The sequence below is a fragment of the Phoxinus phoxinus genome (assembly GCF_949152265.1).
Source record: "Phoxinus phoxinus genome assembly, chromosome: 6".
Lineage (NCBI taxonomy): Eukaryota > Metazoa > Chordata > Actinopteri > Cypriniformes > Leuciscidae > Phoxinus > Phoxinus phoxinus.
Genome location: NC_136881.1, coordinates 19544433 through 19657650, shown reverse-complemented (window position 1 = coordinate 19657650; position 113218 = coordinate 19544433). Strand labels below are relative to the sequence as shown.

The 113218-nt window shown below is 40.2% G+C and overlaps 1 protein-coding gene across 1 annotated transcript; it reads right to left on the bottom strand.

Annotated features, from left to right (window-relative positions):
- Positions 1–395: 395 nt before the first annotated feature.
- On the bottom strand, positions 396–87365 carry snapc3 (small nuclear RNA activating complex, polypeptide 3). The gene is made up of 9 exons (XM_079615995.1): positions 86999–87365; positions 86850–86921; positions 83634–83715; positions 82299–82403; positions 82070–82219; positions 81851–81933; positions 76056–76214; positions 63912–64019; positions 396–756 (listed from the first exon to the last, which is right to left on the bottom strand). The coding sequence occupies exons 1-9, from the start codon at positions 87238–87240 to the stop codon at positions 609–611; spliced, it is 1149 nt and encodes a 382-aa protein (XP_079472121.1). The 5' UTR covers positions 87241–87365; the 3' UTR covers positions 396–608.
- Positions 87366–113218: the final 25853 nt, after the last annotated feature.

Genomic DNA, 113218 nt, shown 5'->3' with positions numbered 1-113218 from the left:
ATAGATTTATTCATTGATCCAGTCAAATATGTATATTAGTAATGTCTGGTTTAAATTGAGATCCCTTTCCTTTATTAACCACTTATCCTACACCATTCTCAAGTCAAGGGTCATATATACTGACCAATAACATTTCTTGAAAACTAGAGCCAATCAACAATTTTAAGCATCATTTCTGTTCTCAGTGACCCAGAATTAGTAATGTTTGACTACATTTATTTGGCTGTAGCAACCAGTGTTTTTTTTCAGTAGCTTGCATTGCGTAGGGTACTTTGTGTGTGGAAGACCATTTCTGTCCACCACCACCAAAGACCATTTTTGACCCAGGAAAAACTCTATAAATGTTAGCAAATTTGGCCTGAAAAAAAAAAAAAATGCATGGAAAAGGTTGGCACATTTTAGTTAAAATATGTATTGTGGTAGCTACTGATTTGCAGCATACAAAACACTTTTTGAAACCAGATTTTGTTTTATTTAGAAAAAAGTGGTGAATATATGGAGAATGTCAATACATTTACAAACAATATAACTTGATATAATACCACTTAAAGAAAACTATTACTGTGAAGTCTAAATCCTGTATAGTAGAACATACTTTTGGTTTGGGATCAATTAAACGTGCCTGGATCAACATAGGCATAGGCCAGGAAATCTCCTAGTTTGTTCCCTTTATCGTCATAGTGAAACATTCGGAAGCACTGGTCACAAAACAGGCAGGGGTCCGTAGGGGCAAGAGCATCACTGGTTGTTATCCACCTGCCATGCAAAGATAAAACAACTTAATTTCAATATACAAAAAATAAATATTATGATTAATACATTATAGAACTGTTCAGTTTGCTAACTTCTGTCCCCCACGCCACTTCTGTCCCCCTTGCCCGCCCCGAACTCGGTTCGTTTACGGTGTGAACATGACCCGACCCACTTGCAGAAAGCACTGCACCTTTTTTGACAGGGTCAGATTTTTACTATGTAATTTGGGGTGATGAAATGCCTATACAATAGTGATGAAACGGATCGCAGTTGATCTTTGATCTGTACGGACCAGCTGCCCCACTGTTCGGCACGCATGTGATTCGCGGATTAACTACTACTTTGAACCATCATAGACTGAAAGTTTTTCATTTGGACGTGTTTTGTCTTTCCATTTACAATTCAAACAATTTTAAAAGCAGAAGAAGAGGCAAAAATCGGGACTCGCACGTTATCTGTGACCACAGCCGCACACACGCAGAGAGAGAGAGGCTAGAGAGGCGCGTTATAGCACTCAAACACCGTATTGATTCCTCTTTTGCGTTTCCTTAAAGGATTAGTTCACCTCAAAATGAAAGTTTCCTGATAATTTACTCACCCTAATGCCAACCAATAAGTTCATGTCTTTCTTTCTTCAGTGGAATAGAAATTATTTTTTTTGAGGAAAACATTTCAGGATTTTTCTCCACACAATGGATTTCAATCGCAACCAACATGTTGAAGTCCAAATCAATGCAGTTTCAAAGGGCTTTGAAGTGCTTCAAACGGCTCTGCACGATCCCAGCTGAGGAAAAGGGTCTTATCTAGTGAAACGATTGGCCATTTTCTAAAAAATATATATATATATATTTTATAGAGCAGTTTTTTTATATACATTTTGTTTATGAACATAGTGTTATTTTACATTTAGGCTTAATTATTCTGTATCGGAATTAGACTTTGTAACTTTGATATTTCATATTCATCTCTGCTAGTAATTGTGTATTTGTTATTTTATTACCGACTGTTCACTTGTTTTTAATAATGTTAGAACTTTATCAGTGAATATCATGCTTACTCCGCCAGAACCGTCTTGCAGCACATCTTCTTCTTCGCAAAATCCTAATTACAACATCGTATAGATGACATTGTATCATATGATGCTCATAAGTTTCTTCATTAGCTCGATTTCAATTTCAATTTAAAAAAAATTTTTCCCAAATAAAAACAAAACAAATTTCAGCTCGGGTTAGTAGCTGATAACACCAAATCAGTAAAATAATAAAAAATACACTACGAAAGATCTCCATAAATTGCCTGTTTTTGCACTTCCTGCTTTTCCCTGCTTGAGAATGTCTGTCCAATGAATGGATGACTTTAGCACACATGTGGTTTGGTTTGCAAATTTGGGTTCACTTGCAAAAAGGGCAGTGTGAAATCGAGCCACACCCCAAAATAAATAAACATTGTATTTGGTCCGGACCAAAACAAGTGAACTAGCGGACTTTCCTGGTGTGAATACACCCTAAGTGTCCCCAACAATATTAAGTGTTGGGTACACTTAATATTCAACAATATTATTGTTTTGATTGCAATGACACTACTAGTTGAGAACTGAACTGAGCTGGATGATGAAATCACTGTTTTAAGCAGAACTGCTTTATATATTAAATTAATTTAATAATTGATGATCTTTACAACGGAACGGAATCAACACTGAACTGACTTCAGCTGAAAAATGACAGTGTTTTCTTTTAGAGCTGCTGTACAACCGAAATTAACTCTGTTCAAATACAACATTGCATCCTTGAATCATTTTCCAGTTATCACATCTGTACATCTGTATTGTATAAAGCGCTATATAAATAAAGGTGACTTGAGGGTTGCTGCACTCTTTCAGCAAGTCAAATTTAAGGCTTTTTAAGACCCGAAGAAATCTAAATTAATACCGTACATTAGGGTGTGCAACATTGACAAAAATATATCTTGATGTTTTCAAAGTTTTGTTGATAATAATTAGATGATATTTTAATGATTTTGTTTTTGTGCTGGAACCATGGCTGGTTTATGCTTGTTGACAGCTGACTCACGAAGATATTCATATTCACAGCAGTGACAGAAGTTAGCATTTGTTATTAAGGGGCAATATTTGCCGCCATAAATTGATTTCCAGGGGCATTTTCACTTATTTACGGACATTTTTAGATGTATGCATTAGAGATGTTCCGATTCCGATACTAGTATCGGAAATGCCAACGATACCAATAAAAATTCTGGCATCGGTATCGGCGAGTACTTGTACTCAGTGTTGGGTAAAGTTACTTTTAAAAGTAATGCATTACAATATTGCGTTACTCCCTTAAAAAGTAACTAATTGCATTACTTAGTTACTTTTTTTGAAAAGTAATGCATTACGTTACTTTTGCGTTACTTTTTTTCCCACCTAGACTGGGCTTGTTTTTTTATAACACAAAAGTTATATTTTGGGCAAATGTAAAGACCCTTTCACACCAAAAGTGAAATAATAATCCTCAGACTGAAGGAAATGTGTACAGTAGAGGAAAGCAAACAAGCAAACCTTTCTATCTATCTATCGTCATTTTTTGCTTATTTAACTGAATCATCGAAGGTCAGAAGCAAGTGCATTGGTCAATAAAGTGAGATTAAATGCATAAAAATGTTTGTTTTATTTAACATATTTAGTTATTGGAGGTTTTCATAGTATTCTGATTCTACATTTCACTGATTTTATTAATTTTGAGGAATTCAGAATTTTTTTGTGCAAGTGAGATGAGTAAATGCACACATTTAGTCTAGAACTACAATAAACATCATGTTCACACACACACACACACACACGTCTCAACATGAGGACAGGAGAGCTGTCAGTCAATAAATGGAAAAACAAAGTAACTTGCGTTACTTATTTGAAAAAGTAACTCAGATATTTTGTTGTAAATTTGAAAAGTAATGCGTTACTTTACTAGTTACTTGAAAAAGTAATCTGATTACGTAACTCAAGTTACTTGTAATGCATTTCCCCCAACACTGCTTGTACCCATGTACCGATCCGATACCATTTTCATAAAAAATACCTAGTTATTGCACGCTAGCTTTGCTTAACGCTGCAAATCGGAGATCAAGTCTTCTTCGCTGCTCTAAACAGTGGTTGCCCGCGGCAACACAGACAGGAAGTTGTGCTGTGTCGCCACAAGCAACCACCGTTTAGAGCAGTAAAGAAGAAATTAAAAAGCACGCGCTAGCAGTATGTCCGCTGTTTGGCAATATAACCGGCAAAATTATCGAGTTTATTGTTCTGGATGACCAGCCACTGTCAGTTGTCAAAAACTTTGGATTTTGACGCTTAAAAGGTACAATATGCAATATTTTCTGCCGCTAGAGGGCGCTACATTCCAAACAACAACAACAGCGCAGCTTGATGACGATGTGAAGGAGCGTGGAATGATGGGAACTGTCGTTTTTAACTCCACCGTGGATGTAAATCAGTCAGACGGGAATCAAAAAATCATGTTCATGGATGAGGTAAAGTTATATTTTTATAAATGTTGCGTTTGATGACATGCTTTTATTTCATTAAAATGAATTAACCGCAAGAAAAGTAAGTTTTAATACTAAATAGGGCTTGGGCGTCGTGACGTCATACTTGGCATGGCGGCCATGTTGATGGCCTCGCGAATGTAAACATAACGTTACAGCAAGTGGAACGAGTAGAAAAAGAATGACTTGCTGCCGCCGGTTTGCATAACCGATATCTTCGGCTACCTAGTTTGTTTTGTGAGCGCCTACATCTCAGAACAGTTCTGAAGCTACAAATCATTGGAGTCGCATGTACAGTTCACCAATGGGTGGGTTTAGGAGCTGCAGATCATAAAGCCGGAACAGGTGTTACGGTCGGATCAACTGGGGATCATGTTAACTGGGGACGCGCGCGTGCACGCTGATAGTTTTACCTGGATTTCCAGCAGATGTTAAACGGCGACAGATTCATGCACTATTTTACGGATCACCGATTAAAAACTAATATTTCACCAGTTGTATGCGAATATGCGCGGTATGCGAATAACGCGCTTTGTTTTTGCAGTGTATATTCCTGCGTGTTTGACGCAATTTCAAAAGAAGTTTAACATACTTTAGTGTCAAGCTCAGTCCACATACCGGTCCCTGGCTTCCTTATTTAGTGTATCACGGTAAATTCCACACCCTTTTCGGGATTTTAACATCTTTTTTCTTTCTTCCAACTCTGCTTTTTCTACTCGTTCCACTTGCTGTAACGTTGTTTACATTCGCGAGGCCATCAACATGGCCGCCACGCCAAGTATGACGTCACGACGCCCAAGCCCTATTGGTTATCATGTTACTGTATTTGTCGAAATTCATTGTTGTGATAACGCTGCACAGTTTTACGTGTTCTAAACAATTATTGTAAAAGTACATTTGAACATACCCACATCATTTGCCAAAAGACGGATTCATCTTTATGTATAACACATGCTATATTTATTTATATGGCCATAAACACCAGACGTGATAAACAATGTCAATAAACTAAACACAAGCCTAAAGCAATAATACTTTCCTTACATAAACATAACTATTACCGAATGCTACATTTGGAATATATAAAATTGACCCGTATGTTTATGGGACGTGTCTTTGTCGACAGAACCAGCTGCAATTGGTAAAGAATAATGGTGTTCCATAACAACTGCACGAAACAAGCTAAAGTTTGTTGCTTGATAGACGCTACAACTTCCGCATTTGTCCAGGACTCCACGCAGTACGAGCGGAGCTCACACGCCCCGTTTCCTCGGATAAAATCGCAATTTTCTCACGATTTAAAAATAGTTGGAAACATTTGGGATATTGCAAGTAATCAACTTAAAATAAATAACACTGGCCTTGTGATTTTGGGATATTTTAATGCACAAATATTACATATTGTACCTTTAATTGAACATTTGGAGCCCCGGTACAGTTTGCCTGGTCACAAATGCATCTCTGAAACAGCGCTCCCTAAGCTATTCGAGAAAGTGCGTGAACACATTTCATGTAACGTTAAACTAAAAGATGTGCAAACAATCAGCTTTACTATCGACATCTATCGTCTTTACGGAGTTTGACAAGCACACTGGGTGGGCACAGTGACGCTGTCATATTTAAGTTTTAACCCTTTAGAACCTGAAGCTAAAATGGGTGTTTTTCACATTTTTCACATATAGACTGTAAAATTCTAAAACAATGTGCTATCTTCATGTACAAGGTGTCATCTTTTTCAGAAAAAGATTAGCTTTCAACAAATTACAGTTATTGACCATTATTGTGTGTGGTGAGTTTGTAAATAGAATTTAACGACAAAAATAAAAAAAAACGAGAATAAATTTTCCGCTTTTTATTTAGAAAAACACAGAAAAATCATGAACGAAAGAAACTAACACTTTAAAGTTGAAAAATGAAGTATAATACAACTATACAAGTCTATTTTGTGACATTGGGTTGCACAGTTTTCATTTAGGACACTTTTTTTCATACACGCACACATACAAATGCGTCCATTCATATTGGCACGCGCACATACACATGCATACAACATGTAAAGATACGTGAAAAAGTAACGGCCATCCGCCTCCCAAGTTTCATAAAAAATCATCCCAATCCCCTCTTCTGCTGTGTACCACTTCTTTCACCATGTATTTGTCCGTTTCTTTTATTATTTTATGCAATCCAAAACACTCTAACCTGCCGCGCTTCGTATCTCTCGGTTCAAATCCTTCCTTCCCGCTCTGCCAGAAAGCCCGCTGTCATTTGCTGACGGAAAGCATGAAATTACCGTAATAAGCCGTATATTGCCGAAAAGCGCATGTTGTCTACTGTCAGAGGCAATTTGAATGGTTTTGATAGTGCAAACGGCTGAAGAGTTACGGTACAATGAATACAGCTTGCTGATCTGTGTCGGCGACGACACATTCGGTTCTAAAGGGTTAAAGAGATTATTTTCTTAAATTATTCATATATAATTTTTTTGATTCCTAGATTTATTTGTTGTACTGTTTTTTTATACAGTTATATTGTAAAACTATAATACCTTTTTCAGTTTACAGTATTAGATTTGTGGCTGAATTTGAAGTTATTTTTCACTTAAAAATAAATAATATACTACTGTGAAATGTATGTCAGATAATAAAAAATATTCTAGTTCACTGTGTGTATTTGTTCATGTTTTATTAAGGGATAAGTCTGAAGCACACCATAAAATAATTATATCAATTCATACAGGGCTAATATAAATTGCAGCTGTATAGATACACACCCAGGTATCGGATCACTACTCGGTATCGGCCGATACCCTAAGTCCAGGTATCGGAATCGGTATCGTGGTTAGTGTTGTCAAAAATATCGATATTTCGATAAATATCGATACTGAAATATCTGAACGGTACCAATACTAATTTCCCGAAGTATCGATACTAGCCGAGCGGTCACTTTCACTTCTCTCCAAAGGCGCGTTGACAAACACCACACGTGACGCACTCGTCTCATTCGCTCTGGTTAAATAGCAAAAGTGAAGTGAATGGAAAGATGGCGAGGGCGGCGCCCCCGCGACCGGCTTTGGTTGATTGATAAAGAACACCGCGAGCGGGCATGTCGGAGAATAGCGCGGACACGCGTAAAAACACACCGCGAGCGGGCATATCGGAGTCGGAGAATAGCATGGACACGCGCTACACACCGCGAGCGGGCTGCGGGCACCCAAAAGATTGTTTGACAATCAATAATCCCTCACATCACTCATCTTTTTTAAATTATTTTATAGGTGAAAACAGACTTAAGGAACAGGCTCCAGGGGTACCATTTAGCAAGCATAGGCTACGCTCAGCATCAGGGGTGTTTGTTGTTTGGACAGACCTTTCCCCACTGCTAAAAAAATCCTAAAGGAATCACTGTAACTTTTCATTTTAACTTTTCTGAAACATTAACCAAGATGGCCTAGTATTGTTGTTGATATGAGTGTTGTCTCGTTTTTTCACCGTAATTCTTAAAGTTAACATAATCTGACTGAGGAATCTTAGACAAGTAAATATTTTAACTGTGGTCAAATGTAAATTAACTTGTGCCTATTTAACTTTATTCAGAAAATTATTATTTAATTCTGCAATTTGCCTTCATTAGCGATTATCATCAATTTGATTACACAGATATTAATTAAACTAAACAGCTAGACCATGGCATCTCTGAATTCAATAATGAAATGCCTTTAACTGAAAATGTAATGTTTAATCTTATTATTATAAATTACTGACACTCTATCCTCCAATTTGATACTCTTAAGTGCTTTTTTGTTACAGTAGGCTATATTTTAATCTTTGATAACAGTAGGTTATACAAATACAACGGGTCATGTTAGCCCTGGTCCAATTAAAAAATATTAACAGATAGAACTCAGGACATTTTTGTTCATGTAAAATATACCTCATTGTCATGTTCTAACTTATATTTAGCTTTAAAAAAAAAAAAAAATACCCCCTTAATATTGTGGCAGTTTTTTTCTCTGTGGTATCGAAAATGGTATCGAATATCGATATTTTTCAAGGTATCGTATCGAAGTTAGAAATTCTAGTATCGTGACAACACTACTATGCATCACCTTTTATGTCAAATTCTAACATATAACACCACATAGAAATATAGCTGCAAGCAGCAATCACCGGGGCCAAGCGCAAGCAAGACGACAAGACATGCCAAAGTGGCTGGGAGTGTGAGACCCACTGCAGCAAGGAGCAATTAAAGACATTTGAAGATGAATTTTGGCAAAATGGTTGAAAAATCACATACAATAACTAAAAATATGATTATCACTTTCGACCAATAGGTGGCGCAGTTACGAAACTGATGTGATGTGGTCAGAGTGAAGTGACAATGACACATACAAAGTTTGGTGTCAATATGTCAAGGCATTGCAGATATAAAGCCTGAATAGTCATTTTGGCATCATGCCTCAACTTTGCCACTGCGGTATACGAAAACGGTTTTGTCTATCGACACGAAATCCATAACTTTTACTCGGCACAGTCTGGAGATGACACGATCCGATTTTGGTGAAAATCGGACGTTCGTTCTAGGAGGAGTTCGAAAAAGTAGGTTTTAAAAGAAAATAAAGATGGCGGACAGGAACTTTGATTGACTATGGCAAAATTGGTATCTATGTTTTCAGCATAACCCAAGGAATCTATTGAGATCAGTGTCATTACTATAGGCAAATTTATTCAAAAGTTATTAGCATTTTTGGAAATTTCATTATAACTTTTGACCAAAAGGTGGCGCTGTCTCATAAATTTTTGAGTACTTTTAGGGCGTTGTACTGATGACCCATACTGAGTTTCGTAACGATACGTTCATGCGTTCATAAAATACAGCATTTTAGCACATAATTCAAAATGGCCGACAGCCAAAATGGCCGATATGGGAAAATTGGGTATCAGTCGACTCAGCACGATGCCCTGAATCTAACGAGACCACTTTTGTGATTTTTGGACAAACCGTTCAGAAGTTATAAGCAAAAACATAAATTATTCATATCTCCGGACCAGTAGGTGGCGCTGCGCCGAAACGCAGCATGTAGCCTCAGGTCATGCTTGTGATGACATGTACCAAATTTGGTCTGAATCCGATAAAGCGTTGTGGAGATACGGCCTTACGTCTGTTTTTGCAAGCGCTACGTAAAATTTATTTGCGCGGTATTCGAGAACAGTAATTCGAATCAACTTGAATTCCATAACTTTTTGTCGTCATGGTCTGGAGTTGATCTGGTTCAATTTTCGTGAAATTCGGAGCAACGGCCTAGGAGGAGTTCGAAAAAGTAGGTTTTTTGGAAAATTCAAAATGGCGGGAAAACTATTATGACGGAAAATGACGTCATAGGGTGCAATCGAATCGTCGTGAGCTCAGGAATCAGAGGAAAAAAGAATTTTGTTTCTAGCCCTTGTGGTTCAAAAGTTATTAGCATAAATATGAGTGAAACTTTGGACAGCTGGTGGCGCTAGAGGGAATGAGTTGGAGACTCCAAATTTGCTATGGTGATAGTTCAGGCTGTCCTCTATCACTGTGCCAATTTGTATAAGTTTCCCGCAAACGGTTCTATAGGCTGCCATAGACGCCCAGTCGGAAAAAGAAAAAGAAGAAGAAATATAGCTGCAAGCAGCAATCACCGGGGCCAAGCGCAAGCAAGACGACAAGACATAACAAAGTGGCTGGGAGTGTGAGACCAACTGTAGCAAGGAGCAATTGAAGACATTAAAGATGAATTTTGGGAAAATGGTTGAAAAATCACATACATTAACTAAAAATAAGATTATCACTTTCGATCAATAGGTGGCGCAATTACGAAACTGATGTGATGTGGTCAGAGTGAAGTGACAATGACACATACAAAGTTTGGTGTCAATATGTCAAGGCATTGCAGATATAAAGCCTGAATAGTCATTTTGGCATCATGCCTCAACTTTGCCACTGCGGTTTACGAAAACGGTTTTGTCTATCGACACGAAATCCATAACTTTTACTCGGCACGGTCTGGAGATGACACGATCCGATTTTGGTGAAAATCGGACGTTCGGTCTAGGAGGAGTTTGAAAAAGTAGGTTTTAAAAGAAAATAAAGATGGCGGACAGGAAGTTTGACTGACTATGGCAAAATTGGTATCTATGTTTTCAGCATAACCCAAGGAATCTATTGAGATCAGTGTCATTACTATAGGCAAATTTATTCAAAAGTTATTAGCATTTTTGGAAATTTCATTATAACTTTTGACCAAAAGGTGGCGCTGTCTCATAATCTTTTGAGTACCTTTAGGGCCTTGTACTGATGACCCATACTGAGTTTCGTAACGATACGTTCATGCGTTCATAAAATACAGCATTTTAGCACATAATTCAAAATGGCCGACAGCCAAAATGGCCGATATGGGAAAATTGGATATCAGTCAACTCAACATGACGCCCTGAATCTAACGTGACCACTTTTGTGATTTTTGGACAAACCGTTCAGAAGTTATAAGCAAAAACATAAATTCTTCATATCTCCGGACCAGTAGGTGGCGCTGCGCCGAAACGCAGCATGTAATCTCAGGTCATGCTTGTGATGACATGTACCAAATTTGGTCTGAATACGATAAAGCGTTGTGGAGATACAGCTTTACGTCTGTTTTCGCAAGCGCTACGTAAAATTTATTTGCGCGGTATCCGAGAACGGTTATTCGAATCAACTTGATTTCCATAACTTTTTGTCGTCATGGTCTGGCGATGATCTGGTTCAATTTTCATGAAATTCGGAGCAACGGCCTAGGAGGAGTTCGAAAAAGTAGGTTTTTCGGAAAATTCAAAATGGCGGGAAAACTATTATGACGGAAAATGACGTCATAGGGTGCAGTCGAATCGTCGTGAGCTCAGGAATCAGAGGAAAAAAGAATTTTGTTTCTAGCCCTTGTGGTTCAAAAGTTATTAGCATAAACATGAGTGAAACTTTGGACAGCTGGTGGCGCTAGAGGGAATCAGTTGGAGACTCCAAATTTGCTATGGTGATATTTCAGGCTGTCCTCTATCACTGTGCCAATTTTCATAAGTTTCCCGCAAACGGTTCTATAGGCTGCCATAGACGCCCAGTCGGAAGAAAAAGAAAAAGAAGAAGAAAAAGAACCGGAACAGATACAATAGGTGCCCGCACCTTCAGTGCTTGGCCCCTAAATATAGCTGCAAGCAGCAATCACCGGGGCCAAGCGCAAGCAAGACGACAAGACATGCCAAAGTGGCTGGGAGTGTGAGACCCACTGCAGCAAGGAGCAATTAAAGACATTTGAAGATGAATTTTGGCAAAATGGTTGAAAAATCACATACAATAACTAAAAATATGATTATCACTTTCGACCAATAGGTGGCGCAGTTACGAAACTGATGTGATGTGGTCAGAGTGAAGTGACAATGACACATACAAAGTTTGGTGTCAATATGTCAAGGCATTGCAGATATAAAGCCTGAATAGTCATTTTGGCATCATGCCTCAACTTTGCCACTGCGGTATACGAAAACGGTTTTGTCTATCGACACGAAATCCATAACTTTTACTCGGCACAGTCTGGAGATGACACGATCCGATTTTGGTGAAAATCGGACGTTCGGTCTAGGAGGAGTTCGAAAAAGTAGGTTTTAAAAGAAAATAAAGATGGCGGACAGGAAGTTTGGCTGACTATGGCAAAATTGGTATCTATGTTTTCAGCATGACCCAAGGAATCTATTGAGATCAGTGTCATTACTATAGGCAAATTTATTCAAAAGTTATTAGCATTTTTGGAAATTTCATTATAACTTTTGACCAAAAGGTGGCGCTGTCTCATAATCTTTTGAGTACCTTTAGGGCTTTGTACTGATGACCCATACTGAGTTTCGTAACGATACGTTCATGCGTTCATAAAATACAGCATTTTAGCACATAATTCAAAATGGCCGACAGCCAAAATGGCCGATATGGAAAAATTGGATATCAGTCAACTCAACATGACGCCCTGAATCTATCGAGACCACTTTTGTGATTTTTGGACAAACCGTTCAGAAGTTATAAGCAAAAATAGCCTTTTTTCATATCTCCAGACCAGTAGGTGGCGCTGCGCCGAAACGCAGCATGTAGCCTCAGGTCATGCTTGTGATGACATGTAGGAAGTTTGGTTTGAATACGATTAAGCGATGCGGAGATACAGCCTTATGTCTGTTTTCGCAAGCGCTACGTAAAATTTGTTTGCGCGTTTATCGAAAACGGTTTGACGAATCAACTTGAATTCCATAACTTTTTGTCCCCAAAGCCTGAAGATGATCTGGTGCAATTTTGGTGCAAATCGGACAAACCGTCTAGGACGAGTTCGCAAAAGAAGGTTTTTTGGACAATTCAAAATGGCGGCCATATTTTTATGACGGAAAATGACGTCATAGGGTCCAGTCGAATCGTCGTGAGCTCAGGAATCAGAGGAAAAAAGAATTTTGTTGATAGGCCTTACGGTTTAAAAGTTATTAGCATAATATAAGTGAAACTTTGGACAGGTGGTGGCGCTAGAGGGAATGAGTTAGAGACACCAAAATTGGTGCAATTACTGTTGGGAATGTCCTCTATCAGAATGTCAAACCGGAACAACTTTCCCGCATACGCTTCTATGGGCTGCCATAGACGCCCAGTCGGAAGAAGCAGAATAATAATAATAATAATAATAATAATAAGAACCGGAACGAAAACAATAGGTGCCTCCGCACTTTCAGTGCTTGGCCCCTAAATATAGCTGCAAGCAGCAATCACCGGGGCCAAGCGCAAGCAAGACGACAAGACATGCCAAAGTGGCTGGAAGTGAGAGACCAACTGGAGCAAGGAGCAATTGAAGACATTTAAAGATGAATTTTGGCAAAATGGTTGAAAAATCACACACAATAACTAAAAATATGATTATCACTTTCGACCAATAGGTGGCGCAGTTACGAAACTGATGTGATGTGGTCAGAGTGAAGTGACAATGACACATACAAAGTTTGGTGTCAATATGTCAAGGCATTGCATATATTAAAGCCTGAATAGTCATTTTGGCATCATGCCTCAACTTTGCCACTGCGGTATATGAAAACGGTTTCGTCTATCGACACGAAATCCATAAATTTTACTCGGCATGGTCTGGAGATGACACGATCCGATTTTGGTGAAAATCGGACGTTCGGTCTAGGAGGAGTTCGAAAAAGTAGGTTTTAAAAGAAAATAAATATGGCGGACCGGAAGTTTGGCTGACTATGGCAAAATTGGTATCTATGTTTTCAGCATAACCCAAGGAATCTATTGAGATCAGTGTCATTACTATAGGCAAATTTATTCAAAAGTTATTAGCATTTTTGGAAATTTCATTATAACTTTTGACCAAAAGGTGGCGCTGTCTCATAAATTTTTGAGTACCTTTAGGGCGTTGTACTGATGACTCATACTGAGTTTCGTAACGATTCGTTCATGCGTTCATAAAATACAGCATTTTAGCACATAATTCAAAATGGCCGACAGCCAAAATGGCCGATATGGAAAAATTGGATATCAGTCAACTCAGCACGACGCCCTGAATCTAACGATACAACTTTTGTGATTTTTGGACAAACCGTTCAGAAGTTATAAGCAAAAACATAAATTATTCATATCTCCGGGCCAGTAGGTGGCGCTGCGCCGAAACGCAGCATGTAGCCTCAGGTCATGCTTGTGATGACATGTACCAAATTTGGTCTGAATCTGATAAAGCGTTGTGGAGATACGGCCTTACGTCTGTTTTCGCAAGCGCTACGTAAAATGTATTTGCGCGGTATTTGAGAACGGTAATTCGAATCAACTTGAATTCCATAACTTTTGGTCGTCAAGGTCTGGAGATGATCTGGTTCATTTTTCGTGAAATTCGGAGCAACGGCCTAGGAGGAGTTCGAAAAAGTAGGTTTTTCGGAAAATTCTAAATGGCGGGAAAACTATTATGACGGAAAATGACGTCATATAGTGCAGTCGAATCGTCATGAGCTCAGGGATCAGAGGAAAAAAGAATTTTGTTTCTAGCCCTTGTGGTTCAAAAGTTATTAGCATAAACATGAGTGAAACTTTGGACAGCTGGTGGCGCTAGAGGGAATGAGTTGGAGACTCCAAATTTGCTATGGTGATAGTTCAGGCTGTCCTCTATCACTGTGCCAATTTTCATAAGTTTCCCGCAAACGGTTCTATAGGCTGCCATAGACGCCCAGTCGGAAGAAGAAAAAGAAAAAGAAATATAGCTGCAAGCAGCCATTACGGGGCCAAGCGCAAAAGCAGACGACGAGATATGCCTACATGGCTGAAAGTGTGAGACAAACTGCAGCAAGGAGCAATTAAAGACATTTGAAGATGAATTTTGGCAAAATGGTTGAAAAATCACATACAATAACTAAAAATATGATTATCACTTTCGACCAATAGGTGGCGCAATTACGAAACTGATGTGATGTGGTCAGAGTGAAGTGACAATGACACTTACAAAGTTTGGTGTCAATATGTCAAGGCATTGCAGATTTAAAGCCTGAATAGTCATTTTGGCATCATGCCTCAACTTTGCCACTGCGGTATACGAAAACGGTTTCGTCTATCGACACGAAATCCATAACTTTTACTCGGCACGGTCTGGAGATGACACGATCCGATTTTGGTGAAATTCAGACGTTCGGTCTAGGAGGAGTTCGAAAAAGTAGGTTTTAAAAGAAAATAAAGATGGCGGACAGGAAGTTTGACTGACTATGGCAAAATTAGTATCTATGTTTTCAGCATAACCCAAGGAATCTATTGAGATCAGTGTCATTACTATAGGCAAATTTATTCAAAAGTTATTAGCATTTTTGGAAATTTCATTATAACTTTTGACCAAAAGGTGGCGCTGTCTCATAATCTTTTGAGTACCTTTAGGGCCTTGTACTGATGACCCATACTGAGTTTCGTAACGATACGTTCAAGCGTTCATAAAATACAGCATTTTAGCACATAATTCAAAATGGCCGACAGCCAAAATGGCCGATATGGGAAAATTGGATATCAGTCAACTCAGTATGACGCCCTGAACCTAACGAGACCACTTTTGTGATTTTTGGACAAACCGTTCAGAAGTTATAAGCAAAAACATAAATTCTTCATATCTCCGGGCCAGTAGGTGGCGCTGCGCCGAAACGCAGCATGTAGCCTCAGGTCATGCTTGTGATGACATGTACCAAATTTGGTCTGAATCCGATAAAACGTTGTGGAGATACAGCCTTACGTCTGTTTTTGCAAGCGCAACGTAAAATTAAATTGCGTGGTATTCGTGAACGCTTTGACAAATCAACTTGAATTCCATAACTTTTTGTCGTCATGGTCTGGAGATGATCTGGTTCAATTTTCGTGAAATTCGGAGCAACGGCCTAGGAGGAGTTCGAAAAAGTAGGTTTTTCGGAAAATTCAAAATGGCGGGAAAACTATTATGACGGAAAATGACGTCATAGGGTGCAGTCGAATCGTCGTGAGCTCAGGAATCAGAGGAAAAAAGAATTTTGTTTCTAGCCCTCATGGTTCAAAAGTTATTAGCATAAACATGAGTGAAACTTTGGACAGCTGGTGGCGCTAGAGGGAATGAGTTGGAGACTCCAAATTTGCTATGGTGATAGTTCAGGCTGTCCTCTATCACTGTGCCAATTTTCATAAGTTTCCCGCAAACGGTTCTATAGGCTGCCATAGACGCCCAGTCGGAAGAAAAAGAAAAAAAAGAAAAAGAAGAATAAGAACGGGAACAGATACAATAGGTGCCCGCACCTTCAGTGCTTGGCCCCTAATAATAATAAGAACGCCAACAAAAACAATAGGTGCCTCCGCACTTTCAGTGCTTGGCCCCTAATAACAAGCAGCCATTACGGGGCCAAGCGCAAAAGCAGACGACGAGATATGCCTACATGGCTGAAAGTGTGAGACAAACTGCAGCAAGGAGCAATTAAAGACATTTGAAGATGAATTTTGGCAAAATGGTTGAAAAATCACATACAATAACTAAAAATATGATTATCACTTTCGACCAATAGGTGACGCAATTACGAAACTGATGTGATGTGGTCAGAGTGAAGTGACAATGACACATACAAAGTTTGGTGTCAAAATGTCAAGGCATTGCAGATATAAAGCCTGAATAGTCATTTTGGCATCATGCCTCAACTTTGCCACTGCGGTATACAAAAACGGTTTCGTCTATCGACACGAAATCCATAACTTTTACTCGGCACGGTCTGGAGATGACACGATCCGATTTTGGTGAAAATCGGACGTTCGGTCTAGGAGGAGTTCGAAAAAGTAGGTTTTAAAAGAAAATAAAGATGGCGGACAGGAAGTTTGGCTGACTATGGCAAAATTGGTATCTATGTTTTCAGCATAACCCAAGGAATCTATTGAGATCAGTGTCATTACTATAGGCAAATTTATTCAAAAGTTATTAGCATTTTTGGAAATTTCATTATAACTTTTGACCAAAAGGTGGCGCTGTCTCATAAATTTTTGAGTACCTTTAGGGCGTTGTACTGATGACCCATACTGAGTTTCGTAACGATACGTTCATGCGTTCATAAAATACAGCATTTTAGCACATAATTCAAAATGGCCGACAGCCAAAATGGCCGATATGGGAAAATTGGATATCAGTCGACTCGACATGACGCCCTGAACCTAACGAGACCACTTTTGTGATTTTTGGACAAACCGTTCAGAAGATATAAGCAAAAACATAAATTCTTCATATCTCCGGACCAGTAGGTGGTGCTGTGCCGAAACGCAGCATGTAGCCTCAGGTCATGCTTGTGATGACATGTACCAAATTTGGTCTGAATCCGATAAAGCGTTGTGGAGATACGGCCTTACGTCTGTTTTCGCAAGCGCTATGTAAAATTTATTTGCGCGGTATTCGAGAACGGTAATTCGAATCAACTTGAATTCCATAACTTTTGTTCGTCAAGGTCTGGAGATGATCTGGTTCATTTTTCGTGAAATTCGGAGCAACGGCCGAGGAGGAGTTCGAAAAAGTAGGTTTTTCGGAAAATTCAAAATGGCGGGAAAACTATTATGACGGAAAATGACGTCATAGGGTGCAGTCGAATCGTCATGAGCTCAGGAATCAGAGGAAAAAAGAATTTTGTTTCTAGCCCTTGTGGTTCAAAAGTTATTAGCATAAACATGAGTGAAACTTTGGACAGCTGGTGGCGCTAGAGGGAATGAGTTGGAGACTCCAAATTTGCTATGGTGATAGTTCAGGCTGTCTTCTATCACTGTGCCAATTTGTATAAGTTTCCCGCAAACGGTTCTATAGGCTGCCATAGACGCCCAGTCGGAAGAAAAAAAAGAAAAAGAAGAAGAATAAGAACGGGAACAGATACAATAGGTGCCCGCACCTTCAGTGCTTGGCCCCTAAATATAGCTGCAAGCAGCCATTACGGGGCCAAGCGCGAAAGCAGACGACGAGATATGCCTACATGGCTGAAAGTGTGAGACAAACTGCAGCAAGGAGCAATTAAAGACATTTGAAGATGAATTTTGGCAAAATGGTTGAAAAATCACATACAATAACTAAAAATATGATTATCACTTTCGACCAATTGGTGGCGCAGTTACGAAACTGATGTGATGTGGTCAGAGTGAAGTGACAATGACACATACAAAGTTTGGTGTCAATATGTCAAGGCATTGCAGATATAAAGCCTGAATAGTCATTTTGGCATCATGCCTCAAATTTGACACTGCGGTATACAAAAACGGTTTCGTCTATCGACACGAAATCCATAACTTTTACTCGGCACGGTCTGGAGATGACACGATCCGATTTTGGTGAAAATCGGACGTTCGGTCTAGGAGGAGTTCGAAAAAGTAGGTTTTAAAAGAAAATAAAGATGGCGGACAGGAAGTTTGGCTGACTATGGCAAAATTGGTATCTATGTTTTCAGCATAACCCAAGGAATCTATTGAGACCAGTGTCATTACTATAGGCAAATTTATTCAAAAGTTATTAGCATTTTTGGAAATTTCATTATAACTTTTGACCAAAAGGTGGCGCTGTCTCATAAATTTTTGAGTACCTTTAGGGCGTTGTACTGATGACCCATACTGAGTTTCGTAACAATACGTTCATGCGTTCATAAAATACAGCATTTTAGCACATAATTCAAAATGGCCGACAGACAAAATGGCCGATATGGGAAAATTGGATATCAGTCAACTCAACACGACGCCCTGAATCTAACGAGACCACTTTTGTGATTTTTGGACAAACCGTTCAGAAGTTATAAGCAAAAACATAAATTCTTCATATCTCCGGACCAGTAGGTGGCGCTGCGCTGAAACGCAGCATGTAGCCTCAGGTCATGCTTGTGATGACATGTACCAAATTTGGTCTGAATCCGATAAAGCGTTGTGGAGATACGGCCTTACGTCTGTTTTCGCAAGCGCTACGTAAAATTTATTTGCGCGGTATTCGAGAACGGTAATTCGAATCGACTTGAATTCCATAACTTTTGGTCGTCAAGGTCTGGAGATGATCTGGTTCATTTTTCGTGAAATTCGGAGCAACGGCCTAGGAGGAGTTCGAAAAAGTAGTTTTTTCGGAAAATTCAAAATGGCGGGAAAACTATTATGACGGAAAATGACGTCATAGGGTGCAGTCGAATCGTCGTGAGCTCAGGAATCAGAGGAAAAAAGAATTTTGTTTCTAGCCCTTGTGGTTCAAAAGTTATTAGCATAAACATGAGTGAAACTTTGGACAGCTGGTGGCGCTAGAGGGAATGAGTTGGAGACTCTACATTCGCTATGGTGATAGTTCAGGCTGTCCTCTATCACTGTGCCAATTTGTATAAGTTTCCCGCAAACGGTTCTATAGGCTGCCATAGACGCCCAGTCGGAAGAAAAAGAAAAAGAAAAAGAAATATAGCTGCAAGCAGCAATCACCGGGGCCAAGCGCAAGCAAGACGACAAGACATGCCAAAGTGGCTGGGAGTGTGAGACCAACTGCAGCTAGGAGCAATTGAAGACATTTAAAGAAGAATTTTGGCAAAATGGTTGAAAAATCACATACATTAACTAAAAATATGATTATCACTTTCGACCAATAGGTGGCGCAGTTACGAAACTGATGTGATGTGGTCAGAGTGAAGTGACAATGACATATACAAAGTTTGGTGTCAATATGGCAAGGCATTGCAGATATAAAGCCTGAATAGTCATTTTGGCATCATGCCTCAAATTTGCCACTGCGGTATACAAAAACGGTTTCGTCTATCGACACGAAATCCATAACTTTTACTCGGCACGGTCTGGAGATTACACGATCCGATTTTGGTGAAAATCGGACGTTCGGTCTAGGAGGAGTTCGAAAAAGTAGGTTTTAAAACAAAATAAAGATGGCGGACAGGAAGTTTGGCTGACTATGGCAAAATTGGTATCTATGTTTTCAACATAACCCAAGGAATCTATTGAGATCAGTGTCATTACTATAGGCAAATTTATTCAAAAGTTATTAGCATTTTTGGAAATTTCATTATAACTTTTGACCAAAAGGTGGCGCTGTCTCATAAATTTTTGAGTACCTTTAGGGCGTTGTACTGATGACCCATACTGAGTTTCGTAACGATACGTTCATGCGTTCATAAAATACAGCATTTTAGCACATAATTCAAAATGGCCGACAGCCAAAATGGCCGATATGGGAAAATTGGATATCAGTCAACTCAGTATGACGCCCTGAATCTAACGAGACCACTTTTGTGATTTTTGGACAAACCGTTCAGAAGTTATAAGCAAAAAAATAAATTATTCATATCTCCGGACCAGTAGGTGGCGCTGCGCCGAAACGCAGCATGTAGCCTCAGGTCATGCTTGTGATGACATGTACCAAATTTGGTCTGAATCCGATAAAACGTTGTGGAGATACAGCCTTACGTCTGTTTTTGCAAGCGCAACGTAAAATTAAATTGCGTGGTATTCGTGAACGGTTTGACAAATCAACTTGAATTCCATAACTTTTTGTCGTCATGGTCTGGAGATGATCTGGTTCAATTTTCGTGAAATTCGGAGCAACGGCCTAGGAGGAGTTCGAAAAAGTAGGTTTTTCGGAAAATTCAAAATGGCGGGAAAACTATTATGACGGAAAATGACGTCATAGGGTGCAATCGAATCGCCATGAGCTCAGGAATCAGAGGAAAAAATAATTTTGTTGATAGGCCTTACGGTTCAAAAGTTATTAGCATACAATTTCTGAAACTTTGGACAGGTGGTGGCGCTAGAGGGAATGAGTTAGAAACACCAAAATTGGTGTATTTGATGTTGGGACTGTCCTCTATCAGAATGTCAAACCAAAACAACTTTCCCGCATACGCTTCTATGGGCTGCCATAGACGCCCAGTCGGAAGAAAAAGAAGAAGAATAAGAACGGGAACAGATACAATAGGTGCCCGCACTTTCAGTGCTTGGCCCCTAAAAAGAAATATAGCTGCAAGCAGCAATCACCGGGGCCAAGCGCAAGCAAGACGACAAGACATGCCAAAGTGGCTGGGAGTGTGAGACCCACTGCAGCAAAGAGCAATTAAAGACATTTGAAGATGAATTTTGGCAAAATGGTTGAAAAATCACATACAATAACTAAAAATATGATTATCACTTTCGACCAATAGGTGGCGCAGTTACGAAACTGATGTGATGTGGTCAGAGTGAAGTGACAATGACACATACAAAGTTTGGTGTCAATATGTCAAGGCATTGCAGATATAAAGCCTGAATAGTCATTTTGGCATCATGCCTCAACTTTGCCACTGCGGTATACGAAAACGGTTTTGTCTATCGACACGAAATCCATAACTTTTACTCGGCACGGTCTGGAGATGACACGATCCGATTTTGGTGAAAATCGGACGTTCGGTCTAGGAGGAGTTTGAAAAAGTAGGTTTTAAAAGAAAATAAAGATGGCGGACAGGAAGTTTGGCTGACTATGGCAAAATTGGTATCTATGTTTTCAGCATAACCCAAGGAATCTATTGAGATCAGTGTCATTACTATAGGCAAATTTATTCAAAAGTTATTAGCATTTTTGGAAATTTCATTATAACTTTTGACCAAAAGGTGGCGCTGTCTCATAAATTTTTGAGTACTTTTAGGGCGTTGTACTGATGACCCATACTGAGTTTCGTAACAATACGTTCATGCGTTCATAAAATACAGCATTTTAGCACATAATTCAAAATGGCCGACAGCCAAAATGGCCGATATGGGAAAATTGGATATCAGTCGACTCAGCACGATGCCCTGAATCTAACGAGACCACTTTTGTGATTTTTGGACAAACCGTTCAGAAGTTATAAGCAAAAATATAAATTCTTCATATCTCCGGACCAGTAGGTGGCGCTGCGCCGAAACGCAGCATGTAGCCTCAGGTCATGCTTGTGATGACATGTACCAAATTTGGTCTGAATCCGATAAAGCGTTGTGGAGATACGGCCTTACGTCTGTTTTTGCAAGCGCTACGTAAAATTTATTTGCGCGGTATTCGAGAACGGTAATTCGAATCAACTTGAATTCCATAACTTTTTGTCGGCATGGTCTGTAGATGATCTGATTCAATTTTCATGGAAATTGGAGCAACGGCCTAGGAGGAGTTCGAAAAAGTAGCTTTTTCGGAAAATTCAAAATGGCGGAAAACTTTTCATGGCGCAAAATGACGTCATTGGGTGCAATCGAATCGTCACGAGGTCAGGAATCAGAGGAAAAAAGAATTTTGTTTCTAGCCCTTGTGGTTCAAAAGTTATTAGAATAAACATGAGTGAAACTTTGGACAGTTGGTGGCGCTAGAGGGAATGACTTAGACGCACCAAAATTGGTGTATTTAATGTTGGGACTGTCCTCTATCCGAATGTCAAACCATTACAACTTTCCCGCGATCGGTTCTATGGGCTGCCATAGACTCCCAGAGCGGAAGAAGAAGAAGAATTATTTTTGGTACGGGAACAGATACAATAGGTGCCCGCACCTTCAGTGCTTGGCCCCTAATAATAAGGGAACCTTTTTGCCATTTATAGTGCCACCTATGGACCGATCTGCATGAAACTCGGCACGCTTGTTCACCATGTCATGACACATATGCTCAGCGATTTTCGTGATGTTCTGAGTTTTTGTTTAGGATTTATAGGCTTTTGACTGTATTTTGCCCCGCCCATTTTCCAAATGACCCTGTTATAGCCAACCAAATGCAAAAATTCTACTTTTTTCAAAAACTATTGATCGAGAGAGTCCAGAGAAATGTCCTAGACTGGTTTGGCTCCGGTCGGGCGAAAAACCAGGGACTAGTTCGCAAAAGTAGGTTTTGGACAAAATTCGACATAGCAGAAATTTTTTCTGGCCTAAATCGAAATCGGAGATGGCCATTTTGTCCGCCTTGAGCCAAGGATTCCAACGATTTGGGGCACTTGATCCTGGGACAAACGGTCTAAGAGCTATGATCAATTTTGAACTTTTGGTTGCTGTAGCGCCACCTATGGGCCATTCGGGGTCATACTCTGATAGGTTGTCCCCAAATTGAGGCCTACCATCTGGCCAGGTTTCACGTCTCTAGGCCTTACGGTTTGGCCTGCACGATGCGTTTTACGAATCCTTAAAGGGCACCTATTATGACATTTAAAATGTTCCTAATGTTGTTTAGGGAGTCCCCAACAACAGTTTTACATGCATGCAATGTCAAAAAACACTTTTGTTGTCGTATAATATGCATTTATTTTTACCTGATTTGCTCACCGACTCCCAAATGAATCGTTCAACGACTCCTTTTCCAAACCCCTCCTTAGCGCGACGCTAATCTGCGTTGATTGGTCAGATGACCCAGCAGTGTTTACATAGATAATATTTATTGTTTAACACGGAGTACAATGATGCTTTTATCAATTAAATCGTGTTATAATAATGATTATAGTCCACTGCTTTGTAGTTTGTAGTAAAAAACTAAAAATAAGTTAAAGAATTTAATGTTATGTTAGCGAGCATAGCCCAGAGTTCATATTATAAAAGCACAATCAGTCTTTGTTTGCGTTAGCCCGATGCATAAACATAACGTTTTTACAAAAAAAAAAAATGCAGTTATATTACTACGAGGTATTACTCTATTCTTTAAGACAACTCCGAAAACAACGACAAACACTTCACATATCTCAATACAATTGTCATTGAAAACCTAGAAGCTAAACGGTGCTTACACAACAAACAAAATAATAATTAAGCATCCTACATAAAACATATAAGCAACAATTATTAATAACACTTACAGGTTGTGATACGGAGGAGGAAGCTGATGCAAATACACTGAACTGAACCTTCCTTCAATATCAGCCGGCTCGCGAATCCCAGTTTGAGTGCATTTAAGTTGGTAAAGCAATCGTCTTCAAAATGGCGCGACAAAAGCACAAGGCTCGGACTATACTTCTGTGGTATAGTTGTATATATGATGAATTGTAGCCACTTAGTCTTCAAATGCTCCTCCTTGGGCAGATCGCACTTCAGAACGCAGCGTCTCGTCGCCGTGATGATTTCAAGTTTGCTTTGGAGCGCAATAAGTGGGCGTATCATATTCAAATAACTTGACAAGTTGACGTCATCTAGTCAGAGAAAAAGCTTCGGTCTTCTAACGATTCATAAAAATGACTCGGAGTCGACTCTTACTTTTGAAAGACAATAACTTTATATACGGTGCACTTTCATATTTCAAACTTTGCAGGATGTTTTTGTTCACTTAGATCTATGTTACACACTACATGAAAGGTAAATTTCAAAATTCCATAATAGGTGCCCTTTAATTACAATAGGGTTTCAGCATTTCATGCTTGAACCCCTAATAAGATTGAAGGCTTTTTGCCAGTTACAGCGCCACCTATGGTCCGATCTCCATGAAACTCTGCATGCTTCCTCACCATGTTCTGACACATATGCTCATCAATTTTGGTGAAGTTCTGAATTTTCATATGGGATTTATAGGCTTTTTAGTGTATTTTGCCACGCCCCTTTTCTAAATGACCCTGTTACAGCCACCCAAATGCAAAAGTTCAACTTTTTTTTCGATATTTATTGATCTAGAGAGTCCAGAGAAATGTCCTAGACTGGTTTGGTTCCGATCTGGTGAAAAACCTAGGACTAGTTTGCAAAAGTAGGTTTCGGACAAAATTCGACATAGCAGAAAATTTTTCTGGCCTAAATCGAAATTGGAGATAGCCATTTTGTCCGCCTTGAGCCAGGGATCACAGTGGTGTGAGACACTTGAGTCTAGGACAAACGGACTCTAGGAGTTATGGGCGATGTAGTACTTTTGCACTAAATCTGTAGCTGTAGCACAACGTAAAATTTGTTTGCGCGGTATTTGAGAACGGTTTGACGAATCAACACGAATTCCATAACTTTTTGTCGGTACAGTGTGGAGATGATACGATTCGATTTTGGTGAAAATCGGACAAACGGTCTAGGAGGAGTTCGACAAAGTAGGTTTTGACTGAAAATCAAGATGGCGGACAGGAAGTTCGGCCAAATATGGCAAACTTGGTATCTATGTTCTCAGCGTGACCCAGCGAATCTATTGAGACCAGTGGCATTTCAATAGGCAGATGTATTCAAAGGTTATTAGCCTTTTTGGAAATGTTGTTATAACTTTTGACCACAAGGTGGCGCTGTTTCGAAACTTCTCACGCTCCTTCAGGGCATCGTGCTGATGACCCATACCATGTTTCGTAACAATCCATTCATGCGTTCTTAAAATACAGCATTTTAGCACAAAATTCAAAATGGCCGACAGCCAAAATGGCCGACATGGTAAAATTGGATATCAGTCGACTCAGCATGTTGGCCTGAATCTAACGAGACCAATTTGATGATTTTTGGGCAAACTGTTCAGAAGTTATAAGCAAAAATAGCCATTTTTCATATCTCCGGACCAGTAGGTGGCGCTGCGCCGAAACGCAGCATGTAGCCTCAAGTCATGCTTGTGATGACATGTGGCAAATTTGGTCTGAATCCAACAAAGCGTTGCGGAGATACAGCCTTACGTCTGTTTTCGCAAGCGCTACGTAAAATTTGTTTGTGGGTTTTTTCGAAAATTGCTAAGCGAATCAACTTGAATTCCATAACTTTTTGTCGGCATGGTCTGTAGATGATCTGATTCAATTTTCATGGAAATTGGAGCAACGGCCTAGGAGGAGTTCGAAAAAGTAGCTTTTTCGGAAAATTCAAAATGGCGGAAAACTTTTCATGGCGCAAAATGACGTCATTGAGTGCAATCGAATCGTCACGAGGTCAGGAATCAGAGGAAAAAAGAATTTTGTTTCTAGCCCTTGTGGTTCAAAAGTTATTAGAATAAACATGAGTGAAACTTTGGACAGTTGGTGGCGCTAGAGGGAATGACTTAGACACACCAAAATTGGTGTATTTAATGTTGGGACTGTCCTCTATCCGAATGTCAAACCATTACAACTTTCCCGCGATCGGTTCTATGGGCTGCCATAGACTCCCAGAGCGGAAGAAGAAGAAGAATTATTTTTGGTACGGGAACAGATACAATAGGTGCCCGCACCTTCAGTGCTTGGCCCCTAATAATAAGGGAACCTTTTTGCCATTTATAGTGCCACCTATGGTCCGATCTGCATGAAACTCGGCACGCTTGTTCACCATGTCATGACACATATGCTCAGCGATTTTCGTGATGTTCTGAGTTTTTGTTTAGGATTTATAGGCTTTTGACTGTATTTTGCCCCGCCCATTTTCCAAATGACCCTGTTATAGCCAACCAAATGCAAAAATTCTACTTTTTTTCAAAAACTATTGATCGAGAGAGTCCAGAGAAATGTCCTAGACTGGTTTGGCTCCGGTCGGGCGAAAAACCAGGGACTAGTTCGCAAAAGTAGGTTTTGGACAAAATTCGACATAGCAGAAATTTTTTCTGGCCTAAATCGAAATCGGAGATGGCCATTTTGTCCGCCTTGAGCCAAGGATTCCAACGATTTGGGGCACTTGATCCTGGGACAAACGGTCTAAGAGCTATGATCAATTTTGAACTTTTGGTTGCTGTAGCGCCACCTATGGGCCATTCGGGGTCATACTCTGATAGGTTGTCCCCAAGTTGAGGCCTACCATCTGGCCAGGTTTCACGTCTCTAGGCCTTACGGTTTGGCCTGCACGATGCGTTTTACGAATCCTTAATTACAATAGGGTTTCAGCATTTCATGCTTGAACCCCTAATAAGATTGAAGGCTTTTTGCCAGTTACAGCGCCACCTATGGTCCGATCTCCATGAAACTCTGCATGCTTCCTCACCATGTTCTGACACATATGCTCATCAATTTTGGTGAAGTTCTGAATTTTCATATGGGATTTATAGGCTTTTTAGTGTATTTTGCCACGCCCCTTTTCTAAATGACCCTGTTACAGCCACCCAAATGCAAAAGTTCAACTTTTTTTTCGATATTTATTGATCTAGAGAGTCCAGAGAAATGTCCTAGACTGGTTTGGTTCCGATCTGGTGAAAAACCTAGGACTAGTTTGCAAAAGTAGGTTTCGGACAAAATTCGACATAGCAGAAAATTTTTCTGGCCTAAATCGAAATTGGAGATAGCCATTTTGTCCGCCTTGAGCCAGGGATCACAGTGGTGTGAGACACTTGAGTCTAGGACAAACGGACTCTAGGAGTTATGGGCGATGTAGTACTTTTGCACTAAATCTGTAGCTGTAGCACAACGTAAAATTTGTTTGCGCGGTATTTGAGAACGGTTTGACGAATCAACACGAATTCCATAACTTTTTGTCGGTACAGTGTGGAGATGATACGATTCGATTTTGGTGAAAATCGGACAAACGGTCTAGGAGGAGTTCGACAAAGTAGGTTTTGACTGAAAATCAAGATGGCGGACAGGAAGTTCGGCCAAATATGGCAAACTTGGTATCTATGTTCTCAGCGTGACCCAGCGAATCTATTGAGACCAGTGGCATTTCAATAGGCAGATGTATTCAAAGGTTATTAGCCTTTTTGGAAATGTTGTTATAACTTTTGACCACAAGGTGGCGCTGTTTCGAAACTTCTCACGCTTCTTCAGGGCATCGTGCTGATGACCCATACCATGTTTCGTAACAATCCATTCATGCGTTCTTAAAATACAGCATTTTAGCACAAAATTCAAAATGGCCGACAGCCAAAATGGCCGACATGGTAAAATTGGATATCAGTCGACTCAGCATGTTGGCCTGAATCTAACGAGACCAATTTGATGATTTTTGGGCAAACTGTTCAGAAGTTATAAGCAAAAATAGCCATTTTTCATATCTCCGGACCAGTAGGTGGCGCTGCGCCGAAACGCAGCATGTAGCCTCAAGTCATGCTTGTGATGACATGTGGCAAATTTGGTCTGAATCCAACAAAGCGTTGCGGAGATACAGCCTTACGTCTGTTTTCGCAAGCGCTACGTAAAATTTGTTTGTGGGTTTTTTCGAAAATTGCTAAGCGAATCAACTTGAATTCCATAACTTTTTGTCGGCATGGTCTGTAGATGATCTGATTCAATTTTCATGGAAATTGGAGCAACGGCCTAGGAGGAGTTCGAAAAAGTAGCTTTTTCGGAAAATTCAAAATGGCGGAAAACTTTTCATGGCGCAAAATGACGTCATTGGGTGCAATCGAATCGTCACGAGGTCAGGAATCAGAGGAAAAAAGAATTTTGTTTCTAGCCCTTGTGGTTCAAAAGTTATTAGAATAAACATGAGTGAAACTTTGGACAGTTGGTGGCGCTAGAGGGAATGACTTAGACGCACCAAAATTGGTGTATTTAATGTTGGGACTGTCCTCTATCCGAATGTCAAACCATTACAACTTTCCCGCGATCGGTTCTATGGGCTGCCATAGACTCCCAGAGCGGAAGAAGAAGAAGAATTATTTTTGGTACGGGAACAGATACAATAGGTGCCCGCACCTTCAGTGCTTGGCCCCTAAAAAGAAGAATAAGAACGGGAACAGATACAATAGGTGCCCGCACCTTCAGTGCTTGGCCCCTAAAAAGAAAAAGAAGAATAAGAACGGGAACAGATACAATAGGTGCCCGCACCTTCAGTGCTTGGCCCCTAATAAGAACGGGAACAGATACAATAGGTGCCCGCACCTTCAGTGCTTGGCCCCTAAATATAGCTGCAAGCAGCCATTACGGGGCCAAGCGCAAAAGCAGACGACGAGATATGCCTACATGGCTGAAAGTGTGAGACAAACTGCAGCAAGGAGCAATTAAAGACATTTGAAGATGAATTTTGGCAAAATGGTTGAAAATCACATACAATAACTAAAAATATGATTATCACTTTCAACCAATAGGTGGCGCAATTACGAAACTAATGTGATGTGATCAGAGTGAAGTGACAATGACACTTACAAAGTTTGGTGTCAATATGTCAAGGCATTGCAGATATAAAGCCTGAATAGTCATTTTGGCATCATGCCTCAACTTTGCCACTGCGGTATACAAAAACGGTTTCGTCTATCGACACGAAATCCATAACTTTTACTCGGCACGGTCTGGAGATGACACGATCCGATTTTGGTGAAAATCGGACGTTCGGTCTAGGAGGAGTTCGAAAAAGTAGGTTTTAAAAGAAAATAAAGATGGCGGACAGGAAGTTTGGCTGACTATGGCAAAATTGGTATCTATGTTTTCAGCATAACCCAAGGAATCTATTGAGATCAGTGTCATTACTATAGGCAAATTTATTCAAAAGTTATTAGCATTTTTGGAAATTTCATTATAACTTTTGACCAAAAGGTGGCGCTGTCTCATAAATTTTTGAGTGCCTTTAGGGCGTTGTACTGATGACCCATACTGAGTTTCGTAACGATACGTTCATGCGTTCATAAAATACAGCATTTTAGCACATAATTCAAAATGGCCGACAGCCAAAATGGCCGATATGGGAAAATTTGATATCAGTCAACTCAGTATGACGCCTTGAATCTAACGAGACCACTTTTGTGATTTTTGGACAAACCGTTCAGAAGTTATAAGCAAAAACATAAATTCTTCATATCTCCGGACCAGTAGGTGGCGCTGCGCCGAAACGCAGCATGTAGCCTCAGGTCATGCTTGTGATGACATGTACCAAATTTGGTCTGAATCCGATAAAGCGTTGTGGAGATACAGCCTTACGTCTGTTTTCGCAAGCGCTACGTAAAATTTATTTGCGCGGTATTCGAGAACGGTTATTCGAATCAACTTGAATTCCATAACTTTTGGTCGTCAAGGTCTGGAGATGATCTGGTTCATTTTTCGTGAAATTCGGAGCAACGGCCTAGGAGGAGTTCGAAAAAGTAGTTTTTTCGGAAAATTCAAAATGGCGGGAAAACTATTATGACGGAAAATGACGTCATAGGGTGCAGTCGAATCGTCGTGAGCTCAGGAATCAGAGGAAAAAAGAATTTTGTTTCTAGCCCTTGTGGTTCAAAAGTTATTAGCATAAACATGAGTGAAACTTTGGACAGCTGGTGGCGCTAGAGGGAATGAGTTGGAGACTCTAAATTCGCTATGGTGATAGTTCAGGCTGTCCTCTATCACTGTGCCAATTTGTATAAGTTTCCCGCAAACGGTTCTATAGGCTGCCATAGACGCCCAGTCGGAAGAAAAAGAAAAAGAAGAATAAGAACGGGAACAGATACAATAGGTGCCCGCACCTTCAGTGCTTGGCCCCTAAATATAGCTGCAAGCAGCAATCACCGGGGCCAAGCGCAAGCAAGACGACAAGACATGCCAAAGTGGCTGGAAGTGAGAGACCAACTGCAGCAAGGAGCAATTGAAGACATTTAAAGATGAATTTTGGCAAAATGGTTGAAAAATCACATACATTAACTAAAAATATGATTATCACTTTCGACCAATAGGTGGCGCAGTTACGAAACTGATGTGATGTGGTCAGAGTGAAGTGACAATGACACTTACAAAGTTTGGTGTCAATATGTCAAGGCATTGCAGATATAAAGCCTGAATAGTCATTTTGGCATCATGCCTCAACTTTGCCACTGCGGTATACGAAAACGGTTTCGTCTATCGACACGAAATCCATAACTTTTACTCGGCACGGTCTGGAGATGACACGATCCGATTTTGGTGAAAATCGGACCTTCGGTCTAGGAGGAGTTCGAAAAAGTAGGTTTTAAAAGAAAATAAAGATGGCGGACAGGAAGTTTGGCTGACTATGGCAAAATTGGTATCTATGTTTTCAGCATAACCCAAGGAATCTATTGAGATCAGTGTCATTACTATAGGCAAATTTATTCAAAAGTTATTAGCATTTTTGGAAATTTCATTATAACTTTTGACCAAAAGGTGGCGGTGTCTCATAAATTTTTGAGTACCTTTAGGGCGTTGTACTGATGACCCATACGGAGTTTCGTAACAATACGTTCCTGCGTTCATAAAATACAGCATTTTAGCACATAATTCAAAATGGCCGACAGCCAAAATGGCCGATATGGGAAAATTGGATATCAGTCAACTCAGCACGACGCCCTGAATCTAACGAGACCACTTTTGTGATTTTTGGACAAACCGTTCAGAAGTTATAAGCAAAAACATAAATTCTTCATATCTCCGGACCAGTAGGTGGCGCTGTGCCGAAACGCAGCATGTAGCCTCAAGTCATGCTTGTGATGACATGTACCAAATTTGGTCTGAATCCGATAAAGCGTTGTGGAGATACGGCCTTACGTCTGTTTTCGCAAGCGCTACGTAAAATTTATTTGCGCGGTATTCGAGAACGGTAATTCGAATCAACTTGAATTCCATAACTTTTGGTCGTCAAGGTCTGGAGATGATCTGGTTCATTTTTCGTGAAATTCGGAGCAACGGCCTAGGAGGAGTTCGAAAAAGTAGGTTTTTCGGAAAATTCTAAATGGCGGGAAAACTATTATGACGGAAAATGACGTCATAGGGTGCAGTCGAATCGTCATGAGCTCAGGAATCAGAGGAAAAAAGAATTTTGTTTCTAGCCCTTGTGGTTCAAAAGTTATTAGCATAAACATGAGTGAAACTTTGGACAGCTGGTGGCGCTAGAGGGAATGAGTTGGAGACTCCAAATTTGCTATGGTGATAGTTCAGGCTGTCCTCTATCACTGTGCCAATTTGTATAAGTTTCCCGCAAACGGTTCTATAGGCTGCCATAGACGCCCAGTCGGAAGAAAAAAAAGAAAAAAAAGAAAAAGAAAAAGAAGAAGAAATATAGCTGCAAGCAGCCATTACGGGGCCAAGCGCAAGCAAGACGACAAGACATGCCAAAGTGGCTGGGAGTGTGTGACCAACTGCAGCAAGGAGCAATTGAAGACATTTAAAGATGAATTTTGGCAAAATGGTTGAAAAATCACATACAATAACTAAAAATATGATTATCACTTTCGACCAATAGGTGGCGCAATTACGAAACTGATGTGATGTGGTCAGAGTGAAGTGACAATGACACATATAAAGTTTGGTGTCAATATGTCAAGGCATTGCAGATATAAAGCCTGAATAGTCATTTTGGCATCATGCCTCAACTTTGCATCTTCGGTATACAAAAACGGTTTTGTCTATCGACACGAAATCCATAACTTTTACTCGGCACGGTCTGGAGATGACACGAACCGATTTTGGTGAAAATCGGACCTTCGGTCTAGGAGGAGTTCGAAAAAGTAGGTTTTAAAAGAAAATAAAGATGGCGGACAGGAAGTTTGACTGACTATGGCAAAATTGGTATCTATGTTTTCAGCATAACCCAAGGAATCTATTGAGATCAGTGTCATTACTATAGGCAAATTTATTCAAAAGTTATTAGCATTTTTGGAAATTTCATTATAACTTTTGACCAAAAGGTGGCGCTGTCTCATAAATTTTTGAGTACCTTTAGGGCGTTGTACTGATGACCCATACTGAGTTTCGTAACGATACGTTCATGCGTTCATAAAATACAGCATTTTAGCACATAATTCAAAATGGCCGACAGCCAAAATGGCCGATATGGGAAAATTGGATATCAGTCAACTCAGCCCGACGCCCTGAATCTAACGAGACCACTTTTGTGATTTTTGGACAAACCGTTCAGAAGTTATAAGCAAAAACATAAATTCTTCATATCTCCGGACCAGTAGGTGGCGCTGCGCCGAAACGCAGCATGTAGCCTCAGGTTATGCTTGTGATGACATGTACCAAATTTGGCCTGAATCCGATAAAGCGTTGTGGAGATACGGCCTTACGTCTGTTTTCGCAAGCGCTACGTAAAATTTATTTGCGCGGTATTCGAGAACGGTAATTCGAATCAACTTGAATTCCATAACTTTTGGTCGTCAAGGTCTGGAGATGATCTGGTTCAATTTTCGTGAAATTCGAAGCAACGGCCTAGGAGGAGTTCGAAAAAGTAGGTTTTTCAGAAAATTCAAAATGGCGGAAAAACTATTATGACGGAAAATGACGTCATAGGGTGCAGTCGAATCGTCATGAGCTCAGGAATCAGAGGAAAAAAGAATTTTGTTTCTAGCCCTTGTGGTTCAAAAGTTATTAGCATAAACATGAGTGAAACTTTGGACAGCTGGTGGCGCTAGAGGGAATAAGTTGGAGACTCCAAATTTGCTATGGTGATAGTTCAGGCTGTCCTCTATCACTCTGCCAATTTTCATAAGTTTCCCGCAAACGGTTCTATAGGCTGCCATAGACGCCCAGTCGGAAGAAAAAAAAGAAAAAGAAAAAGAAAAAGAAAAAGAAGCAGAATAAGAACGGGAACAGATACAATAGGTGCCCGCACCTTCAGTGCTTGGCCCCTAAATATAGCTGCAAGCAGCCATTACGGGGCCAAGCGCAAAAGCAGACGACGAGATATGCCTACATGGCTGAAAGTGTGAGACAAACTGCAGCAAGGAGCAATTAAAGACATTTGAAGATGAATTTTGGCAAAATGGTTGAAAAATCACATACAATAACTAAAAATATGATTATCACTTTCGACCAATAGGTGGCGCAGTTACGAAACTGATGTGATGTGGTCAGAGTGAAGTGACAATGACACATACAAAGTTTTGGTGTCAATATGTCAAGGCATTGCAGATATAAAGCCTGAATAGTCATTTTGGCATCATGCCTCAACTTTGACACTGCGGTATACGAAAACGGTTTTGTCTATCGACACGAAATCCATAACTTTTACTCGGCACGGTCTGGAGATGACACGATCCGATTTTGGTGAAAATCGGACGTTCGGTCTAGGAGGAGTTCGAAAAAGTAGGTTTTAAAAGAAAATAAAGATGGCGGACAGGAAGTTTGGCTGACTATGGCAAAATTGGTATCTATGTTTTCAGCATAACCCAAGGAATCTATTGAGATCAGTGTCATTACTATAGGCAAATTTATTCAAAAGTTATTAGCATTTTTGGAAATTTCATTATAACTTTTGACCAAAAGGTGGCGCTGTCTCATAAATTTTTGAGTACTTTTAGGGCGTTGTACTGATGACCCATACTGAGTTTCGTAACGATACGTTCATGCGTTCATAAAATACAGCATTTTAGCACATAATTCAAAATGGCCGACAGCCAAAATGGCCGATATGGGAAAATTGGATATCAGTCGACTCAGCACGATGCCCTGAATCTAACGAGACCACTTTTGTGATTTTTGGACAAACCGTTCAGAAGTTATAAGCAAAAATATAAATTCTTCATATCTCCGGACCAGTAGGTGGCGCTGCGCCGAAACGCAGCATGTAGCCTCAGGTCATGCTTGTGATGACATGTACCAAATTTGGTCTGAATCCGATAAAGCGTTGTGGAGATACGGCCTTACGTCTGTTTTTGCAAGCGCTACGTAAAATTTATTTGCGCGGTATTCGAGAACGGTAATTCGAATCAACTTGAATTCCATAACTTTTTGTCGTCATGGTCTGGAGTTGATCTGGTTCAATTTTCGTGAAATTCGGAGCAACGGCCTAGGAGGAGTTCGAAAAAGTAGTTTTTTTGGAAAATTCAAAATGGCGGGAAAACTATTATGACGAAAAATGACGTCATAGAGTGCAATCGAATCGGCATGAGCTCAGGAATCAGAGGAAAAAAGAATTTTGTTGATAGGCCTTACGGTTCAAAAGTTATTAGCATACAATTTCTGAAACTTTGGACAGGTGGTGGCGCTAGAGGGAATGAGTTAGAAACACCAAAATTGGTGTATTTGATGTTGGGAATGTCCTCTATCAGAATGTCAAACCAAAACAACTTTCCCGCGATCGGTTCTATGGGCTGCCATAGACTCCCAGAGCGGAAGAAGAAGAAGAATTATTTTTGGTACGGGAACAGATACAATAGCACCTTCAGTGCTTGGCCCCTAATAATAAGGGAACCTTTTTGCCATTTATAGTGCCACCTATGGTCCGATCTGCATGAAACTCGGCACGCTTGTTCACCATGTCATGACACATATGCTCAGCGATTTTCGTGATGTTCTGAGTTTTTGTTTAGGATTTAGAGGCTTTTGACTGTATTTTGCCCCGCCCATTTTCCAAATGACCCTGTTATAGCCAACCAAATGCAAAAATTCTACTTTTTTTCAAAAACTATTGATCGAGAGAGTCCAGAGAAATGTCCTAGACTGGTTTGGCTCCGGTCGGGCGAAAAACCAGGGACTAGTTCGCAAAAGTAGGTTTTGGACAAAATTCGACATAGCAGAAATTTTTTCTGGCCTAAATCGAAATCGGAGATGGCCATTTTGTCCGCCTTGAGCCAAGGATTCCAACGATTTGGGGCACTTGATCCTGGGACAAACGGTCTAAGAGCTATGATCAATTTTGAACTTTTGGTTGCTGTAGCGCCACCTATGGGCCATTCGGGGTCATACTCTGATAGGTTGTCCCCAAATTGAGGCCTACCATCTGGCCAGGTTTCACGTCTCTAGGCCTTACGGTTTGGCCTGCACGATGCGTTTTACGAATCCTTAATTGACCGTTCGCAAAAGCCACGCCCCTTAGTTATTGTTACTACGCCCGTCAAACAATTGAGAACCAGACACATGGCTGGGTTGAGATCCATACATTAAGTGATTTGTTTTGGAGTAATGCAGCAGACATATCCTCCAGGGCACGACAGAAAGTATAGACAGAATAGCGCACGGGAGCACATGCACTAAACAGTTTTGTAAAATTATATATCAATCATTTTTATTTGATCATATATCATTTTACAAAACTGTTTTGCGCATGTGCTCCCGCCGCCGCGCGCGCTATTTCAGTCACAACATCGCAATCAGAGGACGCGCTGAAACCATCAACTCTCGATGCAGTTCTCTTCATTCATAACTCAGCCTACTGAGAAGGATATATTTGTGTAAATAGTTGTGCAACTGCGCAAACTTTGTTTTGAAGTTTAATGTTTGAGTTCCAGAGGAATTTGTGACTGTGTTCCTGTTCAACCACATCAAAGTTGTGTCCTAATTAGTAAGTCCGTGCTCTTTCTCTTTTTTTTTCTCTTGTTTGCTGACTGATGAGGGGCCGCAGTGCCGTAGTGAAACAGTGTTTGTACATGTAGCCTATTTTTTTTATTATAGTTGCAAGCAATCATAAAATACAGCAAGTTTTAAGCCCGTGCAGACCTCACTGCCATAGGCGCATCGTTGCACTATCTTGCTGAAATCGGAATGTTTGACGGAGGTCCTTCTCCTTAGTTACAGTTGCTGAGCTAGGATTGGACGAGAACCGTTAGAGGGCGGGGTTTTGCGAACGGTCAATTACAATAGGGTTTCAGCATTTCATGCTTGAACCCCTAATAAGATTGAAGGCTTTTTGCCAGTTACAGCGCCACCTATGGTCCGATCTCCATGAAACTCTGCATGCTTCCTCACCATGTTCTGACACATATGCTCATCAATTTTGGTGAAGTTCTGAATTTTCATATGGGATTTATAGGCTTTTTAGTGTATTTTGCCACGCCCCTTTTCTAAATGACCCTGTTACAGCCACCCAAATGCAAAAGTTCAACTTTTTTTTCGATATTTATTGATCTAGAGAGTCCAGAGAAATGTCCTAGACTGGTTTGGTTCCGATCTGGTGAAAAACCTAGGACTAGTTTGCAAAAGTAGGTTTCGGACAAAATTCGACATAGCAGAAAATTTTTCTGGCCTAAATCGAAATTGGAGATAGCCATTTTGTCCGCCTTGAGCCAGGGATCACAGTGGTGTGAGACACTTGAGTCTAGGACAAACGGACTCTAGGAGTTATGGGCGATGTAGTACTTTTGCACTAAATCTGTAGCTGTAGCACAACGTAAAATTTGTTTGCGCGGTATTTGAGAACGGTTTGACGAATCAACACGAATTCCATAACTTTTTGTCGGTACAGTGTGGAGATGATACGATTCGATTTTGGTGAAAATCGGACAAACGGTCTAGGAGGAGTTCGACAAAGTAGGTTTTGACTGAAAATCAAGATGGCGGACAGGAAGTTCGGCCAAATATGGCAAACTTGGTATCTATGTTCTCAGCGTGACCCAGCGAATCTATTGAGACCAGTGGCATTTCAATAGGCAGATGTATTCAAAGGTTATTAGCCTTTTTGGAAATGTTGTTATAACTTTTGACCACAAGGTGGCGCTGTTTCGAAACTTCTCACGCTCCTTCAGGGCATCGTGCTGATGACCCATACCATGTTTCGTAACAATCCATTCATGCGTTCTTAAAATACAGCATTTTAGCACAAAATTCAAAATGGCCGACAGCCAAAATGGCCGACATGGTAAAATTGGATATCAGTCGACTCAGCATGTTGGCTTGAATCTAACGAGACCAATTTGATGATTTTTGGGCAAACCGTTCAGAAGTTATAAGCAAAAATAGCCATTTTTCATATCTCCGGACCAGTAGGTGGCGCTGCGCCGAAACGCAGCATGTAGCCTCAAGTCATGCTTGTGATGACATGTGGCAAATTTGGTCTGAATCCAACAAAGCGTTGCGGAGATACAGCCTTACGTCTGTTTTCGCAAGCGCTACGTAAAATTTGTTTGTGGGTTTTTTCGAAAATTGCTAAGCGAATCAACTTGAATTCCATAACTTTTTGTCGGCATGGTCTGTAGATGATCTGATTCAATTTTCATGGAAATTGGAGCAACGGCCTAGGAGGAGTTCGAAAAAGTAGCTTTTTCGGAAAATTCAAAATGGCGGAAAACTTTTCATGGCGCAAAATGACGTCATTGGGTGCAATCGAATCGTCACGAGGTCAGGAATCAGAGGAAAAAAGAATTTTGTTTCTAGCCCTTGTGGTTCAAAAGTTATTAGAATAAACATGAGTGAAACTTTGGACAGTTGGTGGCGCTAGAGGGAATGACTTAGACACACCAAAATTGGTGTATTTAATGTTGGGACTGTCCTCTATCCGAATGTCAAACCATTACAACTTTCCCGCGATCGGTTCTATGGGCTGCCATAGACTCCCAGAGCGGAAGAAGAAGAAGAATTATTTTTGGTACGGGAACAGATACAATAGGTGCCCGCACCTTCAGTGCTTGGCCCCTAATAATAAGGGAACCTTTTTGCCATTTATAGTGCCACCTATGGTCCGATCTGCATGAAACTCGGCACGCTTGTTCACCATGTCATGACACATATGCTCAGCGATTTTCGTGATGTTCTGAGTTTTTGTTTAGGATTTAGAGGCTTTTGACTGTATTTTGCCCCGCCCATTTTCCAAATGACCCTGTTATAGCCAACCAAATGCAAAAATTCTACTTTTTTTCAAAAACTATTGATCGAGAGAGTCCAGAGAAATGTCCTAGACTGGTTTGGCTCCGGTCGGGCGAAAAACCAGGGACTAGTTCGCAAAAGTAGGTTTTGGACAAAATTCGACATAGCAGAAATTTTTTCTGGCCTAAATCGAAATCGGAGATGGCCATTTTGTCCGCCTTGAGCCAAGGATTCCAACGATTTGGGGCACTTGATCCTGGGACAAACGGTCTAAGAGCTATGATCAATTTTGAACTTTTGGTTGCTGTAGCGCCACCTATGGGCCATTCGGGGTCATACTCTGATAGGTTGTCCCCAAATTGAGGCCTACCATCTGGCCAGGTTTCACGTCTCTAGGCCTTACGGTTTGGCCTGCACGATGCGTTTTACGAATCCTTAATTACAATAGGGTTTCAGCATTTCATGCTTGAACCCCTAATAAGATTGAAGGCTTTTTGCCAGTTACAGCGCCACCTATGGTCCGATCTCCATGAAACTCTGCATGCTTCCTCACCATGTTCTGACACATATGCTCATCAATTTTGGTGAAGTTCTGAATTTTCATATGGGATTTATAGGCTTTTTAGTGTATTTTGCCACGCCCCTTTTCTAAATGACCCTGTTACAGCCACCCAAATGCAAAAGTTCAACTTTTTTTTCGATATTTATTGATCTAGAGAGTCCAGAGAAATGTCCTAGACTGGTTTGGTTCCGATCTGGTGAAAAACCTAGGACTAGTTTGCAAAAGTAGGTTTCGGACAAAATTCGACATAGCAGAAAATTTTTCTGGCCTAAATCGAAATTGGAGATAGCCATTTTGTCCGCCTTGAGCCAGGGATCACAGTGGTGTGAGACACTTGAGTCTAGGACAAACGGACTCTAGGAGTTATGGGCGATGTAGTACTTTTGCACTAAATCTGTAGCTGTAGCACAACGTAAAATTTGTTTGCGCGGTATTTGAGAACGGTTTGACGAATCAACACGAATTCCATAACTTTTTTTCGGTACAGTGTGGAGATGATACGATTCGATTTTGGTGAAAATCGGACAAACGGTCTAGGAGGAGTTCGACAAAGTAGGTTTTGACTGAAAATCAAGATGGCGGACAGGAAGTTCGGCCAAATATGGCAAACTTGGTATCTATGTTCTCAGCGTGACCCAGCGAATCTATTGAGACCAGTGGCATTTCAATAGGCAGATGTATTCAAAGGTTATTAGCCTTTTTGGAAATGTTGTTATAACTTTTGACCACAAGGTGGCGCTGTTTCGAAACTTCTCACGCTCCTTCAGGGCATCGTGCTGATGACCCATACCATGTTTCGTAACAATCCATTCATGCGTTCTTAAAATACAGCATTTTAGCACAAAATTCAAAATGGCCGACAGCCAAAATGGCCGACATGGTAAAATTGGATATCAGTCGACTCAGCATGTTGGCTTGAATCTAACGAGACCAATTTGATGATTTTTGGGCAAACCGTTCAGAAGTTATAAGCAAAAATAGCCATTTTTCATATCTCCGGACCAGTAGGTGGCGCTGCGCCGAAACGCAGCATGTAGCCTCAAGTCATGCTTGTGATGACATGTGGCAAATTTGGTCTGAATCCAACAAAGCGTTGCGGAGATACAGCCTTACGTCTGTTTTCGCAAGCGCTACGTAAAATTTGTTTGTGGGTTTTTTCGAAAATTGCTAAGCGAATCAACTTGAATTCCATAACTTTTTGTCGGCATGGTCTGTAGATGATCTGATTCAATTTTCATGGAAATTGGAGCAACGGCCTAGGAGGAGTTCGAAAAAGTAGCTTTTTCGGAAAATTCAAAATGGCGGAAAACTTTTCATGGCGCAAAATGACGTCATTGGGTGCAATCGAATCGTCACGAGGTCAGGAATCAGAGGAAAAAAGAATTTTGTTTCTAGCCCTTGTGGTTCAAAAGTTATTAGAATAAACATGAGTGAAACTTTGGACAGTTGGTGGCGCTAGAGGGAATGACTTAGACACACCAAAATTGGTGTATTTAATGTTGGGACTGTCCTCTATCCGAATGTCAAACCATTACAACTTTCCCGCGATCGGTTCTATGGGCTGCCATAGACTCCCAGAGCGGAAGAAGAAGAAGAATTATTTTTGGTACGGGAACAGATACAATAGGTGCCCGCACCTTCAGTGCTTGGCCCCTAAATATAGCTGCAAGCAGCAATCACCGGGGCCAAGCGCAAGCAAGACGACAAGACATGCCAAAGTGGCTGGGAGTGTGAGACCAACTGCAGCAAGGAGCAATTGAAGACATTTAAAGATGAATTTAGGCAAAATAGTTGAAAAACCACATACATTAACTAAAAATGTGATTATCACTTTCGACCAATAGGTGGCGCAGTTACGAAACTGATGTGATGTGGTCAGAGTGAAGTGACAATGACATATACAAAGTTTGGTGTCAATATGGCAAGGCATTGCAGATATAAAGCCTGAATAGTCATTTTGGCATCATGCCTCAACTTTGCCACTGCGGTATACGAAAACGGTTTCGTCTATCAACACGAAATCCATAACTTTTACTCGGCACGGTCTGGAGATGACACGATCCGATTTTGGTGAAAATCGGACGTTCGGTCTAGGAGGAGTTCGAAAAAGTAGGTTTTAAAAGAAAATAAAGATGGCGGACAGGAAGTTTGACTGACTATGGCAAAATTAGTATCTATGTTTTCAGAATAACCCAAGGAATCTATTGAGATCAGTGTCATTACTATAGGCAAATTTATTCAAAAGTTATTAGCATTTTTGGAAATTTAATTATAACTTTTGACCAAAAGGTGGCGCTGTCTCATTATCTTTTGAGTACCTTTAGGGCCTTGTACTGATGACCCATACTGAGTTTCGTAACGATACGTTCATGCGTTCGTAAAATACAGCATTTTAGCACATAATTCAAAATGGCCAACAGCCAAAATGGCCGATATGGGAAAATTGGATATCAGTCAACTCAGCACGACGCCCTGAATCTAACGAGACCACTTTTGTGATTTTTGGACAAACCGTTCTGAAGTTATAAGCAAAAACATAAATTCTTCATATCTCCGGACCAGTAGGTGGCGCTGCGCCGAAACGCAGCATGTAGCCTCAAGTCATGCTTGTGATGACATGCACCAAATTTGGTCTGAATCCGATAAAGCGTTGTGGAGATACAGCCTTACGTCTGTTTTTGCAAGCGCTACGTAAAATTTATTTGCGCGGTATTCGAGAACGGTTATTCGAATCAACTTGATTTCCATAACTTTTTGTCGTCATTGTCTGGAGATGACCTGGTTCAATTTTCGTGAAATTCGGAGCAACGGCCTAGGAGGAGTTCGAAAAAGTAGGTTTTTCGGAAAATTCAAAATGGCGGGAAAACTATTATGACGGAAAATGACGTCATAGGGTGCAGTCGAATCGTCGTGAGCTCAGGAATCAGAGGAAAAAAGAATTTCGTTTCTAGCCCTTGTGGTTCAATAGTTATTAGCATAAACATGAGTGAAACTTTGGACAGCTGGTGGCGCTAGAGGGAATGAGTTGGAGACTCCAAATTTGCTATGGTGATAGTTCAGGCTGTCTTCTATCACTGTGCCAATTTTCATAAGTTTCCCGCAAACGGTTCTATAGGCTGCCATAGACGCCCAGTCGGAAGAAAAAGAAAAAGAAGAATAAGAACCAGAACAGATACAATAGGTGCCCGCACCTTCAGTGCTTGGCCCCTAAATATAGCTGCAAGCAGCAATCACCGGGGCCAAGCGCAAGCAAGACGACAAGACATGCCAAAGTGGCTGGGAGTGTGAGACCCACTGCAGCAAGGAGCAATTAAAGACATTTGAAGATGAATTTTGGCAAAATGGTTGAAAAATCACATACAATAACTAAAAATATGATTATCACTTTCGACCAGTAGGTGGCGCAGTTACGAAACTGATGTGATGTGGTCAGAGTGAAGTGACAATGACACATACAAAGTTTGGTGTCAATATGTCAAGGCATTGCAGATATAAAGCCTGAATAGTCATTTTGGCATCATGCCTCAACTTTGCCACTGCGGTATACGAAAACGGTTTTGTCTATCGACACGAAATCCATAACTTTTACTCGGCACAGTCTGGAGATGACACGATCCGATTTTGGTGAAAATCGGACGTTCGGTCTAGGAGGAGTTCGAAAAAGTAGGTTTTAAAAGAAAATAAAGATGGCGGACAGGAAGTTTGGCTGACTATGGCAACATTGGTATCTATGTTTTCAGCATAACCCAAGGAATCTATTGAGATCAGTGTCATTACTATAGGCAAATATATTCAAAAGTTATTAGCATTTTTGGAAATTTCATTATAACTTTTGACCAAAAGGTGGCGCTGTCTCATAAATTTTTGAGTACCTTTAGGGCGTTGTACTGATGACCCATACTGAGTTTCGTAACGATACGTTCATGCGTTCATAAAATACAGCATTTTAGCACATAATTCAAAATGGCCGACAGCCAAAATGGCCGATATGGGAAAATTGGATATCAGTCAACTCAGCACGACGCCCTGAATCTAACGAGACCACTTTTGTGATTTTTGGACAAACCGTTCAGAAGTTATAAGCAAAAACATAAATTCTTCATATCTCTGGACCAGTAGGTGGCGCTGCGCCGAAACGCAGCATGTAGCCTCAGGTCATGCTTGTGATGACATGTACCAAATTTGGTCTGAATCCGATAAAGCGTTGTGGAGATACGGCCTTACGTCTGTTTTCGCAAGCGCTACGTAAAATTTATTTGCGCAGTATTCGAGAACGGTAATTCGAATCAACTTGAATTCCATAACTTTTGGTCGTCAAGGTCTGGAGATGATCTGGTTAATTTTTCGTGAAATTCGGAGCAACGGCCTAGGAGGAGTTCGAAAAAGTAGTTTTTTCGGAAAATTCAAAATGGCGGGAAAACTATTATGACGGAAAATGACGTCATAGGAAGCAGTCGAATCGTCATGAGCTCAGGAATCAGAGGAAAAAAGAATTTTGCTTCTAGCCCTTGTGGTTCAAAAGTTATTAGCATAAACATGAGTGAAACTTTGGACAGCTGGTGGCGCTAGAGGGAATGAGTTGGAGACTCCAAATTTGCTATGGTGATAGTTCAGGCTGTCTTCTATCACTGTGCCAATTTGTATAAGTTTCCCGCAAACGGTTCTATAGGCTGCCATAGACGCCCAGTCGGAAGAAAAAGAAGAAAAAGAAAAAGAAATATAGCTGCAAGCAGCAATCACCGGGGCCAAGCGCAAGCAAGACGACAAGACATGCCAAAGTGGCTGGGAGTGTGAGACCCACTGCAGCAAGGAGCAATTAAAGACATTTGAAGATGAATTTTGGCAAAATGGTTGAAAATCACATACAATAACTAAAAATATGATTATCACTTTCGACCAATAGGTGGCGCAGTTACGAAACTGATGTGATGTGGTCAGAGTGAAGTGACAATGACACATACAAAGTTTGGTGTCAATATGTCAAGGCATTGCAGATATAAAGCCTGAATAGTCATTTTGGCATCATGCCTCAACTTTGCCACTGCGGTATACAAAAACGGTTTTGTCTATCGACACGAAATCCATAACTTTTACTCGGCACAGTCTGGAGATGACACGATCCGATTTTGGTGAAAATCGGACGTTCGGTCTAGGAGGAGTTCGAAAAAGTAGGTTTTAAAAGAAAATAAAGATGGCGGACAGGAACTTTGATTGACTATGGCAAAATTGGTATCTATGTTTTCAGCATAACCCAAGGAATCTATTGAGATCAGTGTCATTACTATAGGCAAATTTATTCAAAAGTTATTAGCATTTTTGGAAATTTCATTATAACTTTTGACCAAAAGGTGGCGCTGTCTCATAAATTTTTGAGTACTTTTAGGGCGTTGTACTGATGACCCATACTGAGTTTCGTAACGATACGTTCATGCGTTCATAAAATACAGCATTTTAGCACATAATTCAAAATGGCCGACAGCCAAAATGGCCGATATGGGAAAATTGGATATCAGTCGACTCAGCACGATGCCCTGAATCTAACGAGACCACTTTTGTGATTTTTGGACAAACCGTTCAGAAGTTATAAGCAAAAATATAAATTCTTCATATCTCCGGACCAGTAGGTGGCGCTGCGCCGAAACGCAGCATGTAGCCTCAGGTCATGCTTGTGATGACATGTACCAAATTTGGTCTGAATCCGATAAAGCGTTGTGGAGATACGGCCTTACGTCTGTTTTTGCAAGCGCTACGTAAAATTTATTTGCGCGGTATGCGAGAACGGTAATTCGAATCAACTTGAATTCCATAACTTTTTGTCGTCATGGTCTGGAGTTGATCTGGTTCAATTTTCGTGAAATTCGGAGCAACGGCCTAGGAGGAGTTCGAAAAAGTAGGTTTTTTGGAAAATTCAAAATGGCGGGAAAACTATTATGACGGAAAATGACGTCATAGAGTGCAATCGAATCGTCGTGAGCTCAGGAATCAGAGGAAAAAAGAATTTTGATTCTAGCCCTTACGGTTCAAAAGTTATCAGCATAGACATTAGTGAAACTTTGGACTGTTGGTGGCGCTAGAGGGAATGAGTTGGAGACACCAAAATTGGTGTATTTAATGTTGGGACTGTCCTCTATCAGAATGTCAAATAAAATCAACTTTCCCGCAAGCGGTTCATAGGGCTGCCATAGACTTCAATGGCGGAAGAAGAAGAAACGGAAGAATAATAATAATAAGAACGCCAACAAAAACAATAGGTGCCTCCGCACTTTCAGTGCTTGGCCCCTAAATATAGCTGCAAGCAGCAATCACCGGGGCCAAGCGCAAGCAAGACGACAAGACATGCCAAAGTGGCTGGGAGTGTGAGACCCACTGCAGCAAGGAGCAATTAAAGACATTTGAAGATGAATTTTGGCAAAATGGTTGAAAAATCACATACAATAACTAAAAATATGATTATCACTTTCGACCAATAGGTGGCGCAGTTACGAAACTGATGTGATGTGGTCAGAGTGAAGTGACAATGACACATACAAAGTTTGGTGTCAATATGTCAAGGCATTGCAGATATAAAGCCTGAATAGTCATTTTGGCATCATGACTCAACTTTGCCACTGCGGTATACGAAAACGGTTTCGTCTATCGACACGAAATCCATAACTTTTACTCGGCACGGTCTGGAGATGACACGATCCAATTTTGGTGAAAATCGGACGTTCGGTCTAGGAGGAGTTCGAAAAAGTAGGTTATAAAAGAAAATAAAGATGGCGGACAGGAAGTTTGACTGACTATGGCAAAATTGGTATCTATGTTTTCAGCATAACCCAAGGAATCTATTGAGATCAGTGTCATTACTATAGGCAAATTTATTCAAAAGTTATTAGCATTTTTGGAAATGTCATTATAACTTTTGACCAAAAGGTGGCGCTGTCTCATAATCTTTTGAGTACCTTCAAGGCCTTGTACTGATGACCCATACTGAGTTTCGTAACGATACGTTCATGCGTTCATAAAATACAGCATTTTAGCACATAATTCAAAATGGCCGACAGCCAAAATGGCCGATATGGGAAAATTGGATATCAGTCAACTCAATATGACGTCCTGAATCTAACGAGACCACTTTTGTGATTTTTGGACAAACCGTTCAGAAGTTATAAGCAAAAATATAAATTCTTCATATCTCCGGACCAGTAGGTGGCGCTGCGCCGAAACGCTGCATGTAGCCTCAGGTCATGCTTATGATGACATGTACCAAGTTTGGTCTGAATACAATAAAGCGTTGCGGAGATACAGCCTTACGTCTGTTTTCGCAAGTGCTATGTAAAATTTGTTTGTACGTTTATCAAAAACGGTTAAGCGAATCAACTTGAATTCCATATCTTTTTGTCGGCACTGCCTGAAGATGATCTGGTGCAATTTTGGTGAGAATCGGACAAACCGTCTAGGACGAGTTCGAAAAAGTAGGTTTTTCGGAAAATTCAAAATGGCGGGAAAACTAGTATTACGGAAAATGACGTCATAGGATCTAGTCGAATCGTCGTGAGCTCAGGAATCAGAGGAAAAAAGAATTTTGTTTCTAGCCCTTGTGGTTCAAAAGTTATTAGCATAAACATGAGTGAAACTTTGGACAGCTGGTGGCGCTAGAGGGAATGAGTTGGAGACTCCAAATTTGCTATGGTGATAGTTCAGGCTGTCCTCTATCACTGTGCCAATTTGTATAAGTTTCCCGCAAACGGTTCTATAGGCTGCCATAGACGCCCAGTCGGAAGAAAAAAAAGAAAAAAAAGAAGAAGAATTACGGGGCCAAGCGCAAAAGCAGACGACGAGATATGCCTACATGGCTGAAAGTGTGAGACAAACTGCAGCAAGGAGCAATTAAAGACATTTGAAGATGAATTTTGGCAAAATGGTTGAAAAATCACATACAATAACTAAAAATATGATTTTCACTTTCGACCAATAGGTGGCGCAGTTACGAAACTGATGTGATGTGGTCAGAGTGAAGTGACAATGACACATACAAAGTTTTGGTGTCAATATGTCAAGGCATTGCAGATATAAAGCCTGAATAGTCATTTTGGCATCATGCCTCAACTTTGACACTGCGGTATACGAAAACGGTTTTGTCTATCGACACGAAATCCATAACTTTTACTCGGCACGGTCTGGAGATGACACGATCCGATTTTGGTGAAAATCGGACGTTCGGTCTAGGAGGAGTTCGAAAAAGTAGGTTTTAAAAGAAAATAAAGATGGCGGACAGGAAGTTTGGCTGACTATGGCAAAATTGGTATCTATGTTTTCAGCATAACCCAAGGAATCTATTGAGATCAGTGTCATTACTATAGGCAAATTTATTCAAAAGTTATTAGCATTTTTGGAAATTTCATTATAACTTTTGACCAAAAGGTGGCGCTGTCTCATAAATTTTTGAGTACTTTTAGGGCGTTGTACTGATGACCCATACTGAGTTTCGTAACGATACGTTCATGCGTTCATAAAATACAGCATTTTAGCACATAATTCAAAATGGCCGACAGCCAAAATGGCCGATATGGGAAAATTGGATATCAGTCGACTCAGCACGATGCCCTGAATCTAACGAGACCACTTTTGTGATTTTTGGACAAACCGTTCAGAAGTTATAAGCAAAAATATAAATTCTTCATATCTCCGGACCAGTAGGTGGCGCTGCGCCGAAACGCAGCATGTAGCCTCAGGTCATGCTTGTGATGACATGTACCAAATTTGGTCTGAATCCGATAAAGCGTTGTGGAGATACGGCCTTACGTCTGTTTTTGCAAGCGCTACGTAAAATTTATTTGCGCGGTATTCGAGAACGGTAATTCGAATCAACTTGAATTCCATAACTTTTTGTCGTCATGGTCTGGAGTTGATCTGGTTCAATTTTCGTGAAATTCGGAGCAACGGCCTAGGAGGAGTTCGAAAAAGTAGGTTTTTTGGAAAATTCAAAATGGCGGGAAAACTATTATGACGGAAAATGACGTCATAGAGTGCAATCGAATCGGCATGAGCTCAGGAATCAGAGGAAAAAAGAATTTTGTTGATAGGCCTTACGGTTCAAAAGTTATTAGCATACAATTTCTGAAACTTTGGACAGGTGGTGGCGCTAGAGGGAATGAGTTAGAAACACCAAAATTGGTGTATTTGATGTTGGGAATGTCCTCTATCAGAATGTCAAACCAAAACAACTTTCCCGCATACGCTTCTATGGGCTGCCATAGACGCCCAGTCGGAAGAAAAAAAAGAAGAAATATAGCTGCAAGCAGCAATCACCGGGGCCAAGCGCAAGCAAGACGACAAGACATGCCAAAACGGCTGGGAGTGTGAGACCCACTGCAGCAAGGAGCAATTGAAGACATTTAAAGATGAATTTTGGCACAATGGTTGATACATTAAATAAAAATATGATTATCACTTTCGACCAATAGGTGGCGCAGTTACGAAACTGATGTGATGTGGTCAGAGTGAAGTGACAATGACACATACAAAGTTTGGTGTCAATATGTCAAGGCATTGCAGATATAAAGCCTGAATAGTAATTTTGGCATCATGCCTCAACTTTGCCACTGCGGTATACGAAAACGGTTTCGTCTATCGACACGAAATCCATAACTTTTACTCGGCACGGTCTGGAGATGACACGATCCGATTTTGGTGAAAATCGGACGTTCGGTCTAGGAGGAGTTCGAAAAAGTAGGTTTTAAAAGAAAATAAAGATGGCGGACAGGAAGTTTGGCTGACTATGGCAAAATTGGTATCTATGTTTTCAGCATAACCCAAGGAATCTATTGAGATCAGTGTCATTACTATAGGCAAATTTATTCAAAAGTTATTAGCATTTTTGGAAATTTCATTATAACTTTTGACCAAAAGGTGGCGCTGTCTCATAATCTTTTGAGTACCTTTAGGGCCTTGTACTGATGACCCACACTGAGTTTCGTAATGATACGTTCATGCGTTCATAAAATACAGCATTTTAGCACATAATTCAAAATGGCCGACAGCCAAAATGGCCGATATGGGAAAATTGTATATCAGTCAACTCAGCACGACGCCCTGAATCTAACGAGACCACTTTTGTGATTTTTGGACAAACCGTTCAGAAGTTATAAGCAAAAACAAATTCTTCATATCTTCGGACCAGTAGGTGGCGCTGCGCCGAAACGCAGCATGTAGCCTCAGGTCATGCTTGTGATAACATGTACCAAATTTGGTCTGAATCCGATAAAACGTTGTGGAGATACAGCATTACGTCTGTTTTCGCAAGCGCTACGTAAAATTAATTTGCGCGGTATTCGTGAACGGTTTGACAAATCAACTTGATTTCCATAACTTTTTGTCGTCATGGTCTGGAGATGATCTGGTTCAATTTTCGTGAAATTCGGAGCAACGGCCTAGGAGGAGTTCGAAAAAGTAGGTTTTTCGGAAAATTCAAAATGGCGGGAAAACTATTATGACGGAAAATGACGTCATAGGGTGCAGTCGAATCGCCGTGAGCTCAGGAATCAGAGGAAAAAAGAATTTTGTTTCTAGCCCTTGTGGTTCAAAAGTTATTAGCATAAACATGAGTGAAACTTTGGACAGCTGGTGGCGCTAGAGGGAATGAGTTGGAGACTCCAAATTTGCTATGGTGATAGTTCAGGCTGTCCTCTATCACTGTGCCAATTTTCATAAGTTTCCCGCAAACGGTTCTATAGGCTGCCATAGACGCCCAGTCGGAAGAAAAAGAAAAAGAAAAAGAAAAAGAAGAATAAGAACGGGAACAGATACAATAGGTGCCCGCACCTTCAGTGCTTGGCCCCTAAATATAGCTGCAAGCAGCAATCACCGGGGCCAAGCGCAAGCAAGACGACAAGACATGCCAAAGTGGCTGGGAGTGTGAGACCCACTGCAGCAAGGAGCAATTAAAGACATTTGAAGATGAATTTTGGCAAAATGGTTGAAAAATCACATACAATAACTAAAAATATGATTATCACTTTCGACCAATAGGTGGCGCAGTTACGAAACTGATGTGATGTGGTCAGAGTGAAGTGACAATGACACATACAAAGTTTGGTGTCAATATGTCAAGGCATTGCAGATATAAAGCCTGAATAGTCATTTTGGCATCATGCCTCAACTTTGCCACTGCGGTATACGAAAACGGTTTTGTCTATCGACACGAAATCCATAACTTTTACTCGGCACAGTCTGGAGATGACACGATCCGATTTTGGTGAAAATCGGACGTTCGGTCTAGGAGGAGTTCGAAAAAGTAGGTTTTAAAAGAAAATAAAGATGGCGGACAGGAACTTTGATTGACTATGGCAAAATTGGTATCTATGTTTTCAGCATAACCCAAGGAATCTATTGAGATCAGTGTCATTACTATAGGCACATTTATTCAAAAGTTATTAGCATTTTTGGAAATTTCATTATAACTTTTGACCAAAAGGTGGCGCTGTCTCATAAATTTTTGAGTACTTTTAGGGCGTTGTACTGATGACCCATACTGAGTTTCGTAACGATACGTTCATGCGTTCATAAAATACAGCATTTTAGCACATAATTCAAAATGGCCGACAGCCAAAATGGCCGATATGGGAAAATTGGATATCAGTCGACTCAGCACGATGCCCTGAATCTAACGAGACCACTTTTGTGATTTTTGGACAAACCGTTCAGAAGTTATAAGCAAAAATATAAATTCTTCATATCTCCGGACCAGTAGGTGGCGCTGCGCCGAAACGCAGCATGTAGCCTCAGGTCATGCTTGTGATGACATGTACCAAATTTGGTCTGAATCCGATAAAGCGTTGTGGAGATACGGCCTTACGTCTGTTTTTGCAAGCGCTACGTAAAATTTATTTGCGCGGTATTCGAGAACGGTAATTCGAATCAACTTGAATTCCATAACTTTTTGTCGTCATGGTCAGGAGTTGATCTGGTTCAATTTTCGTGAAATTCGGAGCAACGGCCTAGGAGGAGTTCGAAAAAGTAGGTTTTTTGGAAAATTCAAAATGGCGGGAAAACTATTATGACGGAAAATGACGTCATAGGGTGCAATCGAATCGTCGTGAGCTCAGGAATCAGAGGAAAAAAGAATTTTGATTCTAGCCCTTACGGTTCAAAAGTTATCAGCATAGACATGAGTGAAACTTTGGACTGTTGGTGGCGCTAGAGGGAATGAGTTGGAGACACCAAAATTGGTGTATTTAATGTTGGGACTGTCCTCTATCAGAATGTCAAATAAAATCAACTTTCCCGCAAGCGGTTCATAGGGCTGCCATAGACTTCAATGGCGGAAGAAGAAGAAGAAGAAACGGAAGAATAATAATAATAAGAACGCCAACAAAAACAATAGGTGCCTCCGCACTTTCAGTGCTTGGCCCCTAAATATAGCTGCAAGCAGCCATTACGGGGCCAAGCGCAAAAGCAGACGACGAGATATGCCTACATGGCTGAAAGTGTGAGACAAACTGCAGCAAGGAGCAATTAAAGACATTTGAAGATGAATTTTGGCAAAATGGTTGAAAATCACATACAATAACTAAAAATATGATTATCACTTTCGACCAATAGGTGGCGCAATTACGAAACTGATGTGATGTGATCAGAGTGAAGTGACAATGACACATACAAAGTTTGGTGTCAATATGTCAAGGCATTGCAGATATAAAGCCTGAATAGTCATTTTGGCATCATGCCTCAACTTTGCCACTGCGGTATACGAAAACGGTTTTGTCTATCGACACGAAATCCATAACTTTTACTCGGCACGGTCTGGAGATGACACGATCCGATTTTGGTGAAAATCGGACGTTCGGTCTAGGAGGAGTTCGAAAAAGTAGGTTTTAAAAGAAAATAAAGATGGCGGACAGGAAGTTTGACTGACTATGGCGAAATTGGTATCTATGTTTTCAGCATAACCCAAGGAATCTATTGAGATCAGTGTCATTACTATAGGCAAATTTATTCAAAAGTTATTAGCATTTTTGGAAATTTCATTATAACTTTTGACCAAAAGGTGGCGCTGTCTCATAAATTTTTGAGTACCTTTAGGGCGTTGTACTGATGACTCATACTGAGTTTCGTAACGATACGTTCATGCGTTCATAAAATACAGCATTTTAGCACATAATTCAAAATGGCCGACAGCCAAAATGGCCGATATGGGAAAATTGGATATCAGTCAACTCAGCACGACGCCTTGAATCTAACGAGTCCACTTTTCTGATTTTTGGACAAACCGTTCAGAAGTTATAAGCAAAAACATAAATTCTTCATATCTCCGGACCAGTAGGTGGCGCTGCGCCGAAACGCAGCATGTAGCCTCAGGTCATGCTTGTGACGACATGTACCAAATTTGGTCTGAATCCGATAAAGCGTTGTGGAGATACAGCCTTACGTCTGTTTTCGCAAGCGCTACGTAAAATTTATTTGCGCGGTATTCGAGAACGGTAATTCGAATCAACTTGAATTCCATAACTTTTGGTCGTCAAGGTCTGGAGATGATCTGGTTAATTTTTCGTGAAATTCGGAGCAACGGCCTAGGAGGAGTTCGGAAAAGTAGGTTTTTCGGAAAATTCAAAATGGCGGGAAAACTATTATGACGGAAAATGACGTCATAGGGTGCAGTCAAATTGTCATGAGCTCAGGAATCAGAGGAAAAAAGAATTTTGTTTCTAGCCCTTGTGGTTCAAAAGTTATTAGCATAAACATGAGTGAAACTTTGGACAGCTGGTGGCGCTAGAGGGAATGAGTTGGAGACTCCAAATTTGCTATGGTGATAGTTCAGGCTGCCCTCTATCACTGTGCCAATTTGTATAAGTTTCCCGCAAACGGTTCTATAGGCTGCCATAGACGCCCAGTCGGAAGAAAAAAAAGAAAAAAAAGAAAAAAAAGAAGAAGAATAAGAACGGGAACAGATACAATAGGTGCCCGCACCTTCAGTGCTTGGCCCCTAATAAGAACGGGAACAGATACAATAGGTGCCCGCACCTTCAGTGCTTGGCCCCTAATAAAACCACAATAATACCACTAGTTACTAGTCAAATTAAATAATTAAATCATAATCCATCTTTTCAGTGCAGAGGTGACACAGAAGCTGCATCAGAAGTGGCATTAATCTATTTACACTGCATTTACAATTGCATAAATAAAGCTATGAGATTGTGCTCGTCGAGCAGGACGAGGTCCTGATTACTGATTAACGACACCTGAGATCGACCGCGGCCCTCGACCTGCTTGACACGTGTTTTTAATTCAATATTTAAATACGAAATTATTTATAATTTTAACATTTTATTTAAAGGGTACTTTAAATATTAAACAAACTGCCAGTAGGTAACGCAAGTCACTGTCTTAATAAGTGAGTTTTTCATTCAACCGATTCGTTCAAGCGGCTAATTCATTTGGAAAGAAAGCAAGTGATGGGCCATTGAATCATTAAATTGATTCGTTCAAAACGTGGATTTCAGTAAAAAAAAAAACATCGCTGTGTTGCATTCTCTGCTACGGTTTCATTTTGAAATTCTCGTCTGCGAAATAAAGGGAAAAACAATATTGTTTATAAAAAGCAAATTTAAAAGTGCTAAAAAAGTGCACGCTAATCGTAAATTCTCTAAGATTATTATTCATGTCGGCACTAATGATGTTCGACCCCGCCAGTCGGAGATCACTCAAATTAACATTAAAGAGGGGTGTGGACTTGCAAGTACGATGTCAGGCACTGTAACTTGCTCTGGCACCCATCCTGTTTGCAGGAGTGATGAGATAGTTAGTAGATTGTCATCACTCAATGTCTGGCTGTCTAATTGGTGTCCGCAAAATAATATAGAATTCATAGACAATTGGAAAAGTTTTTAGGGCAGACCTGACCTGTTGAAAAGAGATGGTATTCATCCCTCCTGGGATGGTGCTGCTCTTCTCTCTAGTAATATGGCTCATAGTCTTAGAGATAAAACATGACAATCTGGGGCTCAAGTCAGGAAGCAGACAGACTGGCTTAACCGACCGTCTGCTAGCGGTCTAACATCACCCAGGTCAGATAAATCCCATCACATAGAGACTCTTTCACCCTAGATATCATCATATAGAGACCGTGTCTGTTTCTCGAATTAGGAAATACAAAAAACGTCTAAACCCATCTAAGGGTAAATTTTTTATTAATGTTCAACAAATAAAAAGATATAATACAAATGAAAAAAATGAGTTGCTGAATATTCAAACTCTCACATCAAAAGCGCTAATAGTTAATGATATGATTTCAGATTATAACCTAGATGTGCTGTGTTTGACAGAAACCTGGCTAAAACCAAACAATTACATTACTTTAAATGAATCCAACCCCAAGATTACAGTTATAAACATGAACCTTGTCTGAACGGCAAAGAGGGAGGGGGGGTGTTGCTGTAATTTATAGTAATATTTTCAGAATTACTAAGAAGTCTAGATTAAAATAGTTATTTTAAGCACTTCAAAAGAATTATATCTAGTGTAAAGGATAAATCATGTTTGAGATTTTTGCTGGCTACTGTATTACTAAGGCTGAGCAATTTTATCGATTCTGCGATATAAATTGATATTTTTTCCCCCAAGAAAGTATAGATTTTTAAGCCGTGAGTATCGATACATAAGTTCCATTCAAATCCCCCGGGTTTACCCCCGTTCGCGTTGCAGGAAGAACGATTTGGTCAGCCAGCCACTAGTGTCGCTGTAGAGCAAGTTACCCGTACTAACTTTACACCGAAGCCGACGTCTACCTCTTCCTGTTTACGGAGTCAGAGCGAGGAGATTCAAGAAAATGGCGGCGAATATAAATCCAGCACCTTCATGCTTAAAAGCAGTTGTGTGGCACTTTGGGTTTGAAAAGAAGGAAAGCCACAACTTGGAAAAAAGCATCGTGGTTTGCAAACTGTGACACACAAATGTGAAATACTCTGGAAATACCACCAACCTACGAGCCCACCTAAAACGTCACCACCCGGACAAGGTACTGCTAACGGAGGACCCCAAGAAGCTGCGGCCGCATGACCCAAAACAAACCATGCTGGACATCGATGGCGGCTGTTCCCACAAGTTTCCATCTGCTTCACCAAGGTCGCAGAAAATTACAGAGTCCATTGCCTACTTTATTTGTCAGGATTTGAGACCGTATTTGGTGGTGGTGAACGCGATGGAGCCCCGCTATCCTATTCCAACCCGCAAACACCTCACCAAGGTTTGCATTCCCAGGCTGAACGCTCAGACAAGGGCACACGTCAAAGCCTCCCAGGCCAGCGAGGAGAGAGTTGCCCTGACGTGCTACGGCTGGACCTTGCACACAACTAAAGCATATGTCACCATCATGGCCTACTTTATCAACGAGGAATGGGAGCTCGTTACGTATGTTTTACAAACCAGGGACATGCTTGAGAGCCGCAGAACATCTGAGAAAGGTCCTCGCTGAGTGGGGAATCACAGAAATGACAATCGCAGCTGAGAAGGCAGCATTCACACTTCATGTCAAATGCTATGCTCACACACTAAATCTGGCAGCACAACGTGCCCTCAAAATCACAGCAGTCACACACCTGCTGGGAAGGGTAAGGCGCATTGTGGAGCACCACAGCCAACCACATGCTGAAAGAGAAACAGAGGCTTCTACGACTACCAGAGAACAAGCTGATGACGGATGTGGTTACCAGGTTGGTGTGTGGTTACCTGGTTACTCTTCAATAGTTTATTTAGTTTTTTTATTACTAATTTGTTTTGTAATTTATGTAAAGCAGCATTCTGTGCATCCATGTTGTGAAGTGTGAAGGGCGCTATAGGTCCATAAATAAAGCATTTTTCTTTTATTTAAATTCAGGTGGAATTGTGCGCATGACATGTTGGAAAGATTCCTGGAGCAACAACCGCCCATCTGCGCAGCCCTGCTCTCGGTCAGGAAGACCGTGAAGGATCTGTGCACAATGACTTAAGCTGGGTTCACACCGAACGCGGAAGCGGCGCGGAACGGAAAACCACGCGCGGTCCGGCGCGTGCCTGTTCACACCAGACGCATATTCTTCGCGGAGGTCGACAAGCGCTTCTGCTCAGTTGTTGTTTATTCAGAGCTATTTTTTACATCATGGGTAAGTAAATAACCTCATAAAATGAATACACCATGTTTCTGTAACCAAGAAGTTTGTACACTTCTTTTATTAATCATTTGTCCTTTTTGCTGTTGTCCTTGTAGTACGTGTGCTGGGGGTCATACAACTCCCTGTACTTCTCCACTTCAACGATTAATTTGACATCATCCATTTCACTTATCAACTCCTGCCTGCCTCTCTCTCTCTCTCGCTGTTTCCCTGTTTGTTTGTGTGTTCTCGCGGTATTTTAATTTGAAAATTGACGCGGATCACTCGCGGCTCGCGCAAAAAATAGACCAGACGCCGAAACTGGCGCTTCACGGCGCGGGCCGGCCGCGGCGCGCCGACACCATAGGTTAACATGGGCGCCGAAAGGGAGCGGCCTCCATTCCGCGTCACTTCTGCGTCCGGTGTGAACCCAGCGTGAGTCAGACGTGACAACAGCTGAAGTAGTAGTCAGCGTAGTCAGTAGTTCATGGGCTGAAGCCCATGAAGGAGGCTACACAGTACATGTCCAAGGAGAAAATCCCCACACTGTCAGTCGTCGCACCCCTCCAGGACACACTGATCAACGTACTGAAACCGATCGAAGGTGAATCTGCAGTCATAAAAGAGATGAAGGCTGCCATGGCTGGGGATCTTCAGAAGAGGTACATTGACCTCAAGGCAACTCTCCATGCATGTTCAGCGATTGATCCAAGATTCAAAAGTCTTCCCTTCCTGACTGACAATTAAAGACAGTAAGTTTATGATGGACTGATTGTAGAGGCTGCAAGACTGAGCATGCATCCATCAGAGGTAAGGCAGTGATGGTACTGCTAGGTTTAACCTTTGGCCTTGTACCCTATCCGTCATCTCCTGGTGAGAGTAAGAATAGGCCTAAATAATGCATTGTTCAAAGTTTAACAGGCAAAACAGGCAAATCCTACAACGTTAACAGTTTAAAATAGATAAATATTAAATAGTTTAAAAAGCATAAATACTATCATCATGTTAACAGTTTTAAAGGCATATATTAAATATAGTAATTACGGTAAAAGATTTATACAATAAAAGCTCATGAATTTCATTTCATGTTGACTTATTTAATTTAGTCACTTTGGAGTGTGGATGAAGAGGGGACAGCAAATGCTCGTGCTGATGATGAGGGGATGGCATCTAAAGAAGACGAATACGCTATAGATGAAGGAGAGCAATTCATGGAAGGAGAGAGCAGTCAAGGTCAGGATCATCCATTGTTATCCAGTGAAGCGCACTGTGTTGTCTGAACCTCTGTGTAGGAATTATGGAATGTGCTTAACTATAATGCGTTTTTGTTTTTATAGTTTTTTTTATTTGAAGGTCAGCGTCCTCCACCCAGGATTCCAAGGCCGTCTTGTCCACTGGCTGCCCTTCTTGGTGAACGATATGGTGGTGGTGCAGCACGACCCAAGACAAATACCCAAGAGGACGAGGCCAAGGAGCAGATGACCCGCTACAAGGAGGCAAATCTCCTGGAAGTGAACGAAGATCCACTGGTCTGGTGGAAGGAGCACCAGTATCAGTATCCACTCTTGTCACAACTTGCTAAAAGGTACCTCTGTGTCCCTGGCACTAGTGTTTCCTCAGAGAGAGTCTTTTCCACCGCCGGAGATATTATCACTCCTCAGAGAAGTGCACTTCTCCCAGAGCACGTTGATCATATTCTATTCCTGAACAAAAATCTGAAGACAATGTAAATCACATGGTCTGCAGTTATGTGGAGAGGAAAGTTTCTGTTTAGTGTTCACTTAAGGCCTTAAGCTACTCCGCTAAGATGGGTACAATTTTAAGTTGGCTTAAATGTTGCTCCTATGGACTTGAATTATTGGCTGCCATGGTTTATTTTTCTTTTCTGCTGGCTAGTCTGGCTACCTCACATACTTGTAGGCCTACAGGCCTTAAACTACTCGGCTAAGACGGGTACATTTTAAGTTAAATGTTTAAATGTTCTTCTTAATGACTTAAATTATTGGATGTTTTGGAGAAGCCATGGTACTATGTTTACTTAAGGCAAGTGCACATTACAGGATTTTAAAACGTCGGGCTGAACTGTGCAGTTCACACTACATGACTTGCTCTCTGTGAAATCAGGAGTGTTCAAGTTGTTGAGCTGTTCACACCACACGACACAACGTGATTGACCCGCAACAGGAGGTAACTCACTACACGAGGTGACAACAACTCTGTCAGCCAACGATTCTATCTTGTCTACAAACCACGTTTTATCACGAAGAAATCACGCGATAAAACGAACCGAAAATGACGCAATACAGCACGCGCGCCACTACCCAGCGAAGAAGAACACAAGTACACAACACACGAGTCTTTGTTTGAATATGGACGTCAGACAGAAATTAGTGCTGCAAACTGTTTGTTCTAATCCCCCGCGATTTGCACGCGATAACAACCCGACCTGTCAGCAAGCTCAACGATTTGCAAATCGGGCTTAAATCGGGCTTAAAATCCTGTAGTGTGAACTAGGCATAACCTGGTGGCTAGACTGACTACCTCATATGTCCAGTGTGTCAAAGAAACTGTTCAGAAACTGCACTTTTTGGCCACTTGCTACACTTTATAACTCTCCATTGTTAATTGCAATACTGAACTTTATTTACTTTTTTAAAGGCTTGTAAGCTACAATTTGCACTGTTTCAATAAATGGAACTAATTTTCTCAACACATCTGATTCATTTTTGTCCAGCATTTGCAAGCTGTAGACTCTCTGTCCAGTCAGAGACATATATCATGTAATTGATGTTTTTAGTTTTCAGTTCAATTAATTCAATCCAAGTAAATGGAACACTCACAAGATGTCACCAAAATCACTCTGTCCCCTTAAATCTTTCAGAAAATGATGTAAGTGTATCGAATCGTATCGTTGGCTGAATATCGTGATATATATATCGTATCGTGAGATTAGTGTATCGCTACAGCCCTACTGTATACAGGCCACCAGGGTACCATACAGACTTTATAATTTAATAATTTGCTAAATAATTTGCAGACTTTCTATCAGAATTAGTATTGGCTGCAGATAAAGTACTAATTGTTGGTGATTTTAATATACACATAGATAATGAAAAAGATGCATTGGGATTGGCATTTAAAGACATTGTAAACTCAATTGGAGTTAGACAACATGTCAGGACCAACTCATTAGCCAACTCAGATAGCTTAGAAAATCTTGATATTGCAACAGAAACTTTTCACTCTCTCTTTTCCAGCACTTTAGACACAGTTGCTCCGTTGCTCTTAAAGAAGATTAAAGAAAATAGTCCAACGCTGTGGTACAACGAGCACACCTGGGCCCTTATGAGAGCAGCCAGAAAAATGGAGCGCAACTAGAAGAAAACAAAACTAGAGGTATTTCGCATTTCATGGAAGGAGAGCTCGACTGCATACAGAAAGGCTTTAAAAGCTGCTAGATCTGCTTATTTTTCAACCCTATTAGAAGAAACTGAACATAATCCTAGGTATTTATTTGAAACAGTGGCTAAACTAACGAAAAAGAAAGCTTCAAACCCAGAAGTTTCGAAGCAACACAGCAGTAATGACTTCATGAACTTCTTCACTTATAAGATTGATAATATCAGGGACAAAATTATAACTATGCAACCGTTTACTACAATATCGCATTAGGGAGAGCATTGTAGTCTCGTTAATTAATCTAAATTGACAACTAGTATGTTAAGACCCTATACCGACTAAGCTACTGAAAGAGATGCTTCCAGATGTCATAGATCCTCTTTTTAACATCATTAACTTGTCTTTGTCTCTAGGACACGTACCAAAAACCTTTCAGCTGGCTATGATTAAACCGCTTGTTAAAAAAACCCAACTTGATTCTACAGAATTAGTCAATTACAGGCCGATCTCGAATCTGCCTTTCCTGTCAAAGATACTAGAAAAAGCAGTATCCTCACAACTGTGTTCCTTTCTAGAAAAAAAATTATATCTGCAAGGATTTTCAGTCCGGATTTAGACCGTACCATAGTAGCAAGACAGCTCTCGTTAGAGTCACAAATAATTTGCTCTTATCATCAGATCGTGGTTGTATCTCTCTATTGGTATTACTCGATCTTAGTGCTGCATTTGACACTATTGACCACAACATTCTTTTAAATAGACTCGAACATTAGGTTGGCATTAGTGGAATTGCACTAGCATGGTTTAAATCATACTTATCTGGTCGTTATCAGTTTGAAGCAGTATATGAAGAGATGTATTATCGATCACAAGTTCAGTATAGCGTACCAGTATTAGGTGGCTCAGTACTAGGACCGCTGCGGTTCACTCTGTACATGCTACCATTAGGAGATATCATTAGGAAACATGGAATTAGCTTTCACTGTTATGCCGACGATACTCAGCTGTATATTTCTTCAAAACCTAACGAAATATACAAATTCACAAAATTAACGGACTGCATAGCTGATATAAAAAATTGGATGACTAGTATTTTCCTACTACTAAATTCTGAAAAAAAAACAGACATTCTAATTATTGGACAAAAAACTTCCACATGTAATAACCTAGAATACTGTCTAACACTTGATGGCTGCTCTATTAAGTCTTCGTCTAGTACATGTCTAGTATCTGTAAAACCGCATTTTTCCATCTTAAAAATATATCTAAATACGCCATATGCTCTCATTGACAAATGCTGAACAATTAGTTCATGCGTTCATGACCTGAGCGTGGATAAACTTAATAATAAACAAACTACAGCTAATTCAAAATGCAGCAGCTCGAGTTCTTACCAGAACCAGGAAGTATGACCATATTAGCCCCGTTTCGTCAACACTGCATTGGCTCCCTATTAAACATTTTAAAATATTGCTGATTACTTACAAAGCAATAAATGGTTTAGCTCCGTAGTACTTGAGCGAGCTCTTAACGCATTATAGTCCTTCACGTCTATTGAGATCTGAAAATTCCAGCCAGTTAATAATACCTAGAATATCAAAATCGACTGCTGGCGGTAGATCCTTTTCCTATTTAGCACTAAAACTTTGGAACAGTCTTCCTACCATTGTCCGGGAAGCAGACACACTCTGTCAGTTCAAAGCTAGAATAAAGATCTCTTCGACCTAGCATTCACATAATACATTATAGACTTCTATAATTCAATATTAGGCTGCATAGATTAGGTCAGCCGGAACTGGGAACACCTTCCATAAATCCTGATGTACTCGTTACATCATAAGAATGGCATCTACGCTAATTTTAGTGTCTTTGTTTATCCCGAGGTTTTGCCGCAGCCTGGCGGATCCAGGCCCTATCCAGATCTGACGAAGGACCTTCGCCTGGACCCGATGACAATGCAGTGCTGAAGTGCCAACTAGCCTCTCCCTATAGAGGATCCCTTTACCACTCTACAGATAAAGCGTTGTCGGGATAATTTTGGTTTCGCGCATCTACCCCGAAGTGATACAATTCTGTCTAAAATTGTTAAGGTCAGACAAGTAGTTTAAGGCTTGGTTTGTAGGGAATTACAAACCTGCGCACATATATTCAATTGCACATAACTATAGAATTGATTCTTAACCCCCTGAGGTCGGCAAACGCGCGGGCGTTTTGCTCGTTTTTTTTTACATAGCAGCAAAATAGACCTAAAATACTCCGTCAGTTTTGGTCATACAGCCTTAAGAAATATGAAAAAATAAGCTGTTAAATGTCTACTTTTTTATGTGTCCACTTACAATCGAAATAAAACAATGTGCTTTTGTAAAATAAAGAAAGTAAACAGGGAGTGCTTTCTGCCTCTCCGTCTCCGTGAACTTTTTTTCTGAAGCACTTCTCTAAACTCAAACAAAACTCAGCGAATACTATTCACTCAGACATGAGCTATATATCTCTGTAATCATTTAAGTATGTAGTTTTAAATTATCTAATTCAAAACTAAAAGAAATATTCTTTGATTATGTAATCTATATATAAAGAGCGAGAGATCAGCCGGTCTCATTATCGTTCTGGCATCTCATTACTCTGCTAATGTGACACGCCCATCGAGAGCGCGCCGCGTGCTATTCAAACGCAGATCTGAAGCAACACATGCAAACCAGTCAACGCCCACAACAGCTGGAAAACACACTCGCTGTGAGGAATAATAATATCGTGATAATCCTGGAAATTTTACCTTAAACGTGCTGGAGTAGCCTAACAACGGATCCAGCTGCAGATCATCAGTAAGTGCTTTGTTCTAATCGCGATATGAAATGGTGTCTGTAAACCGCAAAAGACTGTTTAAATTTGAATCGCGTTTCTGTGTTTGAATGAATGAACGGCACAGACGCATGTTGTTGTTTAGCTACTACAGCTCGCGCGTGTCTGTGTGTGAATGAAACTATCTATATTGCCTACTGAGATGAGTAAAAATCGACTGAATACGTTGAAATAAAATGTCTTTGGATAAGCAACATATTAAACTGCAAATTAACATTTATGCCCTAATATATATTAGCCTATAAAAGACTGTTACAGACTAAATATGAAAGACAACATTTCGTTTTGGATAGATTATAAAGTTTTTACTGCCACATCAAAACCTAATTTACAAGGTGCAAACAAAATCTTAAAATATCAATATAAGCCTTGTCTTTAAATTATTTTTGTGTTTTATTAGTGACAAATTTGGGGAGAGGATAGCCTACATCCAAAACTTTCTGAAAATACGAATGAGAATTAACTGCACAATTACTAGAAATGTTTACCTTGGATATTATACAATTTGCAAGCATACACAGTTTGTGGAAAAATACACTTTTTTCAAGATGTTTCCAACTCTGAACCAATTCTGTAGTTATATATATATATATATATATATATATATATATATATATATATATATATATATATGTATGTGTATGTGTATGTGTGTGTGTGTGTGTGTGTGTGTGTATATATGTGTGTGTGTGTGTGTGTATATGTGTGTGTGTGTTGTCTTTGCATCTTGTGGCTCAGTGACACCTATGAATTGCTCATTAGTATGCAGCATTAGCAGGTCTTTGTCTTCAGGTGGGAATGAGGACATTATTCATGACCTTGTTGGATCATTCACGCCCCCCTGCATATTGCCTTTCCAAACAAAAAGTGTCTTACAAAATTTAAATCAATCTATTGTTTAATGCGCACGTGAGTGCCATCAGCGTTTCTCACAGGTTCGCGTTTAAAGTCTGTGTAGAGAGAACGATGTCGTCTTAGCGGCCTCTAATTTAATAACTAATGATCGTTGCGACGGAAGTGAATCAATCAAAAATATCTTTAGCTGGAAAATCTCTTTATTCAAGAACCGCTATAAAGCCAAAACAATCTCTGTTACCTTAAATTATCCGTGTATCACTGTAAAGCCGCTTTGAAACAATCTACATTGTTAAAAGCGCTATATAAATGAAGATGACGACTTAAATAAAATTAAAAAAGTCTAATTTAAGACTTTAATACTTTTAAGGATCCACAGGAACCCTGTTGGCTAGGGATGTGCCAAAATACAGTAACAAGGAAATATCACGATAATGAACATGTTCAGAACCAGCATTCATGTCAAAAGTGTAGAGGAATGACGTGGAAGAGATTGATGAATAAAATCATTACTTTTTGAGGGGTTTGCGCACAAAAGGTATTCTCGTCACTTCATAACATTAAGGTTGAACCACTGAAGTCACATGGACTATTTTAACAATGTCTTTACTACCTTTCTGGCCCTGAAAGAGGTAATTACATTGCAGTCTATGTGGGGTCAGAAACCCCTTGGATTTCATCAAAAATGTCATAATTTGTGTTCAGAAGAAGAACGACGGTCTTACGGTTTTGGAACAAATATGAGGGCGAGTAATTAATGACAAAAATTTATTTTTTGGGTGAACTAACCCTTTAAGTTGCTAACAAGCTGTTACATAAGTACTGCATCAGATGTCATGCACACAAATTCACATCCTTTTGGTAGGTGTTGTCCTTATCTAGCAACTTTATAAAAGCATGTGTTATGATAAAATACACATTTGAACATGAAAGTTATGAAAGTGTTAACAACAGAACATTAGTAATACATTTGAAAACTGCTATTGTAAAAACCCAAACAGTTTAAAAAGAAACTCAAAGAGATTTAGCCTTTCTGGATGGCCTATAAATTGACAGCACAACTGAACAGCTCTATAAGTTACGGTTTACCTGCTGATATAGAGATGACACACAGAACACTTCCGAGTCACGACTCTATGCTTGTGAGTGATGAGCGGGTAGAGCTTTATGTCCAAACAGTCATCCTGATGGACCAGTCTATCACCATATAAAAAGACAGAAAAAAAATCAAATTAACCACCGTCCACACACTTTCAAAAAATCTGTTAGCTTTTTACACTTGTAGCAACTCATAATGTAACTAGATCAAAAAATGTTTTAAGACAAACTTTGATGTTAGCTTGAGAATGCATGACTAGAAAGTTTGAAGAAGTTTTAAAAGCTTAAAGATTGAAGGTTTTGAGGGCAATACAGTCCATCAGGAAAAACAGATAGACCAGGGGTATTCAATTAAAGTGGTCCAGTCTCTATATTTCCTTCCCAGCGTAGATCCGGACTAATTTTTTTTGGAATAGTTATATATTTATACATTTCCATGTGGGCAGAAGTAGTACTTTGTAAAAAAATAAATAAAAAAAGTCTTTGTCTTGTCACAAACCTGGTTTGAAGGGTCGGAGTCATATACTGTGTGACTGACAGATAAAAAAAAAATATATATTTTCAGAATTCTCGTTTTCTGAAGCGTTTTAGTTAAAGCATTTAGTATTATTTCTTGCAGCTCACGCTACGGTTTTAAAGTTTTTATGCAGTTTTCATGCATTTTTGGACTCATGCTCATGCAGTTTTATGGACGTCGCCATCTTTGAAATTACTCTGGTCACAGTCGTTATGGTTATTGGTAAGAGAAAACAGGATGGACTCACATTGCACGTTAATACAGACAGTACTCGAGACGCTACTATAAGCTGCTGTGTGAACGGGACATTGAGACTCACACCTGTAAATAAATAATAATAATAATAAATACATTTATTTTGTATAGCGCCTTTAAAAGTTGTTTTCTCAAAGCGCTTTACAAGCAAACATAACAACAGAGAAACTACACACTTTAAATACAAAAATAAGCGCTAAAATGAAAATCAGGTAAAAGCAGTCCTAAAATAAAATGTTTTAAGAAGAGATTTAAAAGTCACTAATGTATTTGGTTCCCTGATGTCGGCCGGGAGAGAATTCCAAAGCTTGGGAGCATAGATGTGGTTCGTAAATGTGGTTGTCAATCCCCAAAACTGACAGTGTGAACAAAAATTTTTTTTCTAAATAAATGAAACATTAAAAAGAAACAAAGCTAACAACAGTTAGTGAAAATTATCAAAAATAAATACCAGACAGAGATTTGTGTAGGATTAAAGCAGGGCCAGAGCCCTGTCTACGGAGAGTCTGGCCACTCCCCATTAAGTCCCATTGTAGCGAATTTTGGGGGTGATCGCCCATGAGTGCAAAATGAATGGGAGTCTATGGAGCTAGAAGACTAAATTTGTCTCTTTCACCCGATTGCAGTTGAGAAATCTCAGATTTGATTGTAGGTTTTGCAAGTTCAACATGGGTTATCAGTGTTTCCGCTACATTCATTCAGCCGTGGTGGGCCGCCACACCAAAAATCCTCCCGCCACGGCTGCAGCTTCTCAATGAGGTCCGTCCGATATTGTGCATACTATTGTGTTATTGTTAAGCCCCACTAAAGGCATAAAAAACATTGTAAAGCACCATAAAGTTTTCGTGCACTATATTCCAAGACTTCTAAAGTCATTCGATAGCATAATGTGAGGTAAAAAATAATATTGAAGTCGTTAAGTTAAAGTTAATGAAAACTCATCTCTCCTCAGTCATTCTCCATTCATACTCAAACATCGCGTCACCTTCGGTTACGAGTAACACGATGACACTCTCCAAGATCAATGTTCTCATTATTATACTTTATTTGTAGATAAAGGTCTATGGTTTGCATAAAATTACTTTATCTTACTGTTACTGGAGTTTATTGCGTTAGTTCTGTTAGATTACAGCACTGAGCGCTCTGAATTCGAATTGTTCTTCATGCGCACTGTAGTGAAATGTAAAACTGTTAAAAGAAAAGGCTAAATAAACTGTTGCATAGATATAATACAGTAAGCATCAAATATCTCTTCGCTTTGTGCTTTTAAATAAAGTGTGCCAGTCAGAGAGACTGGTAGTTGTGAAACAGTATTTCGTGTGTTGTCTGTGTACTCTGCTAACACTTTTCAATGCGAAGCGCTGCACGCTGTGACTTCGAGTTGCTTCAAGTGCATCATTCGGCGCACGGGATGCGCATAATCGCATTGCCGCTGTAAATTGGAACCTTTCATATTATAACTAGAAAAACTATTTTTCGATTAATCGTTTTTTAAATTGTGGTTAATTCAATATCGATTCTCAAAGGCTATGAATCGATTTTCTTCCCCCATATTTATTTATATATCACCCAAAAGCCAGTATTAGTTTTCCTACACTTCATAGGCTTGCAGCCTCCATGTTATTCTAATGCAGTGAGATTTTATGTTTGTTTTATCTTAAACATAAAATAACCTGATCCTGTTTGATCAAGGCATGAGACTGTTCTGACTTTTTCAATAATCAATTTTTCATCTTGCATCAAAATCCTGTCTATTCATTGTATGCATTTGATATATGCTGTTTTAATGTACCCAAGTGTACCTAAAATAATAAGAGTTTAATATACTGGCTCTTAATTTCTTTTTATTAATTAACCACTCGTAAACTTATGTTCACTGTTCTTTTTTATAAATATAGGTTTTGTGTTAAATCTACAGTATATTCATTGAGTGGAAACGAGAATCGAAATTGAATCGAATTGAGAGCTTGCGAATTGAAATCGAATCGGAACATCTGAATCGATACCCATCCCTAATTATAATACTTAGGGGAGGTTTAAACACCTGGGGCAAGGGGGCGTGGCCCATGGGAATATCACGCATGGGCGACGCCCCCTCCCCCTGGGGAAATGGGCCTGCCACCACAGCTGGAAAAAATCCTAGAGGAAACACTGGGTTATACTGTAGGTCGAAAGTTGAATGAACGATTTCTTACAGGTTGAGTTGTTGTTGCCCAATAACACGCTAGCTTTCTGCTAATGAACGCTGATTGGTCAGTGAAGGACTGACTACGACCAGAGATACCGCTTGTTGGCATCCGAAGCAGGACCAGAATGTCTTCTAACAAATACTCTTCTAGCACGTGTATTTAACCGTGTCAGCTGTGTTGGCGATGCCTCAAGAGAAAAGCACCAAAGTGACTGAAGGATTGCCGTTAAAGCAGTATCTCTGGTCGTATGATGTGTATGACGTCATTAACATTTTAAAAGACTTTTTAAAGCAAATAAGTGACTAACACCCAGCAATGTGTAATTTCTTTGCATCTCCTTTCGAATACAACATTCAAATTATTAGACAAAAAATTATATCCTGAGAAAAGTGGATTTTGAGGGGTATAGCTCCATAGACCTCTATTCATTCTGCATTCGTCCTGTGAGCGCCCTCATATGGAACCAGAGTGGAACTGCAACCAGTTCAGAAGCCGGAAGTTTACTGAGAGTGGCAGTTCTCCCCATATTAGACATTATCTGGCAGGGCTATGTAGTTTTGGGAATTTCTTTGCTGTATTCTCGCTTTTTGCTCGCAGGTTTCTCTATAGAGCTCCCCCTACAGCTTCGGAATAGATATTTGACAACACTGTCGAAAAACTTGTTGGCGACTCTCAGATACCAGAGGCTAGTAGATCAACGACATCAAAGCAGATGGGACATTCAATCCTTCTTCATTCAATTTTTTTTTGCCGTAAAGCAATTTGTTACATCGGGAGACCTGATATCACACGATACTTCCTGAGTTGCTCGCCGGCCTAAAGTTGCAATGGTGGTTTTTCCGCTCACAGGCGATATGGGGGTGCGAGATGACCACCATTCAATCCGAAAAAAGTAATATAACCATTCCAATGACTCCGAAGCAGTTCAGTTAACCCTTTGGGGTCGGCAATCTCGACGGCGTGATCTAGGGCTGGGTGATATGGGCAAAAAAAATTATCATGATAAATTTTTTTATATCAGTCGATATCGATAATTACCACGATAAATGTCAAATCTTTAAAGTTTAAAGCCAGATTTTTGCTCCTAAGTGAAAGTTAGGAGCAAAAAGAAACCAGAGCGTTAATTGTGGTTTTAAACTACTCTTTATTGTCAAACACATCATGACAAACACTTGTCAACATTCAAATATTTGTCATTTTTCCTTAACAAAATAAATATCTTAATAGAAAAAAATTATTCTTAGTTTCTGCATGTGCTCATTTTTATTTGGTAAAATCTAATATTCCGACTGTTTGAGTTTTATTAAAATTAACAATTGGTCATCCAGCATCATGCATTTAGATCATGATAACCACAGATAAAACCATCACCTACAACAGCACCTCACTATCATGGCAAAATGTTACTTTATGGTTTCTATGGTATTTATGAAAACCAGTAGCCTAAATTCATTATTAAATACTGTAATTATAGTCCATTAGTCCTTTAATAAATTGTCTACATTAATAATATAATACAATACAATTCAATATGTATATCCCACATTTCATAGTGCAGTTAATATTACTAGGCTAACGTTACAGTAATCGGTGGTAAATGATGGGAGTGTGTAGACGGAAAAGCTTTGACTGTATCGTTGCTCACAGTGTTTCTCATGTTCGTCAGCACTGTTTCTTCTGCCTTTAAACTGGTTTAAATCACTGGGACATTTGTGTTCTTCGCTGAATTCAAGCGCTTCTCACTGGATCTCGTGATCGAGACCGATCAGAGTAAACGCGTCTGTTCTAGTGAGCTCGCGCTGTGCTGCTGTTTGGACTTTGAGCCGAGCGGATAAACGGTCCGTGTGGCGCGCGCGGTTCAAATGAGTTTCGTTCCGCTTTTGGCGCATAAACATTATCGAACATTTATCGAACTCTTGATATCGTTTTATCGAGAAAAATTATATCGCGATAAGTATCGTTATCGTTTTATCGCCCAGCCCTAGCGTGATCTACTCGTTTTTTTTCTTATCAGTGCAAAACAGAATCAAAATACTCTGTTGATGTTAACCCTCTGGGGTCGGCAATCACGCCGGCGTGATCTGCTCGCTTTTTTTCTTATCAGTGCAAAAGAGATTCAAAATACTCTGTTGGTTTTGATCTTACATTTAAGTGTTTTACATCATTCGATCCAGTTAAGTTTCTATTTTTTTTTGTGTATACTCACAATAAAAACAAAGTGTTGTGTCTTTCACCAAATAAAGAAAAATAAACATGATGCGAGTTCTGCCTTCTCTCTGTCAGTGAAGTCCATTCTGAAACACGTCCGAAAATGAACTAACTCAGCGAATACTTGTCACTCAGGAACGAGAGATTTGTCTTTATGAAGCTAGAATTCTCTTTTAAATGAAGTGATTTATATAAAAAAACACATTCTTAGTTTATGTAATCCGTTTGAAACCAAGGAGAGGCACAGTTTTTCGTTCTCCCTTCATTATTTTTAATGAGCTGAGGCCGCCACGCCCTCCGGCGCTATTCACATGGTAATAGTTTAGGTGATGTATATGCATCGCACACGCCCTCCGATCAATGCCGTGAAAACACGCAGTTTCTCGTCAGATTCACGGATAGTTCATCGCGTTTTGAGGATGGCACGCTTCTCCGGTAAAGTCGGCCTTCAGATGATTCTGGACAGCGAGGAAGAAAACTTTTGCGGGTCAAAAGTTCACAGAGACGGAGAGGCAGAAAGCTTTCTGTTTATTTTCTTTATTTTACAAAAACACAATGTTTTATTTCGATTGTAAGTGGACACATAAAAAAGTAGACATTTAACAGCTTATTTTTTCATATTTCTTGAGTCTGTATGACCAAAAATGACGGAGCGCGTTTTGCTCGTTTTTTTTTACATAGCAGCAAAATAGACCTAAAATACTCAGTCAGTTTTGGTCATACAGCCTTAAGAAATATGAAAAAATAAGCTGTTAAATGTCTACTTTTTTATGTGTCCACTTACAATCGAAATAAAACATTGTGCTTTTGTAAAATAAAGAAAGTAAACAGGGAGTGCTTTCTGCCTCTCCGTCTCCGTGAACTTTTTTTCTAAAGCACGTCTCTAAACTCAAATAAAACTCAGCGAATACTATTCACTCAGACATGAGATATATATCTCTATAATCATTTAAGTGTGTAGTTTTAAATTATCTAATTCAAAACTAAAAGAAATATTCTCTGTTTATGTAATCTATATATAAAGAGCGAGAGATCAGCCGTCCTCATTATCTTTCTGCCAGCTCATTACTCTGCTAATGTGACACGCCCATCGACAGCGCGCGCTCTTTTCAAATTCTAATCTGAAGCAACACATGCAAACCAGTCAACGCCCACAACAGCTGGAAAACACGCTCGCTGTGAGGAATAATAATATCGTAATAATCCTGGAAATTTTACCTCAAACGTGCTGGAGTAGCCGAACAACGGATCCAGCTGCAGATCATCAGTAAGTGCTTTGTTCTAATCGTGATATGAACTGGTGTCTGTAAACCGCAAAAGACTGTTTAAATTTGAATCGCTTTTCTGTGTTTGAATGAATGCACGGCGCATATATGTTGTTTACATTAATCTACAGCTCGCGCGTGTCTGTGTGTGAATGAAACTATCTATATTGCCTACTGAGATGAGTAAAAATCGACTGAATACGTTGAAATAAAATGTATTTGTATAAGCAACATATTAAACTGCAAATTAACATTTATGCCCTAATATATATTATAAAAGACCATATGAAATATGAACTGAAAAAAATACAAATATCAGGTCATGTCAAAACATCTCAAGGACCCCAAAAACACCTTAGACTCCAGAGAGTTAACTAACTAGGCCTATAGTGTAGTGCCTTTTAGAATGGTTTGCTTTGCACTAAAGGAAAGAAACCCAATACTGGAGCCCCAATGTATAATTACAGTTTTGCACAATAAATGTTCTCAAAACTACATAAAATGTTTCTTTCATTCTTTAAAAAAAAAAAAATGTTCTGAAATGGTTCTATTATAATTTATATATTTTATAAATATATTTTTAGGCCATATAGCCCATCCCTACTCAGCTCTATATTTCTTCACGCCCTGAAGAAACTTACCAATTCAAAAAATGTATGGAATCCATAGCTGATTTAAAAAACTGGATGACAATTAATCTCCTACTACTTAACTCTGAAAAAACTGAGATTCTAATCATTGGACTAAGAACTAGGGATGGCGAAAATGAAAATATTTCTTAACCGACCACTGAGCCTCATTAGACGGTTGAAACCGATTAGTTTAAAATATGCTACGCTATTTGAAATAACAGCCATTTCGAGCCGCGTCTGCAATTTCGCAACTCTGTCGCATCTCTCTGCCGCTCTGCCTCCCGCTCACACACACACCGAGGAGCTTGTATGTAATCGGAGGACAAATGGCTCCTTAGTTTCTAAATGGTTTGGGTACAAGGTGATCGCGTTGAAAATAAAGGCGTTTGTCTAGCGTTAGAAGCTCATTTGAAACATTGCCGCGGCTCATTTAAGAAAATGACAGCTCCGAACCGAAGAGACGCTGCTTTAGTTTGAGGTAGTGCTAACAATAATAAAGAAAGATGATGATCATCACCTTATCTGTTACCACTGAAATGTAGATGTAATATATTTCCATATTTAAGCACTTTATCACACAAGTTGCAACTTACATCTGTGTAATTCTTTTTGGTGAAATGGTCCCACACACTACTTTTCTTTGCACGCTTCATCCTATCATCTGCCCTGGCTCTAACCTCGAGTGTTTTAGCCTGTAGCCTTTACTTTTCGTAAACCTTGTGAGCGCGCGAACCCAAACGCTGTGACCTCGCGCCAAATGTTTTTAGTGGTTTCAGGGAACTACACTGCGACCAAAATGGTCGCATATGCGACCTTTTGAAATGCCATTGCGACCCTAATTTTTAATGGGTCGCAAATGTATCACTGATTATTTTTGTACCTACCTTATGGTTTAGGCAATATGCTATGATTTACTATGAGCATTTATTAAAACAGAAATTTGTATTTTAAGAATACGTTTCATAACGTGCTCTGAGCATTCTACACAAAGTTGGCTTCAGCCCAGCGACTTATAAAGTAATCGGGTTGATGTGCGCGTTTATATGTCACACGTTTCCCGCTGTTCGCACATAACTATTCTCCTCTATTGGTTCTGTTTTAAACGCGGCCAAAACCAGTCGTCTGTGGATGAGAATCCAAAACAATTAGTGCGACGTTGTCCTGCTTCACTTCACAGGCGCTGAGTGAAATGAGAATATTAGAATGACGGGACACTAATTTATATGACACTTTAATCAACAGGAAGAACAGCTCGTTCCGCGCGTCATACGTCATTGTACATGCGCAGTCCTTTCAGTTTCGGTTTTCAATCCGATCAAGTGTTGTTGACATGTTCTCTCGATCGCATTACACAAGGAATAAACCACCCCTTTCAATCCGATCGAAATTGCATTCAGATCGAGCACAATCCAATCGATTAAGGTGTTTACATGAAGATTTTTTTAATGTCAGATTGAGACGTCAATACGATTATAAGTGTCCACGTAAACGCAGCTTCATGTAAATTGAAGCTTCACAATGACAGTATGAAGCAGGCGAAAAGTATAGACAGGTACATATCCCGTGACGCAGCAGCACTCCCCACTGCATTTCGGCGTCAAGCAAACCGAGCAAGTGAGGAATCTGAATTGATAATTAAGTTCAATGTAGCTTATAATATAGCCTTATTTGTGGCTTATTATATTTCACTTAATTGTGAAGTGGACATGCATTGTTTTGTTTTTTTTGTATCTTTAATACCGAATAGTCAATAGCTGCTGAAAATCTATTATTATATTATTTTATTGATTATATTTATTTTAAGAGTTCCGGAGTCTGCCCATCTGTGCCAACCATAGCATGTTAAAATCCAAAAGAAATTAATTTTGCACATTATTGTCTTGTGTACTGTATTTTCTATTGCAGTAAATCTATCCAAACCAATGTTAAAGAAAACAAGGTGGCATGTGGTTTAAAAGATGGCAAGTAAAATAAAAAGCACATCTGTATGCAATACAGTTTCATTATTGTTCATTATTATCCAGAGCGGCTTACTATAAATAATTTGTGCGACCAAATCATGTTTTTGCGCCAGTAACTGAAAAAGTTAGTAGCGCAAGTGCCACCAGTGGAAAAGGTTAGTGTAGTTCCCTGGGTTTATTAAGTACAAACAGGCGAATTATGAAAAATTGAGTGTGAGGGATTTGTTCACTTCACACAAAAATATATTGAAATGAGATGGCTAACTGTAGTAGCGTTTAGTCCACTGTCTGTAATAGCCTAATTTATAGATCACTTTTTTTTTTAACCGACTACCGACAACTTTGATAGGTTAACATCCCTACTAAGAACCTCATGTAATAACCTAGAATAGTGTCTAACACTTGATGGCTGCTCTGTCAAGTCTTCGTCGTCAGTTAGAAACCTGAGTGTGCTCTTTGATACTGTGATATTTGAAAGTCATGTTTCTAGTATCTGTAAAACCACATTCTTCCATCTTAAAAATATATCTAAAATAAATGATGTCATATGCTCTCAATGACAAATGCGGAACAATTAATTCATGCGTTCATGACATCAATGCTAGATTTTTGTAATGCTCCTATGTCCCAGAATGCAGCAGATAGAGTTCTTACCAGAACCAGGAAGTATGACCATATTAGCCCGGTTCTTTCAACTCTGAATTGGCTCGCTATTAAATATCGTATACAGGGTCCGAAATTAACTTTTTGGCTCACCTGCCACAGGGACTGGTAGATGAAAATATCCACCAGCCAAGCATATTTTTTACCGGCCAAAATAATAAACAGCCTTTTTGTGTCACATACACTCTTAGAAGAAAAGGTTCTATATAGAACCTTAAAAGGTTCTATAGGCGCTTCGAATTTGGAACCCCTAAAAGGTTCTATATACAGAACCCTTTTTAAGGGTTTTTAACCAAAAGGGTTGTTTCTTGTCATTATAGAACCTTTTTAGCATAAAAGGTTCTTTGGAGTTGAGTAAAGAACCCTATGGTTCTATATAGAACCCCAATGAACCCTTTTTTTCTAAGAGTGTAGAACCTTTTAGGGGTTCCAAATACGAAGCGCCTATAGAACCTTTTCTTCTAAGAGTGTATACATAAATGTCAGTACATTTAATTGAGATAATAAGGTATTATGTTGAATACAAACATAAAAAATTGTCCAGAGCAAAATTTGAAATGTAAGCTATAATATAAGCTATAACACTCTCAATCTCTCTCTCTCTCTCTCCCTCTCGTTTTTATGATGAAAGGAATGGCTACTGTTCATTTGCACATACATTTCTGTCATTTTCAATCTGAAGCTATTGCCTGCAACATTGAAAACTCCGGTCTCTTGTGTTTAGCGCGAAAGCTCACGTGATTGCCGCCGGACAGTCGTGCCGTGTACCAGCTGCTTTGACGCGATCATCAGTTTAGCTGACTCGTAACGTGCGTGCAATATCTCACGACCTCCCGAGTGTCCGAACATTTTATTTTATTATTTACTTGCTAAACGGAAAATCTACCAGCATTTGGCGGGTGTTAATTTCGGATGCTGAAGACAGCGCTTAGGAGACGGTGAAGCCTACTTTCGCCTGTCTCCACTGAGAGAGGGAGAGAGCGCGCGCGCGACCGGGGCTCTCTCTCTCTCTGCTCGTTCTTCAGTTAAACATGCGCCCTGTCACACGCGCAGCAGTTCGTCTACATTCGGCTACTCACCGATCAGATAATATAGCGGGACAAACATTTTATTAAAAACATTTTATTAAATTACTATTTTGAACATTCACCCGCCAGTGTGGCGGATAGCCTTTTGAGATTTACTCGCCAAATGGAAAATCTACCCGCATTTGGCGCTTGGCGGGTGTTAATTTCGGACCCTGATCGTATACATTTTAAAATATTGCTGATTACTTACAAAGCACTAAATGGTTTAGCTCCCCAGTACTTGAACGAGCTCTTAACGCATTATAGTCCTCCACGTCTATTGCGATCTCAAAATTCCGGCCAGTTGATAATACCTAGAATATCAAAATTGACTGCTGGCGGTAGATCCTTTTCCTATTTGGAACAGTCTTCCTAACATTGTCCGGGAAGCAGACACACTCTGTCAGTTTAAACCTAGACTAAAAACACATCTCTTTGACCTAGCATACACATAACACATTATCAATTTCTATAATTCAATGTTAGGCTGCATAGATTAGGTCAGCTGGAACCGGGAACACTTCGCATAAATCCTGATGTACTCTTTATATCATAAGAAGGATGCCGTCTACGCTAATATTAGTCTCTCTGTTTATCCCGAGGTTTACTACAGTCCGCTGGATCCACGCCGTATCCAGACCTGATGAATGACCTGAGCCTGGACATGACGACAACGCAGTCCTGAAGTGTCAACTAGTCTCTCCCATATAAAGGCCTCCTTCCCTTCCCTTTACCTCTGTACAGACAAAACGTAATTTGCGCAGAGATGATATCTTAAAAAAATTGTTTAAAATAATAAAAATAGTATAATTTTTTTATTACTCAACACCTGCACCTTGGAACCTATTTCAAGGTTTGCGTTCTCGAGCCACCAGGCACTGATGTCGTGCAAATGAGCAGGCTGGAGCGGATTAAGGGTTATAAATAACTTTAGCTGGACAATAACTTTATTCTAGAGCTGCTGTAAAGCCAAAACAATCTGTTACTTTAATTTCCTGTTTATCACTGTAAAGCTGCTTTGAAACAATCTATATTGTTAAAAGCGCTATATAAATGAAGGTGACTTGTCTTGAGATTTTAAACGTACTGTGAGGGATTGTTTTATTTTTTTTACAATATGACAATGCTTTTGGTGAGTTTATAATATAATACATGTATTCATAATTCAATTAAAAAATAGTTATTAATAGCTCAATATTTTATTGTTTTGAGAAATTGATTACATTATGTGCAGTTACTATGCTTTGTAATTATATTATGGGTTGCTACAACACCAATTTCCGATTCTTTTGGAAGTAGAACAAAATCTTTTAGAAGCTTTGGAAAGAAATGTGTATTAAGTCTTGAAAAAATGAGCATGAAATGAAAAAGGGCTGACCTGACGTCAGTGAGGATAACAACATGCTCACAATCACCCTGGTGATTGTATAAATATGGAAACCCAACTTTCATCTTCAGGTCATAGAACGACGTGTCCTCCATCTTAGCAGTCTTGAAATCTGGGAAGTCTCTGGTTCTGGCCCATTCTTGTGTGGTCCTTCAGCAAAGACACACATTTTAAATTGGATGAAATAAGACGGGGGGAAATGAAGCGGTGACTAAAGTATAATAAAAAATAAAGGAGAAATTATAGCTGAAAAGCATCATAAACAGTCCACACAATGAATAGACCAAATTTTAAAACTAAGAATTTTGCCCTCTGCTGTCTGCATCCATTCAAATATGGTTCCTGGAGGCCCAGATTCCACATGGTATTAAAATGAGTTTTTGGTTAAGTTGTCAGTGCTAAACTTAGGTGGAAACGGGGTCAAAAATATTTCAATCACTGAAACTACTTCAATCTGATTGTATTTTGAGCACAGGATTTAAAAGTGATCTAAGGTTGATATAATAGGGGAGGTTCTTGCCAAAATCCAATTACAAGTAATTAAGGGAGACACATTTCATAAGAGGTGGAAACAGGGCCTTTGGACTCAATGTGAATGAAATGTCAATGAACTTATGATAAAGCAAGACCAAACGTCAACCTTAACATGTTGCTTTTAAAAGCACCATAAACGTTTTGTTTTTATTGTGTTGGAGCTTGATAGTCCAAATGTTCTTTAAATACAATGTGGATTTGGAAAAATGGACTGTATACAATCTAAACCCCATGATGACAAAGGAAAAACCTAAATTGTAGTAACACTGCACATTTTTTTAAAAGAAAAAGCTGAAAAATCACATTGGCTTAAGTATTCAGACCGGTAACTCAGTACTTCGTTGAACCTTTGGCAGTGATTATTGGCTAAAGTTAATCAGTTAAATGGGTTAAACGGTTTAAAAAGAAATGTTTAAAAACGCTTTCTGTATGGTAAAAAAATATGCAATAGGCTACATATAAAATTGTTTTTTTGAGAGAAAAACAAACATAGTTTGCGTACAAGTCACATTTACATGAATGTAAATAGAGCAACATTTTTACAAACATTATAAGCACTATGAACATAGCTATAAGCTATTTTAGTTCCCCTTATTCCACAATAAATGCTTTCAATTTAACAGCATTCCGAATAGAACAAGAATGAAAAATATAGTAGCTAGCTATAGCCTATAAGGGTCAAGCCAAAACAAATTAATTTAAAGCGAAACCGGAGTTGGGCTCACATAGACAACCTCACTCATTTGGCACAAATCAAAAGGTTTCCATAAATGCGATGCATCTGGATGGGAACTTATTATGCAATTAGGCTTTTTTCTTCACTCTTGCTACAATATAAAAATAAAACATCACCCTTCTTAAGTTTAGATCACGCTGAACGGCACAGATTGTACAACGGACTGATGGGCAAGAGCGATCGAGTACTCGAGTACTCGTTCATGACAGTGACGATCGATCATGAAAACGGTGATCGCCCTGACTTTAAAAAATATATTCTTCTTTTTTCTGATTGGTTATTGCCGCATTTGGGCCGGTTCCTGAGATCTGATTGGTTACCGTTAGAGAGCACGCCTTCCAGACCGACAAAATAAAGTGAAACTGGATTTGAAAATGCAGACTGCAGTGATGTTCACAAATAGAAGACGTGTTTAATTGAGTTTAATAACCAGCTAGCAAAACACTGCAGTTTACCGACAGTACATTCACTCTTCAGTCTCAGCTCCATTGCAAGATGGTCATATTCCTTTTTCAAAATCATTGATAATAATGCAGCAGTTTTCATTTGTTCTCCTTTTTTTTTACAGTAAACCATACTCGGTTACTAACGTAACCTCGGTTCTCTCTAGAAGAGGGAACGAGTATTTGCATAAGTTACTTGTGCTACTTATGCTTATGCTACTTATGCAGGGCGGCAGTGGCTCAGTGGTTCATGTAGATTGTCTACAAACCGGAAGGTTGGTGGTTAAATCCCCGGTTCCACCTGACCAAGTGTCGAGGTGTCATTGAGCAAGACACCTAACCCCAGCTGCTCCCGACGAGCTGGATCGCCTTGCATGGCTGACACCGCCGTCGGTGTATGAATGAGTGAGTGAATGGGTGAATGTGAGGCAATATTGTAAAGCGCTTTGGTGGCCATTGGGTCTGTGAAAGCGCTATATAAATGCAGTCCATTTACCATTTTACGGGTAAAGTAATCTTTTCTCGAGATATGAAGCCAAAAAATAATAAGGTAGAATAACAAGAATATCAATCCTCATAGTACAGCTCAACCAGGGGAGCTGGGATAAACGTGAGAGTAGCCTGCGCATGAACGAAATCAGGACAGCACATACTCATAAGTTAGACTGATAAAAGTCTAGCCTGCAAGGCAGGGACTTCTATGTTATAGAACCTGACAAACGTAGAGGGGGAGACCCAGCCTGCCGCCATACCAGGGCCGGATTAAGAGTTCAGAGGCCCCTGGGCATAATGACTTTGTAACATTTTCATGACGGACACGCCACGCCATGCACATGCCCCGCCCCCCCCTGATTACTAGAGTACTCAGTTTTGAGACCTGTTGATGATCGAAATGAGAAATTGACAAAAATGTCCATCCCTAAAAGTGAGAAGTGTAACTTGTCATATGTTAGGATGACTATTTTATTTTTATAATTAACAGGCTGTGATTAGGCTGTCGTGGTGAAGGAATTTCCCATGCGATAATTTGGAGTGGCTCAATATGCGGTATTATCGCCATTTATTTATTCATTTGTTGCTATATAAATAAGCGCTGCCAGCAATTTATGCTCGAGTGAGAAAACGCGCTGCGCTTGACAGACGTTTCAGAAACACAAAGATAACGTTTGATAAGTTTCTAACAGCACTTTGCGTTTTCTGTTCTTAAACATGTCTCCCTCAACGAAACGTAAAGGAAGTATATTTAAATTATTTTTGAAATAATTTCTAAATAATTTTGCTATCAGATAAATTATCTCGGATCACGCGGGGTCCAGCAGAGTTTACCTGCGTCGTGAATGCAGTGATAGACAGCTGCCTTTCCTCATTCGACTGCTGTTTGGATTTCATGTGATTTCTCATTGTGGTAATGATATTATAATTCAGATTAATTCATTTGATCAAAAGTAATTCCATTTTGTAAGATCATTTAGTAACAATTTTCAACTGGTAATTCCAAACTTCGCGAGGCAGACAACAACATTATGTGATAAAATACAAACAACTTGTTAACACGCGCCAGCCAGTGTATTTAATTATAACTGCGAGTTTGTGCTTGGGATTTATCATGGATTCACTGCATTTATGGCTAGCAAAGCAACGTAGTAAAATGTTTTGAATATTTACAGATTGAATATTCGAAAAGTTGAATATCCGTGCACACCCCTATATTATACTAGCAAGAATGCAATGTTTTCGAATATCCACACGATCTCAAATGTGACATGATTTTATACAACAGTTTAACAAACAAAAGGGTAATATTAATTGATGTTAATTTATAAACACAGTATTGTCTTTTTTGCCCCATTTTGCAACAAAATAATAGTTACAACAAAAGCCACAGCAAAATTGCAGCACAAAAATCTGTGGCTTTGAACAAAACGTGAAAGTCAATGATTCAATGACCCATTCATTAATACAGCCACTTGCTTCATTACTGAATGAATGACTCACTCATAAAGACAGAGATTTACCGCCACCTACTGGCGATTTTAATTTAAAGTTTAAAAGTATCACTTCATTTTTACCATTTTTAGTCGCGTTTCCACCGCGGGAACTTTCCCCAGGAACTAGGAACTTTGGGCTGGTACTCTGTGTGTTTACACCGCAGGAACCAGGATCTAAATGAAGTTCTGGGTAAATATTTCCCCCTCCGAAAGTCCCTGCTGGCGAGGTAGTACTTTTTCAAAGTTCAGGAACTTTCGGGGGCGGGACTTGTGCGCTGAACATGCTGATTGGTTGTGTTCACGCCGCATTTTGACTGGAGGACTCCACGCAGCTTTCTATTTTAACCGGCATTTTTAAAAAATCTATTGCGGTTCGTGGCTTCATGCATTAAGAGTTGTTTGTCTGCAAATATGGAATTTAATATTTTTTTTTTTTTAAAACCCAGCTGGACCGACGACGAGGTTCAGGCTTTATTAAGCGTATTTGTGTAACAGGAAATTTTCTGCACGTTCGTCCCAGCCATCTCACTGTCAATGTCCGCAATACATCACAAACACAACTACAGCACAGTTTGAATCTCCTCCATACTTATTATGAATGTGGCGCTCAAAACTGATTACTGTCCGTCGCAGACTGGGAGGAGCAGTCGCGCGCAGTTTATAATATCAGTGCTCGTCTCTTTTCTGCCGTTTTGTTAATTACCTCGTTAGTAAACCACTACAGCACAGTTTGAATCTCCTCCATACTTATTATAAATGTGGCGCTCAAAACTGATAACAAAACCGTCCAGACTGCAGTCGTGCGCAGTTTATAATCTTCCCGGTACTTTAGACCGCGGTGTAAACGCAGAAAGCAACCGGTCTGGGGCAAAAAAAGTTCCTGGGAAAAAAGTTCCTGGGACAAATTGTTCCGGGTAATTTCGGTGGAAACGCGGCTATTGATTATTTCTCTATTGAACTTTTTTTATTTAAAGCATTTTTCATTAAAAAAAATGCACTGGACAAATCGATTTAAGGGGACAAATATCGTCTCTTAATGAAAAAGATGTGACTGAGGTCTAAGTGGAAAAGAGGGGGTACGCAAAAGGATGTTAGGTCTGCCACTTGAATTGGTCTACAGAGAAAAATTTGACTATTGTATGACTATTATGTAAATAATGACTATTTTTGTCTAAAGACTACATATAAAATAGCTACCAAAATGAATGTTGGTAACTGCAGTTTGACAAAGTAATGACTAAAAGTTGACAAAAATGCAAATACTTTATCGATTTAGCAGACTTTAAGTATACCAATTTAGTATACTAAAAGTACAATTGCTTGATATTTATATTAAGCACATACATATTTTTATGTATTTGTAGTATACTTAGCATAAAATAAATGTATTTTAAATACATTTTAGTATATTTATTTTTCACTAGGGTAGACCTATCCAGTCAATTTAATTTGCCTCAGGTAGACTTAAATCAAAGTGTAAAAAGATTCTCAAATGTTGAAAGATCCAGAGAAATGGGATCCAACTGAGCATCATAACAAAGGTTCTGAAAATGTCCATCAATGTGATTTTTCAGTTTTGCCTTTTTAATAAATGTGCTTAACTCATCACAAATCTAGCCTTGTCATAATACTAAGTAATGGAGTGTTGATTCATCTGAAAATAAAGTATTTCAGCATAAGGCTATAAAATCAAAAGTGTGTGTGTGGGGGGGGGGGAATCTGACACTTTCAGAAAACGCTCTATATGTAAATTAATGATTTTAAAAACATTATGGTCAATATTTATGACAAAATGTAATCAATGGTTAGTGAACAAATGTGACGCTTTGAAAAAGCACAAGTCTTGTGATATTTGGTTTGCTATTTGGAGAAGAGTATGACTGAAGAGTGTTTTAAATGTTTCTGAAGAGTTTCTGTATTTCATATCTGGAGCTTTTCTGTTCTGTCTTTAGTAACTTGTCTTGTAAGACTCTTGGATTTAGTGCAATATCAGAATAAAAATATCTAAATGCTACCTTATATATTAATATAGTAAGATTAAACATTAGTATTTAATATAGTATTAACCTACACATTAGTTCTTACATGCTGATGTCTTGACATTCAGGGAACCGTGCGTCATTGAAGAATGTTCCATTGAAGAAAAAGAAAGCAGACTTGTAATGATCCTAAGAAAAATAAACAAACAAACAAACAATCACTTTTTAGCTGTATGGTTGCTATCTTTGCCAATGTCAGTTTGGCCCTGCTCAAATGTGGTTTATATTGAGTGTTTTTATGACATCCTGTGTGTTTGTTTCTAACCTTGCTGATGAACTGTGGTACCATGTCTGGAGTGTTGCTGAACTCTCCAAACACCTGCAGGTCACTGACGCAGCAAATCGCATCTCTAAGATCACTCAGCCTCTGAGACCCCAACACATGCAGAGTCTGATATGCCCTCACATACTTAAACTGGCACAAAAAATAAACATTCATTCATTGGAGAAGCTTATTGAGAACTTATATTTGTGTTTATATGTTACATACATACCCGCTGAAACAGAATGGGATACATAATATTAAAGGTCAATATGATTTCTCCTTCAGGGATCAGGTCTCTGGGGTTATCAGGCTTCTTACCCACAGATATCATCTCCTGCATGAATAAGACATGGATTAAAGCCTGGGACACACCAAGCCGATGGTCAACCATCGGGCAATGCAGGGTTGTTTTTGAGCATTGGTCAGCTTAGTTTTTGCAGTGCGTTCCACGCGGTTGGCTCTAGTTGGACGCCATCAGCTGTTTTTTGGACAATTCTGCATATCGAATCGGTGGCGAAGCTCATCCATAAGAAAGAGATCACTTCAGTTGGCTGTTCAGCTTAGCGAATCTGCACACGTATAGGCGGTTTTTGAAACATACATTCATGCATACTTTTTGAAACATCTCGCGGCACGGATGTAGCGTACCTAATACAAATGAAATATCTCCAGTTGATTAGCAAAATATTAATTTAGTTTGTTTGTTAATGAGAGATGATCTGGTGCTGGAATGTGTTTGAATTCATGCTAAGCATTTGTTGCTACTGTTCTGGAACAGTGTTGTTTAACCACTGTTTTTTGTGTCCTCTTTTGGAAGGCCAAACAAAGAAGTTTCGCAATGAAAAACACAGCGTCTCCACGACATAGCGGCGCCGGCGGCAACAATAATACAGCAAGAATAAAAGTTACTCCTTTCTTTGCGTATACATTTGGGTGGCGTTATGAAACTCTTGCCCCAACATACTGACATAGATTTGTGGGGGCGTGTTTGAATTAAGCATTTTAGAAAGGCGTGGCGGAGCCTTAACTTTTACAAAGAATATCTCTTTAGGTTTGAGACTTTGTAACTCTGCAGATCTTATACATGCACAAACAACTACATAACACACGAAAGAAAAAGGAAAACAAGAAATCGCATCATATGACCCCTTTAAACTTAAATTAAACTCAATGTAGGCCTGCTATTGAAATTGATTTCTGGACATTGTAATGTTATTTTTCTCTGCAATTGTTATTGTACATATCTGATACAGCATTGGATTAGCTCTTATCCACAGTTCTAGCCCTTCCAGGTTCCATTTTTAAATGCAGAATAAATACTACTGACACCTGCTCGTATGGGAGAGTTATGTCCTCTCACGCAGGAGCAAAGCGTACAAGTTGGCTGTCGATGTAGTCAGTGAGGTGTGTTCAAGCGCAACTTTTTAGCCCCGACACAGGCAATGCGAGGCAACGCCACTGTCGGCTTTCTTCAGCGTAGTACTTTTGTCGGTTTGGTGTGTCCCTGACTTGTAAATGTCATATTCAGATGGTGTGTGTAAAGGATTAATCACACTGAACATACCATTTCATTGGCATAGACTTCATGTCGGTCAACAGTGTCTCTGGTCAGTGTCTCTTTATAATCTTGTCTCCTCTTGCGTAATCTGAAGAAACAGCATACTTGATATTTCCAGCAAGTTTAATCAAATCAAATTAAATTCAGCAGTAGACAGTTTGCAGTTTGAAATTCAGATTTCTAATACTATGCAGTGTTATTTTACATTTTATTATTTGATTGAATTTCTTATGTAAGCCATATTACTTTGATGAAAACAGTAATGTTAGTATACATTCATGAAATTAAAGCACTATTTCATTCATATCTTTTTTTATTGTATATTTATTGTATTTATTTGACCATTTCTTTGTACTTTGTTTCTTTGTTCTTGGTGCATCTTATCTTATGCATATAAAAAAAAAAATGCCTGCATTGAACATTTACAAATAGAATAGTTTTGTTCAAATATCGCTATTTCTGTTTGATATTTTACATTTCAGATTATAAAGTAATGTTTTTAGCGTTCAAGTACCGGATTGATAAGCAGTATCGGTAGTTATAACCTCATTTAATGTTGTGCTTCTTTGAATAAAATGCCTAATTTGCAAATATCTGAAAAATGCTGACTTTAGAATAGCTATTTATCCATAATTTGTTGAAATGACATTAGGTTAGGTTACCATCAGTAAACAATCGTCTATAAACTGAGAAAGTTTAGTAGACTGATTTTAGTATTTGAGGTATAAATGATGATTATTGAATTTCCAGCAGGAGATTCCTGCCCGACCTGTAAATGAGTTACACACCTTTTGTCTTTAACCCTCTGGGGTCGGCAAACGCGCAGGCGCGTTTTGCTCTTTTTTTTTTTACATAGCAGCTAAATAGACTTAAAATACTCTGTCATTTTTGGTCATACAGACTTAAGAAATATGAAAAAATAAGCTGTTAAATGTCTACTTTTTTTATGTGTCCACTTACAATCGAAATAAAATGTGCGGGGGGCGTGGCGTGTCCGTCATGAAAATGTTAGGAAATGTTACATGTAAGACTGCTACGAAAATGAATGTTGACAAATAAAAATATGACATTAAAGATGAAAACATGAACGTATGACTAGAAAAAATAACACTATGATGCATCAATGTTTTCGAAAAATAATCTAAAAGGAATAGCTGCTTGAGGTAAAGCTATATATTTTAGTTAACACAGTTCGCTACATATGCGGTTAGCTAGCTCTGACTACCAGTAATAATAGTAAACGCTCTGACCATCCAATCAAAGGGCGTGCAAATGCTTATGTTATTGTATGCCTGCTAGATGGCCCCGGTGCAGTCAACTCGAAATCTGATTGGCTGATTATCTGATTGGTTAAAGCAACAGTTTCATTGCCATTCATTTTAAGCTACAGGCACTATCGATTCTGAAGGCCCCGGGGCAGATATATTTGACCCTGGCAACACATGATGTCTGAAATATGATTGGATAAAAGCGCTAAAATAAATATACACTACTAGAAGCAGCGCAACCAAGAAAAAAGCTATGAAATTAAGAGCATGGACTATTGGGAATAATTTAATACTCATTCATAAAAAATATATATTAAAGTGCAAGTCAGTGATTCTAATAGTGTTTAGGCCAGCAGAGAAGGTCTTGCTGGCCCTGACGGCCCACCACTGATATATATATATATATATATATATATATATATATTAGGGGTGTAACGGTACGTGTATTCGTACCGAACCGTTTCGGTACAGGGCTTTCGGTTCGGTGCACGTGTGTACCGAATGACTGAATGCAATATTTTGTGTGCGGAACATAGGTACATTTTCGTGTTTCCACACGAACATATTAAGTGGCGGAAGTCTCCGCGTTCAGCGCAAATCCCGCCCTGCAGCTGATTCTAAAGTTTTACCAGTGTTTTCATAGACAGTATATAAACGAGTGTTTTACCCGTCGTCACTGTAACCTAAACCAATGAAATAGACTGCAGGGCGAAAAAAAGCTTTTCCGCTCTGCGTGCGCCGCCGCACTCTCCGTTCCGTGTGTGTGTGTGTGTGTGTGTGTGTGTGTGTGTGTGTGTGTGTGTGTCGGCCCGCTGCGCTCTCTGCTCAATGTTCGAGTCCGTGTTTGCGCTGCGCGTTCTGCTCTGTCGTTAACGGCCCAAACACTCCAATCATGTACCGATCACGCACTGGAAAAGCAAAGTCCGCTCAAATAAGGTGAAATTTCTCAGTAGTACACTTCTATTTGCTGAGCTGGTATAGTTATATATATTTGAGGAATTGCAATTTATAACAGCAAATTGTGCAATTAATTAGTTCATTTTTTTATCGATTCCCAGCCTTAATTTTTAAATATGAGCAGGCCTACAAGCTGGGATTGGTAATGCTGCACTGTAATCATAGTTATTTATTTATATTTTTCATTATATTTTATTATGTGATATTGGTTTGAGACTGAGAGTATTTTATTTAGTGGAGAACTTTGCAGCAGTATTTTATTTCTTATTCTTTTTTTATTTTCTATATATGTTATTATATTTTATTAAAAAGTGTTTAAAAAAGTGTAAACAAACTGTTAAAAAAAAGTTTATAGTAATAAACAACCTGCAGTTTAATGTTTGCATTTCTTTCCCTTACTGTACCGAAAATAAACCGAACCGTGACTTTAAAACCGAGGTACGTACCGAACCGTGATTTTTGTGTACCGTTACACCCCTAATATATATATATATATATATATATATGTGTGTGTGTGTGTGTGTGTGTGTGTGTGTGTGTGTGTGTGTGTGTGTGTGTGTGTGTGTGTGTGTGTGTGTGTGTGTGTGAAACAAAAATAACCATTAAGAATACAGCGTTAAAGTACCGAATTGATATCAGTTGAATATAACCTCAATGATACACATGTGAACAGAGATTTGATGATGATTCATGTAGGCTACAGTCAGATGTTCTGTCTCAAATCGTTTATTGCTGTTTCTGTGTCAGAAAATCAGTGACTAAAGGTCCACTTCACATTGTTTCTCTTAGTAAGATAAAATTAACTATAAAATTAAGAGTCGTGAAAAAAAAAAGATTTCGCATCGGATGACCGCGTCTACTGAATTCACAAATCATGAAGAATGACATGTGAACTATTTGCATGTCTATGACAGCGCACTGCATTTGTATATCCATATCTGGATTTCAAACCACAAACTATCTTTACTGCGGTCTGGGACCGGAGACTTTAACTTACTTCAGTGTGGATAGATGAGGATCTGATGGCACATTGTCTGCGTCTTCATGTCCACTTCTCAGGGAATCAACACTGAGAAGACAGTAACGTTATATGTCATAAAATAAATACAACTGAAATAAAATAGCCTACTAATCTTTCTATTATACCTGCAGATGATTTTGAGTTCCTCCAATGTCTTGGGCTCAATGCCCATCTCTTCAATGAACTCCACATCCTCAATCTCTGGGGCTGAGTTACAGTATGAATACACCTTCGGATTTAACACATCCAGCCATAAATCTCTAAACGTGCCGATATGAAACTCGTTTGAGTTTACGTTAATGAATTCATATGCAGGCACGTTTTCAAGTTGCTTTTCTTCGTGCATCAAACTACTTCTTGCCGCCATAACAAAAACGACATCTCAAAGGACCTTCTTCTGTGGTGGCTGCTGCTTCTTCTTCTTCTTGTATTGATGGCGATTAACTCTTTAGGAGCATTATCGCCACCTACTGTACTGAGGTAGACCCTAGATATGAAGGTAAATGAGTAGCAAAACTCGAGAGCACGTAGATGTGAATTTGAGAACTTGTACAATAAATATTTGTACTTGCATGCTCAAATTTACACTCACAGCTCTGATGTGAAAACCTGTAAAATAAAAATCTGAAGTTGAATGTTGAAATTTGTACTCGCAGAGAATAGTCACAAACCTGTATTCTGAATTTGAAGCTGCAGACAAGTAGTCACAGATGTGTAAAATGCCATTCACAAAAATACAATGACTGACACAAACGTGTAATATATATTTGCACTTCTTCTAACATTCATATTCCCAGTACAACCTCAAATAGGCACTTGCAACTCCTCAAATCTGTCACTACAAGTTCAAATTTCGCGCCTTGACTTTTGCTACTCTTTTCGCGATATATGAGGTGCAAAACTGACTTGTGCACTTGCGACTCAGAGGCGCGAGAGAAGGGGCGCGGGCGGGAGCGGGGGTGTTTAAAGGAGCCGTTCTATTGGCTGGCGCCTAGCCAATGAAATGGGTCTTTTATTGTACGTGATGATTTTTATACACATTTTCATATTTTGTATAACTTGAAACACAACAATAATTTAAATAAAAAGAAACAAACAAACATTTAAAAAAAAATAATAATAAAGGGCATCACAAACATAGGCTATGTTAAATTCATTTAGCAGAGATACAGATCTCTGGGCTTTTTGATTTTTTAAAAACTTTACAGACTCAAACTACATTTTAAAGGCTGCTTTAGCAAAATTGGGTTTTGAGTTACTCCATTTAGTTTGATGAATATATAATTTTCATAATAACAAAAACAAATCGATAACATATATTGTTCCCACTCAATTGAGGGAAACATAACCCAAACAAATTTAGATGGAGGAGAATAAAATATTAACAAAAAGAGATCTAATCGATTGGTTACTGCATTAATCATTAATTAAATGATAAATAAATACTGCGTTACACCAAGAGCCCTGATTTCTGAATAGAGATACATTTTTGGCAGAAATAGAATTGATTACAATAAAATATTCTTTAACAGAAATATGACAGTAATACCCCAAAACTCACCATCAGAATTCAACAACTGACCAACTAATAGTAGGCTATATCAGACTCAAACCAATGTTTAAAAAATAAAGCTTTTCTTTGGTGTGTAATATATTTATTATTCCAAATAAAAAACGAGTGAGGAGAGAAGTTATGTTTAAAAGCCAAACACCAAGTCAAAAATAATTGCTTGTGAAAATCAGCTTGCGTGTTAAGCCATGTTAGCGTTTCAGATAGTCCACGAGGAGGCGGGTTTCGTGACATCATCACGTACAATAAAAGACCCATTTCATCGGCTAGGCGCCAGCCAATAGAACGGCTCCTTTAAACACCCCCGCTCCCGCCCGCGCCCCTTCTCTCGCGCCTCTGAGTCGCAAGTGCACAAGTCAGTTTTGCACCTCATATATCGCGAAAAGAGTAGCAAAAGTCAAGGCGCGAAATTTGAACTTGTAGTGACAGATTTGAGGAGTTGCAAGTGCCTATTTGAGGTTGTACTGGGAATATGAATGTTAGAAGAAGTGCAAATATATATTGCACGTTTGTGTCAGTCATTGTATTTTTGTGAATGGCATTTTACACATCTGTGACTACTTGTCTGCAGCTTCAAATTCAGAATACAGGTTTGTGACTATTCTCTGCGAGTACAAATTTCAACATTCAACTTCAGATTTTTATTTTACAGGTTTTCACATCAGAGCTGTGAGTGTAAATTTGAGCATGCAAGTACAAATATTTATTGTACAAGTTCTCAAATTCACATCTACGTGCTCTCGAGTTTTGCTACTCATTTACCTTCATACAGTAGCGCTCTGCAAACGCAGCATATGTGAAAGCACTATAGCGCGTGCTGCTCCAGTACCGCACACGCACTGCAACACGCACCGCACACGCACTGCATACGGAGTATGTGTGAAACGGGCGTCACGACCAATTCGTACGAATTTGTACGAGTGATTAAAAGGTGGCTAATTCGTACGAATTTGTACGACCTCACTCGTACGAATTTGTACGATTTGTCTAAACCCACGTGACGGTTGGGTTTAGGGGCGGGGTCAGGGGTAGGTCATTCGTATGAATTCATACGATTTTGGCAAATCGTAAAATATGTACGTTTTAGCAAAAAACGTACAAATTCGTACGAGTGAGGTCGTATGAATTGGTACGAATTAGCCACCTCGTAAAATTCGTACGAATTGCCGTGAGATCGGGTTGGTGCTTCTCAATATCCCTCCTCGTCTCCTCGCTCCTCCATCCTATGACCCGGAAACCGATCGAGCTCAGCCATCTTGAAGGACGTCTCAATTCTCTAATTGCACCGCGAGGATCGAGGAGTGAGGAGGCTTCCTGAGGAGCGATGAGCGAGGATACACAGGTGTATCCTATGCGGAAGTATTTTATCAACACGTATCTATTCTCCTCCCCCTTCATATCTGCTCCAAGTGCTAACCATGGCAGAACATACAAACACACATAAATGTGAGTATTAAGTTATTGTAAATGTGGGTTATTTTTTGACAGTGCCTTTAATTTCGATGTATAACGTGTACTTTTCAGCACAGTTTTAATTATGTTTATTATGTCTCTTGATTTTACTGGCTTATTGCTTTTATTTTTTTAATTAATGCCTCTTATATTGGTAAATGGGAAATAGAGAATGATTTTAATTTATTAAATTATTTTAGTTAATTCGTTTTGATGTGTTGATTACAGATTATATTTGTAGTTTATGCCTGCAGGGGTTAATATGTAACACATTAACATTTCAAACTGCTTCACTGTAGTGTCAAATTATTTCTTACAGGGACTGATGAGGAGACCGAAAACTTGATAAAATTGCGAATGGAGCTTGGTTCCGACTTCACTGGGAAGAGGAACAGTGCCAAAAAAAGCCTGGATGTGAGTTATGTTCCAGTATGCATGGAAAAATATGCTTTGTCTTCACTTTGTTTGATAAATGCAGTGAGGTTTTAGATAATATTTATAATAATATTGTTACACTATCTTTGTCTGTGTTTGATTAAATAATTTGTTGATTTTTATTGTGTAGTAAAGTTCTTCAGAGGATTGGTTTAGATGGAAAAGTTACACCAAGTCAAATTTCCAAAAAATGGGATAATCTAAAAAGAAAATATAAGGCAAGTACAAAATGAATGAATGCATTTATTTCATTTGGTGTAAATTTTCTTCTTGCTAGTTTAATAGAGAATAGATTTATTTTAGTAGCTCCGCTGTCCTCCTACGGGAACTGGAACAGATAGTGGGGAGGCCACAGCAGCCGCCACATGGGCGTGGTTTTCTGCCATGCATGAGGTTATTATTGGGTGGAGGCCGTCTATTGAGCCTCCCATCCTGATCGACTCATGCGATGCAGAAGTCACTAGCTGTTCTGCTGTGGCCAAAGACCCTGGCTTGCCACCATCCGCATCTGTGGAGGAAAGGGAGGAGGAGGACACAACGTCCTCTGCACCGTCTGGCACAGGCAACTTTCAGGAGGAAAGACCCTGTACTACTTTGGGTTCCCTGCCACCTAAAAAGAAAAGATCCAACAGAGTGCTAGATTTTCTAGAGAAGGAGACTGAAAAAGAGGAGGAACGTTTTCATGCCACGCACAAATTAATGCAATCTACTTCAAATCGGTTCCTTGACCTCTTTGAACAGTTGATTAAAAAAAGTTGAACACAATCTCTGTTTGTCATTTTTGCTTTCAGATTTTTTTTGTGTGCCATTATATGCCTTAATAGATGTTTTATGGTAAACACAGTAGCCAGATGAGTACAAACTAAAATATTGGCGTAATTGGCAAACATGTATATTTACATTAAACTATTTTATCTATTGATAATGTGGGTATTGCAAATAATTGAATGCATGAGGCTAGAGACATGGGGATTTTTTTTTTTTAATCCATACACAATCTGAACCTAAACATTGTGTGGAGCAACATTTGTCTTTATGTATCTACAAATAATCATGCTCATTTAACTCCACCGGATACACCTGAGGAGCTGAGAGTTTTGCCGTCAGTCTATCACGCCAGGCATTCCCTCTAACTGGACAGGGTGGAGGTAAACCGACATCATCCACAACTTCAGTGGCTTCAATTATGTCTCCTGTTGTCAGGCAAATGTTATGCAGACCTGCACACGCCACGATAACTGTTGGGGAAAAGGTGTGGTCCACCTCCAGAGACTTGAATAGCAGGGACCTCCAGCGTGTTTTCATCATACCAAAGACCCGCTCAATTATGGAGCGAGCCTTGGCGTGGTGGTGATTGAAGCGGGCCTGCACTCTCCCTTGCACTGGCTCCCGGTATGGAGTAATGATGGCCACAGGAAGGATGATGTATGGGTAGCCTCCACCCCCCAAAAGGAAGTATCCTTGTGGAGGATACAATGCCTCTTTATATATCTTGCTGTTTCTTAGGACTCTAGTATCGTGGACAGAACCAGGATATCCCACAAAAACATTAAGGAACCGGCCCTTCCCATCACATACTGCCTGCATCTGAATGGATGGGAAGAGTTTTCTATTGATGTAGTCCTGGCCAGTGGGTCCAGCGGGGGTCTTGATGCGGACATGACATCCATCAATAGCACCCACACACTTGGAGAAGATGGGGCTGTTGGCCAAATTTTCAAAACCAAGGACAACCTCATCAAGGTCTTGTGCATCTGGTAACTGTATGAGCTGCTTGCGTAGGGCTGCAATCTTTATGGTTCCTGTGTGAACCAGCCTGCAAACAGAGGATACTGGCACCTGAAAGGCCCGGGCCACCACACTGTATGACAGACCATGTGCTAGCCAGTACACAGTACACAGTTATCAGTATGGTTATGTGGTGTATCAGTATAGCATCCTTATTAAAGCTTCCATAGAGTCCCGACTCAGTCGAAAGTCCAACTTGAGGTTCTGCCTACCATCAAAATATAATTTTAGCAGTGGTATTGTGACGAAGAGGCTGAGGCAGTCGGATCCATCTGCAGTATTTTATTAACACAGGTAAGCCAGCAGAGATAAGCAGACATAAAACTCAAAACAGCACTCAGGTAAGGGTAATCCAAGAATGGTCAAACAGGCGTGAGTCAGGGGCTGGCAGCATTGGTTCATAAACGAGATCAGAGTCCAAGTCAAAAACACAAGAGCAAACACGGGAAAAAGCTAGAGACAGAGTTTGGGTAAAACAAGACTTCACAAATCAACAATGAACAGAGCAGTCCAGATAAAGGGGAGCTGAGTGTACACAGGTGATAATAATGATATGATGAGGAGGTTAATCAGGAGATAATGAGCAGGAGTGGATAATGGGAATTGCAGTCCTTAATATGCAGGAGAGAGCGATCTATTGAAACCAGGAGGAGGCGTTGTTGAGCGGTCCGTGACAGAGCCCCCCCTCCCCTGCGAGCGGCTCCGAAAGCGAGGACCTGGTCGACGGCGGGGTCTACCACGGGGTCTTGGAGCAGGTCGATCTGGGTGGTCCCAGTGAAAAGCAGCAGTTAATGTGGGGTCCAGGATATCCTGAGACCTGACCCAGGAGCGCTCCTCAGGACCGTACCCCTCCCAGTCGATAAGGTATTGCAACACCCCACCGTGACGTCTGGAGTTCAGGATCTCACGCACCCGGAAAGCTTCCGCGCCGTCCACCTCAATGGGGGGAGTCTGCACAGGAGCGACCTCCTCCCGGCTCCTCTCTCTCCTGGGGGCGACAGCGGGTCTGAAAAGGGACACATGAAATGTGGGTGAGATCTTGTAATGAGCAGGGAGTGCCAAACGAAAAGAAACTGGTGTTATCTGGCGAAGAATCTTAAATGGCCCGACGAAACGAGGAGAAAGTTTCTTGCTCGGAAGCTTGAGACGGAGATTTCGTGCAGAGAGCCACACCCACTGGCCGGGTCGATACCTGGGACCCCCACGCCTCCTCCGATCTGCCTGATGCTGAAAACGGCGGATGGCGCGCTCCAAGTGAACGTGAGCAGCATCCCAGGTGGCCTCGCTGTGCCGGAGCCATGCATCTACTGCTGGAAGGTCGGATGGCTCCCCGGCCCACGGGAAGAGGGGAGGCTGGAAACCTAAAACACATTGAAAAGGAGTTAGACCCGTGGCAGGCTTTAACAGGGAATTCTGGGCATACTCCGCCCAGGCCAGAAAGCGACTCCAGTCCTGCTGATTCTGGTGACAGTAGGTTCTCAGAAATCGAATCAAATCCTGGTTTAGACGTTCAACCTGCCCGTTGGCCTGAGGATGATAACCAGAAGTTAAACTGACAGTGACATTGAGTCTGGAACATAACTCTCTCCAGACACGGGAGGTAAACTGGGGACCGCGGTCAGTGACAATGTCCTCGGGCAGACCAAAGAGACGGAACACCTGGTTGAGAAGAGCCTCGGCTGTCTGTAAGGCTGTGGGCAGGCCGGTCAGGGGTATAAAACGGCAGGACTTAGAAAAAAGATCCACCACAGAGAGGATAGTAGTAAACCCCTGGGATGGAGGCAGATCCGTCACAAAATCCACTGCGATGTGCGACCAGGGACGCTGTTGTACTGGCAGAGGTTGTAACAATCCAGCTGGTTTGAGATGGGAGGATTTCACTGTGTTACAAACAGAGCATTGATGAATAAATTTTATGACATCAGACTGGAGTGAAGCCCACCAAAACCGATTGGAAACTAGCTGTAAGGTAGCCGCGATACCTGGATGACCCGCGCTGGGGGTGCAGTGAACCCACTGAAGCATGCGGTGGCGAAGTCCGGGCGGAACAAAGAGACGGTCAGCGGGACACTCTGGCGGAGCGGGATGATCATTTAAAGACGCGGTGATCACAGAGATAAGGAGCCACGATGAGTGTAGTGGGAATAATGGGTTCAGGCTTAGATTCTTCAGAAGGATCGTCAAACTGTCGAGACAGGGCGTCAGCTTTGCCGTTCTGGGAGCCCGGTCTGTAGGTGATCTTAAAATCAAATCTTGAAAAGAACAGAGACCAGCGAGCCTGACGAGCATTCAGACGCTTAGCTGACCTGATGTACTCTAGATTCCTGTGATCAGTGAGCACTGTAAAAGGCTGACGAGCTCCCTCCAGCCAGTGCCTCCACTCCTCAAAGGCAGCCTTCATGGCCAGGAGTTCGCGATCACCCACGTCATTATTGCGTTCTGCAGAGTTGAGCTTGCGAGAGTGGAAGGCACACGGGAACATTTTCGCAGGATTACCATACCGCTGAGACAGGACAGCTCCCACTCCTGTGTTAGACGCATCCACTTCAATGATAAACTCCCTCTCAGGATCCAGGTGATGGAGAATAGGAGCAGAAGTGAATCTTTCCTTGAGCTGAGCAAAGGCCGAAGTACAATCCGCTGTCCACTTAAAATATTTCCCCCCTCCTCGAAGCAGAGATGTGAGAGGAGCTGCAATTACACTGAAATTGCGGATGAATCTGCGGTAAAAGTTGGCAAAGCCCAAAAAGCGCTGCAGCTCTTTAACAGAGGAAGGTTGGGGCCAATTCACCACGGCTCTGACCTTGCTGTCATCCATCAGAACTCCGTCCGCACTGATGATGTAGCCCAGAAAGGAGATACGTGTTTGGTGAAACTCGCACTTGGAGAGCTTGGCATAGAGCTGGTTATCCATCAGGCGCTTGAGGACCGCACGAACATCTTGGACATGCTCTTCAAGGGAATCAGAATAAATCAAAATGTCATCAATGTAGACAATAACTCTCTGATGTAACATGTCCCAGAAAACTTCATTTACAAAAGCTTGAAAAACGGAAGGACTGTTTGAAAGCCCGAAAGGCATTACCCGATATTCGTGGTGCCCGGATGACGTAGAAAACGCCGTTTTCCACTCGTCACCACTCCGTATGCGAATCAGGTTGTATGCGTTCCTTAACCCACTGGGGTCGGCAATCACGCCGGCGTGATTTGCGCGATTTTTTTAACATAGCAGCTGAATAAACTTAAAATACTCCGTCAAATATGGTCATACAGACTTAATAAATATGAAAAAATAATCTGTGAGATGTCTACTTTTGTATGTGTCCACTTACAATCAAAACAAAACGTTGTGCTTTTGTAAAATAAAGAAATTAAACAGGGTGTGCTTTCTGTCTCTCCGTCTCGTGAACTTTTTTTTTCTTGAGCACGTCTCTAAACATAAACAAAACTCAGCGAATACTTGTCACACATTTGTGAGCTCTATATATTTATAATCATTTAAGTGTGTAGTTTTAAATGATCTGATTCAAAACGAAAACAAATATTCTCTGTTTAAGTAATTTGTATAAAACCAACAAGATATCCAAGTTCTCTAATCCTTCCTCATTAGTTTTAATGTTACCATACCCACACGCGCAAAACATATAGAGATGCAAATCGTCCATGCGTCGCGCGACCGCGCCCATTACATCAACAACAAAGCGCCGCCAAAATTCATCAGTCCTGCAGTCGTCGAGTTTGGAAGACATGCTGTGAGATTATTGGATTTACCGAAGAAGAAGAACGCGATTTGAAGACAAGAAAGATTTTAAGGTAAGAAATAATTCTGAATTATATTAGTTAGTATTGTTGCATAAACTTCACATTGCAGTCGAACTGTTGCTCGATGCTTCAGTGAATGTTCTCAGTCGCGCTGTGTGTTTGAAATAGTTCGACCCGAGCCCACATCAGCGCGGCATTGAACATTTTATCTTATTATGTAGGTAGCCAATGTGCCTGATGCTTTCACTTGATGCAACGTTCGTTTTTGTGATTAAAATACATGTAAAATATTACCATAACACCTGTCTTCCTGTGTGCGGAAATTTGTTTATGTAGCCGTGACAACGAGACACGTGCATGCGCGCCGGTGTTAAGAGCCTTGTTGCTCTGCGCGCTGATGCGCTCATCTGTTGACATTTCCGAATAATTTCCACACAAACAAACGTACATGTGTAATTAGTATGAGAAAAATATATATTTAGGCCTATCGGACGAGGGCCGGGCTCGGACAGAAAAATCCGCAAAACGCCCCAAACATAGGCTTCATGTTTTTACTCCAATCTCATTTCATAACGTCATATCGATGTAAACATTTGAAGTAACATATGATAATAAATATATTTTTCTCTAGTGTAGTGTTACTGAAGTGTTCCTTTTTAACGATGCCTGCTATAGCCTACTATTGTTATTATTTTATGCAGTCCTGCACGTATGCCTGGTGTTCATTTTATATATATATATATATATATATATATATATATATATATATGTATATATATATATATGTGTGTGTGTATATATGTGAGTGTGTGTATTTTATAAATTTTAAAAAGCAGTTTTAACCAGAACAAATCTAAAATGTATTCCCAAAATCGTGCAGCCCTAGTTTCTCTTGATATCAGCATGTTCACAGTTTTTTTTTATTTTTTTTTATTTTTTTTTTAGGTATAGTCCTGCTGACTTCAACATGAGCATGAGGAGATAAAGTGAAAAATCAAACATCTGGGAAATTACAGGTATGTACTATGTTTCAGGAATGGCACAAAGGTGTGTGACTGGTTAAGTCTCTGTCTTTAGTTCAGTGTGTTAAATAATGTGCTTTTTTGCCATTTGTTGTGTATCTTTGGATTATGTTGTGTTGTAAATAAATCCAAACAATCAAAAAGCCGTTCTTTTTAAAATCTCCTCATTCTTTGTTAAAAGTTCCTCATAGGCCCTGAGAGCTCCTAATAGGGCCATTATGGAAGGCTCTTTGTCTCTCTCAAGTGTGAAACACTCAATATTCATGGTGGTTAACGCCTACTCGCATAAAGCTTTCTTACACAAGACATGTCATACAAATTTTAAATCAATATATTGTCTGTTCTGAATGAGTAGTCAAGGTGATTTTCACATAGTTTTGGAGCAAATATTCTAGGCTACGTGATACAATTTTCAAAAGTCTTGTGAATAAATAATCAGTTTGGGTTTCATAACCTCATTTCAGTGACTTTTTTTTGTCATTTTCACAAACCACGCATAAATGTTATTATATCAAAACTACAAACTTTTACATACATGCTGCTGACATATTATTGTAGCAGAGATTGTGCTGAATGCAGTGTAATACGATTTTAGCCATGAAAATGTCACAAGTAACAGAAATAAGCACAATTATCAGAGCATGTCAGAACACCTCCAGGACCCAGAAAACCCCTCAGACCCCAGAGGGTTAAATCCAGCTTGGTAAAGTAGCGGGCAGTACGGAGCATCTCCAGGGCTGCTGGGACTAACGGGAGAGGATAGCGGTATTTCACGGTCACTTCATTAAGACCACGATAGTCAATGCAGACCCCCATCCTTCTTCTTAACGAAAAAGAATCCGGCGGAAGCCGGAGATGTAGAGGTAGTAATAAAACCTTTAGCCAGCTGTTCGTCAATGTACGCCCTCATGGCCTCTGTTTCAGGTTGTGACAGCGGGTAAACTCTTCCGCGTGGAGGTACAGCCCCAGACAAAAGCTCAATAGCACAATCCCCAGCACGGTGAGCAGGAAGATAAGAAGCTTCTGTTTTCGCTGAAAGCCAGAGCTAGATCGTGGTATTCGGGGGGAATTTTCTGAAAATCCACTCCTTTGAGCGAATCGCTGTGGAGTTCAGTACCTCGGACAGCGGCCATGCAGTTGATTTGACAGAATGCGGACCACTGGGAGATTCTCCCGTCAGACCAGGAAATGTGGGGGTTATGTTTCTCTAGCCATGGAAGCCCCAAGATTATAGGATGCGCGGGCGAGTTAATCGTGAAGAATTGGATGGTTTCAGAATGCTGTGTCCCGAAGCTGAGCGTGAGGGGTTGCGTGGTGTATTGCACCTCTCCAGACCCCAGGGGGCGTCCATCCAGCGCTTCCACGGTCACACCAGACTCACATGCAAGGAGAGAAACACGATGAGTTTGGGCAAATGCAAGGTCGATAAAATTTCCCGCAGCTCCAGAATCAATCAAGGCTCTTAAGTTTACAGTTCGTCCATTAAACTTCAAAGAACTATTCACAGAGAATAATTTAGAAGAGTGATTAGAACTCACCGCAGCAGAATTCTTGAGCGCTGGATTAACCGGACAGGTTGCCCTCAGATGTCCCGCCTCTCCGCAATACATGCAGAGATGATTACGGCGTCTCCTCTCCCGCTCCGCCGTAGAAAGGCGTGTGTAACCAATCTGCATGGGCTCCGACTCCGCGCCGGGGGAAGCACACTCGAGGAAACTGGACCTGAGCGGTGTGCGCCGGGAGCGAATCAAGTTGTCGAGGCGGATGGCGAGCTCCATAATTTGTTTCAAGGATTTACCGTCGTCGCGGCACGCCAGCTCTCCCTGGAGATCCGAGTTGAGTCCCTTGCGATACAGGAGCTTTAGAGGTTCCTCATCCCATCCAGCTTGGGCTGCGAGGGTCCGAAAAGAGAGTGTGTAGTCCGCTGCGGTCGAAGTTCCCTGGCGTAACGTGAGCAGTAGTTCTCCTGGATCCTTTCCTCCCGCTGAATGTTCAAACACCTCTCTAAATTGGGTTAAAAACTCATCATAAGAAGGGAAAGAGAGCTGACCTCCATACCAGAGGGCGGTAGCCCATTCCAGAGCCCGACCGGTGAGTAGGGAACATATGAAGGAGACGCGGCTCTCATCAGTGGAGTAGGACTGTGTCTGCTGGTCAAAATACAAGCTGCACTGCAACAAAAATCCCTTACAGGCAGCAGGTGAGCCATAAAATTTCTCAGGAAGGGATAACTTGGGATGGTTTGAACTGGTACTCACGGCAGGTGGAACGAGAGCAGGTGCCGCTGGACTCGGAGCCTGATTCTCAACCGCGCTCGGCGGGGATAGAGCTCGAACAGATCTCACGAGCTCCTCGGTGAGAGCTGTTAATTTTACCAGCTGTTGCTGATAGGAGGCCAGTACATTAGCTTGAGAGGATACCTCGGAGGCCAGTCGATGGAAATCTGCTGGATCCTGTTGCGGTGAAGTCTTCTGTGACGAAGAGGCTGAGGCAGTCGGATCCATCTGCAGTATTTTATTAACACAGGTAAGCCAGCAGAGATAAGCAGACATAAAACTCAAAACAGCACTCAGGTAAGGGTAATCCAAGAATGGTCAAACAGGCGTGAGTCAGGGGCTGGCAGCATAGGTTCATAAACGAGATCAGAGTCCAAGTCAAAAACACAAGAGCAAACACGGGAAAAAGCTAGAGACAGAGTTTGGGTAAAACAAGACTTCACAAATGAACAATGAACAGAGCAGTCCAGATAAAGGGGAGCTGAGTGTACACAAGTGATAATAATGATATGATGAGGAGGTTAATCAGGAGATAATGAGCAGGAGTGGATAATGGGAATTGCAGTCCTTAATATGCAGGAGAGAGCGATCTATTGAAACCAGGAGGAGGCGTTGTTGAGCGTTCCGTGACAGGTATGGTGGCATTTATTTCAGCATAAATCAGGGTAGCTGTTCTTTTAACCTGTAATTAAAAAGATCATGTAAATATGTTTATTATGTATAATCACATAGCACTGTTCAGTTTAAATTAAGAAATGATACACAACAAAGAAGGCTGTTAATCTGAATTCAAATATTAACCCCACAACATATCTGCACAGTATTTTTAACAATACCTCAGCCAGGAGTAGTACACAATGACGCAATCGTGCTTTCCATCTACTTGAGCAACGCTGGTCATGTTGTGCAATTTGGTGAAGAATGTGGTGTAATGATAGAGCACAGGATATACCTACTATTGTTTTCATCTTATTGTAGATGGAAATGTGTAATCCTAATTGGTTTATGAACTATCTATGAACGGCGGTGTCCAGCTGATGACCCTGCAGCTGTCCCAAAGGCACCGGAGGAGGTGCGACAGGCTGGAAAGCCAGAGCAGGTAATGCCACCTCACCTGTACAACAAACTGAACACCCTGGGCAACCAGTGACTCCTGCGAAAGGGCAGGTGACAGCCAGGAAAGCCTGGTGGACAGCTGGGAAAGACCAGTTGACGGCGGGAAAGAAAGCACTAGGAGTGGGCGGCTAATCACCCTACCCACTAGCGACCTGGTAGCCCCAGGACGCGCCACCCTTGACTACGAAGCAACAAAAGAAAAAACAGCCCGGGGGCCCTCCGAGAGGCGGGATGGAAGATGGGCCCACAAGGACGGACCAAAAGGCAACGACAGGAACGAATAACGACAACGAGAAAATCCTCTGGAAGTGTGCGTGTGGATGGGAGAAGGTGACGTCAAGCAGGGGGCTGCGTATCCATCAAGGGAAGATGAAGTGTATGAAGCAGGCAGACCAGCAACATCGCACTGCTCAGGAAGCAGGTCAGACGACAGGGTCCAGAAGCCGGGAGTGCAACCACAGTGCTGCAGGACCCACTGGTGCTGAGTCTCCTGAAGTGGCAGAAGGAAACCCCATGATGGAGAAGGTACCCTGCGAACACGAGGACACCAGCCCACCAGAAGCACACCCGACAAAGCCAATAACAAAGCAGCCAGGTAGGCGCGACAAGATCAAATGGCCAAAAGCGAATGACCGGGTGGCGTGGCAGAGTCTGGATGCTGACGTGAGCCAACTTTTGGAGCTGGCGTTGAGAGGGAGCGTCGAGAGCAAGCTGAACATCATTGGGGACATCATCTTCGAGGTATGCAGAGAGAGGTTTGGCGTGGTCAGTAAGAAAGAGCCCACAGCCCCAGGCAAAGGAAGAAGAGAGAGAGAGATCGAACAGCTCATTAAAGCAAGGCACCAGCTCCGTCGGAACTGGAGGAAGGCTGCATCTCAGGAGAAGGAAGGCCTGAAGGTCCTGTGGGACGAGGTCAGACAAAACCTCGCCAGGCTGAGGAGAGGGGAGAGGATTAGAAGGAGGAGGAAGAGAAGAGAGAAAGAGAGAACCAACTTTTTCAGAGATCCCTTCAAGTATGCCCGGCAGTTGTTGGACGAGAAGAGAAGTGGCAAGTTGAACGTCAGTAAGGAGGAGCTGGAGCAATACATCAAGAGCCAGTATAGTGACGACAAACGAGCATCACAGCTTGGTTCTCCAGGGTATGTACCACGGCCAGTCCCCCCCCCCCCAACTTTACCGTTCGACAGTTCTCCACCTAAGTGGAGGAGGTAATCAAGAAGGCAAGGTCAGCATCAGCCCCAGGGCCGAATGGGCTTCCCTACAAGCTCTACAAGAACTGCCTGCAGGTTGTCAAGGCACTGTGGAAGCTAATGAAAACAGCTTGGAGGAAGCAGCAAGTCCCGGCAGAGTGGCAGCAAGCCTTCGGTGTATTTGTTCCCAAGGAGCAGAACTCCCAGACCATCAGCCAGTTCAGAAGCGTTGCTTTGTTGAATGTAGAGGGAAAGGTTTTCTTCTCCGTTCTGGCAAAGAGAATGACCAACTTTCTCATGGCAAACGGGTACATCGACACAGGCTGCCAAAAGGCTGGAATCCCCGGCTTTCAAGGATGCATTGAGCACTCTTCTCTGATTTGGGATCAGATCCAGCGTGCCAGGAGAGAGAAGAGTGATGTGCATGTGGTTTGGTTGGACCTGGCCAACGCATATGTGACCCGTCACGGAAAGTAGGGACACAAGTCGGCAGCACAACTTTTGAGCAAAATGAGAAAGAAGCGTTTTTTTTCAAAACTGGTGATTTTCGCTTTTTTGCGGAATCTGTTAGTTGAGATCACGAATAAGCCTCTCCATGTTTTAGATATCAATATTGGTATATTTAAAATCGTACATTTTTAGGTTGAAATCGGCTTGTTTTGTGAGATTATAGCTCGCAGTAGGGGCGTGTCATTGTCTGTGTATTTCCATACTGGAATTTCCATACTTTGTTTCTTTTGTTATTTCCCCCGCCCTCCAAGGGAACAGCGTGGTAGGACTGGGCGATATAATATCGATAAAAAAAAAATATTGATATATTTTTTAAATGGGATATGGAATTAGACCATATGGCATCGATATAGTTCGAAGTTGCGCTGTGATCCTTGCTGCAAGCAAGCTTCTGCGTGCTTTTGTAGCAGTCTGCGTCCAAACAGCCCAGTGTACAACGCGACAAATACTCACATTAAATGTTTACGCAGAGGAACAGGACACTGCAGTTCTTAAAAGTTCATTATTTGCATGTGCTTTAAAGCCTTGCCGGTTAAACATGTCATTCGCTGCTGAAGCGCTGTTCTAATGCGCTTTTCTGCGCGCAAACAGCCGACGCGCACATGCACTAGAAGCCTGTCTAACAGCGCCTGGATACTGGACTAAGTTATCTTTCGAGTCTTTTTGAGCTAATACTGTCAAATACACTCAAGGTTTACATAAAGAAAGTTGGTTATGTCTAAACTGAAAGGAAACCGAGAAAATTTTGAGAAATCTGCGTGTCATATTATGCGTACATATTAGACGCATTGCTTTCAGGTCTTAAAGAGACAGTAGCCCTAATAGTAAACATGCAGCCGCTTGTCCTTAAAGGGATTGTTCACCCAAAAATAAACATTTTGTCATTCTTTACTCACTTTAATGTTGTTCCAAACCTGTATTCATTTATTTCTTGTGCTGAACACAAAACGAGCAAACAGGACGTGCAACAAGGGACACAATAGTTAGACACTATTTTTGATTTGGATTTCAAAAATCAGTGATTGCCATTTGTTGCATTTTTTTGGTTATTCTGTAATCATTGCATGCATCACTAATAAATATTCTAAAAACAAAAATATTTTCGATTGTGATTCATATATATATATTAATTAGTGACAATAAAATGTATTGTTTTTGGTAAATTTTGACAGCTGTTTGGGGGATTATTTTATGAGGCCAAACTCTTTCTACTTTGCTGTAGGCCTATACAGAAAGGCTGAATACGTTAAAGCCTACCTAATCACTGTAGCCTGAAGGATGAACAAATGAAATTAAAACCTTATGAATAAATAGGATATCTTGTAAGATACTGCATGATCCAAATATAGTATTATTTGATACATTTTTTAAGTTTTCATTACATTTTGGGCATTAAATCCACGCTGAATCCACCTTTCTGATGGGATCAGTTTAATCCAGATTTTTTGGATCAAAGTGATCCAAATCCTACAAAAAAGTTCTGAAAAACCCAAACTAAAGGTTTGATCCGGATCAAAACCAAGATTTGATTACGTGATCTAATCCGATTATGTAATCCGTTTTTTCTTTTGAAAAACCCATTTTCAAGATTTGATCCAATCCGTTATCCAAAATCCTAGTGGATTACTTTTGAAAAATCGGGTCCAGGCGTACTGTGCAGGCTCAAACTGAGCTTGGTGACGTGAGCAACGTGTCTGACAGTTGTCAGTCTTCTAGTAGCTGTGCCGACAGAAATCAAATAATTCCCTTCCGAATCTCACAGAGACGGAGAGCGTGAGTATTAGCTGTCCATGAGCTAGCAGCAGGATCAACTTTATCACTCTCTGTGGGCTACTCCCTTGACTTTATCGGACTTTATGCCTCCACGTCCCCCCGATTGCTTGTGAGCTTCTCCGCCGGTCTATACGGTAATTTCTCTACAGTGCGACAGAGAGTCGCGTGATTATGACGCAATTGTTAGCCTATTTTTTACAAAAACGGCTTCTACGGGGCCGTAACGTAAGGTACAAGGTAATGGAGCCTTTTATACATTGTCGAGTTTCTTTAGACAGCAGGTGAGCAGTCAGTTTCTTTACACAGCAGGTGAAGTTCTGCTACAATGGCGGCTCCCGGGGAGGCTTCAGTTTCCGGCGGATGGATTACCCCCTTGGTTATTATGTGCACGAGCGTGAATCCCGCGATATCCATCTTTGATCTCACAGGTGTCAGATCCACTGCGAGAAGAGAGAACTGTCCGGCTTGCCTGCACTTTTTTCACTCCTCCCCTCAATGCAGCCGCCTACTCTCGCATACATTTCAGGCGAGGCAAGGCGCATCTCAAACAAGCCTCCGTCCTCGCGTCTTTTCCTTGCGTCCTTCCCTCGCATCCTGAAGAGGTGGAGCTAAGACGCGAGGAAAGAAAGCAAGGAAGGGAAACGAGGATGCACAAATGAGAAGTACCCCTGTTTGAGCGCTTCAGATACGCCCTTTGAAATGGGACAGAGCTGTAGTTAGCAACAATTTGTTAATATTGTGACAATAGGCCTACATGTTGTTACTTTCATTTTCAAAATAACCAGTGGTGGAATGTAAGGGACTACAAACTTCGTTAATGACAAGGAGGTTTTTTCACTGCAGAATACATACCTTTACTTTTACTCTTGATACCTTAAGTACATTAGAGTATGCAAGATAATTTTGCTTAACTAACGTTTGAAATATGACTAGTAGTTTTTCCCCAATGCGGTATTATTGGTTATTAAAAGTACTTTAGCGTAATAAAGTATCTCAATATTTATTCCATGAGTCAGCCCTGCAAACCTGTTGGTAGACAACTTAGTAGATAGTGGAAATAGCATATTGCATTGTCCATAGCAATGAATTCTCTTTTATTTACACATTTAATGTTGCATAAAAATAAATAAACAGATTTTTTTTTCCTTTTAAAAAATATAAGTGAAAAAAAGTTAAACAAGAATATATATTTAAAATATATATAAATATATATACAATATTTCTCAAACATTCTTTCAAGAAGAGAAAACAGCCTGTCCATCCTCTCCCTACTCTCCTGTGCTCTCCTCTGCAGTCCCATGTATTCTCTAATCAAGTCCAAAAACTCGTCCTCTTCGTCTTGCCTTCTTCGTGGTGCTGATGCTGCTGCCGGTGCTGCCCCTGGCTCCTCCTCACCATGGGCACCCACTGCTGAACTTGGCCCTGGTCTGTCCTCAGGGATTGAGGCAATGAGGACAGGGGGGTTGATGCAATGCCTCTGTCCCAACACCTCATCCATGAGGACGAACCAGGGCCAAGTTTCAGCAGTGGGTTTCCCACTCACACCCTCACCTGTCCCAGGACACTTCTTAAGGCAGAGCAAATTAACCATGGCTTGTTAACAACAACAGCACAATAAAAATGTTTTTTTCAATAAGCCCCATTTTTGGGCCTGTATGGGAGTTAGGCTATCTTCCCCAGCAGACCCATTTTCTCCACAATTACTATAAAAAATAAGAAAAGGGTTCTTATGAAAAATATTAACACAGTGGTGCAATCTTAACATTAGTGCATCGTTAACACTGCAAAATATGACACATCAGGACATGCATACAAAATACTTTAGAAATCATATTTCTAGATACTCAAATTTGGTTAAAACCTTTGTAGACATTGCTTGCATGACAGCACTACAAAAACACATAAAAGTGAAACCCCATTGCCTTATCTACTGCTTTTCTTATTGTTGTGTGCTTTATAGGGTGAGTGATATTTCTTATAATACACAAGTGAGACAGACTAGTGCAAATATTACAATAAGATTTAAGATTTTATTTAATTTATTTCGTTTATTTATTTATTTAATTGCAATTTAATACATTTAGCTGTCTGCTCCTTGCTCGCTGAAACAATTATTAAACTAAATATTAGCACAAGTTTTGCCTCAAACCACCTGACAAATGAAGCCACGCAATGGTGATGCCCTTAAGATGAAGTTTATAAGAAAGAAAAACTTAACTCAGGTTTTGCTAGCTATTTGAGTAAATGAAAACATAATACTTACATTTAAATGTGAATTTGCCGTCCACCACCGAAATCTCGGCCGTCATTTTTTAAAATAAAAATGCTGTCGTCACCGGCACGCGATGACTTATGGGATAGGATTAGGCCGCAAGGATCCGTTTATGCATCCTTCTTCAGTATCACCTCACTGCAGTACAGGAGATCCAGGGGGCAGAGTTGGATCCAGATCTAAGGGGTGGAGATTGGTAGGTTTAGGGAAGGGTTTAGGGATCAGGGGGTGGAGATTGGTAGGTTTAGGGGTGGGTTTTGGGATCAGGGGGTGGAGATGGGTAGGTTTAGGTCAGGGGTCACCAAACTCGGTCCTGGAGGGCTGCTGTCCTGCAGAGTTTAGCTCCAACCAGGTCCAACACACCTGCCTGAAAGTTTCTAGTATGCCTAGTGAGACATTGATTAGCTGGTTCAGGTGTGTTTAATTGGGGTCGGAGCTAAACTTTGCAGGACAGCGGCCCTCCAGGACCGAGTTTGGTGACCCCTGGTTTAGGTATATGTAAGGTGGGAAGAGTTGGATCCAGATCCCCCTGGATTTCGTGTTCTAAAGTGAGGACCATCTCTCCTTCTTTTTACGGAGAAACGAAGGGTGCTTTTGGCGTCACTTTTGAATAAGGGTAGCCTTCGTCGCGGCGCTATGACGCAATCGGCCTTCAAATGCGACCTCCGAAGTGTGCAGCCTTTGAATTGGGACATCCTTCGTCGCGCCGCTGTGACGCAATCGGCCTTCAAATACGGCCAATGCAGCCTTCACATTGGGACACAGCTATCGCTGTTCAGAAATCCAACATTGTGGCCACGTGCAACTAGCCAATAGTACTACTACTGACAGTAAATCGCGATTGAGCGGCAAACTGATGTGAATATGCTCTATTGTTAGGGGAATATGCTCTATTGCTCCAGTGCGTCATCAAGTAGGGGCGGGGCCAGGAGCTCAGTGGCTCCAGTGCGTCATCGAGCCACTGTTTTAGCCCCGCCAAAAAAATCCGAAACACAGCAATGGTGAAAAACTTTTTAAAGGTCTAACTCCACAATTCAGTACTTCACAGCTCAGTCTTTTTAATATGTTTTAGCAATACATTTCTTACATTTATAATGTGTTTAGATTTTTTTTTTTCAATTTCCTTTACAGGGACTTTAAAGACATCTTCTAAACGTCTATTTGACATCTGACAGGAAACGTCCTAGATGTATTGCAGATGAGCAAACACTCTAAAAAATACGTCTTCCAGATGTAAACACGCACATCAAATAGACGTCTCAGTGATGTACGTGTGCTATCTGGGTAGCGACCCCTAGCGGCGAAAAGAAAATACATATTGTAGCTAAAAGCCTTTTCCACAATAAGAAGACTCAATGTGAAAATTCAATGATATCTCAGTATGGGTGTCTTAAAAATACTTATCCAAGAATAAAAAGCCAAATATAGACAAGCTATGACGGTCCGTTTAAGTTTTGATAGTTTGTTTTTTCGTTAGAACCACAAAAAAAATAATAACAACAACGAGAAACCACCCTATTTTCGTTTGTCGGTTGTGGTTTCTGAATCCAAAAACGAAAAACCACAATATAAATAACGGTCCGAAAAATTCCTTTTTTAATTTCTCCGTTTGAAGATCTACCTTAAAAGAAAGATAGGTTGGCCAAGTGACCCAGAAGTAATAGTAAATATAGCCTATCAAAATAAAAGGCAAGCTTTTAGAACGGTCATAATATGCAGCACCAACATTATACCAGAGTAACGTTAGAAGAAGAAAAAAATCAATCAATAAGGCTTATTTACTGTAAACCTGGACCGAAAGAAATATGTTAACAACAGTAGTTTATTACAGTGATTTAATATCGTGCCTATCCACATACACATCACCAGTCACGTTTAATGAGCGCATTTGTTTGGTTCAATACAGTTGGTAATATAGGCCTAGGTTATAACCTAAGAACTTATTGTGTGTGCAGAGTTGTTAGGCTACTGTTAGCGCTATATTATATAATTAAATTAATATTTAATGTGGTTTCCACCATAATGCTGGAAAAATAACAAAATATTCAGACGCCTATTTGTCAACGTAATACGGTGACGCATTGCTGCAACTGTCACATACATATTATTTTTTCCCATCAATTATGTCATTAAAACTACATATTTTTCTCGTAATAACGAGATCTTATGTCGTTAAAAAGACATATTTTCTTGGCCTTATAAGGACATGTGTAGTCATACAAAATATGCTTTTATCCACATAAAATTGATAGCCAATCGTGTCTTTATCATACATCTACGTTCAAAAAGCTGAGGAAATAGCAGCACCCAATGGACATTCATGTTAAAAGATAAAATTCTGTACACACCTTATTAATAGCAGATTTAATTGCACATTAGGCTAAGTGTTTACCTCCCATAGAAAACCCTTATAATAAAGAAAAAGCTTAATGTGGCTTGGCTACTTCAGTGATAAAGATCTAATGCTGTACACACCTTATTAATAAACCATAATATAGAAAAGCAGACGAGCCCAGAATATGAACGCAATGCATTTAATTGTTAAGCGTTTAGAAACCCTTTATTATAAAGAAAATAAAGGTGGCTCTTAACATGTCTTTCTATGGGAGAATGGCATTGCGGTGCAGCAAATCCTTTAAATGGTAGCCTATTCAATGCAAAACAAAAATGAAAAATATAAGTAGAAATTATAAAAAAAATTATTGTGGCATTAATTAGCCCACAAACAACATTTATTATTTTAAATAATATTTTAAATATTAAAATATTTTAAAGCCTAAACAAATTTATTTAAAGAAAAACACCAACGTTGGGTGTTTATCTGTATAGGCTCAGCCACCCTTTTCAAACTGTCGCAAAAAATCCAACAGAATTTGATTTGTTAAACATGAAGAGGACTTATCCGTCTGGCATGGCCGCTCACTCTAACGTTAACCAAGTAAAATATTTGCTATTATTAAGCCGGAGTGTGGAGCGCGCACTGCATGACATGGAGGCGCCGGTGCCATCACTCGCATTTTCCTATCAACAGTGGAAACAACTTAAAATACTCCATCATTTCTGGTCATACAGAAAAGAATAATACATCAGTCGTAACTACTTTTATTTGTGTAAACTCACAAGAACAAGAAAACGTTGTGCTTTTGTAAAATAAAATAATACGAACAGGGCGCACTTTCATGATGTTTGTGAATTGGAGCGCGTCTCAAAAATGAACTGAAAAACAGTGTATAGACAAGCCTCACAGACATGAGAAATATCTATATTTAAAGCTTATAAAAAAATGTCCACCAACGAAAAAAATCCAATCGAAAGCAAATAGGCTACATGGTAGGCTACCATCTGATTATGTAATCCTGTCAGTATGAAAGGCGCATCTAGGCTAAATTACAGCGGAGATTGGAGATATTTTTGCAGGCAGCCTACACTGATTTAGAAAAGACTAGTTCATTAATAAACAATTAAAATGCTTCGTTATTTTTTTCAGACACATTTATTATCATTAGCCTACTTTTGCCCGTGCTTTGTGGCAAAAGTTTTATGCATGCGCTTAAGAGCGGAATATAGGCTATAGCCTACATGCACCCAAGATTGAATATAAATGTGCGATTAGTCCTAATTGCTTAAAGGGGTCATGACATGGGTTTTTTTATTTTATTATTATGTTCCCTTAGGTGCAATTATAGTATTACTATAGTTTTTTTTTACAAAAAACTTTTAAAATGTAGTGATTTATGACCTTTTCCCACCCTGTTTCTCATCCTCTGATTCAAACAGTCTGTTTTGGGGGTGTTTCCCCTTTAAGAGTTCAGTGTTAACGCCCACTGTTATGATTGGCTAACGTCAGTGCCTATGCATCAATTATTAACGCCCCCAGCCAGAATATTTGCGGATTCGGCGTATTTAAAAAGTAGTTTAAAGTTTTAAATACATTACTTACAGTTTGCGTCGTCGTTGTTGAGCCCAGAATAGTCGGCACGGACTTATCTTTGAGCAACAGTTTTCTGGCAAAGGCAGCATCATTTTGGGATTTGTTCTCAAAACAGTCATCCTTCAAATGTATAGAACAAACGCTTAAACTAACACTGCCGTGACTGAGACGTCCGCCAAAAATAAAGTGCATCCATTTTTCCCTGACGACTGGATCTTTTGCAGCGTATTCAAAGATGTTGTTTGTCCACAGCCAGGAACAGCACATCTGCGTGGCATCGTAATTTCCCTGTACACAGACCCACTCGCTGTCCGTCGACTGAACACTTGTGAGGCGCGCAGCGCGCGGGCGCGACAACGATACAAAATGAGCGTAGTTGCCTTGCGCTTAAAGCGTAGTTGTCTTGTGCCGGAGGCGGTCGTATGCAAACGCAGGTACGTCACTTCGTACCGTGACGTCACTTCTTACCATGGATCCAGACCGAGCTGTATTTAGAGCTTGATTAAATAAATGATTCGTTTATAATGGGGAGGACGTCTTAAGCTATGAAACTTGCAGGACGTTTTATTGGTACAAAGACCTCTTATATAACAAAAGATCAAGGCAAATTTGGTTTCTCATGTCATGACCCCTTTAAATGAATGACTACTCTAGAAAAATATTTAGTCTATCTATGGCAACTCTAATCAATAGCCTACATTTAATATTTGACATTATTTAATTAGTAATTAGTATACAGCTCTTTACATAAAATTAGTTGAGTAAGCATAATTAGTTAATGAACTAATAAAATAATAAATTAAGTTTAAATTAAGATACTAACCATATATTTATATATAGCATTGCTTATTCCACCACACAAAGGAATGTTTATAAGGTGACCGTTATACATGTGAAGATTGTAGGCTGTATCTTGAAGATTTTTGTATTGTATTGTATCTTCTGTTATAAAGACGAAGATTTACATTTCGTTAATTTAACAAAATAAGAACACCATGTTGTAAAAACTTTTTTATTTAGCTATGTTTTGTTAGATGTGTTTTGTTTAATTATATCTCTAGGTAATAATATAGAATTCATAGACAATTGGAAAAGTTTTTGGGGCAAACCTGACCTGTTGAAAAGAGATGGTATTCATCCCTCCTGGGATGGTGCTGCTCTTCTCTCTAGTAATTTGGCTCATAGTCTTAGAGATAAAACATGACAATCTGGGCCTCAGGTCAGGAAGCAGACAGACTGGCTTAACCGACCGTCTGCTAGCGGCCTCACGTCACCAAGGTCAGATAAATCCCATCACATAGAGCCTATTTCACCTGGATATCATCATATAGAGACTGTGTCTGTTCCCCGAACTTGGAAATCCAAAAAAACGTTCAAACCCATCTAAGGTTAAAAATTTAATTGATGTTCAACAAATAAAAAACAGATATAATACAAATGAGCAAATGATAAAGCTTGGGTTGCTGAATATTCAATCTCTTACTTCAAAAGCGCTAATAGTTAATGATATGATTACAGATTATAACCTAGATGTGCTGTGTTTAACAGAAACCTGGCTAAAACCAAACGATTACATTGCTTTAAAGGAACACTCCGACTTTTTTGGACTTTAGCCTATTCAACTTATCCCCCAGAGTTAGATAAGTCCATACATACCTTTTTCATCTCCGTGCGTGCTATAAGTCTGTTTGACGCACCCACCGCTAGCCTAGCTTAGCACAAAGACTGGATGTAAATGGTTGCAGCTAGCATACTAATCCAAATAAGTGTTAAAATAAAGCAAACATTTTCCTATTTACATGTTGTGATTTGTATAGTCACAGAGTGTACAAAAAACAAAGTCACATGAGACACAGACATATTTTAACCGTATAAATACTGGGAACTATATTCTCAGAAGGCAAAGCACTGCTACTTGGGCGGAGTGATAACCGCAGCACCTGAGACGCGCCATGGTGAGGAGCAGAGAGTTCTTTCAGAGCGCGTCTCAGGTGCTGCGCCCAAGTAGCAGTGCTTCCGCCTTCAGAGAATACAGTTCCCAGTATTTATACGGTTAAAATATGTCTGTGTCTCATGTGACTTTGTTTTTTGTACACTCTGTGACTATACAAATCACAACATGTAAATAGGAAAATGTTTGCGTTATTTTGTCACTTATTTGGATTAGTATGCTAGCTGCAACCATTTACATCCAGTCTTTGTGCTAAGCTAGGCTAGCGGTGGGTGCGTCAAACAGACTTATAGCACGCACGGAGATGAAAAAGGTATGTATGGACTTATCTAACTCTGGGGGATAAGTTAAATAGGCTAAAGTCCCAAAAAGTCGGAGTGTTCCTTTAAATGAGTCAACCCCACAAGATTACGGTTATAAACATGAACCTCGTCTGAAACGCAGTGTTGCTGTAATTTATAGTAATATTTTCAAAACCACTAAGAAATCTAGTTGTAAATATAATTATTTTGAAGTGTTGGTGCTTAATGTAAAAAATATATAGTGTAAATGATAAATCACGTTTGAAAATTCTGCTGGCTACTACAGGCCACCAGGGTACCATACAGACTTTATCAAAGAATTTGCTGACTTTCTATCTGAATTAGTATTGGCTGCAGATAAAGTACTTATTGTTGGTGATTTTAATATACACATTGATAATGAAAAAGATGCATTGGGATTGGCATTTGAAGACATTGTAAACTCAATTGGAGTTAGACAACACGTGTCAGGACCTACTCATTGCCGTAATCATACTCTAGATCTAATATTATCACATGGAATAGATGTTGATGCCATTGAAATACTGCAGCAGAGCGATGACATCTCAGATCATTATCTAGTCTCATGTAAATTACATTTAGCCAAGGCTGCAAAGCCGACTCCGTGTTATAAATATGTTAGACCTATCACTTCTGCCATTAAAGATTGCTTTATGAATAATCTTCCTAATACGTTTCATCATCTCAACATCCCGGATAGCTTAGAAGAACTTGATATTATAACAGAAACTTTTAACTCTCTCTTTTCCAGCACTTTAGACACAGTTGCTCCGTTGCGCTTAAAGAAGATTAAAGAACATAGTCCAACGCCGTGGCACAACGAGCACACTCAGGCCCTTAAGAGAGCAGCCAGAAAAACGGAGCGCAACTGGAAGAAAACAAAACTAGAGGTGTTTCGGATTTCATGGAAGGAGAGCTCAATTGCTTACAGAGAGGCTTTAAAAGCTGCTAGATCTGCTTATTTTTCAACCCTA

Coding starts and splice junctions, on each gene's coding strand:
- snapc3 (XM_079615995.1), bottom strand. CDS start 87,240: ATGGCGGCAAGAAGTAGTTTGATGCACGAAGAAAAGCAACTTGAAAAC. Junction 86,922..86,998: donor GAACTCAAAATCATCTGCAG/GTATAATAGAAA, acceptor CTGTCTTCTCAG/TGTTGATTCCCTGAGAAGTG. Junction 83,716..86,849: donor CCTCATCTATCCACACTGAA/GTAAGTTAAAGT, acceptor CTGTTTCTTCAG/ATTACGCAAGAGGAGACAAG.